Genomic DNA, 129665 nt, shown 5'->3' with positions numbered 1-129665 from the left:
AACGATATCACGGGAAATAAGTTTTTTATGGACGCAAAATGAGAAATATGTTCACAAATTGCAATATTGAGGACAAACACTCTTTATTTTTAGAGAATTAATTAAGGTTTTTTTTTCATGTAAAAGCTAACTAGTTGTTGTAAGTAATTCAATACTCCCTCCGTTTTTTTTGATCTTCCACATTACTATAACGGGTAGTTTCAAAAGTTCTTTTACTTTAGAATACTTTATATTTTTAGAAAGATTTTATCCCACTTTTACCCTTTAAAACCCCCATTTTCTTTTAATTGACCCATTTTCTTTTATTTATAATTATTTTCTCTCTCATACTTTCAATACAATCATTACTTCACACTACTATTTAATTAAAATAATACCCACTACAACCTCATACTTTCAATACAATCATTACTTCACACTACTATTTAATTAAAATAATACCCACTACAACCCAAAGATTCTATCTTCCTTAATATGTGTGGAAAATCATAAAAGAACGGAGGGAGTATAATATTTCTAAAAAGCAAATAAAAAGATTTCCTCTTTTCCCCAAAAAATTCAATACTTCTCAAATTATTAAAAAAAAACTACAATTACAATTTATAAGAGTATAAGAGTAAATAATAAACAAGCAAACCGAAAAAAATTTGAATACAATTTGAATTTGCTCGTGATAACTTTACAAAAATGTCATTTCTCAATGTGGTCAACTCGTTGAGTACGCATAGAGCATTATTTTGAAGATTAAATCCTAATTTAAAGTTTTATTTTGTCTATGATGATCAAACTGGAATTCATAATTTTTTTTCTATTCATAATACACTAAATAGTGCCCGTGCCCGTGCGATGTATGATTTTTCATTAAATTTTCTGCTGTATATATTTGTATAAACTAATATTTTATAATTATTTGATAGATAAAATTGAAAAGACTTTATAAATAATTGAAAAAAAAACAAAATACATGATTTTCTAATACAATAAATGATAACATAATTACAAATAAAAAATTAATCAATATGAATAATATTATAGTCATAATTAAACAGTAGTAAAGTGAAAAATATAAATATTAGTTATAATAACAATGATATCATCATTAAGTTTTAGAAGAAAAACTTTTATTAAGGATTTGAGGTTCTAACACGTAAATAATCTAAAAAAGTAATAATGTTATAAGTTTTGTTTTAGTAATAGTTATAAATATATATCAGATCCGCGCACAATCGAATTTGATCTACTATTTTCTTGACTCTCAAACTTGCACCCAAATAACTAAATCATCTACATCTAAATTGATTAATGAAAATCATCCTTCAAAAAAGTTCTAATTAGTATGTATATATAATTTAAAAATAGTAGTATATAATTAACTAACCACTTTTGGTCCTAAAAAGCAAATTTTGGGTGGTTCATATTATGATCAGCTGGACTATTGAATACCATCTGATGAGCATCTTAAGAATAAAATTTCTAATAATAATTGTGATTTGGAAATCACCACTAAAACATAAAAAGAATAATAATATAATAATTAAACTAAAAAGGATAAATTAAAATAACAAAATTCTCATCCTATCAAATTAATACATAAGGTGATTTATCAACTTTATAAATAACCGTTATTTACTAAAGACCTTCTCTCGTAATAATAATACTACTAATAATAATAATAATAATAAACACAGCACATTCTACAGAGAATTAAGAATCTGTGTTGTTCAAGATCCAATGCATTAATCTTTTTGACTAGACAGACATGCAAGTATGCAACTATGCAAGAGCGTTTGGTCTTAACCTTTTTGTCCATTTCTTTTCTGTTCTTGCAACCAACAATTTTTTTTCAAATAGAATTTTCCTTTGCTTTCCATTATACTATCATATTATATGTATTTGACAATTTGTTATACATTAATCGTAATATATAAAATAAGTTTAAATGATAAATAGTATTAATAATTGTAAGGTAACAAATATTTCAAAATAGAAGAAATTTAAGATATTTCAAAACCTCAATCATCAAATTTAATACCATGTTAACAAATTAATTGATTAATTTAAAATTAAAAATGAATTGATTAATTTAAAATTAAAAATGATAATTAAGAATTTAGAATATCTAATATACACTGGCAATGTTGATTAAAATAAGGAGTTGTGAAATCATTTGTTTGATTAAAGAACGGGAATACCATTAGCCAAGAATCTTTGAATATATTTTTAAAATTTGTTAATCAGTTTTTAAATTAATTAATTATGTATTAGAGTACTCCAATAAGGGAGAAACGAAGCAAAAAATGACGAATAAGACAATAAATTTGTCTAATAGGTTTACAACAAGGAGATAAACTCCACAGTTTGAAACACAGATTATTCTTAATCAAGATTAGCTTGGTTAATTCAATTACCTACATCATAATTAGCATTTGTTTAATCACATGTTCTCCTGTTATTTTTGAGTTTGCTACTGAAAGTGACATTTTTTCACATCATGTCATTTTTAATAGCAAACTTAATAAGACGATTTTTCTTTAAATGTTTATTTACATATTTGAATATGATATTACTATATCAACTAAATTAATAGTTTTATTTATCATTAATCTCGTTTCTCTCATTTTTCATTATTATCTATCTATAGTCTTTCTCTATGTTCCATTCTTCTTACAAAAATAAATTTAAGTAATAAAAATTTATTCCGAAATTTTATGTTGCATGGTTTGTTTAGTTTATAGTGGATTAGTGGTAGTGAAAACTCACTTTTTGCCATATAAGTTATGTTCATTGAGGAAAACTTCCTGAAACTTACTCGCTAATCTAAAACTTTACAATCCTTCTCGTTTAAAGGGTCTAATTAGTTTTATTTAAGGTCCAGACTCGACAATTTTATATTTATCAGATCTTATTATCGTATTTGATTTTGATCTGCTTTAAAATTATACTTAAAATTATGTAAAACCAACATGAAAACTAAATTTAAATTTAAATAGACTTTACGACGTAAAATTAAACCGATGCTCCGAATAAATGTCTGTGTGTTGTGACTATCATTGTTTTAACGATTGGTCAAGCTTGTAAATGAGTTCTAGTAGTTTTTTTCTATAAAAATAACTTAAAAGAAATTTATTTTAGAACACGTTGAAGTCTCAAACTATATACTTTATCTATTTTGAAATATTCACTACATTAGAATTAAAGTACTATTCACCTTTCAAACTTATTTTATATATTGTGAGCTTGCGGCTAATGTGTAAGAAATAATATATTCAAATGAGTAACGCTCCATGCTCCAAACACCCCATTTTATCACCCAAAAACTCTTCCGTTTCACCACACAAGTCTTTAATTTCCTACAAAAATTATCCTTTCCGCACCAATCAAGTATTGCTAAATTTTCATATTAAAAATAGCTTTTTTGTTTTTCTATAATTTTGATTTGTATTTAATCTATTTTTTCATATCATTAATTAGTACATTTAAATAAATTGCGAAAAGTACTATGTTGGGTCAAATAAGCTGATAAAATCAATTGCTTAAATTATCAATTATCATTTATTAACCATTTGCTAAATTATCATTTATTAACCATTTGCTAAATACCAACATGAATTCATAATACAGTAAATTCATTGAAAGATTGACTTTATAAAATAGAAAATTATCACTACCAATTGATGAAGTCACTTACAACATACTCCAAAAAGTTACAATGTACACTGAGGGCACATGGGAAGTGTACATCAATAATGATGCACAAAGATTCTAAACGTGTTAGGTTAGTTAAACTAACTATTGATTCTAATTGGTTTCTAAATTAAGCTCATATCTAGCCGTCAATTACGTGTACTTTCTACATCAATCGGGTCAGTGGCCCAACTTGGACGGGTCTACACTACCAAAATGGTCTAAACAAGTAATACTCCCTATACATTTGTCCTATAGATATTTGGAAGAAAATCAAGAAAAAAGATTAAAAAATAAAATTTACTTCCTCTTTTGGGTCAATTTATTCAATGTTTAATTTTTATTTTAAATAATGATTTTTGATACAAGTAAACATCTTTTCGAAGTGATCCCCTCAATTTGTACATGTGGAAACGTTTTTATTATTGTCTCCTTATGATTTATAGATGTAGACATCTTTTATTATGATTTCCTTTTTGCCTTAATATTATGCAAAACTCAATAACATATTTGCTCTGAATTGGAGACAAAATAGTAAGTTAAATGTGTGGAGACAAAATTTATAAATTGAACTAAAAGAAAAATAAGGTAAATATCATGGAAGAAGGGGAGTTCTACATGGCCACATCCCATAAAACACAATTGTTGCATAAATTTCTCAAAAGATTTTCTACTTGTCTAGCAAGGAAAGTGTACTATTTGTTAACCCATTTCTTGGGTTGTCAAATTTGGAATATATGAGAAAATTCTCAACTAAATTACATTTATTTGTGTTAAAGATTTATGGAGAACTTACTAGTTGAGGTGAGAAGGATTGTTTGGTGAGATAATTAGATTCTAATATTAGAGCATAGTTTGATGATAGGTGTTTTTGTTAGAAATCAAGTGATCAAAACCATAATGCTTTGGATGTAAATATGATGAAATACATCGACACTTTTGTATATGTCTATGACATAAAATTTTTTATGTCATAGAATTACATTATAACTTTTTTATAGTGGCTAAATATATTTCAAAATTTAGAAGTAATACTGGCAATATATATTATTTTTAAATGTATTAAAAATCATAAAAATATGAATGGATGATAAAAATCAGTCATATTATTAATTAAAATTCTTGTGAGCATTTTGTTTTTGAATGATTTACTAAAGACGGTTTTACATAAAGAGTAACACATTTTTAACACCTAAAATTAGGAGTTTTTTCTTTTATATTGGTCTATTTAAGTTTATGAAGTGAAAATGATTGTTCTTAAATGTGTAGTTAATTTATTTTCATTATATAATATAAAAGTATGCGATAACGTACATCTTATGTAAAAATTTGCATTTGAAGCAAAGTAATAATTAGTAATTAGTAATTAGTGGGAAATCCACATGAATTAGATTACAAAATAATTACAAGAAATGATTTAGGGCAATTAGGAATATGTGTGTTGCTAATTAGAGCTGTTTCTTTGTAGCTAAAAATATCCAATTGGATTGTTTACTTTTCAACACAGCCTTACTTAGCATATGTTAATGTTATAGCCACCTTTTTTAAAAACAAATCTTCCACGTAGATGTACTTTTCAATTTTTACGGCTATATCAATCCAACCCTTATCCTTATATTTGTAAGAAAAAAATAAAATATTTTTTCTATTCCTTAAAATAACGTTATTTAATTTAAAAAATTGTGTTTTTTTTAAAGGGTATACAACGGCGAACATACAAAGGTGCATGGGGTTAGTTAATAACACGCGACCTCTAAAATCAAGAGTCTAATCGAAGCGGCGTTGCTGACTACTAACCCAAATACAAGTCATTTGATATTTTACGCCCGGCCAGAGTGATGTAACCACTTAAGACTATTAATTGCAATTAATTGTACCACCTGCGTTCCAATCGAAAACATTTAATTCGAACCCTAACTCACTAATCATTCCCTCTTATCATTCACGTCAACCACAAGTGAAATTTGTAATTTAATTTGTAAATTGTAATTTAAAAAATTCGTTGAATTATTCTCGTATGATATTAACTACTTTATGTAATTGTATGACTCTTAAGTTTTTTTTTTTAGCTTATATGCGTGCATGTGTAATTGTTTATTTATAGTTTCCTTAATACTTAATGATAATGATTATAAATTGATAGCACAATCAAACTCACAATTTTGCGGGTTAGTTATCAAACGCAATCAAATTCACAATTTTGTTATAGCTAAAATGTTTTTTTTATTTTAAGATACGGTAACGGCTGGAGTTATAATATTTTTTTTTTTGCGTTTTATATGCATCATTATATCTCATGCTTTATTGAGTAATGTAAAAATTTAATTTTGACTAAATTGAACTTTAAAATACATATGTTAAAATATTGTGCAACCTCATTTCTAAAATTTTGGGTATGTCCTTGGAGACATAGAAAGTACTACACAATTCGTATAGGTTTGTGGACTAATAAGCTTATGTCGACATCTTACTTAAATCACCGATGTGAGATCAAAAATGGACATTTGTTCACATATATATGAAGTATTGATATTGTTAAATATAAGAGAATTATGGGTTTACGTGATGGTAAAAGCCTGTCTTATTAGATCTTGTGATAGAGATTAAATTTTCACTACCTACAAGAAGGATTAATTTTCTCCCCTTAGGATTTCTCGCTTTTTGATATAATAATGATTTATCCTCTTAATTAATGGACCCGCATAGTCATAATCATAGTTATCAACAGGTTATTCCGCACAAAATTAAGGTCCGGAAGAGAATATAGCAAATAGATCATACCCATATCCATTAAAGAGGTGGTAAAGAAAAATAGATGCACTCAAATAAACCCTGAAATAGAAAGCACAATTATGTATACAATAATCTTGTTGTTTATGTTTTTAAAAAAGTCAACTGGGTTGCATGAGAATTTTGCCAACAAACGAAAGTGTGAAAGATTGTCCCATGATGAGGCAGCCATCTACCAAGGCGTGCCCAAATAGTAATCATGTTAAGACTTTGTGAAACATTATCATACTACTTAATTGTCATTCTCAACCAAAGTATCCCATGAACTATAAGGTAGTTACTCCATATAACTAGGAACCAAAGGATCTTAAGGATCAATTCTATATAAAATAAAACAAAATTATCTTGAAAAATTAGTAATGAAAATTAAAATAGAAAGAATATACCATTTCGTCCTAGGAAAATAATTTTTCACATTAGAGACAAATTTTAAAGAGAAATTATCAATGGTACCCTTGAGTTTTGGCACTTTATCAATGGTATCCCTAAATTTTTTTTTTATTATCAATGGTACCCTCGTACTATTGAGCGTTTTACACCGTAACCTTTTTAAACTTTTTCCGTCCAAAGCCATTAACTTTTTTCTTTTTCTTTTATTTTTCAATTTAAAACATAAAAGAATGTTAACAGTTTTGAACGATTTTGGACGGAAAAAGTTAAAGAAGGTTATGGTTGTAAAACGCTCAATAATACAGGGCACCATTATTAATAATAAAAAAACTTAGGGGTACCACTGATAAAGTACAAAAACTCATGAGTACCATTAATAATTTCTTATTTTAAAAATATATAGATGTAGTGAATTCTGTGAATATGTATTAAAAAGAATGTGGGGTCATAGCTAGGAAAAATTAAAATTATAGCAAATTGCATAGAACAACTCAAAATAAAATACGCGGTAAATGTTACGAGACAGAATGAATATTTCATTAGCTTTAAGTTTCTACCATTTTATTTCTTTATAATGAAAAAATAAACACAATTAAGATTCCTATTCAGAGAGATAATTAGTATTAATGTTATTTTGACGGTAAAAAATGTGTAAATATTGTGTATTTTTTCGAATAACTTTAATGAGTATAATACGATAAGAAACGAGATGATAGCTTGGTGGTCAAGAGCTTATCTCTCAAAGCCAAAATCTCATATTTGCATCTCTAACCTTTCCAATGTGGTGCATAAATACCATAGTGATCCCGAAATTGTCAAGATATGTGCTTCATCCATCTCAAGTTAGTTGCACATTCTTTTTAATTATCCTAATTAGTTTCACTTACACTTTCTCAGATGAGATGGTCTCATGATGAAATAATATTTATTATAAGCTCAATTTACAATTATAGTCTTAAAGTAATCACTTATAACCTTAAATTGATCACTTAAAATCCTAAAGCGATCAATTATAACCTTAAAATGGTCAATTAAATTTTTAAAGTTATCATTGTTTATAATGTTAGATGACATATAATCTCAAAATAATAACTTATAATTTTAAAGTGACCACTTAAAATTTTAAAGTGGCTAACTATAAACTTAAAGTTATTACTCACAATTTTATGGTGATCGCTTTTTTATAATGTTTGCGTGATCACTTTAACTTTAAAGTAATCAATCTTAAGTGATCAATTAGAGAAATTAACTAATTGTATGAGTCCATCTCATGATGAAATCACAAGATGATCTATTCGTCATAATAACTTACACTTGGATGGAGGGATTTGGAGGGAAAGGAAAATGAGGGATTTGGAGGGAAATAATTTTTTTTTTTTGGATAACAATTTTAGAGAATGAGTGATTTGGAAGGAAAGGAAATGAAGGGACTAATATCCCTAATTTTATTAATAATCAAATGTGGAAAGATTTGAAAGGAAAATAGCTTCTTGTTAAGTAGAATATTGGTCATATTCAAAATTTTTTGTGAATTCATTAATATTAAGCTATAGTATGTGTATTATTATTGATGGTATTTAATTTATTTAGAATTTTGTATGCTCTATTTTTCTTTGTTTTCCCTTCAATTTCCTCCTTATCCAAATGAAAGAAATTCTCGTCACTAATCTCTTCCTTTCCTTTTCTTTTCCTTTTAAAACCTTATCCAAAACATAATGTTAATCAACTTAATTAATCAACCAATTTGAAACACATTGAACATTATACTATTATAAAGATCAATTCCTAATCTATTGTTGCTCAATAGTATTTGCTACATTTGTGGACTCCATAGCCTGGGCCCCCAATTTAGGCAGCCCAACTGTGTTTCAGATATACAGATATGAGCGAAGGGGATAGTAACATCACTGTAGTAACAATGAACAGCCCGTCTTATATGAGATGAGACCGTCTCACCATGAGACGAGCTCATATAATTAGCTCATTACTTTAATTAATTACTTTAAAATTGTAAGTGATCGTTTTAAGGTTATAAGTTATCACTCTAAAACTATAAAAAATAATTATTTTAAAATTATAAGTAATCACTTTAACGTTATAAGTGGACACTTTAAGATAAAAAATATATATTGAGCCAACCCAATAAAAATGGTCTCACAGTGAGACCGTTTCATTAATGAATTATGGAATACTTATTCGTGAATTATTGATGCACAAGTGAACCAAATTATAAGTTACTAAACACTAAGTATGGTTATGGTATTTTACAAGAATTAGGCTCATAAAAGCACTTGGTGATAAACTATGAATGTATGAAGAAGCCACGTCCAAACTCCCGCCTTTGATAAAGCGAGTACTTGTCATAGTGTCGCAACTAAAAGAGTCAAGAAATCAATTGGTCTTTAATCCATATTTATTTATTTGTTGAAATACTTCATACTTATATTTAGTTTTGAAAATCTTACAAAGACACTACAGAATGCTATTGATTAATCGTTTATGTTTAGTTGGCTAATTCTTCAAAGTAAAAGATTTTATTATCCAAAATATCTTTAAATTTGTACAATATACCCTTAAGTCGACACAAAATCATCATTAAACGTTATGACCATTAATTAAATTAACAAAATCTAACCCTTGACCGAAACTAAACTTTAAATCGGACCGGTTCAAGTTTGATTTCCCTACCTTTTGGCTTTAATTGTACCCACCTTATAAAAGCGGGTATAGGGATATCACAAATTCTTGTGAGAGATATCTCTAATTGGATCGACCCATTATATATTTTGTAAAATATTATAAGTAGTCATTAAGAATAATGTAAGTAGATATTGAAAGTAGGTATTAATTATACGAAAAATAAGTATTACGAATTATATAAGTAGACGTTAAGAATAAGGTAAGTAAACATTAATCTTTAATAAGTTGGACTTGAGATATGTCTCTTAAGAGATGGTCTCTCTAAAGACTAGCTGTCATAAATCATTAGTCCCGAATACTGACCCGATCTGGCCCATTCTAATTTCCAATAAAACGAAGCAAACCGATGAATTCCATTTCTCAACTCAGTTTTCTTTAAACATAAAGAGAGGAAAAAGCGGGAATTCTCTTCATCGAAGGAGGGTTTTAAGTACTTTCCAGATTCAGGCAAGTATTTTCATTTCGCTTTCATTTATGTTGAAATTAGAATTTAGGGTTTTAAGCCGAATTCATGTTCTTTCTCACTTTGATTAGGGTTTTGAAACTAGTTTCAATTTTGTTGAATGTTTGTATAAATTAATGCTCGCACAAAATGGACGTGTAATGGTTTTAGGTTCACCATTTTTTTCTTTAATTTGTTTTGCTAATTTCGCGTGACTCTTAGATGGAAAGTTGTGATGTTTACAAGTTTAAGATGCAGAATGTTATTTCTACAAGATGTTTTAGCTTGATTCATGACGCTTCTCAACTGTTCTAAGAAATATTGGACTTTATTAATCTGTTTTTAACTTGTTTTGTTGATTTCTGAGATGGTTCAGTTGTTTAATCTAAAATGGAAAACTGTGATTTAATTTTTGTCCTTCTTTTGGTTAATGGTGTTGGTGAATGATAAGGTTTTAAGAAATACTTGGGTCTTTTAGCTTAGTCGATTTTTTTTTTTTTTTGTATTTGTATTGTATGTGTAGCATTTAGTAATTGCCAATTATACTTTTTTGTTTTATGGTATGATTTTGTTAGTTCATTGGTTGTTTGTGAAAAATGAGGACCCATATCATACGTTGTTCACTGGCATTTGGCGCTATATAAAGGTGAAACATGATTACTTGTAGGATGAAGTTGATGTAATTACTGGTCAAATTTGATTAGGTAATATATGTGCAGGGCATATTGGTGTTTTGTAGTTGACTTGAGAGAGAAAAATTCTGATCAACATGTCGATGTCTAAGGGTTCAAAGATGCTTCAGTTTATCAACTACCGTATGCGCGTAACTATCCAAGATGGCCGTCAATTTGTTGGGAAATTTTTGGCCTTTGACCGTCATATGAACCTTGTCATTGGCGATTGTGAGGAGTTTCGAAAGCTTCCTCCCATTAAAGGAAGCAAATCAGACAAAACTAACACTAGTGAGGATAGAGAAGAACGTCGTACCCTTGGCCTTGTCCTCCTTAGGGGTGAAGAGGTCATTACCATGATCGTTGAAGGTCCTCCCCCTCCTGAAGAATCCCGTGCCAAGTCTGCGAATGCAGCTTTCATGAATGGTCCTGGTCTAGGCCGAGCTGCTGGACGTGGTATTCCAACCGCACCTCTTGTTCAGGCTCAGCCTGGTTTGGCTGGTCCTGTGCGTGGTGTTGGTGGTCCTGCTCCTGGCATGATGCAGCCTCAGATTTCTCGACCACCAGTTGCAGCTCCTGCAATGTCTTATCCAGGTGCACCTGTTATCCGGCCACCAGGTCAGCAGATACCAGGATTTCCCCCTCAAGGTGGACCACCGCAGATGAGAGGCCCACCTCCACAGTTTCCTCCCCCAGGCCAGTTCCCTCCTGGTTCTAGGCCTGGTTCAGGTCCTCCTGGTCCTTTCCCAATGCCTCCACAGTATGCCCAACGTCCAGGGATGCCTGCCCCACCTCCTCCAATGATGCATGGTCCACCTCGCCCTGGCATGCCACCACCTCCTGGTGGACAGGTGCCACCTTATGGACCTCCTCATCCAGGAATGCCACCTCCTCCAAATTCTCAATTGCCACCCCAGAACCAGCAGCACTAATAAGACTACTGAAAGCTTTAGGTATGCTGAAATTTCATATTAGGAATTGATTTTACTTATGTTCAAATTTTATTGTGTTTGCATACCAGCAATGAGTGATATATATGGGTGTGCTGCCTGCTTGCATTTAGTAGTTATTTAATTTTTTTGTAGTCTGCAAACAAAGATGCAAGACTTGCAAGTTCTCATCCAGGTATAAGTATTTAACTTGATCATCCCATGAGATTAAGAAGGCTATTTGTTATATTGTGTTTGCCTTAAAAACCTAAGAAAATTAGCTATTAGCATTGCACTCAGATTTGGGTCTTGTGTGTAATGTTATTTTCCTTAAATTTAGTATCTTATTATTGTATTGGTTCTGGCACTTATATTTCATCATTTTGGGATGTTTTGAATTATAAATTTTGGCCAATGTGGAACAGCTTAGTTACTTTTGTGAATTGTAGAGGCTCCAATTTTATCACCATTCTGAGATAGATATATCTTATTGTGGTTCATTGGAAAGACCTAATTTTTCAGTGATTTTGATATCTTAAATGCTATGAATGAGAGGACATGGAGGTTAAGAAGGGGAGGGAAGTTGGAGAGGGAAAGTAGGGATGGGTTCCTCTTTTTGGATATTGGATAAGCAGGAAAGGGAGATGGAGGGAATTGGATGTCAGAGGGATCTATTCCTTTTACAACAAAGTATGAGCACTACTGTACTACTTCAAAATAAGCACCAGATGGATACAACAACTTTATTAATTAGCAGAATTAGAGCTAATTGGTTACTTCCATTATAACAATATTTAAAGGAAAAAAAAAGACTGTTCTGTGTGGTCACCTACTCTACAATGCTGAACAAACCTTCCTCTCCCAGATGTTCGTCCTCCAGCAAATTATTAAGGTCTGCTTAACTGTTTTAATGTTTAAAGAGATCTTTACTCCCACTTCCAAAGTTATCATATATGGACTGATAAGAAAGTTTTCATTTCTATTTCCTCAGTCTATTTAGAAGAAAGTTACAATCTTCCAAAGTTTCTTTGCATCTTGACACATTTCCATGAGTACATTGTTATTGAAGAATGTGAAATAATTGACATGCTAAACTTGTGAAATGATATCCATGTTGCACAACCCGCAATTTATACACTTATGCCATGTTAGACAAATTTTCCATGTTAAAGTGTGTTTATTTGAGAAATAAAGACAACATATCCTTTCATATTCATTCCCTTCCTTTCCCAACTAACTAGATTGGTGTGGAAATGATGGAAAATGGAAACTTCTATCACCCCCTTTTATATTTCCATTCAAAAGTTTCTTATTCCATCCCCTCCATTTTCTTCGAAAATCTCTATCTTGACAAAGTGTAAACGTTGATGGTTACTTGGCAATTGCCATTGTGTTATTGATCAAAAATTTGCACAAGTACCTTAAAACCAATCATTGTGGGATTTTGAGACATTGACCAGTTTAAAGTGCTGGTCATTTTTGTTGGCTATTAAGCTAGCCGAATAAGCGAATGGTCAGGAGATGTCTAGTACCTTGCAAACTAGATGCCCTATTTCTCGCTTTTGGCTTAATGGTATATATCCGTTTTGTGAGGATTTGTCGCATGCCATTTTCTTCGGAGATTTTTGTTTGCTTTTTCAAGATTTGATGGTTACCGCGTATGTTAGAGTACAATATAAATTTGGTTTCTTAAGTCTTACCAATAACATTCCATTACCACAATGTCATTAAGTGGCTTGCATCTAGGTGGGGTTGGGGAGTCAGATGTACGCATCCTTGTCCATTGTAAAAACAATTAGGTTTTTGATTGACCTATGTTAGCAAATTTGTCTAGGTCCTAGGGATTCATTGATGTATTTTCTTTGTGGCTCAAGAAATAGTGTTTAAGTGTTGGCATTATTTTGAAAAAATTTCTCCTTCAGTCACATAAATATGATTTGGCTCTAGCTATACATTTCTTGCACCTCATTTTATCATTATTGATTTGCCCGATGAACCAAATACTGGTTTAAAATATGTGATGGCTATAGTTGGCTTATGATACGACTGATAACTTAAGCCTTGTGGCTTGTGGGTCCAACGTTCAAAGGAGAGGCACAAATATTTGATATTGAGAGACATTTGGATGCCTATATCCTTGTTAAGGAGTCGCTTGGGAGAATCTTTTGTTATTAGTTAATGTTCTTTTGTGAGGAAGATGCTCTGTGCAAAGAATTGTGGTGGGTTTATTCATCTATGTTTATACTTAGTACTTTATTGTACTTCACGAAGCCAGTTTTATGTGCTCTTCTCAGCGTTATGCCTAAAGCTATTAAAAATTGAACCGATTAATTAAAACTAAGTATGACTTGGCTAGACCAAAATAACTCGCATATAAACATCAAATCATAATGTCATGATACTTACACACAAGAACTGAAATGAACCGGACCCTTGATATCATGCTCGAAACCTACCCAAACACCCGAATGTACACCTCTAGTTATATCTCAAATTGAAATTAGCTTGATTTCGTTTTGCTTGAAAATTGTTGATCACCTTGTATGTTGTTGCTAGTTTGACCATACAAGTTCATGATTTTTCCTTTTATATCGTAGGAACTTGGAAGTCTAATTGAACATTTATTAATCGTTTTTTTTCCTGAAGTTCTCCATTCAGAACATTCTATGTTCATGTCTTTTGCCACGCTAGAAAATTGTGTTCTTAATTCTTGTTGCTCTCTATGTTGTTAGGGCTACTATTCTTTTGCGCCTTTAACTTGTTTCGATCTTTGTTAAATTGGTAAACTACTTACAAAAAATCAAGTGCATTGGTCTATCTGGTTTGTTCCATGTATCTAAAAGGCCATGGTAGGTTTAATATAACTGTCATCAGGAAATTCCTTCGGACATGGCTCATTTTCCAATTATTTTTTCCTTCATAGGCAAGAATTAGCATCTCATTTTTGTATCTGTTATGTGCTTGGCAGGCAATCTAGGACAGTCGTAATGCTGCGGATTTTGTTTCGCTTCGATCAACTCAGTTCTGACCTATGTCTATGATAGAAGAACAAGCCGTGAATCGTTCCCGAAAGACTATTGGCATTGTTGAGCATGCTCATTGTATTCTGTGTAGTAAAACTATTACCAACTAACAAAGTATTTTTGTAGTGTAGCTTTTTTCCGGTTTTCCTTAAAAATGAAGTATTATCATATGTCGTATTATCCTGGTCGATTTTCCTAAGCGCAACACATCTCGCTGCCGGACCTTTATCCCCTCGCTCCAAACTAAAGACTTAAAGATCTATTAACTCGTAATATTAAACCGAAAAACAAAATGCTACTCATTTCGTCTTGCAAAAAGTCGGTTTCATACTAATTTATTATTATTATTGGTTTGTAGGCAAGTGTAGATAAAAACAATTTCTTGTGTATGAATTATGATTATGTGATCCTCCCTCTAATAGAAACCAAACTATCTTCTTGTCATAATTGTCATTTTTATGTGTCGTACATATTTATTAATGGTTGTTCTACAATAAGTCTGGTAAGTTGGTAACTATGCAAATGAAGTTTGCAATCATGATCAATTAAAAGGGCCTGTGGCTAATAAACAATATAAGATCGCTGGAAATTGCAAGGTTCGTTTGTATTCTAGTCGCATTCATCATTCGCGAAGTCTCCAAACCGAAGATAGTATATGCGTGACGTTTACACTCACTGAAGACCAAATATGCCAATTACAATAAGAATGTTACAGGCTTACAGCTCCATAATTATGTCAATGACTGACCAAAAACATCATACTCTATTACAATAAATTATGCTTTCGATTGTTGAAGTGAACACTGTTATCACTATCAGGATCAAAATTTGCTGATCCTGACTCTGACCTATTGTCGATAACATCTGAGCGCCTACAAATTGTATAGTAGAACTATTCGCTGCAAAAAACTGCTCAGAAACAACAAGCTCCTGCGCCAGGCAACTTCCTTAGCTTCCAGCAAGAGGGGAGCCCATCATGTTTGGATTATTACAACCTAGTTTTTCTGTATAACTTTATGGACATTAGAGCTCATCGTGACCGGGTGGTTGCTCACGGTTTAAGGCATCCAACTTATCCTGCAGCTCCTGTAAAAACCAAGTGTTCTCTGCTTGCATCAGGTGGCTAATCACAGCAACGAGGGATGAGATCGTCTAAAAGTAAGAAAAGGAATTACCTTGAGTTTATCTTCCAAACAGACACTTGGGGTTGATAACAAAGCAACATACCTGCCACAAGATTATACTTGCTAGTCAAACTGTCAGAAAACTTCAAAATGTAACGAGTACTGTTTGGGGGAGGGAGAGGGAAAGATAGAAAAAGATAGAAGACAGAGAATAGGAAAGTACTCGCAGCGGCTTGGCTCATCTACATCAGTAACCTCATTCTTCAAACCACATCTGAGCTTGACCTACAAACACAGAAAATCATTTTGGAGATATAACTTCAATATCAAGAAAACAATAGCTCATTGAGAAATTGACGTCATCTCGGAAATCAAAACATAAAGTAATTCAAATGCATCTACCTTTAAACTCCTATCAGGTCCGTTCCAGCATTTATCACCATTTGCAAAGAGCATGGTTTTGTATTTGTCCTCAAATTTTTCCCACAGCCTGAATTAATAGAATAGTAGACAAACAGGACATTACAATGTCAAAAACGCATTTCTTTGTAGCAATGGTGAAGCAACAAGAGAAATCAATCTCGTGCCGACCCTTTACAGGTCTAAAAAACGTTCAGAGAATATTTCACTAATAACTAAGCGAAAAGTTCAAGATCAAAATTTGTTTACAAAACAGATACTGGACTCGAGGTTCAAGATTGAATCCATGTAATTGAAATGGCTAACTGTGGACATATATAAATGAAGTTTGATGACAAAGAAAAAGCGAAATATAATCGACTTTTTGGCCTTTTCTAACTAGTGTAGCAATCAGTGTTCCCAGGAGTTAGGAAAATTCTATAGAGACCAGCTGAGCTAAACCAACCTTAATTCAAAAAGGAGTGCCATTAGAGAGGCAGAAACTCCTCTTATCAACTCTCCTTTGCCTCACATTTCTCTGAGCCACAAAACTAATACATCTCTGCTTAAGCAACCATTTGCTCCTTAAAGATTTGCATAGTTCTCACATGAAAATAATGTATTGGATAATGTGAATTAAAAGCTTACCCTAAACGTGTTGTCATGTGTCCCTCCTCCTGGGTAGCCTTCTTATATGGGCAGACCTTGTAAGTGTACCTAAAAAAATTAAAAATTACGCAAACACGAGGCATGTAACAATTAACATACTCATGAGATTTAGGAGAAACCATCGAATATTGGAATATCTGATCAATCGGTTGAACACTCTTATTTCAAGATCAGAGCGAAAACACCACATGTTATGGCATACAAGGACAATAGATAAGATTGTGTTCTAGGCCGAATATCTGTCATCCAAGGTAAGTAATGTGTTACGGACAATCACAATCTTGATCCAACTAGTTATTCTTAAGGTTTTTGTCAGAGTAACACAGCTTTCAACTTACAATTAGAATTTTTTAAGAATTCTTTACATGAATTTTAAGCTATTATGTAAAATGGAACATTAGCATGACATTTTTTACTTCTATCAAGTGTAAAAATGTAAGATAAGGATGAATAAATTATAAATTACTTGTTCTGTTTGGTCTCGAAACAACGATCATAAAGTAAATAAAATTCCTTTTGTGGTCCTGTAAAGGATCACAATAGAAAGAGAAGTCAGTTACAACTTCATTGATAAACTCGAACAAAAATGTACATGCAGGAAGTTCAATAACATATTTACCAAAGTCTTGTTTCAATTTTACCGATAAACTAGAAATTCTTGATTGTATATTAGATAATTTGGCATTTGAATCACCATATTCCTTTCGAACTTGAGCAGCATCTACAGAAATCAGCAAACAATTCCTTCAGCTTATACAAGACAAAATTCCTACGTTCAATACAGAAAAACAAATCTATATAAGTTGTTGTCAAACCAAGTCGTTTGCACCTGTAATGTTGAGTGGAGTCTGAAACAAATTAACAGCATGCAGGATGCTTTTCATAGTTCTTTGTATTTTCCCTAGCCATGATGGGTTACTCGAAGTTGTAGTATCTAATACACCATGAAATGGAATGGATAAGTCGCAAGTCGAATGTGATAACAAAGTACATAAACCGAATTATGTACAGTAGTGGAATGATGCTGCATACCCAACTTGACTGATTCATCGTCAGAGTCAGGCCTGGATGAACTTGAATCCTCATGATCCTCTGGAGTATATTCATCATCTGAGTGATCATCATCATTATCATCATAATTGAGATTGTTTGAATCATTTTTGTCATACTCGTCATCCCCATCGAATTCAGAAGCATATCCATCAGAATCTTCTTCATTGCCATCTTTAGATATTTCGCCTGTGTGGTCAATATCTTTCACGTCATCTGAAACTTCAGGCTTGGAATCAGTTTTTTCCCCTGTCCAACGAGAAGCAACTAGACGACCCAGTTCTTCCTTAGACAAACCTTCTGGATTATCCGATCCCGTTGACTTGTGCTGAAGACATACGGCAGCCAAACCTTGGTGTCAATAAAGTGTTTCTTTAATATTCTCAAGAAGAGACAAAAACTGGCATGTTCATCAGAAAAAAAGGAAGAACAAAGATTCAGATCACCGCAGATGGTCTAACAGATAAATTGAACATTTGCTCTCTTCATGACAAAATATCAATGTCCGTCATAGAAAGCAAGTGGTTTAGAGACATGCCTTTTCTTCATGGTCAGAGCCAGACTCAGATACAGCAGTAAGCTCCTCATCATTCTCTTTTGCAGGTTCCTCACTGTTTTCCTAACATGATATACATGTAAGATATTGGTAAAGAGTAAAATAACTAAATGATTCTTATATAGAATCATCAACTTCCCTATGGATAAAATTCCTTATCTGGAGGATGGATGGGATAGAGCTATAGAATTTCTATAAAAGAGGGAGGATTGATATTGTAAATATATTTTACAAGAACCCCCTTCCTCTTATCTCTAGAAAAAAATACATATGTTTCAAGCTATAACAGTGTTCGGGAAGATTGCATTATGAAGCTCTTTAGCTCATTACTGCTAAAATATTAGGTCAAAAATAAAAGAGCATACGCATGAATACCAAACTCTATGCATGCCACTATGTCATACAAAATATTCTATTACTCTACCTTAGGCCTTAGCTAATGGGCGCATGATCAAACAACTACATGAAAGGTACAGCCTCAGATGGAGTGGATCACAATACGTGGAGAAAAATTTGTTATTCAAACCTTTTTTAAGTAATCATCAAGATTGTCTATGACATCGTCGTGTGTAATATCATCATATTCTTTCCCATTATCAGCTTTCTCCTCATCTTGTGCTTTCTCCCGTGAAGAATCTTTTTCCAATTCCTTCTTGAGGTTCTCTTCTTTTTCCTTCTCTAAACGTTCCTTCTCCTCTGCTTTCTCTATCTGTTCCTTACGATCTACAAAAAACAGATGCAAAGCATTAAAACTGCACGCAGGGGAGTCCCAGAATAGTTTTGAGAAATCAAGAAATTCCGAATTTAGAAAAGACATCAATTCAGTCAGCTTTTAATAATAGTATTGTTCCTATAGTGCAAATTAATAATATTATTCTTGAGGTTATCCGACTGAAATATAGGCCGAGACAAAATTTTCAATCAATCATGCATTCAGTTATAACTAATATGACCTAATGCACCATTCAAATTTCAATCAAACAGCAGCAGCTGATATATCACACCTATCCAACCTTATGGAAATATAACCTACTAGTCCCCAACATCAAGACAAACTTTTTTTTTTCTTTTTTTTTTTTTTTTATCAAACTTCCCTTGGTTCATCAAAATCACTAAACAAATGTAGTATTTTTCTTAAAATAAGATAAGAAAAAACAAGAGGTAAATACCCTTGAGCTGTTGAACTAAACTCTTCAATACTTTCTCATCACTCTTCAGCTTAGACAATTCATCCTCATCTTTGGCAAATGCTACCTTTGCTTGCTCAACTTCCTTTCTCCGCAAAGCCACCCCCTCTTGATACGTTGCAATCTTCTTCTTCAACTTATCCCTAGCTGCTTTCCCCGCTTCCCAACAAGTATTTTGGCACTTAACTTGGCCATCATACTCATCACTTCCATCGCAACAATCTACACTAAGGCAGTAACTGTCTTTGTTTGCACAAAAAATAAAAGAGAACTAACAATATGTCCACACTATTATCAAGTTCTTACCACAGATACCATCATTCACTCTTGAAGAGAATAATATAAGGGGCATATGCCCCAAATTCCGACAGTAGAATCTAGCATTTGGACATGCAGATGTTCCTGCAAATTCATCACATGTGCACCTCAAAATTGTATCTTTACAACAACAAATAATCCATTTACATAAGGTTATTCATAGAATTTAATTTTAAAGCCATCATAAATTACCCCAATGACATCCATAGTTAGGAATTTACTATGATTTCAACATAATTCAACTTTCTCCACTCCGCTCGACTCATTTCAAAACTAAAACATGGTTCAATGACGACTGTGATCACTTCCTTAAGTTACAAATATAATTTATTATTTTCCTTTTGGCATTCACTATTGTTGTTTACACTTGCAATTTTTTTGTTCACATGTTTCTTTCACAACTTGCCTAGTTTTGAGCCATTTGAGGTTACCAATTTCCTTTCCCAACTAATAAACTATTTGCATTTGGTATTGATGGGTAAACTCAGGGGAATGAGGATAGAAGAAATAGCTTTTACGTGTCCCTATTTCACCACAAACTTCTTCTAGTTGGAATTTGTTGTTATGCTTCATGCTTTAACATCATCCATCCTTGATAGTTACGCATAATTAGAATTAAAAATTCTAAAAAGAAGATATCATGAAAATACATATTGAGAAGAATCAAACAAGAATTATATTACTTCTTATACATAAAGAATCGAAAGTAATCCATCAGAGAAAGTCTATTACTACAATAACATTAAACATTCTCATCCAACAAACGGAGTATTATTCTGGGGAATGTCACAAATAAATCAGAAAATAAAAGCCTCTTCCTGTTGGGGAAAATAATTTCGGGTTTGTTTGGCAAATGGCTGTTGCAGCTGGTTTTAGCCATTAAAAAAGCTAATTGCCCCGAAATTTTACAAGCTAAGAAGCTACCTAATAGCTAGATGCCTAGATATAACGAAAAAAAATGAAACTGTTCAAAATTCAAGCATTGAAAAGCTTCACGCAACAACAATCAAAATGCTGGGAATAAAAACTAACCTGGTTCGTCTGAACCATCTGGGCAATCACAAAAATCGTCATTAAGCTGACTTCGATTGATTTTCTTGGATCCATCTTTACATTTAATGATTTCTGAGGCTGTGCTGTAATACTTCTCATCTAATCAAACCCCAAAAAATGTAAGATAAAAAATTGATCGTAAAAATCAAGTAATTCCAGAAGTATTCAGAATTCAATTATGAATTAGAAGAACATACGAACAAACAAACAAACAAACCTTGGGGAGAGATGCCAAGAATAGAACTTGATCTGACAATAGAAGGAGCTACAATGGTTAAAAACAAAATTAAATGAATTAATTTTAAATTCATCTTCGACCGCCCAAAACAATGGGAAACTGTAAATCCCTGTAATGTGAAATCTTAATCCCAAATTTAATGGTGAATTTTAATGGGTTTTAGATTGTATGAAATAATTCTGGGAGATCTTCAGCCGGGGAATCAAGAAATGAAGAAATAATTGCAGGGAATTTGATGTTTGCCGTGGGTGGAGAAGACGAAGAGAGAAGAGAACCTGTGAAGTTCCAGGCGTAGTTAGAGAGAGCTAGTGCAGAACTGCAGGAGAGTTAGCACAGCCGCGTCGTTCAATGTATTATTTATTTATTAATTGAAAGGAAAATGTTTTTTATTTTTTTTTTATTTCAAGACGTTTTTTTTAGCATTTCTAAATTGTTATTACTCCTTTAATTTGATTTTTTAAGTGCACGTATTGTTCCGAGATCTTTTTTTGAGAGATCATTTCTAATTGGACCGGTCTAATATATATTTTTTAAAATATTTTGAGTAGGCATTAAAAATGATGTAAATAAACACTTAAGATATTCAAAGTAGGCAATCTAGGCATTAAAGATATGGTAAGTAAGCATTAAGAATAATATAAGTCGGCATTAAAAATATGGCAAATAGACATTAATCTTTAATGGGTTGGGCTTGAGATATGTCTCTCAAAGAGACGGTCTCTTAAAAGACTAGCTGTTTTAAGTGTTGTAATTTTACTTTTTAATTTTGCTAATTAAATATCATAAAAAGAATTATGTTAATAAAATTTATATTTATACGAATCAAACAATATTTTATAATACAATTTTTTTTACATTTTTTTTCTTTTTACTTGAAGTCAAATTAATTTTTGCATGGTAAAATCTTTTAAGGTTTTTTCCTTTCTAAAAACAAATAAATTTTTTTATTAAAATCGTTTCAATTTTATGATTGATGCTAAATTGATAAGCAACTAATCTTTTTAATTATGTTTGTAAATTTTATCTTTTATCTTGTTGAAAAAATCTCAAGTTGTTTGCTTCCATTCTTTTATGTTCCATTCTTTTATTTCATGATAACTTTGTTCATCTTTATGATGGTTTTTTAATTCTTTTCTATATTTTTATTTTCTCTTCATAGATAGGTTTATAGATGAATCTTAACAAATTTGCTGATTTAATCGCTACCACTATCTCCTTTCTCAATACACATCAAATCATCAATATAACTCAAACAGTTAGCTGACGTTTTCACCAAAAGTCTCTCTGGGCCCGATCATCATCTCCTTGTTTCCAAGTTGGGGATGTCATTACCCTCCAACTTGCGGGGGTGTTAGACATACTTAGTCCTTTTTCACACTCTTGTTAGGAAAATATTGATATATGTATATATAGTCTTATTTTTGTATTTTTACATATATACTTAAAAATAAAAGGAGAGGAATAGTCTCCTATCATTAGCTTTTTCTTTTCTTCATCTTTCTCCTTTCCAGATTTTAATCTATACTCTTCATCAATCTATTCATCAAGATTTTCATCAGATTTTCATCAAGATGTTCAAAATTAACAAACTCCGTAAAAAAAATGCAAATACATCAAATATTTTGTTATTATAAAAGGAGAATATTTGCATGGATACTTTAAATTTTTATCGAGTTAAATTAACCAGTTTTTATTTCTTATAAAAATCAATTTTTTATACAATTCATCAATGTATAATATTTTTCACATTATGACTATTAACGAAAAATAATAACATTAAATTTATTTTATTAGTCTCACAGATTATGAAAATATAAATTATAGTTATAATTAACTATAAATATTTATATACAATTAAATATACATATTATTTATTTGAACTTTCAAGTATAATTAATACTTCCTCTGTTTTATTATATTATTATATTTGACTTTTATGTAATTAAATATAATATTTTAATCATTTATTATTAAGTTAAACATATTTAAAATTTATAAAAATTTAAACAATTTAAATAAAATACTACTTAAATATAATTTTTATTAAAAATTAGCCGTAAAAATAAGCTTCAATAACCATCCACATTTCAGAACAAAAAAATAAACTAAAAACGAATTATAAAAACTTTTTTATTATATTAATATTATATTAAACCAGGCAAAAACATAGCATTACATTGATACGATAATCCATAAACAGGGTAATTAACATCATACTACACAATAATACTTGAAAACAGAGACTAAATTCATTTCATCACACCATGAGTCTATGACCATATTTACTCCATAACATCATATAATTCTTTTCTTTTCTGTATAATTTTCTTGATTTTCGTCCAATTTAAGAAACAGTAATGGACTTAGCCTCAGGTTTAGGAGTTACAATCTTAGGAACAGTAACAGTAAGAACACCATTCTCCATTGCAGCTTTTACTTCTTCAACTTTAGCGTTCTCTGGCAATCTAAACTTCCTCATAAACTGTCCAGAACTTCTCTCAACCCGATGCCATTTATCGTTCTTCTCTTCCTTTTCTCTTGCCCTTTGCCCACTAATCCTCAACACATTCCCATCTTCAACCTCGACCTTAACCTCCTCTTTCTTAACCCCAGGAAGATCGGCTTTGAAGATGTGGGATTCTGGAGTTTCCTTCCAGTCGATTCGAGCGTTGGCGAATGCGGCGGTTTCGGATCGAGGGATGGTGGTGAGAGAGGATGGGAAGTCGAAGAATGGGTCGAATGTGTCGAGGGAAAATGGGTCGAAGATGGAGCTGCGTCTGCCGAAGAAGTTGTTGGGAATTAGTGACATTGTTGAGGATTGATTGAAATGCTTGATGTTTTGTAGATTTGAAGAATTAGAGCTGTATTTGTAGAATTTTCTGAGATGAGGAGGAATGAGATGAGATATGGTATTTATAGGGGAAGAATAAGAATGATGATTGTTTGATGAAAGGAATTTGGGGAGGTTTCTGGAGAAATCTGTAGTAAGAATGAAGAGTGTGGAAGATTTTGGAAAGTGGTAAAATGGTGTATTGTAAATTTGTAATGGGCTAAAGCCTAGAAGGTACTAGAATCTTGTAATTAGAACTCACAAGAATACTACTCCTTGATGCTCCTAGTTCATTCTTCATACTATTTTAGAGATGGGCATGTACCGGCCCAATTATTGTAGACACGGCCCAATATAGGGTCTGGCTTGCAAGTGAAAATTTAAAATTAATAAGCAAAAAAATATAAAAAAGTCGCATAATAAACAACTTTTGAAAATATTTCTCAAAATAAGCACTTTTTTTCTATAGGATAGGTTCGAATTTGTTCGCTATTACTCATAGCGGACAAAAAAGCTTGGTCAAAAAAGTCAAGGTCTTTGTTCGCTGTTAGTTACAGCGAACAAAGATTTTGACCAAGCTTCTTTGTTCGCTGTTATTAATAGTGAACAATTACGACGCTAAAATTCTAATTGCTACATTTTTTAGGTCAAGGCTAATTTGTAGGCTTTTAATTATTAACTTTTCTATTTTATTTTCAAAAAATTTGGGGTGATTTAAGGTGCCTAGTTATTTTAATTAAAACCTAAAATTAATTTCTCTATTTTATTTCCTAAAAAATTGAAAAAGTTGATAATAATGAATTAAGGGTGATTTTATTCAATTATAGAAAGTTGATAACCGTAGCTTTTTAATAATTAAAAGCCTAAAAATTTTAAATTTTTAATTGCTACGTATTTTTTAATTAAAACCTAAAATTAATTTTCCAATTTTATTTCCTAAAAAATTGGGAAATTTGATAATAATGGGATTAAAGGGGATTTTATTCAATTATAGAAAGTTGATAACCATAAAATAGAAAAGTTAACAATTAAAAGCCTATAAATTAACCTTGTAAAATTGACATGACCCAAAAAAATAGCAAGTGAAATTAGAATTATAATTGTTCGTTGTTAATAACAACGAACAAAGAAGCTTGGTCAAAATCTAGTAACAGCGAACAAAGACCTTGACTTTTTTGACTAAGCTTTGTTCGCTGTTAATAACAGAAAACAACCCCGAACCTGTGTTATGGGAAAAAATGCTTATTGTGGGAAATATTTTCAAAAGTTGCCTATCATGCGATTTTTTTAATATTTTTTTGCTTATTTGTTTCAAATTTTCCCTATAAGTTCTTTGAAAATTTGAAAAATATAGATCTTTTTAAATACAACTCATTGTATAAGACTGTCTCACGATAAGATGATCTAAAAACAAGAAACCCGTAAGCTAAAAGTTTTTATTATTGCACTATTTAACCCAAATATGAAGCATGTCTTATTGTAAGACCATTTCAGACAAGAATTTGTTTTATAAATAAAAAATTCCTAGCGTGAGATAAAAGTAATTCCCAAAATAAGCGTTTTGTTTCTAAGCCTAAAGTCGTGATTTTTTCGCTGTTACTAACAATGAACGAAAAGAAAACAATCATAACTTATAAAAGAAGAAAACCAAAGTGTAGTTTGTTATTCATAACAATGAACAAGCTGCAATGGTAAAAAAAATTTCATTTAAAAAGTATGACTTTTTTTTTTATTCGCTGTTAGTAACAATGAACAAAATTGTGGTAATTTATTTTTACTTATAACATGTTTTTCTCTTGTTCGCTGTTACTTCGTTGTTGTCTATTACTTAGTAACAGCGAAAAAGCCCTAACTTTAGACTCGAACATGAAAATGCTTATTTTGAAAATACTTTAAGACCAACCTTATTTTTTTTATTTTTATTAAAAAGCTTGTTTATTTCAATGTTTCCAAGTTCTTCCCTTCCTGAAATTTTGAAATAAACATAAAAATTTTAAATGAGGCTGTTGTCTCATTATGAAAATATCTTTATTGAGCCGACTCATGTACATTTTAATGTGTTAAAGTCATTATTTATAATTTTAAAGTGATATGAGCTCATCTCATAGTAAAAGGTCTCGTACAAGACAAATTGTAAGTTTTAGAAAGAGAAAGAAAAATTTCAAATACGAGTTGGATAGCTTGAATAAGTTGAATGGAGTTCTAAACACTTGCAAGAGGAAAGACACAAAGAGGATAATGAGAAAAACTCAAATAGCAATGTCGAATTGTGTATTATGTTTTATTTATATGAGGATAAATGTTATGTATAGATTTTATTTTATGAATAAATATTGTAGTATGAAACTAACTCTTAATATTAAAGAAATATGTGTTATATTTTCAACAATATTTTCTCTAAATCAAGTTAAAAAAAACCCAATAAAAACCATCAAATATAGTACATAAATCAATAAATCATTACCTTATATAATTATATCAAATGAAGAAAAAGCAAGTGAAGATTAATTTGCAAATTCATGGCCCACAAATGAACAAAGATATTAAAAATAAACCCTAAAATGACAAAAAAAAACCCGTAAAAAATGAAGTAATTTTTATCTTAAATTAACTTAAATAACCTAAATATAACTATCAATAGTTGTATTTGCCATTATTGTTTGTGCCTTTATGATTGTTATTTATATTTCTTTGGTTTGTTATTAGTCTTTAAACATACTTTTTCTGAACTGATGGTCTCACTGGCTACGACCTCCTTTCACATTTGATAGTGATATACTCTGCCGTTGCCAATCACTTTTCAAACTTTTAAAAGCGAAATTTACTATCTTTGTTCATTTGTGGGCTGATGAAAAAGCTTTACTACCAAAAACAAGAATTTTACAAAAACTTCTCAAGTCACTACATATATCATGTGCTTTTTGATAAACTCCACCTTTTCAAAACAAACTCTTATCCCTAGTTCCTCCAACTACTCATGTTAGGAACTTAACTGAAATAGGCTGATTCAACAAACTGGTAAAAAGTTTGAGGTAACACATAGCAGAAACGGAATTTAAGGCAAAAATGATAACATTATGTTCTCAAACATTAGCATCTTCAACAAAACCAAACACACCCAAATAAAAAGGTACTTTAGACCCATTACCTTTGAACCATTACTATATATGCCAATACAATATGCTCTAAGAATCCACAATTACCATGGAACATAATCAAGAAAATAAGCTCCATTGTAGAGTAGTACTATTCCCTCAATCATATACAGGCCACTTAATCCCAATGCTTAACTTGGGATATGCCCTTTATTCTAAGGGCTTTTCCATCACTATAATTCATACCCGTTTTAACTCCCCAGATCCAACAAAATACCCGAATTTCAACTTCTACTTCATTGAAGATGTTCTGTCAAAAGCTAAAACATCTTCAACAGGTTCTTTGGATACTATAAGAGTACTTAATGAGACTTGTTTGGAGCCTTTTAAGGATTGTTTGTCACATATTATGGAGGTTTCTTCGAAGGATGGTGAGCCGGTTGTGTGCCTTGTGTCGGATCCTATGTGGGTGTTTGCTGGGATTGTTGCTGATCAACTAAACCTTCCTAGGCTTGTTCTACGAACTGGTGGGTTGTTGGCTTTTGTTCTTTATGACTCATTGCCAGTTCTAAAGGATAAAGGCTATTTCCCCATACAAGGTATACTTCCTCACTTTCTGCAAACATGAATATTTTAATGACCTTTATAAAATGCCATATAGTGTGTCAGTGCATAGGGAGAATTTCAACCAGAGCCTAGGCCATGGCATGAGTCATTGCATATACTAGAGATAAATTGAAACTGAGTTGATTTACTACACATGCAGAGATGATTGTCAGCCCATTTTATACTAATATCATGTATTTGTCTCTGTCCTTGAGCAAAACGAATAAAAGGGCAAGAAGTCGAGAACAAATAGCTACTCTGTAGTACATAGACATGTTTGATCTGATAAAAGTTGACTTGAAATTTGACTGATGGGTTGAAATTGGACAATTTTGCTTGTGACCTGAAAAACGACTAGACCAAAACCGAAAAGTGGTTCAAACCCAACCGTTACCTCAATGTCTTGGTTGAATCATAACCGATCAAAATGAAAACGACCCCACTTGAAAATAACTTCACCGATCGTTTCGACAGTTCTAGTATTTAACATTTTGACTATAGATATTGAAACCCACAGGTCATAACTTTCAAATACAAAACATTACAAATAACTTTTGACATGAACATATGTGCTCTCAAATCTTAAGCATGAACTTGACACAAGAGTAGGCTCACTAAGACAAACCTGTATTTTTCTTTTCAGAGACTCAAAAAGAAGAACCACTGTTGAAGGTCCCACATCTTAAAGTAAAAGACCTTCCTGCAGAAGAACATCATAATGTACTACTTAACATGGTTAAAGAAACCAAAAACAACTGTCAAGGAATGATCTGCAACACATTCAAAGAACTTGAAGGCTCAATTCTAGACACACTCCAAGCAAAAATGCTAGCTACTCCTATTTTCTTAATAGGTCCTCTACACAAATACTCGTCCACTTCATCGAGTAGCCTAGTCGCTCAAGGCCAAAGCTCGATTACTTGGTTAAACGAACAATCGCCACATTCAGTCCTGTATGTAAGTTTCGGAACAGTAGCAGGAATAAGCAAGGAACAATTGTTAGAAGTAGCTTTTGGAATTGCCAATAGCCAGCAACCCTTCTTATGGGTGATTGGGCCGAGGCTACTAAATGGATCAGAGAAATACGACGAACTTTTCCCACAGTATCTTCTCGAGAGTCTGAGTAAGAAGGGTTACATTGTCGAATGGGCACCACAGCAAGAGGTATTGGCACATCCAGCAATTGGCGGGTTTTGGACTCATTGTGGGTGGAATTCAAGTATCGAGAGTATTTGTGAAGGAGTACCCATGATTTGCCTTCCGTTTTTTGGCGATCAGATGATGAATGCCAGGTATATAACTGATGTTTTGAAGATCGGGTTACAGTTGGAGAAAGGAGTGTTGGAAAGAAATGAAATAGAGAAGTCGATTAGTAGATTAATGGTGGGAAAGGAAGGTCGAGATATAAGAGAAAGGATAAGCGATTTGAAAGCGAAAGCTAAGCGTTGCCTAATGGAAGGCGAGTCTTCATACGAGTCGTTGGATCGATTAAGTAGTTATATCTTATCATTTTGTGGACAGAAACTGTGAGGATTTGCATAGATTCAGCAAATAAGGTGTCCTAAATTTCAACAGAATCTATAATGTAGTACTTTATCTTTGTTCAAGCAGCTACAAATAAATCAATTTGTTTGTGTTGTTTTCTTCTCAATTCCAGGCCCTGTTAGAGGCAGATTAAAAATTAATAATTTGTTAGTAGGCTCTGTGCAATTTCAAAATTTTTGATAATTTTCTAAGAGCTTTGTATCTTTAGACACTTAACATATATTACGTAATTTAATATTAAGGATCCCGTTTTTTGGGACTTTATATGGTCGAACATGATCAGAACCTCCCCTTTCTTGCATAGGTCTTTTTACGTTAATAAAATCCCATATTGCCAAATGTTCAAATCTTTCTCATGTCCATGTGTGATGCTCCAACAAAAGAACAAAATGCTTAAACAGAAGTAGTTTGTCTTTGAAGTTCAATTAGCCTTAACAATGCTCTTTCAATGTAATTTTTTGTATATTCGGTTTGTTGGTTACTTCAGTTAATTTATTTAATTAGTTGATGGCATAAGTTTTTTGTTAACTTTAATGAAAAATTGGGCAAAAAAGTCAAAAAACAATAAAAAAGCTACTTAAAATAGTTTTTTGATTTTCCATCTTTTCGGTTGCTTAAACTAATAGCGAAAACCTATAAAAAATTAGAAATTTCTAAACAATCACTATGATTCGTAAATCATTATTAAAAAAAAATAAAATAAAATAAAATAAACAACACCAAAAAAGGTAATTTAAAATTACAAATTTATAATCCTATTAAATCTCACCACATAATAATAATCTATTAACTTCACAAATCATCGTTATTTATTAAGACCACCTCATAAAAAACGACAAAAAAACTAGTTTTCAAATACGCACATAAGCTAAAGCTAGTGGGACCACACTAATTCTAAACCCATCAAAGAAAAAGGGAATTATTATTTGTCGCCACCCCCTTCTAACAAAATTACCATATTACCCCTACATTAAAAAAAATTACAAAAATGCCACTTAAGTTAAAAAATGTTTAAGAAATGTAAATGGCACTTAATAACATTGTTATCGCTTAATAACATTATTATCGGAATTATATATATATTGAATTTTCAGAGGCTTTATGGTAGTATATTCGAATTCAAACACGATACCTTCTCTCTAAAAACTCTCTAAAAACAATACGTAAAGTTAAACAAGCTAGAACTCTAGATCGAACATCAATGGCATACCAAGACGTGCATGATAACGATCCGGTAAGTAATTAATCGGTTCGATTTTTGCAAAAAAAAAAAAAAAATAGGAACGTAGTCGCACAAACCAGTCGCACAAAACGTGCGACTGCTTCATTTTTTTTTTTTTTTTTTTTTTGTATTTGAATAAAAAAAAATAAATAAATAGAAGTCGCACAAAACGTGCGACTGTGCGTCGCACGTTTTGTGCGACTTCTATTTATTTTTTTTTTAACTTCGAATTATAAAATTTATTTTGTTTAATTAAATTATTTTATTTTAATCTATTGTTGTGCTATAATAATGGTATTTTATTATAATTATTTTGTAGAAATAATTATTTTTTAAGTTATTATTATTTTGATATATTATGATAATGTTATTATAATTATTATTTGCAGGACTTTGAAAATTTAGGAGATAATATAGATTATTCTGATAGATTTGTTATCGATAGAGAATTTGATTCTGTAGATGATTTACATACTTGGGCTAATGAGATAGCACTAACAATTGGATTTCAATTTACACGTGCTTCATATAAAAAAAAAGAAGGGCGTTCTAGAGTGAGTCTGTACTTAAGATGTCACCGTTACGATAAAAGAAGTGTTGATTTGCATAACTTAGACAATGCTCCCCGACCAGGTTCCAAAAGTAGGGGTTGTGGGTGTAAATTTATGATTTTAGGAACTAGTCGTAACCCAAAGGAAAGACCTTGGACGGTTAGAGTGTTTCCTGGTGAAAAAGGAATACATAACCACCCGTTCTTCATGTACATAGATGGTCAAATAAGAGTAAATAGGATGACTGTGGATATCAGGCAGCACATACGAGATCTAAGTGCAACTGGCATGCAACCAGCATTTATAATGTCTTCAATTAGAAGAAATTTTCCTCGTTTTTATGCTAGTATGAATCAAATTTACAATGAGAGACAGTCAATGAGGAGAGAAGAGATGGATGGTAGGACTCCTCTTCAACAGTCTGTATATGGCCACGGAGCATAATTATGTAGTTTGGAGGGACTTGGATAGTGAGGATCAGTTGACTAGATTATTGATTGCGAATCCAACTTCTATCCAGATGCTACGTTCGTGGCCCCATGTTGTGTTGATAGACACAACGTACAAAACGAATAAGCAAAAGTGGCCCATTTGCGAAATCATTGGAATGACGCCAATGAATCATAATTTCTTGGTTGCATTATGTGTGATGCGAGATGAGGCGGCTGTGTCTTATTCTTGGGTGTTGGAGAGGTTGAGGGATATTTACGGGACAGTGCAGACGCCGGATGTAATCGTAACGGATCGGGATGAGGGTTTGTCTGCAGCTATTCATGCTGTCTTTCCAGGTAAACATGTTTTAATTATTAATTATCGTCGATCTATGTATTATATATTTTTGAATTAATTTTAAATTTATGTTTAATGCAGATGTACGACATCTATTATGCGTATGGCATATTGGCAATGACGTGGAGAACATGGTCGATAAATTGTGTGGCGGCAAGAAAAATCAACAGGGCCAGTTATTCAGGCAAACAAAATGGAACCCCTTGGTTAACAGTATGACGATCGCCGATTTTGAAAACAGATGGGAAGGGATTGTGTCCACTTGGTCGACTAGGAACCGGAGAGTCGTGCAATATTTGGCAGGAACATGGATTCCTCACAAAGAGAAATTTGTGCGTGCGTGGACGAATGATTGTTTGCACTTGGGTAACCAGACTACCAGTAGAGTTGAAAGTCAACACTCTTCCTTCAAGTACTACTTGGGTAGCGGTAATAGCTCATTCGATACGCTGTTTAAAAGGGCGCACGCACAAATTACGAATCAACAATCAAAAATAAGACAAGCTCTTGAGGAATCTAAGAATTCCATTTCAAGGACGTCGCGACTAAATTTTCTACGACCGTTGTATCGTCATGTTTCTATATTTGCCTTGGAACTATTGATGATGGAGCACAACCGGATGCTAACCCTGGGCAGTTGTCTTTTAGAAAAATGCGGTTGTGTAATTCAAAAAACCCACGGATTACCATGCGCGTGTTACTGTTACTTGTCTATCAGGTCTAATGGTGCTTTGCACTTGGACGATATACATCCGTTTTGGAAAACGTTAAAGTATTTAGATGCAGAAGAAGACGCCAACGAAGAAGTACAGCACGCAAACGCCGATGATAAAGAGTACTTTCAATCGTTGGTGGATGAAGTTTTAAAATCCGACCCCTCAGTACTACGACGCGTCTCTCAGGTACTTGAACATGAGCTGCACCCCGATGGTGACGACATACTTGAGCCCGAAGCAAGTCCACCGAGGAAAGGAAGACCAATGACAAGCAGAACCTTGAGGAGACTTACTCCTGGCTTACTCCTGCCTGGCTTACTCCTGCCTGATCAGAAGTGCCACTCGAGCCCTGCCCTCTACTCTTGAACTTAACAGCATGGCCTCTTACGATCGTCCAATCAATAGGATGACATGCAGACTCATCCTGACCAAGAGACTCTTCCCGACTAAGAGACTCGTCGTAATCAGTATCATCGTCACCTGAGCCGACCGTATGACTATGTAGGCTACTTTGGCGCTCAAAGCGACTACGCACTTGCTCTAGGGTACTTGAACGTTGGGCCTGACTATGTATGGCCGCTTGTTCTTGCCTTGCTCGCCTTGCAGATCCCGTAACCCCCCTCTCATGGGGATCACCTCTCAGTAAAGTAGGCCTAGATCTATTGCCGCTTAATAAACCTCTAAAAAACCCTTTTCCTTTACCTTGATTTCTAGCCATTTACTAGAATTTTCATAATTTAAATTAAGACAACATTTTAAATTACTTAAAATCAAATAAATTAAAAACAAGCAACACGTAAAATATTTCACATTTACAAATAATTAAACAATTATTATATTCATAAATATTTAAACAACTCAAATTTAATAAATTAATTACACTAAACAAATTCATTACAATAAAAAAAAAAAAATAATAATTGAAACCGGTCGCACGAACCGGTTTCAATTATTTTTTTTTTTCTTTTTCGAATACGTAAATCAATAACTACTTCTTACAACATTATCATAATACATATTATTACAACATTTACTAAATAACATTAACTAACAACAAACTCTTTCAAAAATTAAAAAAAAAAAAATGGATTCGGCCCAGTCGCACAAAACGTGCGACTGTACAGTCGCACGTTTTGTGCGACTGGGCCGAATCCAATATATTTTTTTTTTTTCCTTCGATTGATTTAAAAAAAACTTACCTCGAATTTTTGTTGACGATTTCGATTCCAAAGTTTTAGCTCCGCTTAATTTTATGTGAAGAATTTGATTTTATGGAAGTGATGAAAGTGTTATTGAGTGGATTTGAAGTGTTTTTATATAAGTTATAAGCTTAGTGGCATTTTCGTAATTTTTTAAATTTCAGGGGTAAAGTCGTAATTTCATTCAAGGGGGGGGGTGGCGATAAAATGAAATTGGTGGCGACAAATAAGAAATGGGAAGAAAAAATCCAGATACACAAAGAGTTTCCCCAAATGAAATCAAATCTACAGGCGTGAAGCTTGAGGATTCAACCAAAATATCAATGGAGGGAGAGAAGCAGCAGAGTAAGCTAGGCCGTAGATTACTACTATTTTCTGCACCATTTACAGGCCATATGAACCCAATGCTTAATCTAGCAACTATCTTATACTCCAAAGGTTTCTCAATCACAATCATTCAGGCTCCATACTTTCCTACAAATCCTGCCCATTACCCACATTTCACCTTCAAATTATTGGATGATGAAGTGCTTGAAAAATACTCGAAATCACCAGAAATTGATTCTTCTGTAGTCATATCTGCCATGAACAGAACCTGTGAAGAACCTTTTAGGGACTGTCTAGGTCAGATTTTGAGAGAAACTGCTGTGGCAGAACAGGATCCAGTTGTTGCACTGATTGCGGATCCTATGTGGGCATTTTCTGGGTCTGTGGCTGCTAGTTTTAACCTTCCTAAGATCATGCTTAGGACTGGTAACATGTCGGCTTTTCTGGTTTATTGTTCCCTGACTTTGCTTAATGAAAAGGGCTATTTTCCTCCTCAAGGTAAACTCATACCCAAATCCATTTTTTGATCTCCAAGCTTTATCTGGCTTTTTAACTGATATGGATTTTCAGAAATTCTATTGTTTGTTAAAGCTTTTGTTATCACTTGTTCACTAGTTAAGCTGACAAAGGTTCTAGGATCAAATCTTGTTTACACAATTACACCTTTAAGTGAGTTTTTGCGCCAAAAACAGTATTTATGCACTACTTTTATACATTTACACGTTTGGATAAATTTGGAGAGAAAAAAAAAAAAGAAAAGAAAGGAAAAGTAACTCTTATTTGTTTAGGAAGGAAGGGAAGGAAAAGAAAAGAAAGAGAGATAAGGAGATAAGAGTTTTCCTCAATTTTAGAAAGATTGATACCTTAAAAAAATGGTCTATCTAATCCCTCGAAATCCTTTCCCTCCCATTTTGTCATCCACACAAGGGATCCCTCGTCTGTCCAAATCCCTTCCTTTTCTTTTTCTTCTATCCAAATACACTTTTAGGGTCTGTAAAATGGCTCGCTTGTTTTGTTGGTAGTATTGACTGATAAGCCCGTTATTTAAGCTAGCTATTATAGACCAACAACACAACATTTCATTATACTAATGACATTAATATCAGAGGTCGAATGTACACTATTTTACTCTTATTAATGATAACAAAGAGGTTATTGCTAATTGACCCTATAGACTTGGACCCCAGAAGAATATTTAGAGGCTTATACTAACATCAGTTTCATTGATAATAAACAAAGGTATTCTCGAAGTTGGATAAGCCTTGATATTAGGCCTTAGGGATCATAGATCAATTGCTTAGTAAGCAAATGGTCTCCATGTTTAGCTTACAAATGACCAAGTTCACTAATGCAAAAATAACTAAAATATCAGTGTGTCCGATACTGAAAATTAAGCTTCTATGAACACGACGACCAAAAGTTTTGGGTAATACTACCTCTGTACCAAAGATTTATTCCAGTTTGATTATAATTATAGACTCGTATGAATATAAAGGTGGAACATGTCTTTGTTGTTCCTTTTTCATCTTACTTGGCCTCTCATTCTTTCCCACATTTCAGATACAACATTAGAGGAGAAAATTCCAGAATTTCCACCGCTCAAAGTCAAAGACCTTCCTTCCGAGTCAGATCGACATATACTGCAGGCTATAGTCGAAGGAACAACGACTTCACAAGGAGTTATATGCAATACATTTGAAGAACTAGAAGATTATGCAATAGCTAAACTTCAACAAACCTTAACAATCCCCATCTTTCCCCTAGGCCCCTTACACAAACACCCAGCAAATTCTGTTGTCAACATAGGATCACAAGACCAAACTTCTATTGCCTGGCTAAATACCCAAGCACCAAAATCTGTTCTTTATGTGAGTTTTGGGAGTATAGCAGGTATGAATAAAGATGAATTTCTCGAGCTAATGTGGGGATTGCTCGATAGTATGGTGCCGTTTTTGTTGGTGATCCGACCCAAATTGGTTAAAGGGTCAGAAGCCGATGATCCCTTGCCTGAAGGCTACCGTGAAATGATGGGCGAGCGAGGACATATTGTCAAATGGGCATCTCAGTTGGAGGTTCTGTCACACCCGGCTGTTGGGGGATTTTTGACTCATAATGGATGGAACTCGACTTTGGAAAGCATTTGTGAAGGTGTACCAATGGTTTGCAAACCGCTTTTTGCTGATCAGAATATGAACGCGAGGCATGTGAGCGAGAATTGGAAAATAGGTTTGAAGATGGAAAGGGGCGTAAAAAGGGACGAAGTAACAAGAGCAATACGAAAACTGATGCTGGAAGAAGGTGCAGAGATGAGAAGCAGAATCACAGATTTGAAGGAGAAAGCTACTCATTGTCTTGAAGAAGGTGGCTCTTCATACAAATCTTTAGAGAGGCTTACTAAATACCTATTATCATTTGAGACATTTCAGGCAATAAAAGAGTAAGAAATCCCCAAACAAATTTAGAATCAACAAATAACTAGTCACGACAAAACATTGGAAAATATTACAAATCCTAATTTTATGGGTAGTGTATTTTGTTATTGAATAAAACTCGTACAAGTTTTTCTTTGATGTCTGTTCGAGTAGCTAGTAATACATTTCCTCATGTCCTGTTCCTTTCTTTTCAACCTTTTAGAAATACTTCACATGTGAGATAAGAATCCCACATCGATAAAATAGTGGATTGTGGACTTGAATATATATTGGGTGAGCTAATCTTACTACTATCATATGGTTTTAGGAAACAATGAATTTCACCAAGTGCATTTGCAAGGCAACATTGATCCCTATGGCTAGTGATGGCCATTGTCCAGGTTGGGCTAGTTTCATTTCGTTCCGGTTCCAAACGGTTCCTTGGCAGTTTCAACTCCCGGTTTGGGTGGGTGGACCATCGGCTTTATTCTTATTTTTCCTTTAAATATAATATAAAAATACTATAATAATACGGACGTATCTTTGATGATTACTTGATTATTATCTAAATTAATTACTTGTCATCGTTATTAAAATATTTACTAAAAAGAAGAAAAAAAAAATTAATAAGAAACGATATAATTAATAAAAAAAGAGGGAGAAAACGGACTTGAACCTAGTATCTCGAAGGAAAACTAAACTGCCTACGTATTCCGAAGGAATCAAAGCCCACGTAGTTTTTTGTCATACCTTTTATTTGTAGTTGTTGAATGTTGATTGATCGTTGTCCGATATTCATGATCGTATTCATCTTCGTCATCATCATCATTAGTTAGATGCTTCCGCTGACTCTCCTCCTGACGATTATGCAGATGTATCCATCATCATCCATGGATCATCATCGTCTTGATCATCATCGTTTTTAAGTCCTAGTGTTCGAACCTCCGCTGATCCCAATCTTTCTTGCAAACACATATTTGAATAGTATGTGGAGCAAGACGAGATCTCTTTTCATTTAAAACTCTTCTACCTGCACTAAAAGCAGACTCCAACGCAACAGTAGAAGCAGGAACTGCAAGGATATCCTTTATAAGTTTCGATAATATGGGGAATTTTATTGATTTTTCTTTCCACCATCCTAAAATATTATAACTACCTTGTTCAATTTCAAAGTGATGTTTAAGATAATGATTGGGAGTAAAATCCAATTAATTTAGTAAGGTTTTCCGTCTTAAAACATGGGTCTAAAATTATCGCAATTCCATAAATAAATGGAAAATAGTAAAATACGTCTTTCACTTGTCCATCATATCTGCAAGAATCGGCTTTAAAATACATTAGTATTATTATGTGAATGTTTAAGAAGATGATAAAAAATAGTAATACATTCACTTATTACTAAATGGACATTTGGTTCGTAAACATATGAAAAAATCTTAGTTGCGTGGACATACGCTTCTAATACTTTCTGTAAGCCTATAGCTAGTTCCCATGTTTCATCACTTATACGACTATATGTACATTCAATATACAGTTGTTTTTATAACCGAACGATAAGCAATAGCCTTTTTTAATAAATCATGGGCTGAGCCCCAACGTGTAGAGTATCTAATGACCAATATACTTTTTTTAGTTTATAATGGTCATATAATTACTTATATCTTCTCTTTACCTGTCCGAATCTAAGACACTTCATTATGTTTCTAATTTGATCTAATGATACACTTAGTTGTCTAATGTCTGCTTGGCAAGATAAATTAACAATATGAGCACAACAACGTACGTGTAATAATCTACCCCCAAGGATAAAACTAAAAGCAGGTTCGTTATACAAAAGTTCGATGCATTTAATGTTGGCGGTTGCATTATCTATAGAACAACAAAATATCTTATCTAACAAGTTTTATTCTTTACGTATCACTATTAATCTATATTTTATGTTATCACCCGTATATCTTTCGAGCATTAACTCAAAAGCAATTATTCTTTTTTGAATAAACCAATTATGATCTATCTAATGTTGATACCGACGGAGTTGAAGTGACATTTCTTTTGGAGCTAGAACCTCCTAATGAGTTTGGCACTTTAGTAACTTTTTCAAAGGCTTATTTCAAAAAAGAAGACATGATAATATTGAAATAATAATGTATTTTAGAAATAAATAAATAATTAAAAGACTAATTATGTAATTAAGAAATAATTAAAAGACTAATTATGTAAGTAATTAAGTAGAGAGAGTAGGAAAATAGATGAATTGTGAATGAAAAGATTGAAAGTGTGGAGTATATATAGAAAAATCCTAACGGTTAGTTTCAAGGCTATTTTTTGACCGGTTCCAAAGAACCGCTGGGCCGGGTGAACCATTCCGGTTTGGTTCCTTGGAGCCGGTGGTCCGGGTGAATCGGCCCACGGTTCTTTGGTCCGGTTTTTGCGGTTTTTCCGGCGGTTTCACGGTTCTTTGGTTCGGGCCGGTTTGGAACCTGTCGCGAATGGTTTCGGTACCGAGACAATTGTCAAGCGGTTCGAGACCGGTTCGATTCCGAGTAACCCGCTCCGTGGCCATTACTATCTGTGGGTTCGTGGGCTCAGGCGAGAATCCGATCTTATTTTAGTTAGAGTATGCACCAGCTTTTTCCAAAAGGAACCTAAGCCAAGCCCTAATGCTCTCCTTCTCTCATCCAACCCTGTAAGACTGTAGCGAAAAAAGCTTTAATTTCAATATATAAAAACAATGCAAACATGAAGAATCAGAATTTAAATTAGAGTTTGAATAAGTAAAAAGCTTATAAAAATGGCAGGAATTTGTAATTCTAACCTTATTAATTTTGATGAGTCTTGTCCATGGAGCCTTATTGATGATGAATTTCGTTCATATTTGATTTTACCCAGAAAAAAGCCGGCGACTTGTTTATCCAATTCATCACGATTAATTAATTATGCACAATCCTGATGAATTGATAACCCAGAACGGAAATTCAAGAATAACTATACTGATCAGTGATCATCATGACATATTCTACCATGTCAAGATAACCGAATACAGGGCCCTCCATGTCGGTTTTTGCTATAAATTTTTAATTTTTAATTGTTGTAATTTAGTTAAATCAATGAAATAACCATCACTTATTTAGCCAAATTAAGGTGCAAAAGACTAAAAATTAATTTTTTGTTACATAACGAATTTTAATCATATCAAACCCTAAAATCTGGCGTAACCTATAATTTGAAGTCATAAAGTAACGATTATTAATTATAAATAAATTATTATTCTAACATATAACCATCGTCATATTTTTTAAAGTGCGTCAAATCAAATTTTAAAAAAGTCTATTACAAACTTAATTTTATATATAATAAAACATGAAAGGAGAGGTAAAAACCTCACTTAAGGATCAAGTATGAAGTGTAAGTGGGAGTTTATATTGTGTCAAATGTAGAAATCAAATAATGCAAGTATATAATAAATGTCAATAATAAATAAATAATTAAGACAAAGATTTAAGGTGGTTCATCAATTTCGGGTCACATCCACCATCTAGCCTTCACATGTCACGATACATAGAATCTTGTACTAATGATTTCCATACAAAACAAATCACAAACACTAGTGTAGAACCCCATGCAATGCACAGTTTTTTAACATTGACACATATAAACATATGATATTAAATAAAAACTAGAGATATTATGCAGTAGAAAAACTCAATTTTGACAGGTTATATGTATAAATTGATTCTGAAATTTTGGAAATTGTCAATAATATATTAAGCAGTATATTACTGAAGATTAATTGACATGTCATTTTTTTTAACCAATAAGTGAATTTTATTTGGCAAGTTCTCTTAATTAAATTGTAACATTTGGAATTTTCCAAGGTTTTTAGTATATAATGTATGATGTATGATGTATGATGTGATATGTCCTCTTCTAACCTTTACTAATTAAAATGATTAATTACCTTAATTATTTTCTTGATTATTTGATGAACATAAGTCACCCATAATCTTAACAAAAAATGAATATATTACCATAATAAAATAATATATTATCGAGTTAACAATCTACTCTACAAATAACAACAATGTTGGCAAAACTAATTAAAATTTCACAATATATACGAAAAACAAAATCGTTACTACAATTACGACAAGATATGATTTGGTTGAATTGGACTGACTAGAATGATTCTAGTTCTTGACGTAGCTTGTATAACTAGCCAAGATTCACAATTACTGACAAAACAAAAATTAACAAATTTTTTAAAAGACCTAATATTTTAAAAAATTAAAATATTTTTTAAACATATAAAATACTACATAATATAGTATTAAGGCTCTTAATATTTAAGGTCTTAATGGAGTCAAATATGATTAAAACCTTTCCATTCACGAGCTCTTAACACGTAATATCTGCAGCACTGCATGCATCACACTGTTACTACTTTAGACAACTACACATACTATTACTAATGCCACCTTAGAAACAAGTGTCTATTTAATAATCATACAAGAAATCAGATAATCAACCGCTTGATCAATCACCCTTTATATACACCACCATATATCTTGTTCATTATTCTCAGCCATTACATACCCTTCAAATAAGACACAAAAAATGTCACTAATACCAAGTTTTTTCGGAGGCAATAGATCAGGATCATCAAGCATATTCGACCCATTTTCCCTAGACATATGGGATCCAACTACTAGTGTAACCTCCTCGTCAGCTGATATGGTTGGTTTCACAAACACCCGTATCGACTGGCGGGAGACCCCGGAAGCGCACGTTTTCAAGGCTGATCTTCCGGGGTTGAAGAAGGAGGAGGTGAAAGTAGAGGTGGAAGATGGGAAAGTACTTCAGATAAGTGGAGAGAGAAGTAGAGAGAATCGAGAAGAGAATGAGAAGTGGCATAGAGTGGAGAGAAGTTCTGGAAAGTTCTTAAGAAGGTTTAGGTTGCCTGAAAATGCAAAGATGGATGAAATTAAGGCGAATATGGAACATGGGGTTTTGACGGTGACTGTGCCTAAGGTACAACAGAGACAGTCTGATATTAAGTCTATTAATATCACTTAAAACAATTATATTAAGCGAGTAATTAACAATATGGAATGATCAATCTTATGTACGTTATATGCTCTTGATAGAGATAATTAATTAGTAGTGTATAATTATTATAAATATGTACAAGTATCTATTATTATCTATTATGTATTGTACATATGTAGTGTATAGATATGCAACCATCAATAAGGTTATGTGAAAGTAGTAATTAACTAGTTATGAGTGTTGTAATATTATGATAAATTTTAAATATAATATTTATAATATTTTTGAAGAGGTCAGTTTTATCGGTTATGCTTTTTATCATAATCTAGATAGATTTAAAAAGAGAATTAATATAAAAATTAATTTGTATAATTATTTAACTCAATAATAAATAAATTACTCTATCTAGTCATTTCTATAATTTTTATAGGTTTTTCTCATCCTGGTAACTTAAATATAAATAGTTTAAGTAGACATTTTGAAATGGTTAGTATATATGGATATTTTTGCATATAGAAGTAGATGTTTTTATATACTAAAGTATATGTTTTTATATACTAAAGTAGGTAATTAAACTAGTAGACATTTGAACTACATGTAGTGAATCAAATAGAAATATATGCTTGCAAATTAAACATCACATTAATTCCGAGAGGCCAAGACTCTATAAAAACACAAGCCTTAAAAGAAAGCCATTTGTATCGGAAATCAATAGTAGTATAATGGTATATTAGCTAGCAGCTAAAATCGCTTATGTACGTACAGTCGTGACTAAAACAATATCCGACGAACTATACAATTGAGATGCTCAAATTATGATGAGCAATCCTAAGTACTGTATTTAGTCATGGTTGTACATTACACTAAGACGCGGAAACATTGTTCTTCATATGCACAAAACTTATGTATCACATCCTTTCTGTTCCATGATCCAGATTCTCTGGATGATGATCGTCAACAGAAGCAACCTTGGCTGTGTTAACCCTTGTGTTAGCAGCCGCCTTCGCAATAAACTGCGTTTTAGTAACTGGTTTTATGTTTTTTGGTGTTACCCCAGTGAATCCTTCATCCTCTTTCTTTAAGTCCGCGGGAGGTAAGAAACAGTCCATCGACAATCCCTTGATGTTGAAGTCGATCTCTTCGATAGACCAAACCTCTTCCATACGCGTCCTTGAATGGCTCTCGGAGTTTTCCCCATATCGAAACAATGAGACTAAAGTCTTACCGGAATGTGCGATGTTAACACCGTCTATTGTTCGGTAATCTTGGATTAGGGACTCCATGGTTGTTTCCCAGAAGATGCTATCACTCTTAGATGTCTTTATTCTTAGAAGGTGGGAGTCCTCTAGTTGAACAAGAAGTCCTGTTCTTTGGCTAAAGTATCCCCAAACTGTGTGGCGAATTATCTCTACATTGCCGTTGCTCCTTGCTTCTAGTGTTGATGGATTCGCTTCGAGCTTTAGCACAAAGCAATCCTCATCGTTTACTAATTTCTCTCCAATGCAGATTGCATTTGTGAACAGGTTCGCTGTCATTCGTGGATCAAGACCCTGCGTACGAATTTACAATAACCATTTAGTTCAATCATCAATGCCTGATTGTTTGATGATCACCAAGTGTAGGAACTTTTGCTCAGAGTGATGCTCAAATAAACTAAATTACCCACTTAGTCAATTATTTTTTGATTCTTACTCTATTGATAAAATTGTAATAGAAAAAAAACACAATTACAATTACAATTACAACAGTATTAAAATATGGAATTGTCAACGGTTTTAGAACTCGAATGAAATAATAAAAGGACCCACATATTGATCCTACATGGATGGTATAGTTAGAAATTAATTAATTATTAAACGTGACTCTAAGATGAGAATTTTTATTAACTTTAGCATTACTTGGAGCAAAAATTTCAAGTCTGGAGCATTTTAGACTCAATTTAGCATTTACTCATTTACAAGGATGTACAACACAAGCATTATCAGTGTAAAGTAAAGATGAATCTGAAGATAAATTAAAACTTAAAACAACTATCAGAAAATGAACACGGTTACTCAACTTCAAGACTTAGACTCAACAACCATTATTCAAAAGGAAGAGAAGGAAATGCTGTTAGTTGGTGATTAAAGAAATATACCAACAGTAGGGTCCACGGGGTGCTTAGCTCATAAAGTCAAAAGAATGCTCAAAGTAAAACTTCACAATCTAGCTCAATGGATGAACATGAACAACCCACAAACTAAGAGGAAAACAGAATGAATGTGACAATCAAGACTTTGCAAGACAAAAACTTTGAACAAAAGAAAAAGTTTTTCCTCTTTTTCCATGAAATAGAGGAGCTAATCTATTCTTTTGACAGGTCTTAATTGCAATTAAGCACAATACATGCTTTCTAAAGGGGATTGGTAGTTATAGATGATGACACAACATCATTATTTGTCATAATTATTATAATTTAATAAAGAGATTAGGGGATATCAATCTCAAAACAATCATTTTATAGCTCATTATCTAGACATTTCCAGCACTAAAAACTGAGTAGAATCTCAATTATGAAAATCATTGTCAATGATCACTAATTCAAATACAGATTTCAAAATAATGCATGTAATTATACAATTAAGATTGTGTTTTAGGAAAATTAAACTTAAACATGGTTTTATACTGTAAATAACCATTAATACGTTATAGTATATTCTATTACGTCCTCAAACACAAAAACTCTAGGCTAAAAATTTGAATGTGCCACACAAATATAAATTAAGGAACTAACTAAATCAAAAGCTCTAGGTTAGTGGTCATACCCCAAGATATGATATAGTAGTATCTATGTTACTTGAACTCGGTACTGATGTTACGTGTTCGAGTGTCTAATACGTCTAAGTATTCAAATTACGCCTAATACGAAGCGTCTAAGTGCCATACTAATGTCCGAGGATCAATAATCGGACTAGGGTACGTAAAGTAAAATGAAGATTTCAAGTAACATGAGTAGTATAAAGGTCAAATCAAGATCAAAATCATCAAAGTAGTAATTGAATGTATGTATACCTGCAATGAACGCCGGAGAGGTCGTGGCGGCCCTCGGGAGGCGTGAGAGTTGTGCCAAGGTGTCTGCCTCCAAGCAATTTTCCCATCACTTCCAGCACTAATCTTAGTACCAGAAACAACAAGTTCCAAAGACCACAAATCTGGCTTCTTTTGCCACAAAACAAATCCACCCACTTCACCACCATTCTTCATACCTTTAGCTTTAACAACCTTAACATTATCTCCTATAGGATTATTTACAGATAACCCTTCACCACTACTAAACTCTGATGCCATCATCCTCACTTTTCCCATTGCATACATACTGTCAATTGAATTTAAAGCGTGTTCACCTCCCATTGCAGCAATGTACTGATGAACTATGTATTTTGCCATTGAAGATTCCTGTCAAGCAATTCATCAAACACATAATGTCAATTTATAAGCTCATCAATCCAAGACAGAAAATTAGTGTCAATTTATAAACCCATCAATCCAAGAAAGAAAACTAATATCAATTTGAAAACCCATTGATCCAAGAACAAAAGGTAATGTAAATTTATAAAACCCATAAATCCAAAAAAGAAAATGATCAAAACGTAAAGACAACATTATAGGCATTCCAAAACCCAAAAAATACAAATAAAAAATAAGTTATGGGTTTTAAAGAACTCACAATTGGGTGATCTTTAATACATTTGCTAACTTTATGATCAGAAGGAATCTGAAGAGGGATCAAAGGAGCACCAATAACACCAAGAAGAAGTTGAATCTGAGAATTTCTATCAGCAAAAGGTAAACTATTAGAAACTCTTGCAGGGTTAGTTTTCATCCAAGAAATCATATTAGGCCATTTATTTTTAGAAGAAGGAAACATTTCATCAGGAATTGGGACTTCAAGAACAGTATCAAGTCCATCTTCTTTATCGAAATTAGGGCAAAGTGTCCTCATAACAGCACCAAAAAGACAAGAAAAACAGAGAAGAATAAGAAACAGAGATAGAACAGAGAGTGAATTTCAGGTAGAATTGGAAAAGAAAATGATTTGTTTAAAAGAGAGGGAAGAATTTGAGTGTGAAAAGGATGGTTGGGGTTTTATTAACCGTGCGAAGAGTGAAGAACATCCAATAGGTGAATAGGGCATGTATTGAATATTTGAATCTCTCTTTTCGTCTCGTTTTTATATTGTGATTTGTGATGACCTAATCTAAATGTACTTCAAAAAAATATTCCAACGAAAATAGAATTTTATTTTAAAAATTGTGATTGTAGGAAGATCCATTGAATTACATAAGATCATTGTAGGCAATGACACGTGTGTTCTAAGAATTTGTGTGAGACCGTCTCATACAAGAATTTGTGAGAGCTTTATTACTTAGTATGTCGGGTTTGAGTGGAGTCAAGTCGGGTCATTTTGGATAAATTAAGAGTTAATGGGTTGTATTAGGTTATTTTTTTTATTAATCTAAAGAGTTTAGATAGACATTAAATTCATGTCGGTTCGGATCGTGGTGGGTTGGATCATTGCTATTCACCCTCAAATAATGTCTTGTGAGTTTGAACATGGCAAGAACACACACGCCTTCTTTATTATTTATCGGTTTACTCTTAAATTGGTTATAAATCGGGATATTAACAGATTATGTCGATGAGTCATACCAATAGGCGATGCGTCATGTTGTGTGACAATCTCAAAAAATGATGAACTTAGCATGCCTATGGTCCACTATGACGGATTGGTGCATAAGTCAGTACTTGTGCCGCCTGCATTTCAATTGGTGCATTCCCATGTCTAAGGGTACATTATGATCTTTTGGGTATGTAATACATTTATTTGATTTTCATCTTCACTATGCTTTAAACTATATACAAATATTTTTATCAAACTCGTTAAAATTTGTCTCTACTCGTTAATTTTTATATGCATCCACCGGTTGAAAACTCAACCTATTAATAGCATCCACTTATTTAATAATGGAAAGTTCTACATAGTAGCATCTAGTATTCATGAAACGTTAATGGTACTATTTTTGTAAGATTTTTCCATATAATAGCATCTAGTTTATGCACTATTTAACTGTTGTATCATTTTCCGTTAAATTCTTGTTAATTTCCGTTTAATTCATCATTTTGTAAGATTTTTCCACACGGTAACATCCAGTTTTTGCTCTCAAATGTTTAATTCACTATTTTAACGTTTAATTCACTGATTAATTTATCAACACCCTTAAATGTTGCAACAATTAAGTAGATATGTATTAGTGCTTGGAATGCACTTTTTAAACTTATGAAATGCACCTTTTAAGCTTATAAAATGCGCCTTTTGAATTATTTATTAGTGTTTGAAATACACGTTTTGAACTTTATAATGCCAATAATTTGAATGAAAATAAAATTGTTTCAACATTTAAGGGCGTTGATAAATTAATCGGTGAATTAAACGTTAAAATGGTGAATTAAACATTTGAATGGAAAAATCTTACAAAATGATGAATTAAATAGAAATTAACAAGAATTTATCGGAAAATGCTACGATAGTTAGATAGTGCATAAACTGGATGCTACCATATGGATAAATCTTACAAAAATGCTACCACTGGCGTTTAATGAAAACTAAATGTTACCGCGTAGAATTTTCCTTTAATAATAAATGATTAAAATTAGCTCAAATTGTTTTATAGACCTTGGATAATTACCAACACCTATGTATATGTCACTTATGCCTTATTTATTATTCAAGTCTTTATGATTATTTTTATTTCTTTAATCATATAATTAGCATTAATACTTATCTTATATTACATTGTCTCCGTTTTTGTCTTGTCTTCTTATTTTGCTTTTCTTTGCAGGTCTTTTTTCATTATAGTTTCTATTAACATGATACATTTGGCTATATATCGATAGTGATAATAATGATATAATTTACAACTCTTATGTTGATTATTAACATATGATGTACACAAAAATTTAGGTGAGACCGTCTCACTTGTGAGACGCGTGGACCGGTCCAATTGTATATATTTTTTTTTTACCAATTTCACAAATTAAAATGTCAATTTCAAGATTTAAAAAACTAATTTAAAGACTTAAAAGATCAATTTCAATACTTAAAAACTTAATTTTAAGACTTAAAAGACTAATTGCAGGACAATTCTCATTTCTACTTAAGTAAGTTCGAGGACGAACTTTATTTCAAGTAGGGCAGAATTGTAAGATTCCGGGAGAGGAATTAGAATTGCTTACATTTAGGGTAGTGCAATGTGAATAATCATTATTGTGGTTATTTTATGGTTATGTACCTCGGGAAATATAGCTAGTTCAAAAATACTATTAGTTGAGGGGCTTGTTTTGAAATAAATATAATGAGGGTATTTATCAAGGTTTAACTTTGAGGACGAAGTTTGTCTTAAGTTGCGTAGAACGTAACAATTTGAAATTTTAAAAAAAATATTATTTTTATTACTTAGAAATAAATTATTTTTATTTATTGGAGATAGAGAAGATTTAATAATGAGGTTAAGTAATAATATTTTTTTTTATCCTGAGATAATAATTAAGTATTTTGGGCTAAAGTTTATGAGCCTCATTATAATTACCCTATTAAGAGATTAATCATAACCTAATTATTACTAATATAAATATGCCCACTTGTTAACCCTAATTTTCCTTTTTACTCTTATTTTAAATCAGAAAAATTATCATTACATCTCTCCTTTTTCCTTCGTTTGAATTAATCCGTTTAATCATTTAGCAATATCTACACCTTCTTTATTTTTTTCCAGTAATAACATAAAATTCAGATTGAATTTGGTGAGTTTACTGCTGCCGCATGCTAATTTCCTGTTGTTCTTTCACGCCAAATTCCACGAAGGTAAATTTTTGTTTTTGCTTTTGTTTTTTTTCCTTTTTCTTTTGGTTTATTTATTTAATTTTTTTTATTATCATTATTATTAATTTGTCTTTTATTTTCTTTTTCCTTTTTTCTTCCTTTGAAATTGTAACCATTGAATTCCTTAATGTACTGCTCATCATTCACGTTGTTTTTTTAATACTTTATTTACTTGCTTTTGTCTTATTATGATCTTGAGTGACGAATCCTTTTTAATAGATATTTTGATGATTCGAGCGGGTTAAATCTAACATAAATTAAAAGAGTCGAGGCACAATTATAAGTATTATAACTGGGCAATAAAAGTAAATATTATTACATTAGTTATTGTGGAAGATATATATGAGATAATGAGGATTGTTTGTAGTCAAAGTATTAAATAAGATAAAATTTTAATAAGCTGAAGTCTTATTATATTGCTACATATATCATCTCAGTTACCGTTGGTAGCTGTTGGTGACCGATACCCGACAGCGGAACTACAGGTAAATGGATAGTGCCACTCCTTCAAAAAGAAACTGATCAGTCTGATTTTTTATTATGTGCATTAATAATAATAAAAAAACAAAAAATAAACAAAAGAAAAAGGAAAAAATAAAAACAAAAACAAAAACTTACCTTCCTGGAAGCGACAAGATGTAATGATAATTTTTCTGGTTTAAAATAAGAGTAAAAGGAAAATTAGGGTTAACAAGTGGGCATATATATATTAGTAATAATTAGGGTTAAAATTAATCTCATAATTGGGTAATTATAATGAGGGCCATAGACTTAGCCCAAAATACTTACTTATTATCCCATAATAAAAAAATTATTACTTAACCTCATTATTAAATCTTCTTTATCTCCAATAAATAAAAATAATTTATTTCTAACATAATAAAAATATATTTTTTTTAAATTTCGAATTGTTACAGTTCAAACATTAAAGTTGATATTAAAAACTTTAAAATTTACCTTTTAAGTCTTAAAATTGGATTTTTAAATCTTAGATTTGTCCTTTTAAGTCTTAAAATTAGTACATTAAAATATTTTTAAAAAAATGACTGAACTTGGGCCAATTACACGGCTAAAGCCGTCTCACTGGATACTAATTGTATGATGTATACTTATATGATGTACATATAAATAATTAAATAAGAGTTGCTAAAGGATAGAAATGAATAATAGTAGTGAGAAATGTAACATGGAAAAGTTGATTGACGGCAGTCGATTGTATGTGCACGTTGGAGAAGCAATAAGAGGTTAGACATCAATATATTTATTTTTGGATTGATTTAGTAATTTAATTGCAATTTTTGGATGTAATATGGTAATTTTATATAGTGTTATCAGAAGTTGATTGGTAGGGCTAATGCAAACAAAGTTTGACTTAAAAATTTTAGTTAGATTAATTGAAGAATGCTCCCATTATAGATCAATTTTAATTGGGTATGAAAACTTTTGATCTTTCTCAAAGTCCCTTTTTAGTTGTAGAATAAAATTTTGATGTATCCATTTGCTTAGTCAAAGAGTTCATATGTATTTTGGGTTGGTGCTAAACCTAATCCCATTAACATGAATTTGAAAGTATAATAGAAAATCTAATTTTATCTTAGTTGGAGTTTTAGAGAGTAAGTGAAGTATATAATTGGTGGTGATAGTTATTATGGTTTTGGATTTGGAGGATAATTTTTATGCTGTTTAAGTTGTTTGTAAAACAAGTTAATATCTTTTTTCTCTTTTAATATTTACTATTTTTTCGTTTTAATTTGCCCCCGCTCATTTGTACGATATTTTTTTTTTATAATAGTTTACTCTCTTTCTTTCAATCTTACTCATAAACTTATTATAACTCTCCAAGTTAACCAATAATCACTTATTTTTATTATCCACTTGTTTTTTTGTCCTATTTTCCTATTCAATTTCTATTTCCACTAAATTTTATTATAAAATATTGAGTACATTTTGAGAATGACAAAAAATACTAATTTATAGAGGTATCAAAATTTAACGATTTAAGATGTTTAGGGTTATTTTTTAATTACCGAATATAAAAATTACACCAATCAACTATCAAAATAATAAAATCATGTCCAAATAAAGATAACATGGACATAATTTCATAACAAAATAAATAGAATCTAAATACAATGTTTTAAGGCATTATTGAAGTTGTCAAATAGAAATACATAGATTTTGTCATTGTCTCTCAAACCCACAACAAAGGGCACCTTGAAAGTTGAAACCTTCTAATTAAGCTCTATCCCTTAAAATTAAGAGATGTCCCATACAAAGATAGAGATTAGAGAGAGATAAATGCAAGATTGAGAAGGATTAACCAAGAAAATGTCGGCTGCCCATACTTGCTGGAGGGTGCCTAAACATGTGGCCGACTTCCCTTTAAGTGCCTAAGAACATGCTGCTTCACGATTAAACTATCTAATTGTGTCTTTTTCTGTGGTTGCTACCATTTCAATCAGGAAAAGTTAAAGGTTCCCAATTATCTCTTATTTTTATAATACAATTCTAAATGGAGTCTTATTACTCAATGGTCTTAATATATATAACATATTTTAGGAAATCTAAATTATTGGCTGTAACGTCATTTTAAGTGGAATATTTAGTATCATATTCACACTTCTCAACCAAAATGCTCTTGTATGAGAAAACATGATAAATTATATAACATATTCTTAAGCTACAACTATTAGCTTAAAGAGAGATGAATAAAATATCCTTTTCATCAATAATCATCTCTCATGTTAATTTGTTTTGATTTATATAAATAGTTCATAGTTATACTATTAAATGCATGTTGTAAGTTGCATGTGTCTTCTCAAATGCAATGTGTGCACACACCCATCTCTTTGTATCTTTTTTGAGATAAATTGAATGCGCGCATTCATGATCTGTCCGCTACTCTCCCCAGACCACGACTTATACGGGATACTAACTAGGTTGATATTTCTAACTCTTACATTAATATTATTATTTTTATTTCCGAGTCTATTAGAGTATGTCATCACATTTGTTGATTTAGACTTAGTTAAAAAGACTTAATTAATTCACAAAAATAAAAATAAAAAATTAAAATTGGTGGGTGCCAATAATGCAAGGCACGTTCTCAAGACGAACAAACCAAGCAATATTATGTCTCTTTTATTCTCCTTATGGTGAGGTCGACATGAGTGTAGGAGACCATGTAGATAAGTGATGTCTATTTTTTACAAGTCAATAATACAATTTTTGTATTAATTTAACATTAAGAATAAAATAATATAACTAATAAGTAAAAATATACTTATTTCATATGGGCTAATTTGATTTTTAAAACTTTTTAGTTGATTGCTACTCCATCTTTCTCTTTTATAGATGGAGTTTGGTAAATGAAAGCAATTTTATCAAACAACTAAAATAGTTAGTTGCTTCAATCCAAATGATGTAGAAATAGCTAGTTTAGCTCAAGGACAATGACATTGCATGCTTATTTGTTACTTCCCCTTTAATGGCCTCGAAAGTACATTTAACAAGAATAACTATTATAAACAACTTTCAATAAATTTGGAGAATGTTGTAAATCCAAAGATATATAGTTTATTATATTTAGAATTGATCCTCCTTTTGACTTTTAACACTTTTAACTTGATACTAGAAATAAAAAAAACGAGTACCAACTTTGACTTTAGGGTTTGGGTTCAATTTTTAAGCCTTGATATCTTGGACCTAGGTTTAAGTTTAGAAATTAAATAGGTTTGAATCTAAAATTTTTTTACCGAAATTTATTCTAAATATGGTTCTGTTTTATAATTTTAGAACGAAGTTATATAAAATGGTATTATTCTATGGATGAATTTCAAACAACAAATGAATGGTCAATAAAACTATCAATAATAGTGTTAAAACTATTAACATATTAAATTTGAACTAAATACTATACAATATATCTATACAATTTGAATACTTATTTTTAAAACGATAATTGAAGATTAGAAGTTTAAAATTGAGTTAGATTATAAAACATCATTGTCAAATTATATGTCATAATTTAACTATTAATATATTCAACTTGAACAAAAACTTATACAATATCTTTATAGACTTTGAAATACTTATTTTAAAAATGATAATTAAAGCGTATACGTTCAAAATTGAGTTAGATCATAAAACATCAATGGTCAATTTATGTGTTATAATTTAACTATTAACATACTCAATTTGAACTATTTACAAATATATATAAACGTGTTGAGGAAAGAGTAAGAGTAATGTCACTATTGTTGATCGATGATTAAAGAGTACAAGTACTCTTATATTCCATTAGAACCATCATGTTGCATTGAATAAAAGTACTTGTATTATACAATGTTCTAACACTATTATTGATAGTGTTATTGACCATTCATTTCTTGTTTGAAATTCATCCATAGAATGATAAAATAATACCATGTTATTAACTTCATTCTCAAATTGGGAAACAGAACCATATTTAGGTAGAAATTCATCAGTTTAACGTCAAAATTGATCACAAATAGGTCAAAATTGAAATTTTTTATTTTAATTGATCTGTTTAAAGTTTACTTTAGGTTGACATTGATACTTTTAAGGTCAAAATTTTATCTTTAAGATTAAAATTGAAAATGCATAGAAAATGGATAAACGAGAGAAAGCATGTGAGGTTGATACACGCGTGAATTGAGCCGACCCAAATTAATGATCTCATTATGAGGCTGTCTCGTCCAAGACTAGCTGTTTTATATTTGAACTCATTCTTAATTATATACTTATTTAGTTATTTTAGACTTAAATAAATATTTAAAAAAAACCTGCTGAAAATATAAAAACATAAACAATATGATTACATGTCTCAGTATGAAACCGTCTTACTCAATAATTTATACAAAAATTAAGACCCATAAAGAACCTACAAAGTCCATTAAAGGTTTCTAAACTACCTCAAATCCAGTAGATCTGAATCTGAATTCAAAATAGAGTTAAAAATTTAAAAACATTGAACATAAGCAATGATGTTGGATCTTTAATTTGTCCATGTTAAGATTCAATTAAACCTTTTGGATTATTATAGATTCATCCAACCCATAAAATCTTATTATCTTGAGAAGACATCAGATTATTGTGGGCTAGCACTTAGGTCTAAGAATAAAATCTTTATGAAAAATCTTTATAAAAAATCTTGATCTAAAATAATTTTGAGAATATTAATATTAATTAGTCTTCGCATCCAATATTCCGATATTGTATTTGTCCGTGCGTGCCAACATCTTTATTAGTTTTCCTAACCAAGTTGAGATTCATAATGACCAGCAAAACTTTATTAAAAAAGTTTATGTATTTATTAATTTATTTTATGTATTGTAGATTGTTATCTTTAAGTCAAATAAATTGAATAATTTTCCTAAAAATGTCATTCTTCTGTATTGCATATAATATTTATAATATTTTAATTAAATAACTGAAATCATAATTTAGGCCATCCGAGATTATTACATATACTCAATGATAATAAAGCACCAGGGAAGAAGAAGTTTAAGCTCACAAATCGGTAGTCGATTATATTATTTAGGCCCCAAAAAATATTTTTTTATATATAAGATTGATATTAACTTGATTTAAATTTTAATATAATTATACTTTTTCTATGTAATATGAGTTAATAGGATTTTTTATAAAATAATTAAAATATCAACTACACAAAACATTATATTATTTATTACCCTTAAATTTTTAAGGACCCTTTTTATTTTTCAGTACTCTAAAATCTAAAAATTAATGAAACAGCCTATCAATTGTTATTATATCTATCTTATATTTCAAAATTCAATAATCTTCCTAAGTGAGGTCATGGGTACGTCAATTTTTCTCTACTCCATAAAGAAGTGCCTTAACAATGAAAAATTAACTTTAACCGACTTTTGACTCTTAACTATAATGTGAAATGAAAATATGAATAACGAATTACAAATAAAACACAAATTGTTACAAGAAATAAATTTAGTGTGAAATGCATTTTATATATAAATTAAATAGTCCAACTAATAGAAATTATGAAAATATAGATACTATATGGTATTCAAATTTCGTGTGAGAAAGAGAGTACATACTACACATAAACACAAGTCAGTCACAAGAAGATGGCTGCAAGAGCTTAGAAGTCATAGGCTGGGCCAAGACCATTGATTTAATGACACATAATGGACCCCCATTTGCCATTTACAACCAAAAAATTAATTCCCTTTAGTTTCCATTCACACATCTTTCAAACTTTGTTCCATCACCCTTAACTTAATTGTGAATTTATGACACATTATTATAGTTTTAATTCACAAATTTAATAAAAGTACTTCTTAATCCTAAAAAAAAGACTCCTTTTACAGCACTAAAAGTAAAGGCAAATAACACTCTTTTCCTTTCTTTTAAGACTTATCACTTAAAAGAAACACAACAAATATCTAAATAATCTAGTGCTCCTATAAAGCATCTCTTCAGGACACTAAAAGACATATTATTTTGCTATCCATGAACATATATACAATAGCCAGTGGTGGATCTAGAACAAAATCAAATAATATCACTAATTTTTTTAAAATTGTTATTAATGATGTTTGAACCTAGATCAACCTGTCACATAGTAAAATTCCAACCAACTTAACCAGCATATATATCAATATTTATAGAAAGATGATTTTACACATAATTTGAAATCTTGAATGATGTCAAATCAATTCTTAGTTTTAAAAAGGGCGAGGCGCACTGAGGCGCGAAGAGACCCTTAGAGCCCAGGCACAAAGCGCAAGACAAAGGCGCAAGTTTTTTGTATGCGAAGTGCACTTTTTGAATAAAGATTAAAATTCAATTTTAATACATATAATCCTTCAAACAACATGATATTCATAATTTAGTATTAACAAACTTGAAAACATTTATTATTCTTGCTTCAAACACCACTTTAGCACAAAACTATTATAATGAGAATACAAAAAATTCTCAGACTTATTTTCTTCTTCACATGCCTTTTGTTTTTCTTAAAGAAGGAACGATTTTTGGAACTTTATATTCAAGTAATTTGAGTTTTGATTTTTACTTCTTTTCAAACAAACAAGGATAAGTAATTACCCAACCCAATAAGGAGACGCACAGGGCGCACGAGGTGTGAAGCACATTGAGGCGCCCAAGGCGCACGCCTCTTGTAGTGGGCTTTCAAAAAAGGCGCCCAATCAATTGGCAACATTGACAATAATCCTTGGATCGGCCCCTGTTTAGCACGAAAACTCTATTTCCAAGGCAAATTGCAACACATTTACTAGGAAACATGAGGAAATCGTTTCTACTCCAAGAAAATTTCTTTCACAGTTGGAATTTTACAAGCGAAATGCCAATAAGGCAAATAGTTTTGGAATGATTAATGGCGTAATAGATGATATAACATGACATGAACAACATGAAATCGAGCTATTCCTCAAAGAGCTCTTGGGACTAACCTAATGCTATTGACAAACCTGAAATGAGAATGGAGTACAAGGTACCTGCGTTTTGCTGATTATATGCCCTTTTTTTTTGAGAAATGTTACAACAATGCTAGTTGCATTATTTCTGTACACGAATCTAAGACGGAACGTTGAAGTGAAAGAGCCAAGAGATGACGAAAGCAAAGACCATACAAGCCAACAAGAAGTTGAGAAACCTATGACTTTGCCAGAAGCGCCGAGTTTCAGTTGGTTGAGATGGAGCTGCAGTAGCTGTAGTTTCATTAGTCTCGTCCCATTGCTCCATAAGTTCGACTTCATTTACACCAACCACATTGCGAGCTGTTGAACCACATATCTCGCATGTTCTACATTGAATTGGACGGGTAAAAGTATTAGACAAGTTGAATAATCAAGCGATATACGACTTACAACATAAGTATTTTAGTAGGCCAAGATAAACAATATGAGATTGTTAAGTTGAGCTGGACTTAACATGAGGTACACACACTTCATAAGCCAAGGAGTATATAAACCATTCCCAAAACCATATGGCAATGGGAAGAAGGCTCCAATAACTTATGAAGTGTCCACACCATTTTTAATTTGTCGATGTGGGACAAACCATCCCAACAGAGACATACATTTGAAGATCAAAAGCGAAACAAAAATAACGGCAAAAAGTTTAAGGTCTCCCGAGAGTAAAGGAATTTTACTTTCTCCCATAAAACTACGAGAGTTTGATTACTTAACCTAACTAATTGGTTGAATCACTTTGTTAGAATATATATGTCAAAGAACCAACTCAACCATAAACCATAAGTTTACGCTAACGGTTGCGACCTCATGATATGTTATTCACTCTAATACACTTTCTAAACCAAAGATCCAAATTACATAGATATTTAAAGAGATCTTAATCCTTAACTCCGGATATTTTCTCGAAATGATTACAATGGTGCAGTTCCATATGTCCATACTATAGACTGCATCCCCTAAGAAAAGGGAAAGTACATACTCTATACTATAATTAAGATATCAATGTCAAACTTAAGATTTGTGCTCAAGATTTAGCAAAATGTTTCCTTCAACAAACACATATGTGAGGTGCACGAACCGACTCGTTATTAGGTGACCTTGGCCTTTCCTTAGTCCCGCCAAGTCTTTTTTTTCTTTAGAGAGAATACGTATGAGTGCCCTAATAAATAAATGTGAAGCGAGTATTATTTTTCCATCTCTAGGAAACCAAAGACAAATCAATTTAATTGAGGTTATGGGTGTGTGTGTGTGTGTCCCTGTTTGCACTTGTTCCATGTAGTTACTTTAGCTGACTTAGACGCACTGAAGCAACATAGGTTAAATTTAACAATGTACGAGTTATAGATCCCTTTGTTGATCCATGTTAAGAAACCATTAGGTAAAACACCGAAGTAGACAAAAGGAGACATTATAGTACAACGGGAAATATCAAATTTAACCAAAATCATGTCTCTTCTTAAAGCTAGACCTCACCCCTTCTTTAAACACAAGTTCTCGATCTATGCATGCGCGTAACACAAGTTTCAGGAAGGTCATCACAAAAAAGTAGAAGCTAACGTCGCTTCATTTGCATCATTTGCCACAAATGTAATTATAACTCTAGATACTGACCTAGGTGACTTTTTTCTCAAATTTTAAGGCTCAAAGGAACAAAAAGAGAGAATCATTTGAATATACTATTGATCAAACATGAGATAAACATATAACACATAACATCATATCAATTTAGTTTGGAAATCAAAAATAACAACTATAAAACTTCACGAAATCAAAGCTCTTGCTGGAACAAATCAAAACAAGAAAGTAAGCGTAAAGGGCGTAGACACTACTTTGAGTAATTGGTTAATTTTTAAATTGAACTCCATATTCCATCATAAACTATAAAAACTTCTGAGCAATAATATTGCATATCACAATACAAAACTAATCGGTATTCAGCAACTTCCACAGTCTAAGACAACGAAGCAAAAAAGCCAACCAGCCATGAATCAAGAATATCCAAAAAGTTATGTAGATTAATTGTCAAAAGCAATATGTAAGCATGTAGCAATGTCGAATCACATGTTCCGCCTCTATATATCAATAGATGCTTTACGCAATAGTCAAAATAAATATGTCACTCCAACTTATTTCCTCTTTTAGTGTCATGTGTCCACAGAGAAAAAAAATATCTCAAGAGGTAAAGGAACGGAAAGGATATTCCTAGATGGAATTAAGTTTGCAATTGTTTCACTAGCTAAATGTGTTATGTGGCCATCATTTTGGTCATTGGAAAACCACCAAATTTCATGTTAAACAACCATAGTGTAAAAATGCCGTAAAGGTCATGATCACGGTAACAAGAAGTTGATACGGTAACGAGGATGATCCGATTATCATAGCGTCTAAATATCTTTCGAAACCGATAAGCCCAAAGTATGTTTTTTTTACACCTTTACAAAGCGAGGAATATTGGTTCGCTTATTTTGAAAACCTACAACACGGCCGACTAAATGTGATGTGGCCTTGTTTATACTCTATGTTTTCAACTACCAGCTGAAGAATTCAACCAAGAAGACAATAAAGAAGGATCAAATCAACGACGACGAAAAAGATTTTCCAGATTCACATGGTAGGAAGGAATAACAATCTTCAACTCACCACCTAACTCAGGAAAAGTCAGCTAAAGTAATCACATGGAACAAGTGCAGTTGCAGCTGCTCTATAACTAAACCATCTCTAGAAGTAATTAACAAAAAAAGTTGCCTAAAGAACAAGACACATAAAATTTTAATTAGAATACTTTATTTACATGAGTATAAGACGAGAATCTAAAAAATTAGATATAAAAAGCAAAGCCCCCTGATCCTTAAGGCCTTTAACATACTTTATGCTTAATTTTACTTGATTCCTTCCTTAATTAATTATTAACCAACTTTACTTTGCAATTTCCCCTCCTTTGCATTGAAATTGTCACACTTTTGTTTTTGATTTGTGCCTCTTGCTTTGCCACATTTCCCTTTATGGAAACTTCTTGCACTTTGTTTAATTCTCATCCATACATTTTTAGTATTTATCCGGACAATCCAAATATCCCCGCTACTTCTTAATCTTTGTGTCAATTCCCAAACAGACAGAGCGAGTATCAATTTTCCTTTCTTTATCTAACAAGCAATTTCTCTCTCCTTCGCTTTTAAATTGTACACTTTCATTTTTGATACGTGCCTCTTACTTTGCTACATTTCCCTATACGGAAACTTCCTTGCACTTTGTTTGATTCTCATCCACACATTTTTGGTATTATCCAAAAATTCAAATATCCTCGCCACTTCTTAATCTTTGTGTCAATTCCCGCAGAGAAGGAAGGAGTATCAATTTTCCTTCCTTTATCTAACAACAAAATGTCTAGTCTCACAATAAACTTTTTAATCCACCAATATACCTTTCATAGTATACAACATCTTTATAGATTATCTAATGAAATCTCCAAATGAGCATAGTAAAAAGAGGCATAAAAAACTGAGTCAGACCACTCACAAATCAGCCAAAACAAGGAACTTTTTAAGACCAGTAAGATTCTCTATTCATTTTATCAAAGTATTAGGTGTTAAGCACCTAAGATTAGCATCCAATCATCAATTAACACATGGGTTTATCAGAATAATTAAACCAATAGTAACAAAAACTCATTAACTTCATTCTTAAAACACTAACTCAAAAAAACCCAAATGAAAAGATGTAAATCATCAAATAAAATGCATACCCATGTCAAATTCATAGTTAAATAGCAAAAAAAAACAGAAAAAATTAAGCTCAAATTTAGCTAACACCTAAAAAAGGAAATAACAAATGAGTAAAAGCCTATAAAAATCAAATCTTTGACAAGAAATGTAATGAAATTAGCAAGAAAAAAGATAAAATAAGGTCAATCAAGAAAAAAAAAACACCCAAAAATCCAGAAGAAAACCTAATTTAACTTACTTGTTACCCCTAATTTTGAACCAAGTTTCAGCACAATGTTTATGAGCAGCAGCTAAATCTTCCTTGCAGGAACAACCCAATTCAATAGGTAACCCAGACCCGGGATTAGACCCATCTAAACTCAAATGACAAATCCTACAATCCCTCTCAACTTTTGATAAATGCACACTCACTTTTGTTTCCACAACATCCCCATTTCTCTCTAGATCCACAATATCTTCCACTGAACATTCTGACAAACAAGAAGATGAAGATGAAGAAGAAAAGGACCCACTTTTCTCACTTGTTCTTCTTCCACCACCAACATCTTCAATCTTAACACTTTCCTCATCAGAATCTTGAGTAGTGTCATGAAAAATTCTTCCTTGTTCAATATCACCAACATTAATGGAATTCATTATTGTTTTCATTGGGAGTTGGGATGATTCTTCATGCAAATATCATCAAATCGAAAAATAAGAAATGGGTTTGGTTCGTTTTTGAGATTTAAGAAATGGGTTTTATTGAATTTGGTTAAAGCTTTTAATCTCCATTAAAGTGGGGTTGTTTAGTTTATGGTGCTACTCCATTAGTCCATTGTAGGTGGTGAAGATTAGGTGAAAGATAGGAGAAAAATGGGGTTTTTTTAGGATTTGTTGTATTGGTTTTGTTGGGGTTTTGAAGAGTCCCAAGCCCAAAGACAGAAAAATGGAGGAAAAGAGAGAGGTGATTTTCTGCTTTTTTGCAGGCAAAAACAGGCTTAACTTAACACATCATAGATCATACTCCTACTACAACACATAAGATACGAGGGTCATACTCACTCATAATAAACCTTTTTTATTTTCCACATTTTTTAGAGTCGGTGTCATGAATTATTTTTTTTAATAAATCGTTTAGACAAATTTTTTATTAAAATTGTTCATAATATACTGATCTAATATTTAATTTCTAAAAAAATTGAAAAAAATAACCCTTAAAGAGATGAGTTAGAAAAAAATAGAGATTTACGTAGTTATTTTTTTGCTAAAAATAGTAATGTAACAAGTAATTAGAAATACTTTATTAAGGAAAGCCAGCAAGTGGAGTATAATGTAAAGGAGAAAGTAATTTATAAATATCTTTTGTCCTCATAAAATTACTATTGACAATGATATATTTAAATCATTTTCGGAATCAAATTTAAAAAAGACATAAAATAATTATCATTTTTGCAAAACATCGTTTATCTAACTCTAAAAATTTATTCTTCAACGTGAAAATTATTTTCATACAATACTACTTGAACGAATGGTATAATTACATGGTGAAATTTTACAAAGAAAAACCCATATTCAAAAATAGAATTTTATTTTCACGAGAAAACATGCAATTTTTTTAATGAATTATTACAATATGAGTTTTTACCATTATTATTATTATTATTATTATTATTATTATTATTATTATTATTATTATTATTATTATTATTTATAACATGTTATTAATTGAGCCCTTAATGTGCTAAGTTTTTGATTAAAGAAACTTAGATCAAAGTGTCAAAAACAACAATATAAAACAATAACAGTTAATTTATAAATACAGTTTATTTAAAGAATCAATTATCATTAATTATACAATATACTCCCTCCGTTCCTATTTGTTCTTCCTATTTGGGTATTTCACAAAGATTAAGAAAAAGAGAATCTTTAGTGGTAGTGGGTATTATTTTAATTATATAATAGTGGGAAGTAATGATTGTATTGGAAGTATGAGGTTGTAGTGGGTATTATTTTAATTAAATAGTAGTGTGAAGTAATGATTGTATTGGAAGTATGAGAGAGAAAATAATTATAAATAAAAGAAAATGGGTACATTAAAAGAAAAGGGGGATTTTAAGGGGTAAAAGTGAGATAAAAACTTTCTAAAAATAGAAAGTATTCTAAAGTGGAAGAACTTTTGAAACTACCCGTTATAGTAATGTGGAAGATCAAAAAGGAACGGAGGGAGTAGCTTATTAGATAATTTTAGGTTATTTTGATATAAAAGAGGGTTGGGGGTCAAACCAGCCAACACTAGTGTTAGGTAAATTAACTAGTTGAAAAAACTTATTGTTAATGAGCTCATTTTTAAACAAGTTACTAATAGCAGTAGATTCAAAATCAACTGATCAAACTAATTAATATAATCAACTGCTTAAATCAATTACTGTAATTAACTTTCAACCGTTATAAAACACTATTATTATAAAAAGATGGGTGTTTGTCATATCTCCACTTTAAACCTTTTTAAGAATTTCAATCGTAATTTTATATTGCTATTGGCAAAAATTTTTGTTGGCCACTTCTTTACAAGTATGATTCATATACAATTTATAGATCTTCCAATTATATTGGAGAGTATGACCACAAAAACTATTGAAAATTAATAAAGCACATTAATTATATATGATGCAATAATCAACATGTAAGTACAAACAAATTTGCATGCGTGAGCGAATCAAACAAAGCTCATTATATAAAGGATCAATTTGAATATAACTTTTTAAGGGGATGCAAACAAGATAGTTTAACCAAATATTCCACTTCAAATGAAGGGTGACTAAGATTGTAGTTTATGACTTTTTATTATATTTGTTGACTTTTGATACTATGTCAATAAATCAATTCAATCAAAAATTTAAGATAATTATTGAGACCCCATAATGTATTATTTAACAAATGGGTTAAGGTAACATAGCTTGTTTTTAATGAAAAATGTGACAAAGGTTAAAATATTGCCTCGACATATGTGAAAAAGGTCGATGGGACAACAAGTCTCCTGAAAGACCGTTCTTTTGAGAGACGTCTTTTAGGTCCAGCCTATTAAAGTTTAATGCTATTTTTACTCAATATTTTTCTTTATATGTCCAATTCAATTAAAAATTGTCTCTCAAAAAGGCCATTTTTCACAAGAATTTATAAAGGATAAATAGAAAAGAGTATATTACTTCACATTTCATGCAAGTTTGAATCAAATTCGATAGCTTTATCTAATTATGAACAAATTGTGGAAGATATTAGACGGTTATTATTTGTGGCGACATAATTAGAACACACACGACTATTTATAATGAAAGGGGGATGTGTACCATTTCATGGTCATAGCATAGGCATTATATATTTGTAATCGTCAAGTAATATTAAAGTTACCATAATTATATTGTTGTAACTTTGTGGTATCGAAGGGTAGACGTAGATGAGATATACATGTTAGACATGAGATTGCGAGTTTAATTCTAGACTCTTACTAAGTTTGTGAAATTTCTATTTTTAGATAGACTTGCGTATTTGCATTGAAACCTCTCATCCACTGGAAGTAGATAACCAAATTATATGGGAGTTGAATTAAAAAAAAAAAGACCACAAGAGCAGAGCGGGGGAATAGGCTGCTGCGGCCTGCGGCCAGGTCTACCCCTCATGTGGCTTCGTTACAATACTATTGCCTCTATTTAAGAGGGAGAAGTGTGTAAATTTGCTTGTTTATTTTGTCATCCCAGCATCAGCTAATTCATCACTCACAACATCGTGGTTAGATCTGACATAGGAAGTCAGAGCAATGTACAAATAATAAATACTCAAGTTAATGAGATGCAATAATGACAATAAGACAAATTTTGAAAGGAACGTCTAATGAAAGTTACACATTGCAGTTGCAACACAACAAGAAAATATCAGAGTATGTTTATGTCATAGAGAAGTTATATCCCCATCCTCCATTGACCCCAATTCTATTAAGTGACTTCTACGTAGATGAGATTTGAAATTTTGAAAAGGTTGAATATATGCAATCTTTCTTTATTAATGATAAAACATAGAAAAAGGTTTTCGACCGACCCTTATAGCAAACATCACGTAAATAAAAAACGCATATAGTTTAATGAGACATTTTATTTAATCTATTATATTACCAAAACAAATAACTATAAATCATTGCTCCTACCTATGATGATGTACATTGTGATGTAGAAAAATCACCAATAATTCATAGAAAGTGAGATTTGGTTCACATGCATAGAATTCGACCAATAATTAATAATAAATTGTGCTTAGCTTCATGCATGCATAATTGGGCCATGCAGTATAGTACTGTGCCAATGCCAGCCAGAAGCAACACATTATTCACTTTCCAATTCCTACTCTAACTTGGTACTACTTCTAAGTTCTAATGGGTAGGTTCATTGACTTAATTTTAAAGTATATATACCTTATATATGTCCTTATTAATGTGTATAAACTTTCTTTTAACCTAATATACGCCTACCTTTTTTTTTTAAAAAAAAAATATGTATAAGTGTATAAAGTAAAAAAGTATACAACTTAAATTGATGTGTTAAACATTTTATTATACAGTTTAAAAAGACTATTGTAAGTATGAAAGAAGATGTTTTGATTAATTTAATTGGTCTATTTAATCCAGTTTAAGGCTATTATAGTTTAGGATTGTTTCATAGTCATGTAATCCAAGTCATCATGTATTGAAACATCCATTAATTACTCATGTATTAAGAAATTATGATAAGGACAACTAAATAATTTGTGTGGATATGATTATAAAGTGCAAGAATATAAGAGTCATGTGGATGAATATTAAAAAAATAGCTATTATCTATAACAAAAAATATTACAAAATAAAACATATCACGTAGTTTTCTTAAAAATCAAGGTAATTATTTATTTAGTCAATGTTCACACCAAACTTAGGTTACCAAAATGACACATGAAATTTGCTAGCACATACATAGCATACTCATGTTGATTAAAAGATGCACTTTAACTAAAATAAAAAGTGACAAAGTAACATATTTTTCTCATATTTAGTCATTTTCAAATGGACTATTTGTAGAAATTAAGAAAAACAACTCATAACATGGGAAAATTGCATCCCTTAAAAATAATTTTTATGTTGAATTTCAATAATTATATATGTTGAAACAAACTTAAAAGTTAGTTTTCATTGTAAAATACTCTCAATTGGTCGAATAATTTAATTACAGGTAGATCCAATAGGTATTCGTCGAAATAATACTTTAGTCTTTGGTCTTATTCCATTAAGAATATGTAACCCTTTCCTTAAAAAAAACCCTAGTTGAAGTATATAATTAGTCTTTATTAGGTTTTTTAACTGAGGTTTTTCTGATTCAATTAGCATTTATGTACGAGTTATTGCTTTTTGGAAATTAATGGCCAACATTTGATATGATTTGCACTATTTTGTATTATATTATTGATTAATCTCCTTTTGACAAATGCAATTATTATGACATATAACAAATTAAATTGAACATAAAGGAGTATATCTCAATAAAATATTTAACTTCATTTTATATAATTACCTTCCTCTCAATTTTCATGATTGAATAAAAGTTTTAGGAAAGAGTGAAAAGAAAACCAAACGAGTTACATTAAGATTAAGGTAGGTCAAGGCAAAACACAAATTGTGGTATGAAACGATTGCACGGTGAGGCTCACTTCATATATGAAGTAAACTGTCTATTTAATTAACATCGTAGAATATAGACTCTTTTTTTGAAATCGTCTCACCAAAAGGATTCTGAGGGAGCTGCTCAGCACGGTTCAAAGTTCCCATCATATTCAAGTAAATAAAATTCATAATTCACAAATTGTTGTATGAGATAGTTTCTTTGTGAGATTATACGTGAGTTAAATAGTCCAACTGATATAAAGTATGAGTATGTAGACTTTTTATTTTAAAATTATCTTAAACGGTCTCTTACAGAAATAGTTGTTCAAAATTTGAGATCCAAAACATGACGTAACAGTTGCAATTGCATCCCTTTGTATACCAGCATAACTATAGATAAGAAAAAGGATTCTCAATGCCTCATCAGTCATCATCATTTTTACTGCACAAATCTCGCCATTACATGTTTAGCATGTAATTTAATGACAAATCAACCACATTCCACAAAACCTAAAAACCTCTAATTCCTGTGTCGAATAATCAGCGCGATCTAAAGGATCGCCAGATGATGGTGAAAATGATAATGTGGAAGTTCAAAACCCAACTTCAGCAGAAAATGTGACTGTTTACCTCAGGATCTAAGTTGAAATCAATTCTGTCATCATACCCATCAGCTTAGTCCGTCCTTCCTCGAAACGCACATTATCTGTCTTCTGTGTGCATTGCCTTGAGTAATCAGCTCCTTGAGAATCTCTTCTCTGAAGCGGGTACTCTGTTCTTCTGGCACATCCGCTATCTAATCCACTTTTTATCCATGCTATATTGTTTAAATCAGTAGCTATTGAGGCCAGCTCATGGCTGGAGAAGGAAGGAGGCTCTTCATATTCAATGAATTCGGGTCCCAAAAATGAGGTTCCGGATTTAAACCCAGTTGGAGTAGAGCAGCATCCATGGCCACATCTCGATGGAATAATGGGCTCGCATTGGACTCCTTCGACAAACTTGGAGATTCCAAAGTCAGGGAAGGCATTCACCAAAGGACCGCACACAGGTACAGGCCTTCGAGGTGGAGCAGCAGGTGTTAAGTCAGAGTCGGGTTGATAAACATTAAAAGCTCCGATGCGCGCAACTGGGCGTGTAAGAGTAGGAGGTTCTATGGGTGTAGGTCCAATAAAATGATTAAAAACTGGTGGATGTGCTACTACGAAGTGGTGATTTGGATGCATATTTAAAGGTACGATTTCAGGTTGTGTTGATTGTGGTAAATTATCGGTGTTTGAAGCATGGTATTCTGATTGTTGGCATTGGTTATCCCTCGTACTTACATCTTGTCTTCCACTAACTGCCTTTAATGAAGTGGCTTCTCCTGAAATAGTTTCTTCTGAGGAATCCTTGATTCTATCAGTGCTTCCCTCTCCTGGTGACTTCACAAAATCATATCTTCGCCGCAGAGTTGAATTCCAATGGTTCTTAATAGCATTATCTGTTCTTCCCGGAAGAAGTTTTGCAATGCAGGCCCATTTGTTTCCATGAATTGCGTGTGCCGTGATGATAATCTGGTCTTCTTCTTCTGCAAAATAGTCTTATTAGTCATAACAAGCAAACTAACAGTATCACAGAAAACATTAGTAGCACCAGCAAACAAACTCTACAAGTCGTGACAAACATATATCTGTCAAATGTTTCCAAAAAGATAACCAACACATCAGAAATAAACTTGAAGTACTGTCATAGTTAGATCATTTCAAACAGATACAGAAAAAACTTGACCAAACAAAAGGCACTTGGGCGAACAAAACCACAATTTTTTCCTCATCAAAGCCGAGTGCAAAATGCCACATTCATAACACATCCTCTAATAATTTGAAATATATGGATTAATGCTGGTTAATGCGGTTACTACAAGAAATGTCAATGTCACTATTCAAAGAGCAAACAATACAAAGAAGATACATTTTTCTTACTAGGATGCGATGAGAAGAAGGAAGAAGAGATCACGCAATTTTCTACCTTTATCACACATGACACTAACAGATTTTCTTCCAAACTTACTCACACAAAAGACTTCCATTTCAAGTTTTTAACTATGGCAAATTTATAAACAAGTTGCAAATTGCAATGCTGCTTCATCAGCAGAGTTGAACCTTATTAAAGAAAATTAATGTCCGCACTTTTTCAAAGGTCTATTCTACTTGAAGGATGACTATCAAATGAATCAAAAGCCACTAATTGGATGATGAGGAATTTGGTGTTGTGGCTGCTAGAAAGAATTCACAACACAATTAATCAGCTCAACATATGCTAGAACTCATCGAGAAGAAAAGACTACTCGCTCAAAACATTAGTTCCTAGGGAATCCATAGAAAGAGTGATATAGCTCTAAACTTGCACGTTACTGCACATTTTACTCAATTAACACTTAAGACCAACAAAATTAATGTTGGGATAACTCGAAAATCACCATAGATCAACTCAAATCGGAACACCTAATACAACCATTGTTTTGATACAACCGTTGTTTGGCAATAAATGGCATTTGAAAAATTTGTCATTGGACTTCTACATAACAAACCCGCACAAGAGGAGAGTTGACCGCACACAAGCCGATGAGATTTCATCCAATTGTAGCAAATTATGGACTGCAAATTATTGAAGAGGTGTAACTTTAGTAGGGGACAATATCAAAGAATGGTTGGAAAACTTAATTATCTTTCTCACACTGGGTCACACATGTGTGAATAGTTAGTAGGCTCATGCACCTTCCACAAATACAACATATACAAGTTATTATAAGAATATTAAGATATCTCAAAAGAACTAATAACAGAGGATCCTTATTTAAAAGAAATGATCATCTTACACTAATGGCATATACTAATACAGATTAGGCAGGAAATAGAGATAGAAGGAAGCCTACTTCAGGTTATTTCACCTTTATTGGAGGAAACTTAGTAACTTGGAAGTGTAAAAAGTAAAAAGTGGTTGCTTTATCTAGTGCAGAGGAATAATTGAGAGGAATTGCCAAAGGAATGACAAAGGTCCTATGGCTTCGACAGTTAATGAAAGAACTTGGCTTTTCACAGACAATGCCAATTATTTTGGGATAATAAGGCGACAATTAGTATATCAAAAAATCATGTCCATATGATCGATCAAAGCATGTTGAATTGATAGACACTTAGTACTTGATCAAACAAATTCTTGAAGAAAGAATCATCAATCTATCTTTTGCGAAATATGAAGAGAAAAAGTAAAAAATATCTAAACTAAAGAATTATAAAAATAAAAATATCTAATATAATATAATAGAAGTTCCTAGAAAAAGTAATTAAAAAATAAAAATATCTAAGATATTTTAGTAAACTTGTAACTAAAATCATCACTATAAATACCCATTGATGTAATCAATTTTTGGCAATGAATAAGAATACTCATCTTCCTCTCCAAATAAATCAATTCTCTATTTTACTATCTAAATTTTCCTACATTTGGTATCAAGAGCTAATTAAAACCAAGACCTCCAAACAACCTAAACACATTAACCAATATACTCCACAATAAAATAAACTTCTAACCACAAAATAAAAAAATGACCTCAACCATTAATTATCCCCAAGTTAATTGGGTTCCCACATTTAAGGGAGAAAAATATAAACAATGGGCTATGCAAATGAGCTCAATATTTATCTCCCAAGATTTATGGGAATTAGTATAAGAAGGTTATGAGCAACCACCCAAAGATACACTAAAGAGTCATCTTGAGATGAAACAAAAATAAAACAATATAAACAAAATAGGATAAAGGATAACTATGCCCTATCCCTATTATATCGTGGAGTCGACGAGGCAATACTTACAACGATCATGCCTGCAAAAACAGCTACTGAGTCTTGGAGGATCCTAGAGACAAAATACAGAGGTTTCGAAGAGGTAATTGTTTTTAAACTCCAATCACTATGGAGAGAATTTGATAATTTATTAATGGCAGAAAATGAAACAATACATTCATTTTTTTTTGACCGAGTCACTAATATAGTTTATCAAATAAGATCAAATGGTGGTAAAATAGAAGATGAAAATGTGATTCGAAAAATATTAAGGAGTCTCTCACAAAAATATAACATTATAGCCACGACAATAGAAGAGGTTAACAAGAAAAATTTATCTCAATTAAGTATACCCGAACTAATGAGATCACTACTTGCACATAAAGATAGATTAACAAGATTTAACGAAGAACCACAAGCTTTTCAAGCTAAATTAAAATTTTCTAATGTTGAAAATAAAAATAGTCATTGTAAAAATTATGAAAAAAGACAAACATCAACTAATCGTATCAAGGGGAGAGGAAATTTTAAAAATCAATGAAGTCGAGTAAATAATCAAACTGACCTTTATTGTAAATTATATATGAAAACTAACCACAATACTAATGATTGTCGGTATAAATGTAAGAGGTGTAAAAAACACACTAACCTCGAAAAAGATTGTGGTTGTTCAAATCACATTAATGGCAATAAAAATTATTTTGTCACTCTTGACGAAAATGTTAAAACACACCGCGACGGTAAAAAAGAAGATGTCGCCGGAAAAGGGACAATCGTCGTTAAAACAAAAAATGGCTCATCAAAATTAATTCATGAAGCTTTCTATGTTCTCGGACTTGCACAAAATTTATTAAGTGTAGGCCAATTCATTAAAAAAGGATATTTGGTTAAATTTGAGAATAACAAATGTCAAATTTATAATAAAAATAAGGGTCACATAATGTCGAAATGGCTCCCAACAAAATATTCCCATTAAAAATGCCATTTGAAAAAAGATTGGCTTTAAGCTCAATAAATGATGAATCCACCTTATGGCAATTGAGATTCAAGGCATCTAAATTTTAACAGTCTAAAACTTATTAAAACAAAAAGAATTGGTAATTGGAATACCATCAATAAAAAATGAAAGAAAAATTTACGAAGGCTGTATATATGTCAAGATGCACATATTGCCATTTCTTACCGCATCTTGGAGGGCCAAGGCTCCTTTAGAGCATGTTCATGCAGACATTTGGGGTCCTGCCAAGAAACCGTCTCTTAGTGGAAAAAGATATTTTTATTTGTTCATAGATGACTACTCCCACATGATGTGGGTATATTTCCTGGAGAAAAAATCAGAAGCTTTTTCCCACTTCATGCAATCCAAAGCCCTCACAGAAAATCAACATGGGCATTCTCTTAATATTCTTAGAACAGATCGTGGCGTAGAATTTACAAATATCGAATTCAATAGCTTCTGTAAGAAGCATGAAATTAAAAGAGAACTTACACCAAGGCGTACACCTCAACAAAATGGTGTCGCAGAGAGGAAAAACCACACTATAGCAAAGATGGCCCGCAGCATGATGCAGGGTAAACATCTACCCAAAAGATACTGGGCCGAAGCTGTTCACACGGCAGTATATATCCTCAATAGATCTCCCACAAAAGCAGTTAATGATTTAACACCATATGAAGTTTGGCACGAGAGAAAGCCGAGAGTAGCGCACCTCAAAGTGTTCGGATGCGTAGCTTATGCTCACATCCCGAAAAGAATCGGAAAAAGCTCGATGAGAAAAGAGAAAGATGCATATTCATTGGATACAGTCACGAAACAAAAGGATATCGCCTTTACAAGCCTAAATCTAAAGAATTAATCATCTCAAGAAACGTCATTTTCGACGAAGCAGCCGAATGGACGTGGAAAGAAAAAGAAATTGAAGCTCGCGAAAGAAATACTCTCCCAAGAGATCCAAGTGAAGAAGACGGTGCAGACCAACCAACAAACCCATCATCTCCGAGTCCAAGCACACCTGGAAGTACAAGATCATCCCCAAGCTCAAGAAGCCGAACATCACGTTCAACTCCTCAACATTAAGAAGCCCGAAGATCAACACGTGATCGGCAACCGCCATAATGGCTACAAGATTACTATTGTGACCAAGCAATGCTCTCTTCTCTAGTGAGCCACAAACATTTCTAGAAGCAGCACAAGAAGAAACATGGATTGAGGCTATGAACGAAAAAATCAAAATGATCGAGAAGAATCATACATGGGAAATTTTACACAAACTACAAGACAAGGAAGTCATCAGACTCAACTGGGTCTACAAGGTGAAACATAAGAATGATGGCTCCATCAACAAGTACAAAGCAAGGCTCGTAGCAAAGGGATATGCGCAACAACTAGGAACCGACTTCAATGAAACATATGCACCAGTGAAACTAAGAAACAACTAATCCTTGAAACAATCAGCATGTTGTATATTTACTAACTCATATTCCGTCAACATCAACAACAAAACCAAAAATTATTAAAAACATTCCAAACTGAATTCCATTTTTAACTTAAGAATACAAACATCCGAAATCCTTTCATAACTCAACTCCAGACCTAAACTGAACTAACTCAAACCCACTTTATTTCGATCCCAAAATCGAAAAAAAAAATATCAAAATCAAATATATACTAAAATGTGATCACTTCACAGTAAGTCCAAACAATAATCTAAAGTTAAGTAATGTTCATCAAACAAACCAACAAATTATACTCGAACGAAATGGAATTGCAATGAAAAGAAGCAAAAACTAAGAAGACGAATCATCTTGAATTTTTTCTTGACTCAACTCCAAACCTAAACTGAACCAATACAAACCCATTCATTTCGATTCCAAACCCGAAAAATGTAACAAAATTAAAATTATACAAAAATGTCATCAATTTAAAGCAAGTTCAATACCAAAATAATAAAGAAATAAAATTAATCAAACAAACAACCAAATCATAGTCGAAAAAAGTAAAATTGCAGTGTAAAGAATCAAAAATCAGCAAAGAAACAGAAAAGGAGTAAACTTCGGCAAACTAACAATTCCAAGAAAGAAGGCGAAAAGCACGACATTTCAAATATCAAAATCAAACAAAGTACTCCTTTAACAACCAGGAATTATCGGATTTACTATCTATTTTTTTAAAAACAATAGTTTTGAAAAATCAAAGAGCGAAAAAAGAGTAGAAATTACCGGAAAAAGGTTTGCGTTTGACGCAAGGATCGAGCTGATTACACCAACGGAGACGACAAGACTTACCGGAGCGACCCGGAATTCCACGAGCAATTAGGCTCCAATTACGGGCCCCGAATTTACTTACAAGTTCGCTAAGTATGCCGTCTTCTTCCGGCGACCATGGGCCCCGCACTCGACACTTTGGCTGTGTGACGGCGGTTTCATCGCCTTCAACGGCAATTGTTACGGCGTCGGGAAGGACAAGGTCGATAGGGTCTTCGGTAGTCATCGGTTGGTCAGACATTTTTTTCTAGTATTTATTTGGGTTTTCCCTCTCACTCTAACCGTAGGTAACTGCAACGGAGTATTGAAGAGAGAGAAAGCTGGGGAGTTTTTATGGGTTTCAAATCCGTTAGGTTATTTGTTATTCTAATGAAAAGGCGGTATTTTTAAGGAAAATTCCCAACTCTTCGGTCTTTTTCATTTATTGATAACACAACTTTATTTGATGGTGGGGGGGGGGTTTTGAGGGATTATTTTTAATTAGGTTGGTCTATTATATATTTTTAAAAATATTATAAGTAGACATTAAGAATGGTGTAAATAGACATTTAAGATGTTAAAAGTAGGTATTAAGATATAGTAAGTAAATATTAAGGATAATATAAGTAGGTATTAAGAATACGTTAAGTAGACATTAATCTTTAATGGATTGAGCTTAAGAGATGACTCTTAAGAGACTAGCTAATTAATTAAATATTCACTCGTTTTCAGCTACTCTCTCTTTTGAAAAGACGACTTTAAAATTAAAAGTTTATATTTTTATTTTCTCTTTAATTTGTATTAATTGCACTATTTACGCCATATATCTATTACGTCTTTTGGATAAACAATTTATACTTGTTTTTTAAAGTTGTTCTAATGATTTGGGTTGTTTTACTTGTTTTATTTATAATTGCTAAGGAAAACCGAGGTGATTAAATTCTTATTAGTAGTAGGAATTAATTTTTCTTGAAATTTTAAAATTCCTATGTTGATTACTAAACAAATGCAATCTATTCCGACACTTCATACTTTATAGAATGTTCAAATTCATATGCTAGTTGCTATTAGCAAAACAAACTATTGTTTTTTTTTTTTTTTTTTTTGAGGAGAGCCAAACAAACTCTTAATATTGTCTATATTTAATAATTTATTTTAAAACAAAAATAAATTAAATTAAAATATTTATAACAGTTACTAACTTATGCTACTTACTCCTAAGTAGCTCGTTCGATTGACACCAAATTAAATTTCAATTTAAATTTCTAATTACTTAGAAGTTACGTACCTTGGTAAATTTCTTCAAAGTCATTTTTTTTTTTTAAGTTGCATGCAAGAAATTGCAATTAACTGAAATTTGGAATATACACTCCCTTGGGCCTTGGTATAAACTTCTGGTAAGAATTTCCACATACAACGAAAATTGTAATTTTTATTTATGCTTAACAAAAAAACTGTCAAGCAATTAATATAACTTTATTTCAAGCAATTCACAGTAAAAGGAAAGAAAATATGAAGACGATAATTTACAAAGGTAATGGTGGAAACATTTCCATAAAAGAAATATTGCAATATTAAGAACGAAAAATTATCAACAATAATTTAATTTTTTGCACTGCAGGAGAGCCATCCAATAAGGGAGAAACTGTTGGTGGGTTGTTGTCTTGCTGAGAGCAAGCCCAGAGGTACAATGGGTAAGAGGATCAAGATGGAAAGAAGGGGAACGTGAGTCATCTAAGAATTTGTGCTCGTGAGGAGTAGATTTAGAAGACCAAGAAAAAGGGAAAGTGGCTTCATCTAAAAGAACATGAAGAGATATAATAATCTTATGAGAGGAGAGGTCATAGCACTTGTAACCGCGGTGTGAAGATGGATAACCCAAGAAGACACATGGAGACGAACGATGATGTAATTTATGAATTTTAGAGGAGGGATGTAGAGTAAAACATAAGCACCCAAAAACCCGAAGATGTTTATAGGAAGGAGATTTATGGTAAATAAGGTGAATGGGAGTAAGATTGCCAAGCAATTTAGAGGGAAGAATGTTGAGAAGATATGTGACGATATTTAAGGTGTGAAGCCAAAAGTACGGGGGAAGAGAAGCATGACATAATAACGTGCGAACAATATTATTAATTGAACGAATTTTTCTTTCGGATTTTTCATTTTGTGAAGATGTGTGAGGACAAGAAAAACGAAGATGAATACCCCGATTATTGCAAAATTAATGGAATAATTTATTGTTGAATTCACCCCATGATCACATTGGAAAGATTTAATTTGGAGTTCAAATTGGGTATTGACATAAGCATTAAACTTCACAATATATATCATAAACATGAGATTTGCGAAATAATGGGGAAGTCTACAAGAAGTTAGTATATCAAGAAAAAGAACATAGTATTTGTAGCCAGAAGGACTCGAAACCGGTGAAATCCATAAATTACTATGAATAATCTCAATGGGACGAGTACTAATAAATTGAGAATGAACAAAAGGCAATCTAACATGTTTATCCAAACGATAAGAATGACACACAAAAGTTGGATTTTTATTACATTTAATGAAAATTAGAGGAGGACAATGAATTCAAAATCACATTTCCCGGATGACCTAAACGGGAATGCCAAATACTAGAAGATAAAACAAAAAAAGTTGAAGATGTGGATGACGGGATGGAAGCTCCATTTGTCGAGTGAAAAGGATAAAGGTCGCCAGTGCTATTAGATCTCAAAACGATATTCCTTGTGGCCAACTCTTTCACAAAAAAAACCAAAATGATCAAATTCAACGGAAACCATATTATCATGGGTAAATTTTCGAACAAAAATGAGATTTTTAATAAGCTGACGTGCATGTAGGACATTTTTAAGAGTAAGGGATTTATGGGAGGAAGGGAGAGAAATTTGTCCATGACCTTGAACTGGAATCATATGACCATTACCAACAACAATTGCGTTATGTAAAGGATGCTTGAAAGGAGACTAATGAGTAAAATACCTTAAGATCGAGTCATATGTGAAGTAGCACCGGTATCCATGTAATATTACTCTTCCGGAGAAGATAAGGGGAAAGAATGCATGGCTTGATCAATATTGGTAGGAAAATACCCCATAGATGATGAAGAACCAGAACAAAAACCTTGCGTAGGGCGTGGGCTACGATTCCAAACCCAGAATCTGATTTGGGCTATTGGTGCAGTGTAGGGAATGAATGTAGAAGCTGGACCCAAGATAAAGAATGCCAACCAGCCCATGTAGGATAAGAGCAAGGAGGGAACTAAGGTGGGCCTTCTCCAGTTGGGCCAATAGCTTAAAGGTTGTAGGAAGTAACTCCAATGGGCTGCTGAGAGTGAGGACCACACCCACCACTGTGCGGTTGGAATTGAGGGCTGTGGTGGTTCCGACCACCACGGAGAGGCTGCTGGTGGCCACCACGGTGGGTGGTGGTTGTCCAAGAGTCAAAACCTTCAAAATTTTCAAATTTTTGTGGAGTATTAACAAGAGCAGAGTCTTAAGTGGGGAATTTTGTGGAGTAAGCCATTGGAATAGCAAAAAAAAAGAGAAAGAGAGAAAAAAGAGAGGAGGAGACAGAATAAATAAATAAATAAATAAATCGGTAGCTACCAAAAGAGGTGGTGGATGGCTAGAAGAGGGAGGCGGAAGATGAGAGGATCAAAAATCTATGCTCTTGAAACTATATTGGAAAATAATTCCTCGTCATTCATTTCATGAATTGATGAATATATATAAGATGTAATCTCTAATTTTAGAAAACTAAATAACTATAAAATAATAACTAAATCAAAAAATTTACAAAATATACAAAATATTATTTTATTCAAAGATGTTCTATTCTAATAAAGTTATGTGCCACGGCCATAAAAAAGACACATAGGCTACAAAATGTCAACTTGAAGACAACTTATTTAATTATAACATGGTACAACTACACCAATTACTCTCCACTTCTAACTTTCATGTTTACAATTTGGATGATTGCTGTAGTACTACATCAGTTCTTCCGTTTCGTAACGGTATTATCTCCCCTAAAAATCTCCCACATATATTTCAGAAAAATAAAACTTTATGATTAAAAGAAAATAGACAAATTTTAAACTTGTTGTATTATTTTATTTTGAAAAACTAGTTTTTCAGTTGGTTGAAATACTTTTTACTAAATGCGCTTTATTTGCTCTTGACCAACAAAAAAGTTAAAAGTCAAATAAAAAACCGATCTAAAAGTCATTTTCCAAATACCCCAATATTTAAAGTCAATAAAAAGATAAATATTAATTACTAACCACCCCAATCAACTCAAATTATCTTCAAAATTTCCTAATTGGTTCACCTATCGTTTAAATTTGTTGAAGTAAAGGGACATCTCAATCCCTATATATCTATATGAAGTATAATTCTAATCTAAAGACTACTATGAACTATGGGATAATCTTAATAAGAACGATGAGAAAAAAATAAGAAAGATTGTCGATGAAAATGGGGCATTAGTTTTAATTAGGGGACAAGACAATGAAAAAAGAGGACATTTTATGGACACATGTTCCCTAAATGAATAATAGCCGTAGCCTGTGGAACACTCAATAAGAGGACCCGCTTATTGTTGAAGTAAAGGGACATCTCCCAAAACGCATCATTTTACTCAAATTTCTTCATGCTTTGGATTCTAATTAGGAAAAATTACCGTGAATAATATAATTTTTTGCTAATTTTTTCCCAATAATACAAACTATTAATTAACCATGAATAATACGAACTGGTGTATTTTCTTTAGAATAATATCAACTTTTGTTTATTAATTAATTTACCAATTATTTTTGTCTTATAATCACCTATAGTTTGATTTTTAACATGTTATGAATTTTCTAGGAAAATACCACTTACAGTTGGTATAATTCAAGGTTAATCGATAATTGGTATTATTGAGGGAGATTAACTAAAGGTTGTATTATTCGCAACAATTTTTTCTTCTAATTAAATCATTATTATTACTCTTATTATTATTATTATTACTCTATTCGGCTCATTTTGCATTATTTTTTTTGACAATGGTTCCATCTCTTTTTTAAAAAATCTTCTCCACAAACTTATACTTTCTTTTTATCTTAACGACTTATTTTTATTCTCCACTTATTCTTTTCTTAATCACTAACCTATTTTTCGTTTTCCACTTAATTTCATCTATTTTGCACAAGTGCAAAATAAGAGGAAGAGAGGGAGTATTATAGATATTTATTTTGTAATACACTATTTCTTTTTTTTTTTTTAGTGTTGGGCTTTGACTAATTAGGGCCACATGTATGTTTGTAATGGCATCTTTTTCTCCTCTATAAATGTCTTCTCTTGTACATTTTGTAGGGTTTTCTACATGAAATTGGAATAGTTGAATAATGCAAAAAATCAATTGTAGGAATCATGACTTGGTAAGGGATTCCGGATTTGTGTCATTTTGAATTGATAATGCTATTTTAAATAGGAAAACCACCTTTTGGCTTTTGTATAGGGATGAAAACAGCAATACAAGATTAGTAAAGGGACTTCTACATATAGTAAAAATTATCTCATAATTATAATTGGGTTATTATATGTCTCCATCAAATATTCTTTGTAGGTGGTAGTCACTAATTTACATTGACTAATTGAAATGTTTTTTGCATAACAATAAATTTAGATTTTGAGTGGCTTGGGTTATGATTCAGTTCGCTTGATTACAATATCTTATAATATAATCATGTAATATATAATATTGAAATTTTGCAAGTAAATTAAAAAGTGTCTTTAGTCCATCATATATTAGTATCTTAGATTTATCCACAGTATTGTATATATATATATTATCTGTTAGTCTCTTTAAATTTAATATAGGAATATTACTTTATTATTTTTTGTTGGAGAATAAGATAACATTACAGGTGGATATGAAAAAATGTAAATGAGATAAAAGAAACAATAATTTTGTGGATGAAGTTAAAAAAAAAAAAAAAAAAAAAACTTGGAGCATATTCAAAATAGAAATGAAGCAAAGTGACAAATATAAATAAAATGGATTTTTTTTTTTGAAAAGTAAATAAATTAGATGTTGAACTCAAGGAGACGGAAGAGTTGTTTTTATTGTATAAAGTTATAAGGAAAAATGATCAAAATGATCAGAATAAGAAAAATTATAAGGAAAAAACTAAGTACTAACAAATTCTATCCAATGTTTCCTCAGTTGAGTCATGTGTAACGACTCACATGTTTTTTAATCAGCACTTGTGTACAATTTGAAAACCCTAATTTCGACTATTTTTCATAACATCCCTAATATTTCCATTCCCAAATTTGAATTCAGGAAAATTAAAACAAAGTTTTTTCTAATATTAAATAGAGGGAATAGATTAATTCATGGTTCGCATGGGACATTATATATGACTATTAAATTCGCAATAGCTATCTCGTGTAAATCAAACCAAAAATATAATAATGAAAGTAAAGGCATTAATTAAATAATTAATTAAGATTATTGCTTTATTGATTCCAAATTAAAATAATTTCATTATTGCTAATGATATGCAAAAAGTAGCTAATACTCATATATCGAAGGAAGTTTTGACTTTCTGTAAATCATCATTAATTTCAAGAGACTTAATGCTTTTCTGATTTGATATTAACTCATAAAGGATCTTTAAATCATCTTTAATCACGCTTTATTAGCTAGCCAACTTTTTTTTTCCTAAAAATATAATATGAATTTAATGGCTTTTACTCAATATTCCAAAAGGATCGAGAATTATACTTCCATAATAATAATAAGTAAAGAAATTATTTAACTTCGTCCAAAGAAGCCTAATTGAACTATAGAACAAAGGGACTATGATAAGGCACATGACATATTTTAGGTTGTAAATATCTATTATTAGGCTTATTTAACCCAAGTAGAAAATATATTTTACAGTGAGACTGATATACAATTAACATAGCTATCATATCACCATCAAGTTAAAGTTTGTTGGATAAAAACTAAGATTAAAGTTTATATGAACGGATTTTTTTGATGAACTTCAACCTATTAAATTATTTTTGGCTAAAATTCAAAAAAATACAACTTTTTAAAGATTATATAATCAATATAGTTATCACTTTTAGCTTTTAGTCGAATTTTAAAATATCACTTTCATATTATATACTATAGTTTTTAAATGAAAAAGTGTTGATTATATTTTTATTTTCATAGAGTTTTGATGTATATTCAGATCACAACATTTATTTATAAATGTTAGTTCTACTTTTTAATAAAGCATATCTACTATGAACACCCAAACACCTTGAAGACAACATATAATATTTATCATAAGACTTCCTGATATTTGCTAAGAAAGAATTATTATCCTTTGATGTTGATATACAAATTAAATTACGTCTTACTAAATTTGTTATAGTAATTGCTTTTATTTTATCAAGAGGAATTTATAACTTTACTCACCGTTACATCTGATCTATACATTTTTATTTTCATTTTCATCGAAATATTTTAATATTTGTAGGGTAAGAAGAAGAAAATTTAATAAGAATCAAATCAAATTTCACCCAAAAAATATAATACTTACGGTTGTTGATTCTGAAATAAGACTCGACTCTGTCATCATTGATACACTTATTCTTTTAATTGAGTTGGTTATTTTGTTTTTTTTTTAATTTTATTCTTCTCGAATTAGAATATGATGCAGAATTCAAAACTCAACACAAAGAATTTACAAGTTTTTATTTCATTCCCCAAAAAAAAAGAAAAAAACACAAAGAATAAATTTTGGATATCAAGATAATAAAAGAAAGGATCGAATATTATGCTTTTTAGGCTTTAGACCATAAATCTTCTAAATATAGATTTAACAAAAAAAGTTAAGGAGTATTTCCAATTTAGTTTTAAAATTAGATTTTTATTTTTTTTTACAAAAGGAACGGTGTACATATTATACAAGATCTAAATTCATACATAATTAATAATACTGATCTTATTTAGCCGTAATGGTAAAAAAATTATATATTAATACTCCTATATTTAACAATATGATGCACATATATCATATGATTTGTATGATTCATTAAAAATTAAGATATAAAGTATTTAGATTCTATCTAATAATTTTGATTTCATGAAATAATTAGAACGACTTAAGTAATAAGTTTAGTTTAAGCTAAGCAAGAACTGGATATTATGATATCCTATTATATGATAAGCTTTATTTAATTATTGAGATTTTATTATTTTCATACATATTTCATAATATTGATTGAATTCAAATTTCAACTTAAAAAAAAAAAATAATGAAGAGAGAAGAAATTTACCTGATGACAAAATTGAATTTGGTTGAAGAAAATTGTTGTGATCAAGGTCATCAAAGGAATAATAAAATCATGTGTGAATATATATAAATATATAAACATATATAATATTGATAATATTTGAAGATTTGGGGATGAATTAATGAAAGAATAAAAAAGCAAATGAAGGATAAATCCAAAGGGAATGCATGATCCAAACAAAATAGAGTAAATGATGATGAGTTAGGATCAATGCGATCCCTTTGGATTCCTCCTCCAGCTGCTGCTCTTACTAAACCAACCCAATTCTTCTCTCTTTCTTTCCACTTCTTTGTTTCTCTCTCCGTCACCTTCTTTATATATAAAGCTTAAAAAGCCTCCCAAGAAGAGCACTTAATTAATACGGTCTAAGTGTCTACGTGTTTAAAATAAATTTAATAATTTGATATTTATTTGATTTTGTAATTAAATTCGACTTAACTCGATTTAAAAATGGATTTACAATATGTAAAAAGTAATGTTGATGTAAAATTCGATTTTAAATCGACTTGAAATATCTTATCTGAAATCGATCTGATGACAGGATGAACACCTCCCCTTTCAATTAACATTGTCACTTGCTTTCTGAATGAAAATTTTTGTAAAAAGAGGATTTCAGTTACAGAACTAGATAAAAATACAAATAGATGATAAAAATAAATGGTTAAAATCAAACGACAATAAATTTATAGATAAAATTTAAAAAAAAGTAAGTTAAGCCATTTTAAAAAAATATAAAATCGGAAATATACTAAAATAAAAAATAGTAAGCGGGACAAATTTTGTGCTTGTAGTGTCGATTGTTTTTGTCATACAAGTATACTATTCCATTTGTTTCCTTTTAGACGTCGTGGATCGTACTAGAACGGGTCATGTATTTGATTGACCGGGCAGTGTATGACTGTATGGTAAAGGGTGGTGTTGGCTACCCTCAAATAATGACTTATAGGCTATTATATGGTCCAAGCACACAGACCTTGCAGGCCGTGTTGGGTCGTGCTATAGGCCACAAAAACAAATTTATTTTTTTAAATAAAAGTTCTTACCGAATGGTGATCGTAGTACGTTTATAGTCAACTATAATGGTTAATGGATCAATCGTATCGTGTCTGATAAAAGATTGTACCCTTACTAGCTCTATGTTGACTCTTGTACCCATATTTGTTGCTGTATGTAAGTTATTCTAATTAATTTTTTTAATTGATTGGCAGTAAATAAGAGAAAAGACAAGAAATAAATTCCTTAAATTAAAGGGAGAATATGAGTTTAAAGATGAGATCACAAAAGACAATGTTGGAATCTTATATTAGTCGATGAAAGGTGTGATAAGATATTTTAAAATCAATCTCAAGATCGCATGAACCCATGGCATGATACTTATAAATTTGTTTAGCTTTATTTTTGAAGTATGAAAAAAAAATTATATACTCAATTAAAACATAAGAGATTCAACTTTTCAATACTAATGATGAAATAATTTTAAACATATATGTGTATGTAAAGGAAATAAACGAATGGTGATACATAAGAAAAATACTTCTGATCGAGACTAATTTTTAAAAATTAAATTGTAAAATCGTATTTTAAACATAACATCAATTTTAATAAAGATTATATTGAAGACAAGCTTGTTTCATCAAGGGTGCGAACAAATGCCTACTAGAATTAGAATTTAGAAGAACAAAATCAAGACTCATTTTAAACCTAATTTTTGACAAAATTGAAGGCATTTTACACTAAAAATTTGTTACAAAAATTAAAATTGGGTGGTGTCAAGAGCATCACCTACCCTTGCTCCGCCCTTACTTGAAATTACTTTGGAATAAGGTCTCAAAATAAACCTCAAATTTCTTACAACACAACAAAACAATATTATGATCATATTCGGTATTACTGCAGTTTTCTTTCTTTAGTTTTTTATTTTTTAAAGTCAATGATATATGACATATGATGAATATAAAATTAATCAAAGTTATAGAAAACATGATGATTTTCAGAAATGACAATTAAAAAGTGAAAATCGCTTTTCTTGTTTATTTTTGGTTTTTAGTTTTTTTAAAAAAAAATAAAAACAAAAAACGATAACGAAGAGGTTCTAAGAAATTAACATTATGAATTTATTATTCTAGCCTTTTTGGGTTATAAAGTTATAGACTGAGATAAGGGAAAATACTAGTGAAAAATCACTCGTGCAAAACGTAATAAATACTCCAACTATGACAAAATTATATTCTCTATTGTAACCTAAATTAAGTATATTCAATTAGCTATCTATAATTTGCAAGTAGGCCCAACTTCTTTATAAATCTAAACCAAACACATGGGAAGTAAGGGAAATTTAAACCTAAAAAGTGGGGAGGCAATATTAGCTTGACCATCCCCCATTGTTATTCTAAGTTAAGCTAAACAACTAGATTGGTGGTGGTTGTTTGCTAATGTTAGTATCACCATTTATTATTTGCTTATCCTACTAATTAGGGGAGTGTGGTCCAATTACACCATAACTATCCCTACACTCTTTAATCCTACTTTAATTCTTCTTTCCATCAATAGGGAATAAATTCTTGTCATGTAGGGGTGTTCAATATCCAATTTTGAAAATCCGACCCGAATCATCCGGTATCCGGTTTTGAAAACTAGATAATTTATCCGGTTAACAAAATCCGGATAATCCGGACCGGGTACCCGATTTCGAAACAGAGTATTCGGATCGGATATGAATCGCACTTTATGACAATTCGAATACTTGGTATTCGGATTTTAATTTTTTATTTTTTAAAAATATATTTTTGGAAACCCAAATGGCCTAATGCTGCTATTCTTTTACACTATGCATATGCCTCCTTTCATTTCATCACTGAGTAAAGTCAGTATCTTCTTGGTAAATCTTCCTCAAAAAGCTTAAGTTAAATCTAGAATATGTTCATTTTAAGTTTTTTTTTAATATGGCTTAAGTTTTTCAATTTGGATATTATTTATAGCTTAAGTTTTTTAGTATACGTCAATGAACTAACTACCAATTTTGTAATAGCTGTTAAATATAGGTTATGTTCATTTATTACCGGGTCACATTTTTGTATAATAATCAAGTACACAGATCCGCTATCCAGATACCCGACCCGAAAAATCAGATACCCGGATTCGAATCGATCCGCTATCCGATTTTAAACACTTCTACTATGTGTGCTATATTTTCATTCATAAAAGTTGAAAAGAATAAAGATAAATATTATGCAATCGCCATCCAATCTTGAATATAATAATTTTAAGAATATTTTCTTTTTTGTTAGTAGTTTCTAGTTTTTTCTAGTTGTTCAAAGCATTTTACTATATTACGTGGCCCTTGATATAAAATCAAAATTTATCTATTCATAATCAATGACTATTATTTATATTTCTCCGGTTTGTTGTTAGTCATTATACTTGTCTTGTATGTCTATATTGTTTTTGATCTAATTCGTTTCTTTTGCATGGCTTTTTCAAGCCGATCAGTATCTCTTAATAATTAATCAAACTACGGAGTCATAACCTAGACATCCTCACACTTAGATTTTCCATGACTATAACAAACCTAATAAGAGATGCAGGACAACCCTTACATTTGAATCGTTGTCTTTTTCAATTTACACCACTTTTTATTTTAATTTATTCCATTTAGTCTTTATAAAATATTATAATTTTTCGTCAAAGGGCTATATATGAATCATATCATATGATTGTATAATAATCGAGTACACACTATATAATCATATGAGCAAATGATTGCTTACACATACTTGACACTTCATTCATGAGGTGATAATACGATTGACTAGGGTTCAGTGCACCTGGGAAGTGGGGATAATCTCATCCACTGGCTATTGTTTTTAAGCCATATTCATGGTCATGGTCAAACTTGTATGATGCTATAACGTGATCAATAGATCTAGAGGAATAAACTAGCTAGATTTCTATGAAAGTTTAAATAAATTACTTTCACAAGTTATATTGTTATTAAAAAATGTAAAAAATATTTTAAGCTTTAGATTGAGTGATTACAAAGCTAGTAACAATACATTATAAAATTATGTACTTTTTCGTTTCGAAAAAAAACAAAGAGAATATAAAATGTACGTAGACAGGATTCAATCTCTTATTTAAATATATCAATATACGGGGATAATCTCATCCACCGGCTATTGTTTTATCGAAAAGAGATAAGAGGTCATGGATTCGAATCTCAACCAACCCTCATTTAAAGTGGAATATTTAGCACCAGTTATGAGGAAAACCCGTGTCGCATCCACACTTCAAACCCAAAGGACTCTCGTGTGAGAGGACGTGTTAGAGTTTATAACATATCTTAGGGTCTCAATCAGCTTAAGTTTTTGGTTGAATTGGTTCTTAACATAAATTTATAGAAATTTTTTGAAACATCGTATCATTATTCATACAATTGAAAGAAATCCAAAAAATGCAATGTTTGGTAAACATTATTGCTTCTATTCCTTGATTTTGCGAAAATATAATTATATTATATTTTAAAACTTGATTAGGAATAAAGGTGAAAGAGCAATATATAGATCATGAGAGATAAAAAGAGAGTATGAGTTTCTAAACATAGAATATATTAAAAAAACCATAATATTTAAAATAAATTATTGCAAAATTTAATGTAATAAAAGTATTAATTCATAGAAATTTTTAACCACCTATAAGTATAAACAAATGTGCTTGAAAGAGCCTTTTTGATAATAATACTTCTATTTTGACTCACGTTAAAATTTGAAAAGTTCTTACTAAAATACTATTTTATCTATTTATTTTACATTATTTTATAAATGATACAGAAGATTAAGTTATATACAAATTAAATATTTAAATTACAAATATTTATTTTAATCGTTATGGTCCTAATGAATGGAATCCTACTCATCCACGTCAAATTTGCAGCAGAAACAAGACTAATAATAGAGCAAGATCAAGTCTTAAAAGCTCAATCTTGGTTAAGTAGTAAGTCTACTAATTAGATAAATAGTTTGCTTAAACCCTAATTAAAGAGAATATGGCCTTAAAGAAGACCGATCAATTCTTTATTTGTCATTTGTGAATTACTTCCTAATTGAGAATAGAGTCTTGAGTCTTGTATTGTCCCAACTGAATTAAGTATCACGAGAAAATTTTAGCCGGATTTGATTCTTATTGTCTACCCGGCCATCTAACTCTTCCCTTTCCTCAACCTATTCTACCAAAAAATTACTAAGTACAATTTATATTAATAATTTTTACTTTGACTTTTTTAGCTGAAATTTTTTGATAGTCATACTAGTCAATAATGTATACACGACTTTAAGATCAATATGTGTAATTATTAATTTTAAAAATTTATGTAAAAAAAACAATTATTTGGAAATTGATATTTTAATTATTTATTGTGACAAGTTAAACCATATTTACCTAAAATCTATAATTACAATTGTCTCAAGTATTAGTGATAATTCTTGTGGCTACAACTATACTTAAATCTAATTTAGTTGAGTTTTAGTTTCTAAATAAAAGAAAATTATTGTGAACAATCCTAAAATTTAATCTATTGATTATGATCATTTCACCTATCTTAATCTGTTAAGATTAAAACTTGAACTAACATTATATTGTAAAATAGTTGAATTTCATTTAGTTTGAAAATATAAGTGAATTGTCGTAACTTAATATTATGGTCAAAATTATACCACTTTTCTGAATCATTATTCATAAAAAAACAAGAAGAAATAAACCTAGAAAGAGATAAAAAGGTAAGCAACTAAGCATAGACCTCTATCTTCAACCAAGTCACGGTGATAAATTCCAAAAAACTACCATAAAAAGATGTAAAAATAAACAAATTAAAATTAATAATTGGTGTACTATAAGAAAGCAATTGTTAATCATTGTCATGATGTTTGTGGGGTATTTCATAATGTTTATAACTATCATTATTTGATCACGAGTTGCCCACTAAACTTAAGCACATGGTTAGGCAATAGTAATTAGTATTAGTACTTAAACTAAAAGAGAGGCACCATTAAAAATTTTAGTCACATTAGGTATAGCTTATTATTTAGTGTGCTTGATGTTGTAAGCATATTCATTGAAGAATCATGGTTTAAAGATCACTCTTGCACTTTGCTAAATAGTTTTGGGTTCAAACTGCGATGAATGAATGATTTACATTAGTATGATATTACTCGTTTTGGATCGAATCTACACAAATTTATTTTTAGACACTTTTTTAAAAAGTCTCATATCAATCAGAAGTTAGATGAGTTATATACCTGTCTAACACTTTCTTATTCTTTTAATATGAGACTTGACATTTATTCTCAACAAATAGAAATTGAATGTTTATTGTTAAAATTAAAAGAATATGAGTGGGAAATTTAACATCGCTTTTATTTAAGTAAGATCTAAGAATTTAATCTCGTATAGTTCTGTCTCATCCGTCAATATATCCTTAATTAATTAGGAGAAATGAATTGAACTGTTATTGGGATGATCTTATTATAAAGTTATAAGTAAATTCATTACCACCTTTGCATTTCCTAGCTAATTGAAGGTATTCTAGTTGTACAACCTATGTTTATCCTTGGAATATTAAGTAAGGTTGACAAAAATAGTAGGGCAGTCCTAGGATACAACTTATCTCCACAATGAGATGGTATCCTATGCTAATGCTAATATTTGTGAGTTTGCGACAAAAAATGAAATTGATTAGTCTCCTCTTAATTAATTCATAATTAATTTTTGTCAAACACAAATATCAAGTAGGAGCGGGGCACTAAGAGTTGCCCAGCCGGATATAAGTGGTCGGATAGGAAGAAGAGTTGGATCTAGTGGTATTGGTGGAGCCAAATTTAGAGGAAATTGGACTAAAAAAGGGTTCAACACAAGTCTTTTCAACTTTTTAGTTACTTAAAAAAACCTTCGATAATTCAATAAAGTAGGTTTTATAGATCCGCGAATTGGAATATTTTTTCGAGACCCAAATTCGTATTCGTTAATTTTATATGGGTCTGGATTCGACGAGTTTAAAAATATGAGATTTAGATCTGTTAAAATGAATTCGATTCACGAATCCGAACTGGATCCAAAATCCATTGCCAACTGTAGTTAACTTTTAAACTATAATTCGTTTTCTATAATTGAAGCTTTGGCGCAACACTAGACTTTTAACGTACACTAGTATTTATAGGGAGTTAGCTAAACACCACTCTTTTGTCATGAGCTATGTTTTACTTGTAGGACTTGGTCACAAATTTAACTTGATGATACTTAATAAGCAACCTTACACATTAACTATGTGTATTAAGACTTTAAGGTGGTACTTAGTCACATATTTAACGTGATCAGACCTTACAATATAGACTATACGCATAAATTAATTTATACTTGTGCTTTTTGTTAATAATCATTTAAACACAATAAGTATTTTTTTCTTGTATACGGCAAAATTTATAAATCAGCTTAAAAAAGTTGTTTCAAAGACTTAATCATAAATTTCATACATAGTACTTTCTCTGACTTCATGAATTTGCCAATATTTCTACTTTAATTCATCTTTTTTGTATTGCACATTTATATGTTGAATAATATTTCCATCATTAATTTTTAAATTTTTTTATTTATGTATTATCTTTCATTTTCTCACAATTTTAATCATATCTATACAACTTTGTTATTATCACTATTTTTTTAATTCTTATGCAATTGTACTCCCTCCATTTCTTAACTTTTGCTACAAGTACTTTTTGTAAGCAATTAAAAATAAGAAGAAAAATGGACGGTTTAAAAATTATAGCAAGGTCTATAAAATAGATTAAAAAGAAAAATATAGCAAAATTCGTAATACGGAACTATCAGCACTTTTAAGGGGGAAAGAAGTAGTACTATTTATAAAACAATCTTATAAATGGCTAGACATTAGTTGAAATTACATATTAGGTTTGAACATTAAAAATAAACATACTAAAATAGTTTAAAGGATGCGCATGCGTGACATTTACAGTTAATTTTTAAGGTAATTAATCAGTCTATAATCTCTATAGTTAATTAAGAAATGTTTAATTCTCAAAGCGCTATCATTTATTTATAATAAAAGTAATTTTGTTCTTGTATTATAACTTTTTTTTCCTTTATATGCCCTAACAAGAATAGTTATCGTAATTATAACCATCCATAAAACCCGATTTGGTAGTTGAATATGAAGAAGTTGATAATGAAGAATTAAGTGAATTCACATGATGAAAGGCTCAAAACAAGCAAAAGGTAGGTGTAGTCAATAAGTAACTAGCTAAGCAACTTGTTGAGAATTCTCTTTCCCAAAACTATGGAATATTTTGATTCAGATAGACAATAGGTTTGGGCCAATAAAGGCATTACATTATTTGCACGTTAAGTCATATTAACCTTTCATTTAGTGGGGGACTCTTTCTTTCAAGTGTTTATTTTCATCCCACCAAATTTATATATTTAAATATAAATATAAATATAAATAGACCCCTTCATTATCATGTTATGTGATGCTAGATCTTGCCTTCACTACTGAATGCATCAATGCCCCACTCTCCCCCCACATTCAATCCCTCTTTAATCTTGTGCTGTCAAGGTCCCCCTTCACATTATGAATAAGTTGTTCTTCTAAGAGACCGTTTTAAGTGAGATGATCACGAAATAAGAAGATAAAAGTTCAACAATTTGATATCTACCCCACCTTGTAACCGAATCAGATTCAATCAAACTTCAAATGAATTTACAATTATGTAAACACCAATATGGAAGTACACAATACCCGGTCGTGAACTAATTCGAAACACATGACCTGAAATGAACTCAATGATAGAATGAAGACCTCTACAAGATGCCCTATGCTAGAGCTATTAAGCCCATATGTAAAATGTCTCATAGTGAAACTGCCTCGTACAAAAATTTGCAGTATGAATTATAATATTCATGTTAATGGTGATTCAAACTAGCAAGCACCATTTAAAAAGATGAGTACGGGTCAAAGAGGAAGTAGTACTCAAACAGCAGAAAATCTGGCGTCAATTGGCTTCAGAGAGTACTACTGGGGGGTCGGAAGACGGATTAACTGACGGGCAATTAGCAGTAATGGAGGAAAAGGCTCATTCTACCATTTTGCTAAGTCTGGATGATCATATCATCACAGAGGTCGCTGATCAGGCTACAGCGGCGGAATTTTGGATGAAACTGGAGTCATTGTATATGACTAAGTCGCTGACCAACAAATTATTGCTGAAGCAACGGTTGTTCAGCCTCCGAATGTAGTCAGGTACTCCCTTACGGGAACATCTTGAAAAACTTAACTCTATTTTACTGGATTTGCGTAACTTAGACGTTAAAATAGATGATCTGGATGCTGCGTTGATTTTACTTGTGTCTCTACCGTCTAGCTATGAGAATTTTGTGGAGTCTTTTGTTGTTGGTAAAGATTCCCTGACCCTAGAAGAAGTGGAGGCAGCACTTCATACTAGGAAACTTCGTTAGAAAGCTATAGGTGATAACGGGGAGAGTGGCAGTGGGTTGTTTGTTAAGTCCAGGAAATCTAAAAAGAAGAAGGGGGTTAACAAGGGCAACAATACTAGGTCGGGTGCTGGAAACGGCAATGAGGGATCTGGTAAGACTGCGGGGAAGACCTGTTATTACTGCAAAGAACCGGGTCACTTTAGGGCTAATTGTTCGGTGAGGAAGGGCAAATCCCAAGCTGCTGTAGTTGAGGAAAAACCGAAGGATAACTATAATTCAGAGGAAGACTTAGCATTAGTGAGTTCTGCTAAGTCTGGGGATCTTTCTGATGATTGGGTTCTAGATTCGGGGTGTTCGTTCCATATGAGTCCGCGTCAAGATTGGTTTGACATGTATGAGTCTTGCAATGGGGGTAATGTTATTGTAGATAACAACGCACCTTGTAAGGTTACGGGTATTGGATCCATGAGATTAAGGACTAGTGATGGGCGAAAGTTAACATTGACTAGGTGCGGCATGTCCCTGTTTTGGGGAGAATCTGATTTCATTGGGTGCTTTGGATGATTTCGGGTACAATAGAGCGTTTTCAGATGGGGAGCTGTCCATTTATCGAGGTTCGAAGTTGGTACTTAAGGGTACCAAAAGGAACATCCTCTATGTCTTTGAGGGTGTCACATGTCTAGTTCTGGGGGTTTGCACATCGGTGTCTCAACATAAGATGACCCAGATTTGGCATATGAGGCTTGGTCATATGGGGGAGAAGGGGATGCAGCTATTGTCTAAGAGGGGTCTACTATTCGGGATCAAGGTTGCCAACCTTGAATTTTGTGAGCATTGTGTGTTTGGGAAGAAACACAGGTCAAAGTTCAGCAAGGGTGCTCACATTACTGATGAAGTGCTCGATTATATCCATTCAGATTGCTGGGGTCCATCTAGGGTTGAAGGTATGGGAGGTTTCCGCTATTTTGTGTCATTTGTAGATGACAAATCCTGATACACATGGCTTAGGTTGCTTAAGTCAAAGGATGAGGCCTTCAAAGCTTTTAAGCAATGGAAAGCTTTGGTGGAGTATTGACAGGGTAGGAAGATCAAGAAGCTACAAACAGACAATGGGCTAGAGTTTTGCAAAGAGGAGTTTAACCAATTCTGTGCAGATGAGGGTATTAATCGGCATCATACCGTCAGGATGACACCACAGCAGAACGGTGTTGCGGAGCAGGTTAATCAAACATTGCTTGAGAGAGTTCGATGCATGCTCTTTGTCTCCCTTTCGCGCTCGCGTAGTTTTACACGGCTCGCGAAATGACAATTTCTTTTCACGGGAAGTGTCTTTTGGGACGGTTACCTTTATTTGTGGTCGGTTATTTGTGGATACTTAGACCCCAAGTTATCTTTTAAGATGATTTTATTATATATACCCCCTCTTATTAGTACTAGGGAATTATAATTTACAAATTGAGAGAGATCACAAGAGAGCCATTATAATTTGTGAGCGTGATTGTAATTCATCTTGTAAATTCTTTGCGATTATAATGAAATTATTTGATCTAGGTGCCGCTAGACGTAGCTATCACATTGATAGTGAACCATGTTAAATCTCTTGTGTCATTTTCTTATTGTTTGCATTGAATTTCTTATTGTTTCATTATTGTTCGTCGACCTTGCTTCCGCTATCGCACAACAATGTTATTTCTTACAAAGAGGAGAAAATTTACGTTTGGGCTCATTTAGGTAATTGTACGAGCCATATTGATTATAATTAACAATATTAATATTGAATTTCGTAATATATAATACTAAAAATGACAATCAAATTGGATAAGTACGTACATACAAAGATGAATATTCGACATATATTATACTAATTATATAGTACTCTAAATTCACTCTGTTTACAAAATAAGGAGAAAATGGTTGATAACATAATATCTTAATGCTTGTCAATAATTATGATAGGGAAGTAGAAAATTTGAAAAACATTATTGAAAAGTTCTATTTATTTTGTTTATTCATAAATTGGCCGGTTGGGTTCGACAAATCAATCGGAATGTCCATCAAACATCTTATTCCATAGTATATTTATAACGTGATGGATAATGTGTCGATTTATTTACAGCCTGTTTAATAAGTCATTAGGAGTAATGTATATTAGATAACTTTTGATAAGACTATATAATCGTATACAAGGTGGCGAAACATATATGGGTAGGATGGAGGATGAGTCGCCCCTCGAATTTTACTTAAAAAAGTCGATATACTGATTAACACATTCCGACTAACTATCAAACAGTCGGAAATAATTAGTTTAGTGTCAAAGTTAGTGTTATCACTTCTAAGAGGTCATAATTTTTTATCTCAAACTCATATTGTAAATTTCCGGTTCAATAATTTTGGGCTTAAGTGTTAAAGTTAGTGTTATAACCTTGGCCGGTTAGCATAAGGAGGTCTACAACCAAAAACTATTAAGCTATTCTTGTGAAAAATTGTCTCTTGGTGAGACTAACCATAAAATAGGAGCCCAAGTTCTCATAGTATGTATGATAAGGCGGTCTCTCGATAAGACCGTCTTATAAAACAAATTTTTACAATGACCTTAAAATTTTCCGAGCGACCAAGCTGCTCTGGGCCTTTATAAATTTCCGCCATTGATACAAATTGATTTCATAAGCTATTACTTAAACTATTCCGTCATTTTAAGATTGTTAGTGATATTGACATTTTTCAAAATCACATATCAAGTATATACTTTATTTTTTATTTTTTAGGTAAATAAAGGGCATAACTTCTCATTATGATAACATGCAAAGGTATACAGTTAAAACTTAAAATAGTGGTTGAATAATTAAAAATTTAGAAATGGTGATAAATATTAGTGAGTTGGGTACATACTTGTGAAGTGACAGAAATTAATAATTATGAGAAATTGTTGGGCTTTACATACAAACGACACTTAACAATTTATAACATAGAAGAGATATCTCAATTTGTTATGGTTGCAATTTGTCTCCAACAAATGAGACTTGAAAAGACTACATGCGTCACATTCTTCTCTTCTATTTACATCATACATCATTCATTTAATGCTTACAATTTTGTAGAAGTATATAACATCAAATACGCAACACACGGATGGAACACAGCTAATCTCTAACCCTTTCAATTTATGTGACTTGTTTAAAGCTAGTGATGGCTTTCGGGTTTGAGTTCGATTTATATATTAAAAAATTAAATATTTTAATAAATATTTAATGTATTTTATAAAATTAAATCAGATGTATTTAAAATAGATTTAATGATATAATATTTAAATGATTTTGTAACTGAACCTGATTCAACCAGACTTAAAAATAGACACGAGATATATATGACTTTAAACTGGCCTAAAACACATGATTTAATAAACGCAATGAACACTTCTAATTTCAGTGACATTAATGTATACGTAAAAATTCTTTATACACGATGTTATATATTTAACCTTAAGAGAAAGGTGGATGGGATTTAAACCCGTGTTTATCACATTAGCTTCAAATTTCATTTCAAAATAATTAATTCAACTAAAAGATTAAGTTGATGATTGTATTTTAATCCACAAATTTGATTTTGCTAATTATACCACATACAAATTTCAATCTTGGACAGACCTGGTTAAAAGGCTAAAATTCAGTGATTGACTCTCTTTATTACTACTATTTGTGCTATTTGATTACAACAATAAAAAATATACCAAATTTCTCTAATGTAAAAAAGGAGAAACTACAATTGTGAGCACATCAAAAGTCAGTTAATTAAATCGATTATATCTATGTATTTATATATTTCATAATAGAAAATACCCCTTCGAATCAATTTAGTTGTCTCATTTGCTTGGGCACGGTTATTAAGGATGGTGTAGGGTCCATTAAAAAGGGTAAATAGTGAAGGCTAAGTAGTGAAGGGTAGTTGGGTAAGTAAGGTATATGGAGGTATATTCGTAATTACGTGTGTGAACTGAGTATATTTAGGTAAAAAAAGATTGACAAAAATAAAAATGGGAGAACTAAAAAGACTTTGCCAAATAAAAAAAGGGAACAATTAAATTGGTTCGGAGGGAATAATACTGCTTGTACGTGAGAATATAATATACAAACAATATTATTGGAGAGTACAGTGCTTTGGTCCTACTTCTTCATGCTGAAGTCTTAATTTCTTCCACTATATTCATTTACAGAAATTTTATGTGCTTAGTGCTCTATTATGTTAGCAATATTCCTTGTTGAATTGATGTCTGTGGATGAAAAAAACTTCACTTTTATTAACAGAATTTTATGCAAATAAATTAAAATAATGTAGAAAGGTATTATAAATAGATTCGAGAAAGAAATCTTAACTAATCTATATATAATTATTTAGTTGTTCGATCATATAATTGACAATAGTTTTGTTGATATTCTCTCTCTTATTCTAATAAAAAATGTCTCATTTGATAAGGCATTAATCTAAGAAAATGGGGAAGGGATGACATTGAACCACATGGGAGGATTGTGTAATTAAGAGAAAAATTAAAGAAAAAATGACGATAATTGTGTAATTAGTTGAATTTCATTAAAATATAAATATCATAAAAAAGTTTACTAAATAAAAAAGCAAGATAATTGATTTTTTTTACCAAAAAAAGATAAAACATTTAATTAGAATGGAAGGGAGTATTAGTTTGAGTAAGAGAAGTTTTAGATTTAGTATTTGCATGGCCCTCCAATCTCTTAATCAGTTTCTAATTCCACTAATTTCTCACCAAACATTCGAACTTTATCTAGATTCTTCCATTTACTCTTTATTTTTAGACTAATTATTAAAGTAGTGGAGGAAGAAAAACACGTTTAAGTTGGATATTATATATTTGTGTATACTTTTACCGTTTTTGTGAAATACTCCGCATATATCATTTAAAACGGTGTTATATTAGAGGGAGAGAGCGAATAGTACTCACCACTGGCCTCTTAATATGGGTAATTTTTAGTTGAGGTGTAGGATCTTGATAAAATTTATGTCTTACCGTAAAAAGAATAAAAAATTCAACAAGAAAATGAGATAATTGAAGTTAAACAAATATGGCCATCGAAGTATTTAAGATATTTTTCAACGAAAATTACACTAGTTTTTCATTCCCATTATCACCGTTTATTATCACCACCCAAACGGGCCGTTACAATATGTTTGATTATTGGTACTAAATAGTGGTATCGTAACAATTTATAGTATAAATTTTTAAATATGTACTAGAACGACATTACTATAGTAATGAAAATTTGACTATAAAAAAGTTTTTTTCTCATAAATTTTTATTATCTCCAATACTCCTTTCTAAATACTAATGTATTTGAATAAATTTGTGAAAAAAACAAGACGTTTAAATATAAACATGATCATTTAACTTGTCAAAAAAATTTCCTATTAAAATTACCCTAAATTTTTATTATGACACCTATCATTTTGAAATAATGATTTGAAATTTAATGAATTCCGATTTGAATATGATACATAATGACCTTCTCTATCTCTGGTCTGAATGGAAAAGAAGGCAATAAAAATGGAAATGTTATGTGTTTGTTAGACATTGTCACATTAGCAGTGGTAGCTTCTTTAGTGATCAGATTATTATCAGTCATTGCTACTCGTTTATTCAAGCACAAGGACCCCAACCTGCTTTTGTTTCCTTTCTTGGCTAATCATAATTCTTCCACTTTTATTACTACAACCTTTGTTTTCATATATTCTACTTAAATAGAATTTATAAATTTTAGTGTTAATTTAACTATAATTTCTCATTGATCTAAAAAAAAAAACATATTTATGAAAGATCTTGTTTGATTCATCTTAATATATAATTTTTAAATATTAATTTTTTAAAATTTTTAAAAACTTACAATTAAGATTATTTGATTTTAAAATTTTCAGCGAAAATAATAATTGAAAAGAACATTTATAAACAAATAGTGTTATTATTATTGAATATTGATATATTCCTTCCAAACAAAATATACCTTCTGGACTTCTGAAAGCTTCATTTATTATGAATACACAGAAATATTTCTTTATATTGTCTTATTCTAATAAAATGTTTTATTTGATAACAATGTTTCAATTTAACAAAAAACGGTGAGGCGACCGCATGGGTGATGGGAGGAGCGTCTATTTTTTAAATTAATAATTTCTAATTAATAATCGCGATTTGTAAAATAACCATAAAAAAACAAAAAAAAAATAATACTAAAACAAACAAATTAAAAAAGGTAAATTAAAATCACAAAACTCCTCCCCTATTAAATCCTTCCACACAAGGGTCATTTGTTAACTTCACAAATTATCGTTTTTTACTAAGACCTCCTCAATTTAGATGAAATAATAATAATAGATCATGCATTGCTTTTCTTTTTTTTTTTGAATAATACCTTATTCATATATATGACACCTATATTAGAGATAAAAATTAGCAAGTGCATAACAATTTTAATCAAAGATAATTCAAAATTAACAAAACTACGATCGTCGTATATGAAACCTGACAATTCTAAATATCCTCTTTACATCGCTTTTTGACAAGCCTTTTTCGAAGGGGTCTTTCAATCTATTATAGTCTTGAAATAGAATTGAATTTGATGTAGTTGATGGTAATTGCAATTTTGGTGTCTGTTGTATTATCGCATTATCTCTGTCAACAAATCAATTACAAACCAAACTTGAAACTTCATAATTGAAAACTCAAAACTCTCACAAAGAGAGATATCAAAACCTAATATATGAATAGAATCAACCCAATAAATGGGTAGAACAACTCTCCTGTAGGGAGAGAACAAATATTTATTCTAATCATATTCAAAAAACTTAAAATGGACAAATTTAGAGGCTTACCATCAACCAAATGATTGATAATAGCCCAAAACCAACTATGAGGATTAGAGTTTTTTTTAGAGAGAAGAGAGAAAAGTAGGGGGAGGTGGTTGGTTTTTAGAATTGTAGGAAGATCATGCATCGCTTAAATTTAATGAGAATTGTGAAAACAGTTTGATCACATGAAGACATAGTAAAACAAAAAATTAAATAATTTAAAAATTGAGAAATTACCTCAGTACATAAGTATTTTTGATGTTTTTCGTCATTTAAGTTTATTATATATTGGGGTTAATATATAAGAAATAATATAATTAAATGAAATTATATTTGAATCGTCTAATTATATAGTTAAATTTTAATAATTATTAGTTATGTACAATTTAAGATATAAATAATTCAAATAATATAATAAATTGCGTAATAAAGTGAAAGTAATAAGTATAAAATGACGGGTAAAGTATTTGATAATTAAGCATGAATATGTCAAAGTATAAAAATAAGATAGGAGTACTATTTAATGGGAAAACGAGCAAAAATAATTTAGATGAAATAACAGAAATGATATCACGAGGATGTAGCCCATTGTTTTGAATATTTCTTTTATCTTTTTGTGAATTTAATTGGGATCCAGATGGGATGATCCAAAATTTTGCCTGCTCATAGGCCCTATAATACTACACACTAGACACTAGGCACTAGGGACTAGCCTTTTTAGTACTATCAATTAGGTATAGGATTAGTCGGTCTTTGAAATGGTGGGACTACTCCTACTCCATGCTCCCTCCAAATTTATTTCTAAACAAAAAAAATAAAAAATGGTAAAAGTTTACAAGTGAGCGAAATATAAAGATAAAATAAAAATATAAGCTAAATTGTAAATTAAAATTAAGAAAAGAATTAATCATAATTAAAAATAAAACACAAATTTTTAAATAAGATCTCATGATGACATAATCTCTATTGTACTTATTCAATATATAGTTTTTGTTTTAAATGATTATTTATAAACTTAAGGTGCACAGTAATAGTTTTAAAGTAATCACTAAAATGAAAATTTTAACTTGAAGTGATTACTTATAATCTTAAAATGATCTATTGAAAAAATAAACTAATTAATTGACTAATTATATAAACTCGTCTTATAATGAGTCAATTTGATACAAGATGAAATGTTAAATGTATATAGTGGACCAAAATAAGTAAACTTTCACGGTGCTATTGAGTTTGGACAATCCACGTCCTCTTTAATGGGCTGCAAATACTCGTGTAAATGTGTAATGTAATGGGTTAGTCCACAAAGGTCTTGCCATATGTTGAGTTCCTGTATCGAAATTGGGTCATTTATTCACCAAATCAACTCAAGCCTGACCACGAATTTTTGACATAAAAAGGTTTTTATTAATAAAAAATTGTAAAAAAATTTTGGTCTCAAAATAATTCTCCACATTTTATGACTAATATCAAACCTAATTTTCATGATTAGATTTCTATTAGTGTTTGTATGAGACTATTTTACTATGAGATGAGCTTCATATAATTAGCTTATTTATTATTATTTTAAGTAATTACTTTAATACACTAAGGGTACATGAGTCAATTTAATAGAAATGATCTTATAATAAAATCGTCTCTTATAATATGAGAAGTTAAATTTAGCCTTAGAAGACGCTTAAACTATAGTGCTATTTGTGTACTTCCTCCATTCTGAAATACACGCTACATAACAATTTTTTACACTATTCATTGTTCAAGTTTATTTTATACATTACAGCTGATGTGTTTCAAAAAAATATAGTCAAGTGGGATCTTATTTGAATTGTCTAATCACATACTTTCATAATATTAAGGTTCTATAATTTTTAGATTTGTATAGTTCAATATATAAATAATGAAAATATCACATTAGATTGCATAAAAAATCAAATATAGCAAGTATGATGGAATAGATCGATCTTATATGAGACCGTCTCACCATGAGACGAGTCCATACAAGTAAGCTCATTTCTCTAAGTGATCACTTTAAAATTATAAGTGATAATCTTAAGGTAATAAGTGATAACTTTAAGATTATAGAAAGTCGCCACTTTAAAAATAAATGTAAATTGAGCCAACCTAATTAAAATGGTTGAAGACTCAATTCTCTTAAGTGATGATAATTCAAAATTCAAAACACATATAATATTAAACAATGAATTAAGTAGTTATATTTAGTTATTTAAGTAAGTCCAAAATCATATTAAATATTAAGTGTCTAATTGATATATATTTTAAGTCCGAAATACATGTTGAATGAAGTTTAAACTAAGTTTGAATGACTTGAGATAATTGTATTTGGATAAGGTTGAAATTATGTTTTAATTTATATTTAAACGGTTGATATAATTAGATAAGATTATATTTAAAATTTGAATTAAATAATTGAATGTTCAAGACGTTAAAATACTTGAAATTATATTTGTATTTTAAATTTGAGTTTTGAAATAAACGTATACTTAAGATATTTAAATGCTTGAATACATTACACGTTGAATATGTTGTTACATGGTTTATATTGAATATTTGAATTTAAATTAGTTATTTTGAAATTAAGCTACACTAATTAAAGGCTTTCCTATAAATAAGATGATAGTTTAAATTGACACTAAAAATAGAAAAAGACAATTTAAATTGATGCTAAAAATATGAATTAATTTTGAATAGAATTTTACACGTTATCTTATCTGGTTGCTCAGGTTTTCAATATCTTATATGAGTTCTAACGTGGCAATACAACAATAGTTGTTAATTTGTATGAGTTAAAGTTCATGTCAAGGAACCAACTCAACCAAAAGCTTAAGCTTATGGTTGAAGCCCCAAGATATGTTATATACTCTAACACGCCCCCTCACACGAGAGCCCTTTGGGCTAGAAGTGTGGATGCAACACATGTTCTTCTCATACATGGTGCTCAATATTCCATTTTGAATGAGGGGTGGTTGAGATTCGAACCCGTGACCTTTTTGTCACATTGGCTTCTGATACCATGTCAAGGAACCAACTCAACCAAAAGCTTAAACTAATGATTGAAGCCCCAGGATATGTTTTCAAGATCTTGAAGACTGGCGCAGATTACCCAGATCAATGAAATTGACGGATTAAGCTTTCTTGCTCTACAAGGATATGTTGAGGCTTGACATTTATAAATATAAGGCTTCATTCAAGGATTAAGATTGCAGCTCTTCTTACAATTTTCTCTCTTGCTGAATTAAAATCTAATATTCTCTAAACATTAAAACAAAGTTGTAATTCTTAGTTCATCTAACTCTTACAATTTGTATTAGGATTAAGTGTTAAAAAGAGCTAGAATTTTCATAGATTAATACGCCTAACCTTAGAATACTTTTTAAAGTGTTCAACTTGTAATCTCTATTGTGAGATTTGGGATTTGTGCTTTTATTAAGGGAACTATGTTCTTCAAGGGGAAGAACGTGGTGAGAGAAGATAGAGAGATCTTTTAGGTTGTCTTAAAGTTCTTTAATAAAAGGCGTTGAATCCTATGGGTTGGAAGATAACCCATGGGCGGGGAGTGGGTTGTTTAGAACAGAACCTCGTTAACATATCGTGTGTTATTGTTTAAGGTTATTTTTACGCATACGTTTTAGTTTTATCAATCGATCTAAAACTATTCCAGAAAACAGTTTTGGAAGGTCACCCAAACTCTTAAGCTAACCTTCCATACAAAAATTTTAAACGGGCATACTCTCTATTTACCTCCTCCTCTAGAGAGTATTCGACCTCCTATCAAACTTTCAATTGTATTACTGTGAGATCTTTTCATATGAAAATTTGTAAAAAATTAATTAGATCTTTAATTTTGAAGTACAAAACTAGATGTGAGGCTATTTTTACAAAGCCCAATTTTTTTGCACCTATCTTACGTGGCTCGACCCAGCCTTTATTTAGCCTGTTAGTGTTGCAACAAGGCTACATAAGTACAAGTAAACGTATGTACTCGCATTGAATTTGAAAATTTTATTTTCTTACATTCTCTTGTTTTAAAATACTGGTTACATTATTTATGATATTGATATTATTTATCTTTCAAACTTATTTTATATATTGCAGATAATGTATAAGGAAAAATAGAGTATTTAGTAGGATCTTGCTTGAATCGTCAAATCGCATACTTTCATAACATTAACTTTGTATATGCTTTAGATGTGTATAGTTAAATATATATAATTGATCAAAATAACACATTAAATTGTATAAAAATTCAAATATAACAAATATAGTGGAACGGAGGAGTAAGTAGTAGCAATGGCCTACAAGTAGAATAAGAAAATATAAAGGTTTAATACTGCTACTAGACATTTAAAAAAGGAACGTTCACAAAATTACCAAGAAAAGAAACTTTTAGATATTAGAGATATTATTTTATTGAATAATAAATTTGATGGAAGAAAAGCGAAAATCATAAACATTTAAAAAAAATAAAAGAAAGTTAGTTGAAAAAATATAGGGACCACAAATAATAGAAAAGATATTTTTGTAAAGTTAGTGTCAAACATATAGAGATCATAAGAGATATAGAAATGTTAAAATGAAGTAATTGGAAAAATATGTATGAACTATAAATATTACTCCATTCAATTCAATTTAGTTAACCTTTTAGATTTTGACACAAATATCAAGAGAATAAGATGACTACCTACAATAGTAAACTCATGCGCAATATTAGGTGTATTAAGAAAATGAGGGGACCACCTAAATGTATATCTTGAAATGAAAATAGGACAATAGAGGTGAACTGCTCAAATAATAAAAGAGGACTACTAAAAAGAATTGAAATGAGTATTAAAATACTTCTTAAAATGAGAATGAACAAGGTTACTTGTGTTTTAAATTTGTAATATAAATAAAAAGATTTTTTATAAGAACAACAAATAAAATACCCTAATATGCCAAATGAAAATTTCTTTAATTAATTAAACAATTAGAAAATTATTTTAATAAATGATTTCAAAATTAATTGAAAATTTATGTTTCAAACTAAAATAAAAAATTAAGAAAAAACCAAAATCATCTATCAAATAAGGTCAATATGATAGGTGTGATAGTAAAATTATTTTAATAAAAATTTAATGTCCACGTATTATATTCTTAATGTCTACTTACATTATTTTAATGTCTACTTACAATACACTTAATGCTCACCGAAAAGATACTTAAAATGCCTATTTAAAATATTCTTTATGCCTACCGAGAAACTTAGCGTACTAGCCTACTTATCATATCCTTAATGCCTACTTACGATATATTTAATGCTTACTTACTATGCTTAATACCTACCGAAAAAGTACTTAAATAGTAATAATATTCTACACGTCTATTTAAAATACTTTTATGTCATGGTTAGGAACAATGATTTCATTTGGAAATTTGGAATTAACTCAAATTTATTATTTGGCAAATCAATAATTTTCAATTTTGGATTTGAATCCAATTACATCATTATTTTTAAAGTAATTAAAGTTAAGAATTTAAGAATGACTACCCAAACCTTGTCATTCTCAAATTCTTCATTTATAATTTCATAATTAAAATTCATAATTTAAAGAAAATACTTATTTTTAAACAATAAATTAATAATTTCTCAAAGAACCTATCTCTTACAAAAAAATTATAAATTTATAAATTCAATTCTCGGTGTCACTCCAATGATCCACATCTCCTCAAGTCAAACAAACAAAAGACGCGTCTTATTGCACACTAGGATGTTTGACGTGGCAGTGTCTTACTGGCCACCGTTAATTCCACCTAATAGCCACTCTTCTCTCCTCTTTTCTCCCCCTTTCCTTCTCAATCCTCGGCAGAACACCTAAATCCTGTGAACCCATCAAAATTCTCAATATATCTTTTTTCAATAATGTAGGCAAAAAGATCCTTAAAAAAACTCGCAAATTAATTCAAATCTTCTCTCTCTGATCTCGTAAAAATTACAATCTTGTATTCGATTCATTTGGGGAGGAAATTATGGCAATCTTGAATCTAAATCAAAGGTATTATTTTCTCTTTTTTTCTTTTTCATTAATTTTGCATTTCTTAACCCTAATTGCTTATCCCATTTCATCATTCTTGCTCCAAGACTTTAATCTTGATAAAAATCCAAACTTTGATTCGGATTTTATCCTTTTAGGAGATGCCCATATCACCAAAAATGGTAATTTTATCAATCTCACTTCCCTTTCATCTGGGTCAAATTCTGGGCAAATTGTGTACAAGAAACCCTTTAAATTTCTTGATTCAAAATCTTCAAAACCCACAATCTCATTTTCCACTGATTTTACTTTTACTATTACTCCTGGTAATGGGGATGGTATTGCATTTGTGATTTTCCCCAAAAGTGATGAACTTTCCCAGGTTTTTGGTCATGGCTATTTTGGGGTTTCTGATAGTATTGATCATAAATTTGTTGCTGTTGAGTTTGATACTAGAAAAGATGATAATGTTGCTGATTTGAATGGTAATCATGTTGGTATTGATGTGGGTAGTTTTGTATCATCTGATACTAGTGATGTTTCTTCAATTGGTTTACTTCTTGATGGTGGGGAACCTTTAGAATCTTGGATTGATTATGAAGCTAGTTCTAAGAGATTAGAGGTTAGATTAGCTGAATCTGGTGCTGAAAAACCCGAGAAACCTTTGATTTCATATGCTATAGATTTGTCCAAAATGTGGGGGGATAAAGAGATTTTAGTAGCGATCAGCTCGTCGAATGGGAATTCGTTACAAGTAAGTAGTTTATCTTCGTGGGGTTTTCGTATCAGGACTGTTTCGAGTTCTTTACATTCGGTACCATTGGATCCTGAGGCTCCTCAAGTTCATGAGGAACAGCCTGTTCAACGAAAAAAGAATTCGTTTTTGAATATTCTTGGCACTCTTATTTTTGCTACCGGATGTGGTACATTGGTGGCGTTCGTTGCACTGTTTTTCTGGGTGGTATTATATGGTAGGCACTCGAATGTTGCTCTTGAGTTGCCTATGAATACTATGGAATTCAAATATGAAAAGGTAAATGTGACTATTGATAATCATAATGCTCCCGTTGATGCCACAAGCTAATGCATTCTTTTGTTGACTTGTATTCTTTCCTGTTCTAATGCCTTCTATGTATGCGTTATTGTATGATTTTGATATGATCCCGACACACCTTGTTAAATATTCCACCATTTTTCTCTGTAATAGCTAGTATGTTGAAGAATACTCAGGGTGTAGTAACATGTTTTTATGAATGAAGTTCATTCTTTCATTTAGCTTTTGATGCTAGATTGCTACATTATTTTCGTGCTCGAAGTTTTGAACAGTTGACTGGCTCCGAATTGGATAGTGATAGACATTTTTTAAGACTATTTTCTTTCAATATTAGTCATGACTCTTGATACTACAAGTATCTATATGAGTCTGAAAGTTAGGTGGTTGCAAATTATCAAGATAGAACGTTCTCCTTCGCGTTATTTAGACTATTGAAAATAGTTGCTCTGAATCTTGTATTGTAGGTGGTTGTAAAATTGTTATTAAAATGAAAGCTTTTGACTTTTGTTTATATAAAACTCATAACCATGGTTCTTCGTCTCTTTGGTTATATATGGGCTATCGTGTTTAAATTTTGCGTTTGATGTTTTGAGGAACACCATCACATTTTCAATGAATGTGATTGCTTTGATTTATACACATTACCTTACTAGAACTCCTTCTATATTGTCTCTCTGATACCACCGAGTCACTTTTTCTCGTGGTTTGAATAGATTCTTGCGCCCTACAGTTTTGTGAGTGCAGAAATCTCTTATTATCCTTTGTTGTGGGCTTTTGTAGCATTTTGACAACGGTTTTGAGTTGATACGTATTAGGAGTATCTATTTGTACATGGTGTTTATGCTTGAGGACTAGAGTGGTGCAGTCGGAAACTTATGCGCACAAGTTTCTTTTGTCTGAGAATATGCGGTCTCACCATATCTATGACCTATGTGCATTCGATTTTCATTCTTTTGGAGGACGGGATTTGTTCATTGTTGGGTTGTGGATAGACCTTTTTACGATGATTGTCAGACGAAGCTAGTGCTAGTACGAGACGTTTGTTCCTCTTGTTTCTCGTAGCTTCATTTGTACTCGTTCTCTTCCTTGCGCTAGATTTGCGCTTCACGTGCCAAATAATCCTCCAAAGTATTGCCTACTCTTTGACACTATTGTAGGGAGACATTCAAACTTGATAATTCTTCAAAATCTTTCTCGCATCATTAGCGATCTGCCCCTTCACCTGTTAAGTCATATGGATGCTCTGCATTTTACAAGCCTCTGTGTCCATCCCATCTTGACTGAGTTGATTAAAAAGAAAAATCGACATCAATCTTGACCGAGCGCACTCAAAGTTTTAGTTGTGTTTATTTAAATTGATGAAAATTAGTTGCTCAAGAACTCAAAAGAGCTCTACAATGGTGGTTTTACAAAAGTTGGAGAATACAACTAACTGAGAAAGAGTTTGGGAGCTGTTGATAGATTATACCCCAAACAAACGTAATCCGACTTGAACATCATCTAAAAACATGGGTTTGAGTTGAGATTTTTAACCCAATTAAGTAAACGTGTTGAACCGACTTGATTGATTCCAAAACCAAAAGCCGACATAAGATAAGTAAGCATTGTACAATGTACATAGTTATGCAACTCAAACATGAGGTAACAAAAAAAAAAAAAAAAAAAAAAAACATGGTTAAGTATACATTGTTTCTAACTTCTTGGGAGCACCTTTGATGCATTATGGACACTAGATAGTATTCTTCATTACCATCATATTGCACAATTCGTTTTTTTTATTCATATCATTTCTGGTTGTACATCTAGATTTGCTAGGAGATTATTTCAAAAAGGGGCGATACCAAAAATAAAAAAATAAAAAAATTTAGGATATTGGAAAATATGAACCAATACTAACAATATATAATTGAAAAATCTGTAGAGGTTGAACTAATAATATAGACAGCAAGAATAAACAATGAAAATAGGCCGCAGGAGTCAAAGCACCTGCCATCCTCCTGTAGTCTCGTGTGGCTTCAACTCTGATTTCAAAGATAGTTAAAACAATGATTAAAAGATTAATTTCCAATTATAATGAGTATAGAAATATTATCTCTTTTAATCATGCGTGCCATTTATCTACGTAAAGTTGGGGCCGGTCTTTTTATAAGATTTATAGTACTTATTGAAACTTACAATTATATTTCTTTTTTCCCTACTTATAATTTCAAATTTAAAAACAAATAAATATTCAAGAAATAATTCGCAAATATTTATTTGAACAATTTAAGCTTAATTAGATATATATCGATAATTAAGCGGATAATCGTTTAATGTTATATTGAGCTAGTTGAAACATCTTGTTGTTATGAATAAACTAATTTAAAACAAGCTGCTCTTATCAATGTGTTTAAAATTAATTGACCGAAATTAATCAATTTAATTAACTATCAGTCATTTGTGAAACACCCCAAATAAGATATTTTCTCTGTTTTATATAATTTGCTACTAATAATGACATTTTTCTGATAGTATACGACTTTTAATATCAAATACAAAGATGGATGAAAAAATAAACAATAAAATAGATTGTCAAGTTAATTTTCAACACACCAATTTACTTGCCACCACTTTCTCAAACGAAATGGTAAATAAGTCTATGGTTTTACACGAGAGAGAAAATTATGTGAGTGCATGTGTGAAAAAAACAGTAGCAAAAAAATACTTCACCTCACACCCACTTGCAGAAAAGCGGGTTACGGGTCGGGTTTGACTTTCACACTTTACTTGGAATCTTGGATGAACTTCACCTTTGTGAATTGTGAGTTGTGACCTTTTTCAAAAAGTACCTTAATTAATTATTACCTTAAAAATATTATTAATTTAAAGAATCAAGGTGCATTAAAAATGAAATATTTTGTGTTACGGTCTTGTTTTTATAGTATAATAAAAAGTAGTGCGATATTTTAGTTATAGATAGACAAGTGTCAAGTAAATTTTTTCATTAATTATCTTTGTTTTTTTTATTTGTAAGTGGTATGATTTTCAAATGTAACCCAACAACTTTGTTTATCTTAAAAGTGACATTAAATAATTCTACAATAAAAGTATAATTAAAAGAAAAATTTATATTTAAAATCTAATCAAATTAATATATAAAATTCTCATTTTATATCATTTATTCATCCAAAGTATGTATTTTATAATCTTTTTGTTGCATATTTAAGAATGCATAATTACATATAAACTCCTTTTTATTATTGCACAACGTATTTAAATCAATGGAGGAACACAATATTAACATATAAAGTAAACGAAAATACTTTTGATGGATCAATGATATAAAGATGAAATTTCTAAATTTTAATTTTCCTAAATGAAAAGGAAGTTCCTTTTGTCTTTGATGAGAGATAGGTTTTCCAAATATTTCTATTTCCAAGCACTATTAATTTTAAAATGAGAACATTATTAGTTAACTAGTGATTGAGAGATTTATTTTTTATTTTTTATACAAGAATTCAATTCTTACCATCTAAAAAAGGTTTATAGAAAAATCTATAATAAAAGTAACAAAATCATAAAAGTCAACATAATGTAATATACTTTTTTTGATAAAGTATATTACAAACACACGATAGGATGAGAGAATAAAAGGAAAGAGGCAAAGGAATGAAGGTGCGAGAATTATTCGAACCCAAAAGTATACCTAATAAAAGTGATAATTACTTTAACTGAGATGAGATCTGATTTTCTGACCAAGAATATACTTCGAGTGAACCAAAAACAACAGATTGTATGCATGTGAATTGTGATAAGTTAGAATAAAGTTGAGGAGTGAGTAGAAATCTTGTAGCTAGAAGCTCATTTCAACTTTTCAAAGACTAAATTCAAAGAAAAAATGGTTTTAAAAAGGTTAATAGCGACCTTATTTTCCATTGTGATAAACTCCTATCACATATTCACATGTTTGTTCAAAGTGGTGGTCTTCATCATTTTATATTCCAACATTTTTTTTGAACCGTCTTCATGACTAACCCAACAAGTGTAACAATTAAAATTTAATAATTAACTTTAAATTAATTTTTTACAAAAATAATTAAGTTAATATCACCATGGTGGAGCTTTTCCAAAATCAGCCACAATAAAAATTATAAAAATTGTACTAAATATGGAGAGTATTCAAGGGTATTACTACCTCCTATTCAGCTTAAATGTCCCATTTGATTTTTGGCACTATTCACTTATCACTTTTAATTTGTATTTTACTCTTAATCTATAAGTTAAATCATAGTCATGTGGGATCTTGTTTGATTTGTCTCAATACAAGGATTATTAATATCAACTTTTTATAATTTTTAATTAAGAATAATTTAAGATATTAAAGATTAAAATGTTGCCTCGACAAGTGTGAAAAGTCAAATGGTACATTCAGGCTGAATAGGAGGAAGTATTATATTTTTACTTTAAAGTCATAATTCTTTATAGTCTCACTATAAATATAATAAAATATCTCAAATACTTAATACTTGTTGTAGTAATTTCGACCCTCTCATCCAAAAATCACATTGTAATGTTAATATGAAACCACCATCTAAAGTCTTGGTTTTACCAACTTAATTAATTAAGAGAACCAAAAAGCAACAAAATATTGTTAGCATGTGATAAGTAGGAATTAAATCAAAGTCAAAAGGAGTCGGTAGCATGTAGAAAAAATAAATTTGTAATTATATCAGTGATATTTAGTTTGCCTTATTTTTTAATTTAAAATGTCCAATTAGTTTATGATATATTTCTATTTTAAATATTACCTTATATACTATTTTAATTCATTATATTATCTTATTTTTTCTTATTCATCTTATCTATTCCATTTACTTTTTCACACTTGTCGAGATAATATTTTAACTTTTAATTTTTGTAATTATGTTTAATTAAAAATTATAAAAAATTGATATTAATAATCTTGAGACGAATAAAAGAAGACCTTATTTGACTATATTTTAACTTATAGATTATGAATAAAGTACTAATTAAAAGAGATTGGTAAATAGTGACGAAAGGACAAGTAAAATAAATAGAAGAAAGTATTATTTTAAATATTTTACTATTTTAAATTAATATACTAAATTTTTTTAATTTTCGTGTAAAAAGCAATTGTGGAAAAATGATAGAAAAGCAATTGTTAATAAAAGAATGTTATTGTCCCTACTATGTTGGAGCTAGAAGCTCATTTCAACTTTCGAAAGAGTAAATTCAAAGGAAGAATGGTACATTAAAAGACTAAAAGCGACACTATTGTCCATTGTGATCAACTATTTGACATAAATCACATCACAGGGTATTACTAAATATCGTTACTTTTTTTATTTTATCGCCACCCTATATATAATAAATTTTCAAGATTATCCCTGCATAATTTTCGAATTAAAAAACTGTAACATATCTCTAAAACTCTCTAAAAATACTATGTACTTAAACAAGCTAAAAACGTACATCGAATAATAGTAGCGAACCAAAACGAGCATGATAACGATTCAGTAAGTAATTAATCGATTTAAAATTTTCAAAAAAAAAATTCCAGAACCCCTCCAGTCGCACAAAATGTGCGATCAGACCTAGGGAGAGTCGCACAAAAACTGCAACTGGACCTAGGCTGAGTCGCACAAAAAGTGCGACTCGACCTAGGTCCAGTCGCACTTTTTGTGGGACTCCTCCTATGTCAAGTCGCACTTTTTGAGCGACTGGGGGTTCTAGAAATTTGTTTTTTAATTTTTTTAAAAAAAATTAATTCTTTTTATTTATTATAATTATTTTTTAAGTTATTATTATTTATTAAATATTATAGTAAATTATTTTATTTTATTATATATTTATATATATTTTTGTGTTTACTTAAATTATTTATTTATGTTATTTTAATTTATTTTATTTTATATATGTATTTTAAATTCAAAACTAAATATTATAATAATATATCATAATATAATACTATATTAAAATAAAATAATTTATTACAATATTTATTAAATAATAATAACTTAAAAAATAAATTAAATAAACAAAAGAAAATTCAAAATTCAAAAAAAAAAATTACGAGTCGCACAAAAAGTGCGACTGAACCTAGGAGGAGTCACACAAAAAGTGCGACTGGACCTAGGTCCAATCGCACTTTTTGTGCGACTCGTAAATTTTTTTTATTTTATTTTAAATTTTTAGGAACTTTTATTATATTATCTTAAATATTTTTATTTTTTAATTCTTTAGTTTAGATATTTTTATATTTAATTAAAATCTTAGATTTTTCTAGATTATTCTAACAGTTTTAACATGGGTTTTTAGATAAAGATTTAGTGAATTGACTACAATTGAAGCATCAAAGTTAGTTAGAATTTCAATTGAAAGTTTGAATGTTAATAGTAATCCGAAAAAGACTCAAAACACAAACATCAAAATAATATAAAAAAATAGCTGATTTTGTTATATTGAATGACATGTTTGGTAAATGATGTGATGAAAAAAACTTTTCATTTCATGGCGCAAAACAATACGACAAACAGATAATACATTTTGGAGTGTTCACTAAAAAAAACAAAGCTAATAGCTACGTTTACTTGATATCTTTGATTGGGCTTATTTTTAATCCTGTATAATAAATAGCTGTTGGTTTGAATTGGTGAGTTGAAATTATAAGCTAATTTGACTTGATATTAGTCGTTAAGTTAATTGTTCAAGTCAGCTGTTATATAGAGATATTTGTAAAAATTATTTAAAAATTATTGGCTGAAAAAAGCTAAAAAAAATAATTTATGGGTTTTAACTTAAAAAACATTTATAAAATATTTTTATTGTTGTTTGATCAACTATAAAACTAAACATCAAAAGTCAGACAAAAAAAATTAAAAATTCAATTATCAAATAGTGTTTTTCTTGCAAATCCACTACACTTAGACTATATACATCTTGTTGGATAAAGTACAGTTCCTAAAATGTGGCCAACTATTTTAGTTTTTCAGTTCTATGACAATTACTTCTAGTATAAAATTATGGTTTTTCAACGAGTACCGTAGAAAGAGTACCGTAAAAAGATGTATATTATGTCAAAATGAGAAAAATATGTAGATCAAATGAAGTTAAATTAAATGTACTGATGAAACTTTAAAAGAATATAATTAATGATTAAAAATAAAATAGTTCTTCATAATTTTTATTAAATTGATTTGGAAGTAATTATAGCAATTTTAATGAAAGATAGAGTGCAAGGATACATTTAGAGGGAATGTAATAGGATGCAGAGGTGGCTCGTAATACAATATCAATATAGGACTATTTTAATTTTTAACCTTCTTTCAAAAAAAAAAAAAAAAATCTTAAACCTAACATTTTAGCATAAGTTGTCTATAGTCAAAAGCTTGAAATTTCCTTAACTCTTTTAGACTTTATTCAATTTAGTTTTATATGTCAGGTAAGAACAAGTACGTAATCTGAGAAATAATTGTATCTTGATGAGACAAGCACAAAACAAAAAATTTATATATTTATAATTTGAAAATTAGACTATATTAAGACATTAAATGCATTTTACGGTGAAACTATTCCATATAAAAATTTGTGATGAATTTAACCATTTCACTTAATTTAATTTTTTGTTACGCCTACTATTTGAATTAACTTTGTTGGATTAATTGACTTCACGTAGCTTCAATTACTTGTAATTTGTAAAAAAACTACATCACTTAGCTTAAATTTATTCATATATCTATTTATTTATTTGTTTGTTAGTTATGTATTTGTGTATGTATATATTTTGTTTGTTTGTTTATAGTTATTGTTAGAGCAAGTGTCAAATTAACCTTGAGTGAAGGTGTTGGCTTGATGGGCTCAGCACAAAGCAACAGAGCACTGGCATGAACCACTTGACTGGTCGAGCATTAGTGGCTCGATCGTGCCAAATAGCAAATCAAGACAGTAGCCTCTGAAGTTCGGCTCGACAGGTCGAGCAGCCTTGTTTGGGTCGAGCGAGCTTCAGTGCCTCGTCAGCGCGTGATTCCGTTTTGTTCACGAATCTTTTGTGGGGCTTAAGGATTAGTCCTAGGTTTTCCTTATGATATTGTGGGCTATATAAAGGCTTATATAGGCTAAGGAAATGGTAAGAAGAGAGGCAAATTCATTAGGAAAGCTAGGGCATTGGCCATTAGAGTGTTCTTATATTAATGCCATTTGTGTAGTTTCACCATTAAAGGTGAAACCTTTATGAATTAAGAGTGAGCTCTTGACTATTGTAAGTTGAGTCATTAGTGTAATGGTGATTATATTAATGATATGATACTTTATTTGAGAGGGAGGTATCATTAGATACCTCATAAACACATTGTGTTGTTTGTTATTGTTACTCTTGTTTATTGTTCTGTTTTTTACTCATCTTTTACATCGTTTTCTACTATTGTTGGGTCCAAGCCATTCTCTTTCAGTTATATGGTTGTGCTTTCTAGTTTTATAACGGTGACAATAAGGAAACTAAAGGTAGGAATTAAGATAAGAATGTCCAAAATAAATTTATGGAAGTTTCTCGTATTTGGGTTGAATACTTAACGTTATATAAAAAGAGTTTGTACATTTTTATACTTTTAATTTAAAGAAGTCTCGTATAATAAATTTCTTGAGCTCACTCAAGAATTCCAAAAGATTGATTCTACAACCTACAACCACAAAGGCAAAAAAAACAAATTAAGGCCATATAAAGAAGAACAATAAATGATGCCCAATAGTCAACAAACTTTATTTTCTGAATATTGCAAGATGCTTTGAAGAGGAAACTTTAGTTGATAGCGAAAAATTAAAGCCCATTTGTATCTTTTATTTTGTATCATTTTTATTTTATTTTGTCTTATTAATTTAATATTTTTTTGACAATTGTTTTTACTAATCTTTCACTAAGTTATATTCTCTCTCCGATTTAACCACTCATTTTAATCTTATTTTTCATTTTAACTTTTCTTTTCCTAAATTTCGAATATATGTGTAAGTATATAACATTTCTACTTGTGAAAGGACATATTCAGAGGCTATGGTAGATTTATGAGGAGGAAAAATAATCACGATATCTTGATATAGAGTACGTGACCATACTTAATACTCCTACATGGCTTTACAATATTATTAAAGCTATGATGAATATGCTTTCAAATTTTAATTTGCTTAACATTTTCAACCACCATATATATACATAATATTTTATGAACTATTCTTTTTAGTCATTCAGCCTCATTGTTTAACGATATAGAAATTAAGAAATTGAGTATAATTGATTAAAGTAGTAAATGTAAGTTTGAATCTCATAATTTACACTGCTTCTAACGATATCAATTACTCCTTTCATTTTCATACGTTTCTTCTCAAATCAAATTTACGAATTTTAGTGTTAATTTTTTAGAATTTTTACAATTTTTAAAAACTCACAATTATAATTGTTTGATTTTAAAATTTGCATTAAAATTTGTGAAAAAATAAATGAAAAAAATATTTAAAAACTGAAAGAGTAACTCTTTTCAGTACATGTAAGTTGAGAGAAGGAAATAACCATATAAGCAACAATAAAAATCAAATTCTAGACTTTCCATGAAAAAAATAGTTTTACTACTATTAAAATAAAACTCGATTATCCATTATCAAATTAATAAAATTATATTTCTATTTATAAGAAGTAAAATATGTTGTCAAAACATATTACCTTACCCCTTTAGAGTGCTTTTTTCAATTTAATAGATCCTATTCATGGTTGACTGATAATTCAATACATTAATTACAAGTAAGATTTTTATATGTTGTCACTACTAGCCTTAGACCATACTCATTAATTATCATTGATTATGATTTGAAATTTGTGTTCAATCATTAATAGTGGTCTTGTTGAATGTATTGTATTCTTGTTTAAATCAACTTACATTTACTGATAATTTTTACTCTTTCTACTCAATATTGGTTATATTTCATATTTTATATGATAATTAATAAAATAATTATGGTATTTTCTACTTTATATTTTATATTTGAATTCGAAATCAGGAATTAATGTTGTCCTAGGGTTTATTAATTGCTGTTTTTTATTTGGGTAAACAATAATCGAAGGACTTTTAACATTTTTGCAATTTCCAATTAAATTATTCAACTAATGAAATTGCTTTATTCATTTTCTAAGAAAATTTTTCTATAAAAAGAAAAGACTCCAAGTGTAACTAACAAAAAGAAACACAATTATCAAACGGAGACAATATTACTTTTTCACTAATTCTTTGGATTGGAATATGTTGTCAATTGTATATTAAATCATATAATCAAAATATTGCTCGGATAATAATTTTGTAATTTCTAAAGACTAATAATCAAAATAAGTAATCCAAAATGCAAATATTAATACAAAAAATACCATCAATCAATAAAAATTTATCAAATTGATTATCATTTAAGCTATATTGATAAAATTCAACTAAGTCAAGAAATGTCAGTTAATAATTTAGTATTAAATATTAATTACTGCAATTTTAACATACAATAAAATACTCTATTTATTATTAAAAAATTATTTTTATTTATGATTTCATCATTAAAAGATTAAAAATTTTCCATCAATATAATATATTTTAATTTAATTTGTAGATTTTTATCATGTATGATTAATTATTAAAAAATTTTAAATGAATCATAAAATATATAAATTGAATATAGCATACTACTATAATATAATTTTTGAGCTTAAGACATAAGAATGTGTTTATGAAAATAGAAAATTAATATTATATTTTTGTCCTTTTTTGGTTGAATCACTTCAGTTTTAATAATGCTTTAATGAATCAAGTTTTTATTTTTTATGATTTGGGATAAAAAAAAATTATAGGTTTACATAAGAAAAAAATATAATATATCAATATATCACATATATTTATAGTCAATGAACAAATATTACATATTTTAATGTGTTTTCTTAAATATGAAGTCAAGTATAAAAAATTTTCATGTTAATGATAGAAAATAGGCAGAAAATTTTTTAATGAGAATGTGACAAGTGTCCCTAGTTGTTTATTTATTAGTATATTTTATTGATTATTATATATAGTCAATCAAAAAATATTACATATTTTAATGTGTTAATTGTTTTCTAAAATATAAAGTGAAGTATCAAAAATTTCCGTATTAATAATAGAAAATAAGTGAAAATTTTTTTAATGAGAATGTGACAAGTGTCCCTAGTTTTTTCTTCATTAATATATTTTATTTTATTGATTATTGATTGATTGATACATATATACATCGCATATTATATCCATTTGTCCCAACTCTCAAGGATTAACTCACTTATTGATGAATAATTATAAATATATACTTATTGATGAATAATTATAAATACATACTTATTGATGAATAATTATAAATACATACTTATTGATGATAATTATTAATACATCCAAAAAACATAGGTAAATAAGACACATTGTTAACAAAATCTAAGACGCGTAAATTAAGGGTCAGATTAACGATATCAAAAGTGGAAATACTTGGCATTTATTATATGACTATCAGACTAAGTGACTAACTATGATATTATATATCTTGAATTTACAACTTAATTAATACTTCCTTCTCAAACAAAATCTCACATGACTATATTTTAATATGAGTGAATAGCGATTGAAAATAATGAGATTACTACCTTTAATAGCGCGCGTGCATATATATATATATATATATATATATATATATATATGGGAGGGATCCATTGAAAAGGGGTGGAAAATGAGAAGGATAAGAAGGACTTTACACCCTTGATTTCACTAAAATAAAAAAAATCTATGATCACGATTGAGCGAAAAACTCATAATTGTAAAAGTAACTATGTTACACAGAAAGAAAATTATGAAATAATTTTTAAAATGTTATTATTTTATAACATAATATCCTTTATATATATATATATATATATATATATATATATATATATATATATATATATATATATATTAACCAAACAAAATCAAATAAAAATCTTTCTCACCCTTCTCATTTTAAGATCCTATTTATTTGATCCAATATTTATATATATATATGTTTAAAATTAATCATGCATAAATCTTGATTAAAAACCGGAGCAAGGATAGGTCAAACTGCTTAAGGTTAATTTAGATTTCACAGTAAGATATTTAAATTGAAATTAGATATATTAAAAAAAATAAGACTTAAACCTTTTTTATTGATTAATTTTAACCCAACCTATACTATGCAACACTATAACCACACTTGGGCCAAAAGTGGATACATACAAATGGATGTTGTAGACCATATTCACAACACTAACAGCCCGTTTGGTACATGGTATTAAAAGGCGGTAATGGTAATAAAATCAAGTAATAAAAAATTTGGTTGTTTGGATGCCTTCAATGGTAATGGATGGTAATAAATAAGGTAATAAAATTACCAAAAAGAGTCATTTTTATTACCATCAAACAACCTAGTATTAGGCTGTAATGGTAATGAAGTATTACTGTGGTAATAAAATAAGGTAATGTATGTAATTATCCAAAAAAATATTATTATTAAAAAAAGAATCATTAGATAGAATAATTTAGATACAATAATGCTTTTAGATACAAATATACAATAATGAAACTAAGAGTCATTACCATTTTTTAATACAAACAACCAAATGCAATCAATGGAATATTATCTTCCATTACCATTCTTTAGTCATGCACACCAAACAAAAGAATGTTCATTACCAATTCTCATATCTATTCCTTCATTATTATTGCCATTACAACATTTCATTCCTATTACTACATTACCATCAACCAAACGGGCCGTAAAAACTTTTTCCGGCACAATTTTTTTACTATCTACATTTATCATAAATACCCAAGAGTGTTACCGTGTGAAGACTACTCCACCTCAAACAAGCTTAATTGAGTAATTCTTACCAAATGAGTTTACTTACATGATGTCTTCAGTCTTGTAGAGCTATACCTAACCATATCTACAACGATCGTAATTTCTTAAGTTTAGATATTGTTATTATATGATTTTAAGATTTTATACATGTAAATGTCTCATTTATTTTATACACTTATTCAATCTTTAATATTTTTTATTATGCATAATTAAAAATTATAAAAATTTGATATAAATAATCTCTACAATGAGACATATCAAATAAGATCCCACTTGACTATGTTTTAACTTATAGATTAATAATAAAATACAAATTAAAAGTAAAAGATTAATAGTGTCCGAAAAATAAATGATATGTTAGTGCCGAATTGGAGTGAATATTAGATATAAATTATGTAAAACTTTTTTTTTATCAATAAATGTACCATCAATATATTAAAGAACAAAAAAAATCCAAAAGGACCCCGTCTCTACTACAAAAGTTCATTTTCTACACAAACACTACCTCAATTTCCAAATTCCGATCCTAAAAATCCAATCGTTTTATACCCTTTATCCCCTATCACAAATCTCAAAAAAAATCATATAATATTTTTAATTTCCCAAAAAATCATTCTAAAAGGGTAATAAAATATAATACTTTTTTTGGAAAGAATTTTAATATTCTTTTTTTAAGAAATAAGACTAAAAAAGTGGATTAATATTCACCAATGGAGTATATAAAGGCAACTATCCCAAACCATTTGGATGAAGAAGAAGAAGAAACAACATCTTTCTTATTCTCCTCATCACATATTCCTAATAATACTCAATCTAAATCTTCATCTTTTTCTTCATCATCAATATCAATGTCTTCTTATGACCCAGATCATAATTCTTCTCTTCCCACTGTTAATGGTGATTCCAAATCTAATCAACCAATTGTTATTCCAGAAACTGCCCATCAAATTAGTACTGGTATTTTTTCTGTTGTTTCTTTTTCTTTTTTTTATTTTTTATTTTTTTGTAGATTTTTTTAATTTTTTTTTTTGTCTTGGGGAAAGGGGTTGAGATGTCATTTTCTTCTGGTAAATTATTGTTCCGTTTTAATGGGTTTTTGATCCGGGTCTATGGGTGTTTGAGAGTTTTTCTGGGTCTACAAGTGGGGTTTTGTTTAATAAATTAGTGGCATTTAACTGAAATGTTAGAATTAAGTTATTATTATAACTAACGTCATTTTAAGGAAATTTTTATGTATTTGATCGTTTTTATCGATGATTATTAGGTTTCTTTAAAAAAATACTTGCCAATTGTAAAAAAATAATTTTGAACTATATTGAATCATTAAATAAAATGACTTTGGTAATGACTTATGTGACACCAAACCAAGCCATATTGATGATTTAATGAGCTTAAATAACCAAAAAATGGATTAAAATGAGTTAAAAACGAATTCAACAAGATGCTCTTTAATTTAATTTAATTTAATATTCAAAAATCAATGTAAATTAAGTATAATTAATAAATACTAGCCTTAATAAACAATTAAACTAAATGGCAGAAGTAGTGTTTTATGTCATTCGTCTCTTACGTTAGACTTAGTTCTAGTTGACACAAATTTAAGTATGTTTGGTTAATTAACTAGTAGTTGTAATTAGTCAACTTGTAAAACTTGTTAATTTTTTCAAATTAAAATTAATAAAAGCTATTCTAATTATTAACTTTGCAATTCTTATTAAAAAATAAAACTTATTATTAATAATACTTGCTTGTGTGATGATGAAATCATTATTTATTTATAATATAATTTTTTTTGACTTGAGTCAAATTGTAAAAAGTTGTCAAATTCAGGATCTATTCAATAATAATCTCTAATTATGGATTATGATACTCCTATTAAATACTCCTTTGTTCATATTATTTATTTTTATGCTATTCAATTTACTTGAAATTTAATATATTCAATTATGTATAATTAAAAACTAGTAACAATAATATGATATTTTAAAAAGTTGTATTAACGCATATTGAACAAATTTAAGTGTACAAAATATTGTTGATTGAAGTAGCTTATGACTACTACTCCCTCTGTTTTATATGTTTTTTTTAAATAGAATTTTATGAATTTTATTGTCAAATTTTTATTATGATTTTTCATCGAACTATAAGAAAATTTAGATTCATGTGAATCTTGATAGATTTGTCTTGATATATATTTTCTGAATATTAACTTTTTAGAATTTTTGAAAATTCACAATATAAATTATTTGATTTTTATATCGATGTATGAGAAAAAATTTTGAAAATTTTTGAATATTAACTATGGACTATGGGGTTAGTGGTTGTTTGTTTTTTTTGGGAATAGCTATAAGCTATATGTCAAAAAAAAATGGTACGAAATGCTATCAATACGTAAATTATGCTAAAATATGTTTAAGCCACTACTTTTAAAAATAGTTGTGTAAAACATCTTTTTGATTTAAAATATTATAGTAACCAAAAATATTTGGTAAAAGTAAATTTTTGGTTGTTGGTTTTGAGCCAAAAGTGAAGAAAAAGCTATTCCTATTAATTTTTTTTAGTTTTGAATCTTTTAGATTCTATTAAACAGTTTTTCAGTCCACTTTTAATTTATTTTAATTTGGAGAGTTGATATTTTTATTAATTTTCATATAGACACCGATGTTAATCAGAAACAACTTCTTTATTAAGTGTTATCACTAATAAGTCTAAGGTACATCCGACTTTCACCCCATCTCACGTGGGAGTCCCTTAATACGGTTGGTTAGATTGAAGTATACACACTCATTGTACCAATACTTGTTGCTAAAAAGTACTTTTTGAATATCACATAAATACTAAAAATGGCCAGTCAAATGATTAATTTCTAACTTTAATATTTTATGTTTTTTGTTGGGATAGATTCATGGCTGCAAGCTGGGTTTGTTTTAACGACTGGGATAAACAGTGCATATGTACTGGGATATTCAGGGGCAATCATGCTTCCACTTGGATGGATACCTGGTGTTCTTGGTTTACTTGCAGCTACTGGAATTTCTCTCTATGCTAATTCTCTTGTTGCCAATCTTCATGAACATGGAGGAAGAAGACATATCAGATACAGAGATCTTGCAGGATATATTTATGGTTTCAATTTTTATTTCTAATATTTTTTATTTTAAAAATATTTTTTTTTGGGAAAATAAAGCATCTTATGATTGAATTTTTGTTTGGCAGGGCATAGTGCATATTCACTTACATGGGCTTTACAGTATATCAATCTTTTTATGATCAATACTGGATTTATTATCTTGGCTGGTTCTTCTATTAAGGTCATATACAATAGCCTGAGTTTTGAATTTTTTTACGACATTTTGTTACTTCAATGTCATGATTCCGCCTAGGTAAATTTTTGGGCCGGAATTACACAAACGAAGTTTGTTTCTGATAGACCCTAGGTGGGAAAGTTGTACATGATTTAATGAGTTATTTCAATATAGTCGATTATAATTCGAAACCAAGTAAGCTGGGATACTACATAGATTAAAGACTAAAACTTAAAACTGTCTATGATTCTAGAAGGGAAGTCATAATCTTAAATGAGGGGGGTTGGAAAATTTTCATATTCACGTCACAAAAAGATATGAAAGTTTTAGTACTCAAAAATTATCATATGTTGAACAATTATACTACCTCATGTTTTGAATTATTTGCACTTTTAGATGGCGATATAAGAATTAAGAAAAATCACTTTTTAGTGTATTTTTGTCTACTCTACCCATTTAATGATGTGATGAGTGGATAATAAACTAGGGGTAAAATAGAGAATATTATTTTGACTGCGGAATGAACAAGTATTGTGATTCAAACGTAAAATTACAATAATTTATAGACCAAAATCCTCATGTTCATATATGGTAGATTTTTACAAATTTTTAGGGGTGGGTTTGTGTGATTGTGTCTGATGTTTTTCCACTAACAGCTCCGCCCCTGAACTCAAACAACTTATCAGAAAACTTTTGACCCAAACCTGACATGAATTGGACATATAAAACTATGATCATAATCTTTAAAATTGTTTTGTGCTTCATGTATTGTCATAATCTGATATTGATCATACAAATATGTTATGTGCAGGCTGCTTATACTCTGTTCTCGGATGCTGGCACATTGAAGCTTCCATATTGCATAATTATATCTGGGTTTGTATGTGGATTGTTTGCCATAGGAATCCCTCATTTGTCTGCTTTGAGAATTTGGCTTGGAGTTTCAACGTCCTTCGGTCTTATTTATATTCTTATAGCTATTGCTCTTTCACTTAAAGATGGTAATGCCAAATTCCATTTCTTTTCTTTACCATTTTTCCTATGGAATAGTGAACATTCATGTGAACAAAACTACTGAAATTGATCTATTGGATGAAAACCCATTCAACATTTATGTGAACGACTATTAAACTGATATTTTGGATGAAAATCTGTTGAACATTCATGTGAACGTCTAATGGAACTGAGATGAAAATCTGTTGAACATTTATGTTAACGACCAAAGGAACTTATCTATTGGATGAAAACCGGTTGAACATTCACGTGAACGACTACTGGAACTGATCTTTTGGATTCTATAGCCGACCCCAATCTTTTGGGATTAAGGGTTTGGCGTTGTTGGTTCTGTTGAACATTTGAAAGTTTAAGGAAAGGAATAAACAAGTCCAATTATGTAGTGAAGAATTTGTTCATACAAGTACTATTTGCATGATTGCTTAAGCTCATTCTGTATTAGACATGATAATTTTGATATTCTTCTTAGATCAGTTGCAGGATTGGTTGATGCAACATTCCTGGTGGTAAGATTTTTAGTTTTTGTCTTTGAATTAGTTTTTGTTGGTAACTTCGCAACAAAAGTTTCCTTATTTTGCTGAAATTAAGTAAACTTGCACATATGGAAAAGTTAAGTTTAGGTCATACATCTTAGACCCACAACATTTCTATTACCCCATAAGTTGGCATGATTTGGGGTCTGATGTATTAAAACATATCCTACGGCTACAAGCCTCAAACCATCAACTTAAGATTTTAGTAAGTGGGTTCTTTGATATCAGACCCCAAAGTGACAAGAAGTCACGAATTGAAATCTCATCTCCACCCCTCATATTAAGTGGACTATTTAGCGCAAGCTATAACTAAGGAGAATATGTGTTGCATCCACACTTTTAGCCCAAAAAAGTCTCTTGTCTCAGGGATGTGGTAGAATATATAACACTATGCCGCCAATCTCCAATCATCGGTTTAAGTTTTAGTCGAGTTAGTTATCAAAGAACGCATTTTCTCAGCTTTCGTCTCTAAAATTCGGTATATGATTTTACAGGAATTAATTCCCCTCCAAGAGATTACAGCACGCCAGACGAAAGAGGCAAAGTATTCACAACCGTAGGAGCCGCGGCTAATCTAGTTTTTGCATTTAACACAGGAATGCTTCCTGAGATTCAGGTGTGCAATTCTTCTTACTGCAAAACTACTCAAAAACCAAGTATAAACCCTGTTTTTCTGACAAGTTTTGTGCCATTTATTCCCGAAAACAGGCAACAGTCAGAAAACCAGTAGTCGAAAACATGATGAAGGCCCTGTATTTTCAGTTCACAGTCGGAGTTGTACCAATGTATTCTATTGTTTTCATCGGTTATTGGGCGTATGGGAACAAAACAGACCCGTATTTGCTGAACAACGTTCATGGCCCTGTCTGGTTGAAGGCCTTGGCTAATATCTGCGCGTTCCTCCAAACAGTCATTGCATTACATGTATAGTTCACTTCTCTGCCTTCACTTTTCGATTTTTCTTATGATCAGTACAAGCTGATCAGGCCGCAAGGCCTCCGATGCAGGAAACATGATCAATACGAGCAGATCAGCCTGCACGCTGAATTGGTTTTGATCGTCTGTTTGATGTTCCTTTCGTTTTTGTGCCTTGATATGTTCAGATTTTCGCAAGTCCAATGTACGAGTACTTAGACACAAGGTTCGGGATTACAGGAAGTGCATTAAACCCGAAAAACTTGGGATTTCGAGTGGTAATAAGGGGAGGTTACCTAGCAATAAACACATTTGTGTCAGCAGTTCTACCGTTCCTAGGAGATTTCATGAGCCTAACCGGAGCGATCAGTACATTTCCGCTCACCTTCATACTAGCGAATCACATGTATTACAGGGCGAGAAAGAACAAGCTAAGCATCTCGATGAAAATATGGCTATGGATTAATATCATTTTCTTTTCTTGTATGGCTTTAGCTGCCTTTTTTGCTGCTTTGAGACTAATTGCTGTTGATTCGAAACATTACCATCTCTTTGCTGATTTATGAGGACCCAAATTTGGAAATTCACTACACAATAATATTATGTCACTAATTTAGAGTCATGTGCATAATTGTAGCCTAATGCATATATTTTATGGGAGAAAATGATGTAGAAATGAATATGGAATCTCATTACTACTATTTTTCCACAAATACAATGTTTTTTTTTTTTTTTTTTTTTTTATCTCGACATACTTAGATAAATAATTTTACGCTTTAAGACTCTAATATATATTTTTCTCTTTTATGTGATAGTCTTTTAGTTAAAATATAGCAATATCGCCAATATGACGAAAAAGTAAAGTAAGATAGTGAACATTGGAAAAGGATTCGAATTAATTCAACTAATATATATACACATTATTACTCACTTGACATTTGATCATCTTTGGCTCGTCAATTATAATTCTTGTTTTCTTTAGTTGTATGTGGAGCATATTGTATGAATATTATAGTTTTATGTTTTTGGTTTTATTATTTTATATTAGACCTTTATATTCAGGCAACAATGATGTTAAATAAGATTTTACGTATTAAATTATATTCTACATTAACTATAATCATATTAAATACTTGTCAAACACCTCTTGTATGAGTAGAAACTCTTGTGTGGACATGGTGCACACTAAAATAGTGTGGATCAAGTTTTAACACTCCTATCCCTACTCTCATTACTCTCCTCATTATTTATTACATACTGCAAAGTAATTGAAAAAAAAAAAACTTTTTGAAAAAAAATAATTTTATTTTGTTTTGTTTAATTTTAATTTAAATTTTTTTATTTAAATTTTTTAATTTTTAAAATTTTAATTTTTTAATTTTTATTTTTATAAATTTTAATTTTAATTAAAAATTTTAAATTTTTTATTTTTAAATTTTTAATTTTTAATTTTTTTTTTAATTTTAATTTTTAATTTTTTAATTTTTTATTTTTTTTATTTAAATTTTTTTGAATTTTTTTTATTTTTTAAGAGTGGAGTGGAGCGGGTAAGAGTAGGGTGGAGTGTAAGAGTATAAGAGTAGAGGGGGGAGTGTAAATATTAGTCCACGCTAATATTAGTGTGAGCTAAGTCCATACTAGACTTTTTCCTTGTATGAAACCGTCTCATTATGAAATGTGCCTCATACAAAATGCTCATAATGCTAAAAGTTTCTATCATTGGGCTATTCAACCCAAATATGAGGCACGTCTCACGATAAAACTGTCCCATATAAAAATTTATGATAATTTTAATATTGTATATTGACAATTATGAAATTTGAGTATTATATATTTTGGAAATATCCACAATATCTAAAAATATCTCTGCAACTTATATAGTTATATGATAATATCCCATAAAAGAGTAAAAAAATTGTCAAACAAATCCTCATTAAACTACATTTGTTTTGTAGCTAAAAATTATTTTGATATCAATACACATTTTTTTCTATTCATGATATATATGATTAGACTTAAATGGATTATGTCATGTGATTAAGTGGATCCATTTAACTTATCACGTTATTAAGTAGGCCTATTACCTATAGCTATAGGTGTATAACTAGGATCACTTTTTATTTCATTCCTAATCCTAATTATATAAAATTGCCAAACTCATAAATTTTCTATAAATTGTTTCAATAATGTAGTTTGTGGGCTCACAAAGTTGGGGATGACCTTAATGAGTACCATGATTTGGACATAATACCTAAAGTAGAGGTTGGGCTCACAAAATGAAGGTCTATCATTGAATGTGGAATGTGGTCTATGTGGATGGTAATTTTAAATATGAGTAATTATTATGTGAGTTCATTTAAATTGAGACGAATTCATACTATAAACAGTTTAAATTTAATATAATGTATTTGAAGTGTAAAAATAATTTTATAATTACTTAATTGAATTATTTAATTTAAATTATTATTGTTTCATTAGAAACGTGTTTTAAATGAAAATTTATAACCTCAATAAAAATTGTGAAATAAGATTTATAATTGTTTTATAATTTATTTAATTTAATTTATAATTGTTTCATTAAAAACGTGTTTTAAACATGTAACATAAATTTGTGAAATAAGTCAAATACATGACCAATACGGCAATACCATAGCAAATGCTTTTAAAGTGATTGACAATGATGATACAACAAACAATTAGATTGATAACCAATTGATATAGACATATAGTTACTCTACTTCATTTTATATTGGTTGAATGCATTGGATTGATAAATGTTGCCCACGTTAAGTGATATAAATTAATATTTAGCTTTTAAATATAGCTTTTAGAATCATTAATATCAATTCAATTTAATACTAGTAAAATTTATTATGCATAATTTCAATTCAATTTAATATTTGCAGTTTTAATATTTAAATTATATATAATAATTAGTTGGATCGTCTTAATCATCGATCATTATAGTCATCAACCTAAAAGTCTGCTTAAAATCAAAGGTCAGGTGAAAGAAGATAACAAAAAGTCAACGTCAGCTTCAATATTTTGTACCTACCACTAAAATGTAAAAAAAAAAAAAAAAAAATCAAATTAGCAAAGGTGAGAAAATACAAAGTAAATTAGGGTTTTAGACAAGTTCATACTTAAATTGTATCCTCTTCATACTGAGTAAATTGTATCCTCTTGATATTGCAGCCCTGTTTCGCTTCCCTTCTCCCAACAGCCCGAAAATTAAAAATGGTGAAGGGTCGTCAAGGAGAGCGCGTTAGACTCTATGTCAGGGGCTCAATTCTTGGCTACAAAAGGTAAACTCAGATTTCTTTCACATTTAATTGAAACGGGCACTTTTTATTTTTACTTAGATTCAAAAGATTTATGTGTGTTTTAATTTGTTTTGTTTTGAATTGTAAAATTAGGTCAAAATCGAATCAGTACCCGAACACATCTTTAATTCAGATCGAGGGAGTTAATACCCAAGACGAAGTTGCTTGGTATTTGGGAAAGAAATTGGCTTACATTTACAAGGCTAATACCAAGAAGAATGGTTCTCATTACAGATGTATTTGGGGCAAGGTTTGTAGGCCTCATGGTAATAGCGGTGTTGTTCGTGCTAAGTTTAAGTCCAACCTTCCCCCTAAATCAATGGTATTGTTTTAATCTGATTTTCTATTTTTTTTTTTTAATTTAATTTCACTGGTATTTTTTGATGGAGAGTTGATTATTTTTGTTGTTTGTCTGTAGGGTGATAAGGTTAGGGTAATGATGTACCCCAGCAACATCTAAGGTACTTTATACTTTTCATTTTATTTGGAATGGTTCATTAGTGGTGTATATTGTGTTTGATTGTTTTTGAATCTATGTAGAATTTAGTGGTAATGAATTGAAAGTATTGCTATTGTTGATTGGTTAATTAATGAAAATGTTACCCATATTTCTAAATAATTGAAAGAATTAGTTGTGCCCTAATGCGGGTGATGAACAAAAATGTAAATAGCAAAATGTTGTTTAGGTTTGTCAATGTCATGAATAATGAACAATCATCATGGACCTTGGTTCATGTTAAGACTTTGGAGCATGAATGCTTGATAGGATTGAAATTGTTGGAAATCATCAAGTATAACTAAAGTTATTAGCTTTGATCCTTTGAGTTGGTTACGTTTTATGTTTTTGGCGGTCTCCCCAAGTTTTTAGGATATTTCATTTTTGGCAGTAGTTTATAATTTCTGTCTCCTAAACTTGTCCACAAAGCCATTATTTCTCTTCCTCTCATCCACGTCTTCTTCTAGCCATCAGTGTTTTAGTCTCACTATTGCTTTATACTAAAACTTAAAAAACCAACAAAAGGTGCATGTAGCCAATCTTAAAGGGACGAAGGGAGTATTTAAATATGATTCATATGTCATTGAAATGCGACTTTAGTTAAATAGTGGGTTCAATTTTTAGTGTAGTGTAAAATTTTTAATTAGAAGCATACTGATTAATGAATGATCGTACTACAAGTGATTTTAGAATCTATGTTTGTGTTACTTCAACGTTCCAAGCATGTTAAGGGGAGATGTTTTCCTTTGTAATTTTGTTACTTGTATAGTGGAAAATTATGATGTCTAGCTGCAAGACTAGTGGTGTTGTCGAGTTAATTTTTTGTATGTTTCTTTAGCCTTGGCCCTTGTGTTATTTGTTTGTGTTGATTGAATAAGAGTCTGATAGTCTGTGAACCCCTCACCTTTTTTGTTAACTTTTATCACGGCCTTTTTCTTTGAAGAAGATAGAAGCTTCATTTTACTTCGTATAGGCTTTGAGCTTTATTTTTAATGTTTTTGGCTTATCCTTGAACATTGAGTACTGGTTAACTTACTAGATGCGAGCTTTTTCCTTGGTGGTTCTCGTATCACTTACTTTTATATTTTGAGTTACTAATTTTGTCGAACTTTTATTACTTCACCTGCACTCTATGGGGTTGTTTATTTGCACAACTGATTACTTCACCTGCACTCTATGGGGTTGTTTATTTGCACAACTAATTTGGGGAATCGGTGTTTTAGTTTGACTTAGGTGATGTATGAGATACACGCCCCTCTCCTACTGTTTGGTACTTTGGTTTCTTACTAAAAGGACACAAAACCTGCTTCTTTTCCACTGTGAATCTTCGACAGGCATAAGCCCTTCAGCAATTTTTTTGCCTTTTTCTGTCTAGCATCTACCATGACGCATTTCAACTGTTCTCAAAGTATACATTCTTTGGAAACTCTTGCAAATAGTACAAACAGTATTAGAGAGTGGGTGTGATTGTGATGAAAGATAAATCACTAATCGTGGTCAAATTTGATAGCTGAAATTTTGGAAAATGTTGGTAATTGTGGAATGTCGTGAGGTTGGTCATTAGAGGTGCTAATCAAGGAGATGGCAGGATTAAGTATGAGTAGTGGAGATGGTTGAGTGCTCTTGCTTTTGTTGATAAGTAGGGATCATAGGATTTGTCATGAATAGGAGTTTTGCAGTGGGTGTGGCGGTGGGGTGAGGATATGGTGGAGCACATTGGAGGAAACTGAAGAAAAAATAGGAAAGGAGAATACAAAAAAGTAGATACAAACACCAAGGAAATCTAAGGGGCCATTTCTAATGCTTTTTTAAATTCACCGAACCAAATGGGCCATAAACGTTAAGTCTTTTTTTATTTCTTGTCATGTCTGTTCTGCTTATAAGAAGTGAAACATGTTAGTTGATTAGTAAGTGGTATAATCCGTAGGTATGATTAAAGCATTTGAACCTGTTTCTCTATATTAGATGCTGCATTTTAAAAGCATCAATTTCGTAGGCTAATATTATGCCTAAATATTGTTGCAGAAGCTAGCATGGAAGATGTTAAACCGAGGATCTCTTGGGCAGAGCTATATACTGGAGTTCCAGGGAGCCACTTTCCTTCACTTGACTAACTTGTATTGAGACAGTTGTATGTTGGTGGTCAATTTTGCTTTAGGATGTGTTGAAAGATCTCTTGGGCCTGAAACCTGGTCGTCTCTTTGATGTTAAAGAGCTAATATTGCTCAAGTTTTTGACATTGTTTTCTATGAATATTGAACATTTCCTAATAGCGGAGTTGCCGTTTATCCTAATTTTTATAGTATTGTTTGGTGGGTAATGGGCAGTGGGTAGGTAACCAAAGAGCTATTGCTTACTAGTTACTCCTCTGTCCCCGACCGAGTTTGCTTATAGAAAGTAGGTATTCAGTCGGGTGTGAACGTATGGTAGGTGGGATTTAGCGGAGTAATTATAGGTGGTGACGTGGAGTTATGTCCAAACTCGAAAGAGGTATTATAGTAAATCACGTAAAAAGACTAAAATAGTATATGTAGCAAAATCAAGATGACGGACAAATTATTGGATCTTTCCTGCGCCCATCTAACTGCTTTGGAGGGTGCAAGACTGCAAGTTATATGCACACCATTCATGTCTGTGTATTTGTGTGTGCACGTTGCAGGTTTCTTATCTCTGTGATTGCTACATTTCTCACAAAAGGAACTCACCAAATATTATGCACATTGAATGTGAATTATAGCATAAATAAAGTAAAAACTTGGGAATATTTGCACATTAAAAGCTCTTTAATTTGGAAAAATTGTCATGAATAATTCAATTTATTGCCTATTACTCGTGTTCATGTATTTATACTCCGTTAGTTTTTATTTTAAAAATACAGTGAAGTAGCAGTTTATACCTTCCAAAAAAAAAAGCAGTTTTTAAAACAT

The 129665-nt window shown here is 30.7% G+C and overlaps 13 protein-coding genes across 23 annotated transcripts; 8 read left to right on the top strand and 5 right to left on the bottom strand.

Annotated features, from left to right (window-relative positions):
- The first annotated feature begins 9882 nt into the window (after positions 1–9882).
- LOC130803545 (uncharacterized) lies at positions 9883–15085 on the top strand. Its single transcript, XM_057667706.1, has 3 exons — positions 9883–10011; positions 10726–11630; positions 14575–15085. Exon 2 carries the CDS (start codon positions 10776–10778, stop codon positions 11607–11609), a length of 834 nt encoding a protein of 277 aa, XP_057523689.1. The 5' UTR covers positions 9883–10011; positions 10726–10775; the 3' UTR covers positions 11610–11630; positions 14575–15085.
- Positions 15086–15265: 180 nt separating this feature from the next.
- On the bottom strand, positions 15266–21620 carry LOC130803543 (glucosidase 2 subunit beta-like). Of its 7 annotated transcripts, XM_057667702.1 has the most exons (16): positions 21499–21567; positions 21203–21250; positions 20965–21084; positions 19921–20016; positions 19597–19836; positions 18954–19150; positions 18410–18490; positions 17854–18199; positions 17651–17755; positions 17441–17542; positions 17288–17345; positions 16801–16869; positions 16156–16243; positions 15977–16038; positions 15805–15856; positions 15266–15715 (listed from the first exon to the last, which is right to left on the bottom strand). In XM_057667702.1, exons 4-16 carry the CDS (start codon positions 19964–19966, stop codon positions 15653–15655), a joined length of 1509 nt encoding a protein of 502 aa, XP_057523685.1. In that variant the 5' UTR covers positions 19967–20016; positions 20965–21084; positions 21203–21250; positions 21499–21567; the 3' UTR covers positions 15266–15652. The 7 variants fall into 7 exon arrangements, 6 of the variants coding, with proteins under 6 accessions (XP_057523685.1, XP_057523683.1, XP_057523684.1 ...); XM_057667700.1 differs by having other exon boundaries at positions 21203–21620; XM_057667701.1 differs by having other exon boundaries at positions 15805–15876; positions 21203–21555.
- A 1726-nt stretch (positions 21621–23346) lies between these two features.
- LOC130803542 (18.3 kDa class I heat shock protein-like) lies at positions 23347–24236 on the bottom strand. Its single transcript, XM_057667699.1, has one exon. It carries the CDS (start codon positions 24030–24032, stop codon positions 23568–23570), a length of 465 nt encoding a protein of 154 aa, XP_057523682.1. The 5' UTR covers positions 24033–24236; the 3' UTR covers positions 23347–23567.
- Positions 24237–27108: 2872 nt separating this feature from the next.
- On the top strand, positions 27109–29547 carry LOC130803541 (UDP-glycosyltransferase 76B1-like). Its single transcript, XM_057667698.1, has 2 exons — positions 27109–27747; positions 28398–29547. Exons 1-2 carry the CDS (start codon positions 27258–27260, stop codon positions 29282–29284), a joined length of 1377 nt encoding a protein of 458 aa, XP_057523681.1. The 5' UTR covers positions 27109–27257; the 3' UTR covers positions 29285–29547.
- A 1873-nt stretch (positions 29548–31420) lies between these two features.
- Positions 31421–32845, top strand: LOC130803820 (uncharacterized). Its single transcript, XM_057668022.1, has 5 exons — positions 31421–31472; positions 31729–31860; positions 31943–32523; positions 32635–32696; positions 32764–32845. Exons 1-5 carry the CDS (start codon positions 31421–31423, stop codon positions 32843–32845), a joined length of 909 nt encoding a protein of 302 aa, XP_057524005.1.
- A 920-nt stretch (positions 32846–33765) lies between these two features.
- Positions 33766–36788, top strand: LOC130803540 (UDP-glycosyltransferase 76B1-like). The gene is made up of 2 exons (XM_057667697.1): positions 33766–34601; positions 35664–36788. Exons 1-2 carry the CDS (start codon positions 34010–34012, stop codon positions 36542–36544), a joined length of 1473 nt encoding a protein of 490 aa, XP_057523680.1. The 5' UTR covers positions 33766–34009; the 3' UTR covers positions 36545–36788.
- Positions 36789–41108: 4320 nt separating this feature from the next.
- Positions 41109–41636, top strand: LOC130803539 (17.4 kDa class I heat shock protein-like). Its single transcript, XM_057667695.1, has one exon. It carries the CDS (start codon positions 41129–41131, stop codon positions 41585–41587), a length of 459 nt encoding a protein of 152 aa, XP_057523678.1. The 5' UTR covers positions 41109–41128; the 3' UTR covers positions 41588–41636.
- A 548-nt stretch (positions 41637–42184) lies between these two features.
- Positions 42185–45783, bottom strand: LOC130803538 (uncharacterized). Its single transcript, XM_057667694.1, has 3 exons — positions 45267–45783; positions 44612–44995; positions 42185–43110 (listed from the first exon to the last, which is right to left on the bottom strand). The coding sequence occupies exons 1-3, from the start codon at positions 45540–45542 to the stop codon at positions 42469–42471; spliced, it is 1302 nt and encodes a 433-aa protein (XP_057523677.1). The 5' UTR covers positions 45543–45783; the 3' UTR covers positions 42185–42468.
- Positions 45784–55752: 9969 nt separating this feature from the next.
- On the bottom strand, positions 55753–60727 carry LOC130803537 (uncharacterized). Its single transcript, XM_057667693.1, has 2 exons — positions 59942–60727; positions 55753–56310 (listed from the first exon to the last, which is right to left on the bottom strand). Exons 1-2 carry the CDS (start codon positions 60349–60351, stop codon positions 56082–56084), a joined length of 639 nt encoding a protein of 212 aa, XP_057523676.1. The 5' UTR covers positions 60352–60727; the 3' UTR covers positions 55753–56081.
- Positions 60728–65615: 4888 nt separating this feature from the next.
- LOC130803535 (transcription factor MYB1-like) lies at positions 65616–81135 on the bottom strand. Of its 5 annotated transcripts, XM_057667691.1 has the most exons (5): positions 80775–81100; positions 75433–75899; positions 73721–73823; positions 72409–72773; positions 65616–66932 (listed from the first exon to the last, which is right to left on the bottom strand). In XM_057667691.1, the coding sequence occupies exons 4-5, from the start codon at positions 72692–72694 to the stop codon at positions 66001–66003; spliced, it is 1218 nt and encodes a 405-aa protein (XP_057523674.1). In that variant the 5' UTR covers positions 72695–72773; positions 73721–73823; positions 75433–75899; positions 80775–81100; the 3' UTR covers positions 65616–66000. The 5 variants fall into 5 exon arrangements, with proteins under 5 accessions (XP_057523674.1, XP_057523673.1, XP_057523671.1 ...); XM_057667690.1 differs by having other exon boundaries at positions 72409–73826; XM_057667688.1 differs by lacking the exon at positions 75433–75899 and having other exon boundaries at positions 73721–73826.
- Positions 81136–102883: 21748 nt separating this feature from the next.
- LOC130803534 (L-type lectin-domain containing receptor kinase VIII.2-like) lies at positions 102884–104406 on the top strand. The gene has a single exon (XM_057667687.1). It carries the CDS (start codon positions 103179–103181, stop codon positions 104265–104267), a length of 1089 nt encoding a protein of 362 aa, XP_057523670.1. The 5' UTR covers positions 102884–103178; the 3' UTR covers positions 104268–104406.
- A 13173-nt stretch (positions 104407–117579) lies between these two features.
- LOC130803533 (proline transporter 3-like) lies at positions 117580–123541 on the top strand. Its single transcript, XM_057667686.1, has 7 exons — positions 117580–118109; positions 120054–120278; positions 120369–120463; positions 121269–121458; positions 122499–122620; positions 122713–122928; positions 123108–123541. Exons 1-7 carry the CDS (start codon positions 117863–117865, stop codon positions 123483–123485), a joined length of 1473 nt encoding a protein of 490 aa, XP_057523669.1. The 5' UTR covers positions 117580–117862; the 3' UTR covers positions 123486–123541.
- A 2471-nt stretch (positions 123542–126012) lies between these two features.
- LOC130803532 (60S ribosomal protein L35a-3) lies at positions 126013–129008 on the top strand. Its single transcript, XM_057667685.1, has 4 exons — positions 126013–126224; positions 126336–126564; positions 126661–126703; positions 128764–129008. Exons 1-3 carry the CDS (start codon positions 126157–126159, stop codon positions 126700–126702), a joined length of 339 nt encoding a protein of 112 aa, XP_057523668.1. The 5' UTR covers positions 126013–126156; the 3' UTR covers position 126703; positions 128764–129008.
- The last annotated feature ends 657 nt before the right edge of the window (positions 129009–129665 follow it).

This window comes from Amaranthus tricolor, chromosome 17 (assembly GCF_026212465.1).
Source record: "Amaranthus tricolor cultivar Red isolate AtriRed21 chromosome 17, ASM2621246v1, whole genome shotgun sequence".
NCBI classification, from domain to species: domain Eukaryota; kingdom Viridiplantae; phylum Streptophyta; class Magnoliopsida; order Caryophyllales; family Amaranthaceae; genus Amaranthus; species Amaranthus tricolor.
This window is presented reverse-complemented; position numbering and strand designations above follow the sequence as displayed.

Bases quoted from the DNA above. Each gene is read 5' to 3' on its own strand.
- LOC130803543 (XM_057667700.1), bottom strand. From the start codon at position 21,296: ATGAATTTAAAATTAATTCATTTAATTTTGTTTTTAACCATTGTAGCT. The intron at 21,085-21,202 runs GTTTGTTTGTTT...GGGTTTGATTAG, and splicing joins TCTTGGCATCTCTCCCCAAG to ATGAGAAGTATTACAGCACA. The intron at 16,870-17,287 runs GTAATTTATAAT...TAATTTTTTTAG, and splicing joins TTCGAGACCAAACAGAACAA to GTACACTTACAAGGTCTGCC.
- LOC130803537 (XM_057667693.1), bottom strand. From the start codon at position 60,351: ATGAAAACAATAATGAATTCCATTAATGTTGGTGATATTGAACAAGGA. The intron at 56,311-59,941 runs GTAAGTTAAATT...AATTCAATGTAG, and splicing joins TTCAAAATTAGGGGTAACAA to AACATGCGAGATATGTGGTT.
- LOC130803539 (XM_057667695.1), top strand. From the start codon at position 41,129: ATGTCACTAATACCAAGTTTTTTCGGAGGCAATAGATCAGGATCATCA.
- LOC130803545 (XM_057667706.1), top strand. From the start codon at position 10,776: ATGTCGATGTCTAAGGGTTCAAAGATGCTTCAGTTTATCAACTACCGT.
- LOC130803534 (XM_057667687.1), top strand. From the start codon at position 103,179: ATGGCAATCTTGAATCTAAATCAAAGGTATTATTTTCTCTTTTTTTCT.
- LOC130803820 (XM_057668022.1), top strand. From the start codon at position 31,421: ATGAATCAAATTTACAATGAGAGACAGTCAATGAGGAGAGAAGAGATG. The intron at 31,473-31,728 runs GTAGGACTCCTC...GTGTGATGCGAG, and splicing joins GAGGAGAGAAGAGATGGATG to ATGAGGCGGCTGTGTCTTAT. The intron at 32,524-32,634 runs GTAATTCAAAAA...AAAACGTTAAAG, and splicing joins TTTTAGAAAAATGCGGTTGT to TATTTAGATGCAGAAGAAGA.
- LOC130803532 (XM_057667685.1), top strand. From the start codon at position 126,157: ATGGTGAAGGGTCGTCAAGGAGAGCGCGTTAGACTCTATGTCAGGGGC. The intron at 126,225-126,335 runs GTAAACTCAGAT...TTGTAAAATTAG, and splicing joins TCAATTCTTGGCTACAAAAG to GTCAAAATCGAATCAGTACC. The intron at 126,565-126,660 runs GTATTGTTTTAA...GTTTGTCTGTAG, and splicing joins ACCTTCCCCCTAAATCAATG to GGTGATAAGGTTAGGGTAAT.
- LOC130803535 (XM_057667689.1), bottom strand. From the start codon at position 72,694: ATGTCTGACCAACCGATGACTACCGAAGACCCTATCGACCTTGTCCTT. The intron at 66,933-72,408 runs GTAATTTCTACT...ACTATTTTGCAG, and splicing joins CAAACGCAAACCTTTTTCCG to AAGAAGAAGACCAGATTATC.
- LOC130803540 (XM_057667697.1), top strand. From the start codon at position 34,010: ATGGGAAGAAAAAATCCAGATACACAAAGAGTTTCCCCAAATGAAATC. The intron at 34,602-35,663 runs GTAAACTCATAC...CCCACATTTCAG, and splicing joins GGGCTATTTTCCTCCTCAAG to ATACAACATTAGAGGAGAAA.
- LOC130803533 (XM_057667686.1), top strand. From the start codon at position 117,863: ATGGAGTATATAAAGGCAACTATCCCAAACCATTTGGATGAAGAAGAA. The intron at 121,459-122,498 runs GTAATGCCAAAT...ATGATTTTACAG, and splicing joins TGCTCTTTCACTTAAAGATG to GAATTAATTCCCCTCCAAGA. The intron at 122,929-123,107 runs GTATAGTTCACT...TGATATGTTCAG, and splicing joins AAACAGTCATTGCATTACAT to ATTTTCGCAAGTCCAATGTA.
- LOC130803541 (XM_057667698.1), top strand. From the start codon at position 27,258: ATGGAACATAATCAAGAAAATAAGCTCCATTGTAGAGTAGTACTATTC. The intron at 27,748-28,397 runs GTATACTTCCTC...TTTTCTTTTCAG, and splicing joins AGGCTATTTCCCCATACAAG to AGACTCAAAAAGAAGAACCA.
- LOC130803542 (XM_057667699.1), bottom strand. From the start codon at position 24,032: ATGTCACTAATTCCCAACAACTTCTTCGGCAGACGCAGCTCCATCTTC.
- LOC130803538 (XM_057667694.1), bottom strand. From the start codon at position 45,542: ATGAGGACACTTTGCCCTAATTTCGATAAAGAAGATGGACTTGATACT. The intron at 44,996-45,266 runs GTGAGTTCTTTA...ATTGCTTGACAG, and splicing joins GTATTAAAGATCACCCAATT to GAATCTTCAATGGCAAAATA. The intron at 43,111-44,611 runs GTATACATACAT...ATTCGTACGCAG, and splicing joins CTCTCCGGCGTTCATTGCAG to GGTCTTGATCCACGAATGAC.